Source organism: Pyrus communis, chromosome 7, assembly GCF_041283825.1.
Source record: "Pyrus communis isolate YQ-2024b chromosome 7, ASM4128382v1, whole genome shotgun sequence".
NCBI classification, from domain to species: domain Eukaryota; kingdom Viridiplantae; phylum Streptophyta; class Magnoliopsida; order Rosales; family Rosaceae; genus Pyrus; species Pyrus communis.
In genome coordinates this window covers 6,888,242-7,004,764 of record NC_142571.1, presented here as the reverse complement: position 1 = coordinate 7,004,764, position 116,523 = coordinate 6,888,242, and the positions used below count along the sequence as shown (strand labels likewise).

The 116,523-nt window shown below is 36.9% G+C and overlaps 6 protein-coding genes, 3 long non-coding RNA genes and 2 pseudogenes across 44 annotated transcripts; 6 read left to right on the top strand and 5 right to left on the bottom strand.

Moving 5' to 3' along the window:
* The first annotated feature begins 810 nt into the window (after nucleotides 1-810).
* LOC148695579 (uncharacterized) lies at nucleotides 811-1,804 on the top strand. The gene is made up of 2 exons (XM_088697349.1): nucleotides 811-1,155; nucleotides 1,244-1,804. The coding sequence occupies exons 1-2, from the start codon at nucleotides 1,060-1,062 to the stop codon at nucleotides 1,802-1,804; spliced, it is 657 nt and encodes a 218-aa protein (XP_088553475.1). The 5' UTR covers nucleotides 811-1,059.
* A 33,740-nt stretch (nucleotides 1,805-35,544) lies between these two features.
* On the top strand, nucleotides 35,545-38,987 carry LOC137735684 (putative LRR receptor-like serine/threonine-protein kinase At3g47570). Its single transcript, XM_088697840.1, has 2 exons — nucleotides 35,545-38,365; nucleotides 38,508-38,987. The coding sequence occupies exons 1-2, from the start codon at nucleotides 35,584-35,586 to the stop codon at nucleotides 38,882-38,884; spliced, it is 3,159 nt and encodes a 1,052-aa protein (XP_088553966.1). The 5' UTR covers nucleotides 35,545-35,583; the 3' UTR covers nucleotides 38,885-38,987.
* Nucleotides 38,988-41,943: 2,956 nt separating this feature from the next.
* Nucleotides 41,944-45,975, bottom strand: LOC148695578 (protein TRIGALACTOSYLDIACYLGLYCEROL 4, chloroplastic-like; annotated as a pseudogene).
* Nucleotides 45,976-49,886: 3,911 nt separating this feature from the next.
* LOC148695576 (putative LRR receptor-like serine/threonine-protein kinase At3g47570) lies at nucleotides 49,887-63,090 on the top strand. 19 transcript variants are annotated; one of them, XR_015964680.1, is made up of 10 exons: nucleotides 49,887-50,109; nucleotides 50,217-50,323; nucleotides 50,488-50,560; nucleotides 50,663-50,687; nucleotides 52,079-52,143; nucleotides 53,072-53,167; nucleotides 53,856-54,539; nucleotides 54,632-54,696; nucleotides 54,780-54,872; nucleotides 55,004-56,360. XR_015964680.1 is itself a non-coding variant. In XM_088697828.1 (2 exons), the coding sequence occupies exons 1-2, from the start codon at nucleotides 59,152-59,154 to the stop codon at nucleotides 63,067-63,069; spliced, it is 702 nt and encodes a 233-aa protein (XP_088553954.1). In that variant the 5' UTR covers nucleotides 59,137-59,151; the 3' UTR covers nucleotides 63,070-63,090. The 19 variants fall into 19 exon arrangements, 1 of the variants encoding a protein (XP_088553954.1); XR_015964681.1 differs by having other exon boundaries at nucleotides 49,887-50,323; nucleotides 55,004-55,051; nucleotides 55,091-56,360; XR_015964684.1 differs by having other exon boundaries at nucleotides 49,887-50,323; nucleotides 55,004-55,076; nucleotides 55,156-56,360.
* On the bottom strand, nucleotides 59,701-62,652 carry LOC148695577 (uncharacterized). 11 transcript variants are annotated; one of them, XR_015964696.1, is made up of 8 exons: nucleotides 62,327-62,652; nucleotides 62,066-62,254; nucleotides 61,794-61,901; nucleotides 61,543-61,641; nucleotides 61,299-61,355; nucleotides 60,985-61,114; nucleotides 60,810-60,877; nucleotides 59,701-59,883 (listed from the first exon to the last, which is right to left on the bottom strand). XR_015964696.1 is itself a non-coding variant. In XM_088697832.1 (7 exons), the coding sequence occupies exons 1-4, from the start codon at nucleotides 62,520-62,522 to the stop codon at nucleotides 61,319-61,321; spliced, it is 468 nt and encodes a 155-aa protein (XP_088553958.1). In that variant the 5' UTR covers nucleotides 62,523-62,652; the 3' UTR covers nucleotides 59,701-59,883; nucleotides 60,810-60,877; nucleotides 60,985-61,114; nucleotides 61,286-61,318. The 11 variants fall into 11 exon arrangements, 6 of the variants coding, with proteins under 6 accessions (XP_088553958.1, XP_088553957.1, XP_088553959.1 ...); XR_015964699.1 differs by having other exon boundaries at nucleotides 61,543-61,619; XR_015964697.1 differs by lacking the exon at nucleotides 62,066-62,254.
* Nucleotides 63,091-64,512: 1,422 nt separating the features above from the next.
* On the bottom strand, nucleotides 64,513-73,043 carry LOC148695575 (uncharacterized). Of its 6 annotated transcripts, none has more exons than XR_015964703.1 (11): nucleotides 72,067-73,043; nucleotides 71,859-71,966; nucleotides 71,705-71,729; nucleotides 71,502-71,552; nucleotides 71,249-71,366; nucleotides 70,809-70,883; nucleotides 70,487-70,581; nucleotides 68,751-70,394; nucleotides 65,857-66,035; nucleotides 65,005-65,110; nucleotides 64,513-64,641 (listed from the first exon to the last, which is right to left on the bottom strand). It is a non-coding gene; the product is annotated as an uncharacterized LOC148695575 (long non-coding RNA). The 6 variants fall into 6 exon arrangements; XR_015964704.1 differs by having other exon boundaries at nucleotides 64,514-64,641; nucleotides 65,927-66,035; XR_015964702.1 differs by lacking the exons at nucleotides 64,513-64,641; nucleotides 65,005-65,110 and adding an exon at nucleotides 71,027-71,115 and having other exon boundaries at nucleotides 65,693-66,035.
* Nucleotides 73,044-78,122: 5,079 nt separating this feature from the next.
* LOC148695574 (uncharacterized) lies at nucleotides 78,123-79,703 on the top strand. Its single transcript, XM_088697348.1, has one exon. It carries the CDS (start codon nucleotides 78,123-78,125, stop codon nucleotides 79,701-79,703), a length of 1,581 nt encoding a protein of 526 aa, XP_088553474.1.
* On the top strand, nucleotides 78,677-81,438 carry LOC148695573 (putative LRR receptor-like serine/threonine-protein kinase At3g47570). Its single transcript, XM_088697830.1, has 2 exons — nucleotides 78,677-80,812; nucleotides 80,955-81,438. The coding sequence occupies exons 1-2, from the start codon at nucleotides 79,708-79,710 to the stop codon at nucleotides 81,329-81,331; spliced, it is 1,482 nt and encodes a 493-aa protein (XP_088553956.1). The 5' UTR covers nucleotides 78,677-79,707; the 3' UTR covers nucleotides 81,332-81,438.
* Nucleotides 81,439-81,925: 487 nt separating this feature from the next.
* Nucleotides 81,926-82,777, bottom strand: LOC148695572 (uncharacterized). The gene is made up of 2 exons (XR_015964706.1): nucleotides 82,506-82,777; nucleotides 81,926-82,349 (listed from the first exon to the last, which is right to left on the bottom strand). It is a non-coding gene; the product is annotated as an uncharacterized LOC148695572 (long non-coding RNA).
* Nucleotides 82,778-84,167: 1,390 nt separating this feature from the next.
* LOC148695571 (protein TRIGALACTOSYLDIACYLGLYCEROL 4, chloroplastic-like) lies at nucleotides 84,168-88,188 on the bottom strand (annotated as a pseudogene). The gene is made up of 4 exons (XR_015964694.1): nucleotides 87,816-88,188; nucleotides 86,631-86,875; nucleotides 85,220-85,601; nucleotides 84,168-84,671 (listed from the first exon to the last, which is right to left on the bottom strand). The product of XR_015964694.1 is annotated as a protein TRIGALACTOSYLDIACYLGLYCEROL 4, chloroplastic-like (transcript).
* An 11,776-nt stretch (nucleotides 88,189-99,964) lies between these two features.
* LOC148695570 (uncharacterized) lies at nucleotides 99,965-109,167 on the top strand. 2 transcript variants are annotated; one of them, XR_015964709.1, is made up of 5 exons: nucleotides 99,965-100,347; nucleotides 100,422-100,636; nucleotides 100,826-102,191; nucleotides 108,414-108,793; nucleotides 108,975-109,167. It is a non-coding gene; the product is annotated as an uncharacterized LOC148695570 (long non-coding RNA). The 2 variants fall into 2 exon arrangements; XR_015964708.1 differs by having other exon boundaries at nucleotides 99,967-100,347; nucleotides 108,414-109,015.
* Nucleotides 109,168-116,523: the final 7,356 nt, after the last annotated feature.

Here is a 116,523-nt window from a genome sequence, read left to right as displayed (position 1 = left end):
CAACCTGAAAACTACAAAGAACTATATAATTTGCGTCATTCAAGGGCAAGGAATGTTATTGAGAGGGCATTTGGATTGTTAAAGAAAAGATGGAGCATATTACGCACACCATCCTTTTTCGACATTAAAACACAAGTTAGGATTATTAATGCATGTTGTGTCTTACATAATTTTATTAGAACCGAGCAAGCTACTGATCCAGTTTTAGCTTGCTCTATGTGAATTATAAGAATGCATGATAATTCTCTGTTATTAGGAAAATACTGAGATATGTTTCTCTGCATTTTATATGTAAATCTCAGTTGTTAGTACCCTATCAAAAACACATAATTTCCTGTTTCTGCAAGTGAAGGTTCAATATACAACTCTGCCCTTATAGGTGTATCTAGTGATGTATATTGTATGGCTTTGTGTGTTTCTTGAACATGTATCTAGTGAAAAAGGTTCGATATACTACTCCGCCCTTATAGGTGTATCTAGTGAATTCGGATTTCATATGAATACTATGCCTTTATGTGTTTCTTGAACATGTTATGTTAGATTTATAATGCTATTGTTTTAAAAGATAATGTGCGTGCAACTATGTCCATTATGTTATCATTTAGTGTATGTCTATTTCCACCAACTATACTCAAGTTTTTGTAGTTTAGTTCCATATAATTATGAATGTATAAATATGAGTTGATACTCGGATTGTTACTATGAATGCGTCTATGAGTGACTTAACGTCTCAATAATATATATTTTTTTATGTTAGGAGCAATGGAAGGATCTGATAGCAAACTAGTATGCAAACAAAAACCAAGGAGAAAGAAAGAGAACCAAGAAATTGAAAATGAAGGAGAGGAAAATAATTATTTTAGATGCAATGTAGATATGGAACGTGCGTTGGCTGACATTCTTCGCAAAGAATGAAGATTGAGAAACAAAGGAGATGGTGGTTGGAAGACAAATGCTTATAATTCTGCTGCAGCCAGATTATCTGCTCAATTTGATATTCATATAACTGCTAATAACATTCGAAATCGTGTGAAGTCTTGGAAAAAGTTTTATGCAATAATGAGTGATATACTAAGTCAAAGTGGATTTAATTGTGATGCAACCAAAAAGATGATAAGTGTAGATGAAGACCTTGCTTGGCAAGAGTACGTGAAGGTAAAAAATTCATTATTTTTTCTTTTGTGTGTGTGAAATTCTTTTAATTGTTCTTATACTTATGTTTTGCTTATGTTTTGATTGGTAGTCACATGTTGGTGCTAAAAGCTTTCGTTGGAAGGCCATTCCAAACTGGGATGATATAGTGGATTTATGTGGCAAAGATAGAGCCACGGGTGAGGGTGTTGAAACAGGTGTAGAAGCCGTTGAGATTATGACTCCTCCACATAATGAACCTGTTCATATAGATTTGGTTGGTGATGCACAAGGTTTAGAAGATACTGAAATTATTAATGATATTTCACCTAGTTCAGCCAATGGTCAAAAGACTCAAAGCAAGAGAAAGGCAGCAAGTTTTGTTGATGTGCCTCATACAAAAAGAAAATCAACCACCCTTAAAGATGTGATTGCAGATTCACTTGCCAAGATGGCTTCATCCTTTCAAGACTATATTTCTGCAGACATAAAGAAACTTGATCCAACAGAGGTATATGATGAAGTAAATGCAATACCATATCTCAACGAAGAAGAACAAATCAAAGCATGTGCCTGGTTGATCAAAAATGACAAGCAATTTCTCATGTTGAAGACACTCCCAATTGAGAAGAAAAAGAATATGATATTATTGCTTACTTCACGAGGTGCATAAGATTGTTTTCATTATGTTTCTCATTTTAGTGTTTTTCAGTAAGGCATTAGTTAGAATAAAAATCCTGCATATCACCAATGTTGGTTGACATTTGCAAATGTGCTTTATAGGGATTTTCCTACTTCAATCAACTCTTATCCATAGCTATTTGATGTTTGGATCATTTCTCACACTTTGTGCGTCTTTAGATTCCTTGCAAAATCATGAAGTCCTACTCCCTGGTCACTTGATTACAATATATCTCAAGGTACAAAGTTGAACTTCTATTTTTTAATAGAATACTCTGTGTGTGTTTGTGTGTGTGTGTGTGTGGAAGTTTGTATAATGGTAACTCTTGAGGAAAACAAAAATGTTTTGATGTCTAGTAAATGCACCACAGGGTCAAGGTTTTTTGCTATTCTGCATATAACAGTAATGAAGAATTTTTATGTTCTAAAGCTTGTTCAGGGTGCCAGGATAAGTATTTACATAGAAGAGTAGTATGTCCTTGAACAGCATCTATAAATATAGCATATAGCAATGCAGCGGTTGGTTGTAGAATAGAAATATTTTCATGGCAAAGGCTAATGTATTCCCTGCTAATTAACCCTTATCATATTATTGCAAACATTTTTTCCAATGAAATATTATTGCAAATCTTTGATAAGTTCTTAATTGCTGGAAAATTTAGACAGTTTTCCCTTTAGTGTGGATTTGGCAGCCCCAATCTTGGGGGTTTGATGACCTTTGTCATTGATGACTTTGTTACCAGTTTAACATTTTTCTTTTTTCAAATTTGTATTCTTCTATGGAATACAAATTCTAGGAAATATCAAACAATGAAATTTCCATGTATCCAACATCCAAACAATGAAATTTCAATTAACAGGATTTCAATTACTGGGAATTGTAATTCCCATCATTTAGAATTCTATGAAAATTTATAAATTCTCCATCTAAACATAGTTTTATCATCACCGAAGTTCCAACCACTTTTCACACATGAGTTATGCACAAATAATCTCAACTCATGTTTCACATATATCACATCATATTATCAACGAATAACATTCTAGCATAATCTATAACAAGTAAACACTCAACTGAAGCAATCATCCAATTAATATTCAACCACGTTAACCAACCAAAAAGATCAAGAACATTATAACACTTCATGTAATTTAATAAAATCAATCTCCGTAAAGGTTTGCCGTATTTCCCCTACTTGAATTCCAAAGCATTTCTCCCGCTCTAATACAAGAGTTCACCACCTTGATAAAATCCTATTCGCATATATCAAATGTAATAATTACCAGCATGCTTCTTTATTTAATAAAATGAAAACAAAATATAGTTGTTTGTAAATAGCTTGAGATGAATCATAAACTTGGTTTTGGTTCCATTATATACATATACATATCCAATCAGTATACAGAATCTAAATGATCAATACATCCCTAGTATAAAGAAGAATGGAAAATAAAGAGGCATGTACAAGCTACTGCATCTGTCCTCCTTTGTTTCGAAATAAAAAGGAAAACAATAAACAAATGGGGTTTCTGTATAAGTAGTTATCCAGGGATATAGTCTGACCAGGTAAAAATTAGATGTATATAAGTATATATATAAGAATCAGTTCTATATGCATGCAGTATACAGTAGTTGGGAAAACAACAATATTATTGAATTGAATTTCTCAATCTATTTGATTAACAGTACACTAAGTACAGATTTATTTAAAATGAATATCTAAGCGAGAATCAAACCGCGAAACGATTTCAAATTGATAAACTCAATTGAATCAATAAAAAGGGATTAATGAAAAATACCTAATAAGAAACTGAATCAGATGGAAAATTGAATTCATAAGCTTTTGGTGAAAGAGATGATTAATTATTAAACCAAACTCCTAAAGAGCTATTAGAGCTATCGGAATCATCAGATGATGAATCAGATGAAAAATGGGGTTTCTCCCTGTAATTAGCAATTAAAAGCATGAGTCACAACTTCAGCAAGAACCATGAAACCAAAGGTAGACTAAGGAAAGTTTAGGAAAATTACCCAGAAGAAAACATCAACCTTGCAATTTAGATAACTATGCAGAACTCTCCATTCTTGATTGATTGGGTTCAGTGGAGGATAATGGAAATTACATATCCTCCATGTAAATTACAAGACAAACTAAGAGATAAAAACGGGTTAGAAATTCATATCTGAAAATGGAAGAAACAATACGAGGTGTATAGGGTTGGTTTGGTATTAGTGTGCTTTGAAAAAAAGCTGCTTCTGCTGTGCTGCGAAAATAAATAGCTGTGAAATAAAGCAGCAGAGTGTTTGGTAAACTTTTTGTAAAAATGCTTTAAAAAAAAAACAGTATTATAGTGTTTGGTAAACTTTTATGTTAAACAGATGTGAAAAAAAGCCAGTTTTTCAAAGCTGGGTTTTGCAGCTTCTTGTTTTTGGCTTTTTTTTCACCCAAAACTGTGAAAAAAAAGCTGAAGCTGAATGTTTACCAAACACAAAAACAGCTCCCAGCTTTTTTCAAAATCACCTCAGTACCAAACCAGGTCTATATATACTCGGCTGCAAGATAAGGTAGAAATATGATAAGTATTACGAAGTAGGAGCTGTCTCAAAACTAGGAAATTAAGATTTGGATGTTGAGTCATCTTGGTCATGGAGATGAGGAGAGAAATAGGTAAGAAGAAAGAAGAAGAATTTGGAAGGAGACGACCCTTATTCGGCTTTGCTCACTTGATATGGCCCGGATAAGGCCTGGTTTGGTACTAAGGTAATTCTGAAAAAAAGCTTGTATCAAAAAAAGCTGGGAGCTGTTTTTGTGTTTGGTAAACATTCAGCTTCAGCTTTTTTTCACAGTTTTGGGTGAAAAAAAGCCAAAAACAAGAAGCTGCAAAACCCATCTTTGAAAAACTGGCTTTTTTCACATCTATTTTACATAAAAGTTTACCAAACACTATAATACTGTTTTTTTTTTTCAAAAGCACTTTTACAAAAAAGTTTACCAAACACTCTACTGCTTTGTTTCACTGCTGCTAGTAGCTTTTTTTCAAAGCACAGCAATACCAAACCAGCCCTAAATTAACAATCAATTGAGTGAGAAAATGACCACTAATCCATAAGTATAAAAGATTGTATAATATAATTAAGGGTAAATATCAGTTTACTATCTTCAAGTTTTGTGGTTTTCAACATTTGGTACATGAAGTTTTTTCGTCCCAGAGTCATAACTAAAGTGTTAATTTTGGGACGATCATACATCTGTTAGTCCGGCTGTTAAGTTTCCCATTAACTGATGACGTAACGCTCATGTGGACAATGACTGGGCGCTACGTGTTAATAAAGGTCCCACGTGGATATTAAAATTTTTAAAAATTAAAAGTTAAACATTAAAAAAATATAAAAAATAATAAATTACAAAATAGGGTTTTCTTCTTCTCCCTCCCCCCTCCCTTCTCCCTCTGCACCCACAGCACATCCATCCTTCCCTCACCCCACCCCTCAACGGCCCCGTCTAACACCATCGCTCAATGACATCGACCTCGAACAGAAGTTGCTCAACGACGTCGTGTCGAATGAGCTCGAATCTCGACAAGCCACGGAGCCCCTTTCGTTTCAGCCCCAGTGGCACCTTCCCGCTAGAACCCAGTGGCCCCTTTCTGGGTCGTCGCTGACGAATCGAAGTCGTACCGGACGTAGTTCGAGATCGGGACGTTGCCGAAGGCGTAAGGAGAGCGGGGGGTGGAGGACGGCGTCGTCGGGGGGGGGGGGGGTGGTGTGAGGCAAGGATGGATGTGCAGTGGGTGCAGATGGAGAAGGGAGGGAGAAGGGAAGGAGAACGGAGGGAGGAGGGAGAAGGGAAGGAGAAGGGAGGGAGAAGGTGAGGGAAGGATGGATGTGCGGTGGGTGCAGGGGGAGAATGAAAGGAGAAGGGAGGGAGAAGAAGAAGACAACTTTCTTTTTTTTTGGTAATTTTTTTATTTTTTTTATTTTTTTAATGTTGAATTTTTAATTTTTAAAATTTTTAATATCCACGCGAGACCTTTATTGACACATGGTGCTTAGTCATTGTCCATGTGAGCGTCACGTCATCAGTTAACAGGAGACTTAACAGCCAGATTAACAAATGTATGAGATTGTCCTAAAATTAACACTTTAGGCATGACTCTGAGACGAAAAAAACTTCATGTACCAAATGTTGAAAACCATAAAACTTGAGGGTAATAAACTGAAATTTACCCTAAAATTAATAAACCATCTATAAATAAATTTTAATAAAAAGCTCAGTAAAATAAAAGGAAAACTAATGAAAATGACTTGAAAACTTTGAGTTTTAACGAAAATGACAAAAATGTGTTGTAAGTGAATAATACTAGGATTGACTTTTTAGAGTAAAAATGTGATTTTTCATTAAAATGAATAATACCAGGAATTTTTCGTTAAAATTTCCTAAAATAAATCATAATATTTAACACACAATTATTACATAAACATTTTAGAGATATAGGCTCTTCACAGGAATATTGAAAATATTTGAAAAATATCAAACATGACAAACTATATTATCAAATAAAGAAATTCCGAATGAATATTATTAAACCCAAATAACAAAAACCGTCTAACTACATGAATGCATATATATATATATATATATATATGACACACTTATTTGGGTGAATGTCTCCAAAATATTTGACATATTGTGTGATCGAGAGTACGGGAGACAAATTTAGATTTAAATAGTTACAACTGAAAACATTTGTGTAAGAAATTACAAACTCATGATTTTTGTTAGGAATTATCAATTTTACTCTAATGGTGTGTCTAGTACGTGGAAAGGAATTCCATGACTTTTCCTAGGGTACAAGAAATGTATTTTTCTATTGTCATGTTTAGTGACGTTGGGAAATTAAATAGGAAAGAAGTCGACAATTTAGTCTTTTAGTTTAATGATGACGATAAAGTGTCACTTAATAATACGGTCTAGTGGTATTCTTAGGTTTTAGGTTCGATTTTCGCCAAAGGTGAATTTGAACAACATTATTACTGCTAGTCCATTGTGAGACTTAGCCCACTCTCCCACCCTTTTAGTATAGATAATATCATTTGTTATAAGAAATGATGAGGTAAAAGTATAAAATAAAAGTTTGGTATGAAGATTATTTTTTTTTAAATGTCAATTTGTTGCAATAAATGTTGAGAAAAGAGGGAAAAAGAAAAAATAAAATCAAAGAGTTTGCTTTTTCCATCTATATTCTCATCACTAATAATAGTTTTTTTCCAAGCATGAACTTGCCAAAGGTTGGAATGGAAGTGAATCTCGTTCCCAAATCTCTTTTCTTGCCATCCAAACGCACCCTAACTGACGCAAGAAATAACCAAGGGTCTCGAAGAGAATAAGTACCTTGGATTCACTTAATCAGGGGTAATGGAGCTCGCTCAATGTTGCTAACTGTGAATTCGCTCACACGATCAAGTCAAATACTTGATTTTTAGAAGGAGGAAACACTCACTTCAATTGCACAAAACAAATAATATTTTCATTCAATCAAGTCTAGCATTCAAGGATTTTTAGTACAATATTTATAAGGGTTTACAAATTAATAGACCTCAAATTTCTATAACACCCTTACGACTCTCAAAATAATTTAACAAATTCCAAAGTAAATAAAATACAAAACATTTGTTATTCCAAATCATGTTAGGGGTTTTCAAATTGTTTTCTTCAAGTATGCCTCCTGCATCACTAACAAAAACTCATCTATATATGTATATGATATATTTGTTCGTTTAGGTCCTATTTAATTTAGGGTAATGCTAGGGAGATCAAATTTTTTAAACCAAATTTGCAAACCAAATGATGTGGCTGTTGATGATTAGATTATTAATTAAGTATTGATTAACGTGCTTGTTTTTTATTGGTGACACATCATTTAGTTTACATATTTGATTTAAAATTTTAATCTCCGTAACTCCTTTAATTTAACATGAAGTTAGTCTTTGTGGATACTCCAAACTTAAAAACTTTCTTTTTTTTTGGAATTAACCTCAAATTTATTTCGAATTTTGGAATTTGAAACTTCAAAATAGATTGGTCCAAGCATGTCTATATATCGGCCAACTTATGAGTCATGACCCAACAAATGGGATTAACCATGACAAGCCCATCGGGCCTATGTTGTTTTATAGTTTTGGTCTAGGCGGACTCATGACCCAACATATTTTCTTCACTAATACTAATTTTTTATAATTCACTAGCATTACAGTTCAATGATATTCATCTTAACATGTGTGTAGAAGGTATTTAGTTCAACTGACATAGATTATTGAATTCGATACCTAACTACAACTGGTTAGGATGACAAAAATCTCCATGAATATGTGTAAGTTCAATGCTCAACATCGATAAGGCGACGAACACGAAATACCAAAAGTATCATAAAAAAGAATATATGGAATAGAACCCTCTTCGTTCCCTCGCACGTTTGCAAGAACTACTAAAAATAGTGAGATCATTAATGAAAGAAGGACCAATGACGATGAATGGGGAGAAGGGGGATGTTTGAAAAAATAAAATTAAGGTGAGAAGTGAAAGCACTTGCTAACATGGTTGTTAGTTCAAAAATTAGCTGTCAATCAAAAAATTGTGAAAAGAGAATTCATGAGCATTCAGTAACTTTCCTCCATAATGAATGTTAACGTTTTTTTTCTTCTTCCCTCCCCACAAGTCATCAAACATAAGAATAATTAATAAATAAATAATAAACCCCCCAAGTTCTCATATTCCACATTTCTCTCCAACTTCTCTTTCTTTCCTATATATATTTCTGTTTAAATCTTTTATATTTATTATTTACACACATGGTGTATGGGCTCCATCTAGTCTATTTTATTGAAACAATAATTTTCAATCCAAGTCACTTTGTACTACGGTGTAGTTGTATTCATTTTTACTTGTAAGTGAGAGGTCTTATGTTCGACTTTCACCAAATGCAAATTTGATATTTGTTTTGGGGTTCCCTAGGTGAGTCAAATATGCCTTCCTATGGTTTCATGTGTGTGATATGAACATCATTTTGTTCCAAAAGGAGTTTTTGTGAACAAAGTTTCCGAGAGTGCAGCCAAGAGCAGTGTGTTAAGTTTTCAAGAAAAATCAGCTTTGAGTTCATGTGTTTTTCAAACAGAAAATATTAGTTTTGATCAATGATTTTTCTTTGTGCTTTAACTGGAAATCAATTATGAAAATGTGCCTTCTGATTTTCGTAACTGGTTGAATTTCAAAAAAAAACATGTCATTATACATTCGTTATGCATGGTCGCGTTAGTATCATGCAAAGTTCGATGAGAAGGTGATTGAAAGCTCATTAGTGTCGTGCCACTGTCACTCGAAGACTGAAGAGAGATCAAGTAAAAAAGGCGCGGAGACAAAACTACCTTCCAATTGAGTGTCTAGCAAGATGAATTTTGTAAGTCTTTTTTGTATTCATTTCTCCTAGTGTTTGTCCTAACTTGGGAGCACGAGGATTTTCCAAATTTGTGGGTTTTGCCTTGTTAAATCTTACATCACATGCACTTCTTATTTATCTTTTTAACTGCATTTGTGAAGGATAACTTGATATGTGATGTGAATGTGGAATTAATTTGAAATTGATTTAATGTTGAATTTTTTAAGTTGGAACTTGAAGTAATTTGAAACTTATTTAATGTTGAATTTTTTAAGTTGGAACCTATTCATCCCCTCTATGTTAAACTAGTACCCATCCTAGAACTTTCACCAATGCCACATCAGCCTAAGTTGTTAGAATGTTTGTTAGGTGGTTAGATGATTTGTTAGTTGGTTAATTTGTTACTTTGTAGTTGAGTAAGCTTCTATTGTGCGGTATATAATGGGCTTCGACTTACATATGTAATCATTTGTCATGTTCCTCAAATATATAGAACTATCATTTCTCTCTCTAAAGCTTCTCTCCTGATTTTTCATTTTCCACCAGTTTTTGTTGTTCAATGATTCTTTGTCAATGTAGTTAATAATTAGTACATGGTATAGCATGTAATAATATTGATTTTATGTGAGGGAGTTCTCGTATTTTTTGGATCAAAAAATACTGTACATATGGCTAGTTGATCGATGCTTGCCAAACAAACTTATTTGGTTACGAATTATGCTTGCTTGATGAGATTCTAGCTTTACCAAACAATACAGGACGAACGCTCTGAAAGAATACAAATAAAAATTAAAAAAAAAGTTGTGGAAAGTGTCCATCTAATTGCAAACCTACGTAGGAAATATTGGAATTCCTGCTCAATGTTGAGAGGCGTATCCCTGGTTGAAAATGGGAAGCATTCCATAGTAGTTTTATTGTTCATTATGTTTGGATAAAATTGATGAAGACTGTATTTAATATAAATTGTTTACAATAAGTGTTTTATGTTGTAAACTTCCTATTAAAGTGTGACTGTGTAAATCCTAAATTAGATTTGATTCTACTTATCCTTTCCTATTATGACTTGTATACTTTGGGGATGAAGGATTTCTTCTCTCCCTTATTCCTATAAATAAAGGCACTACGTATGAGGGATAACACACACATTCCCCTACATTCCTACAAACACATCTCTTTCTCTACAATCTCTCTCTGCCGTCGGCCTTCTCTCTCACTGTCAGATAAAGTCGACCACAACACGTTATCAGGACGCTCCTACCGCTGCTCTTAGGAATCTGACGAGGAGATTTTCTGCATCAAATCAGTTCATCCATATCATCATGCAATCATGTTCTTCCAAAATAACGATTCTTATCTCGATATTTTTGTAATCCTGATAGCATGAACATTCTCCATAATGCATGACCCAATTTTACGTTTTTCGAATTTTAGATTCTACATAAATTGAATTATGTGAATTTGATATTGCCATGAATTACATCAAATAATTGCTCATGCATTCAATTATATATCAAATATGCCTTGAATTAATTGAAAAGAAAAATTGAAAACACAACTTGAGTTCTTCGAACCCATGACCCGAGCCTACACTGAAGCCAAAAGCTCCATGCCTTTTGGAACCCAAACCCACGACATCGTTTAGACATTATCCGCATGCCAATCTCCGACACCCTTCACTGCGTCCCACACACGACCTGCAGCCCTGCCTTGTCTTCCCTGACGACTTGCAGTCGTCGCCGAATGTGATTTTGGCTGAGATTTGTAAAAATCTCCATAGATTCGAAAACCCAAAAATTTGAATTTGAGGGTTTTGATTTTTGGACGTTGAGATTTGCCTTTTTCTTCGTCACACCATCAAGTTCCATATCAAGCCTCTGACTCGCACCAAGTTATCTTGGCCAGAACACGGTCACCTGAAGCGGCGGTGCTGGCCTTCGTCCCCGGTGACCACACCCAGCGAAGCTGGGGTGTTTGTTTGGTTGAAACCCAAGCCCAATTAGGCTGGCCCTTTCGGCCTGTGAATAAAAAATAAAAAAAATTCTCACACCTGGGCTCGTCTGATGCGGCCCAAACCCTGGCTCGGCCACAACGCGACACCAGCCCGTAGGGCTACGGTGTCCCTACGCTTGAGTCACACAGGATCCCAGCCTCTACTGTTGGTGTATGTGTGTGTTCTACACCGGATCCTAGCTTCGCTAGAGTATCCGTGCTTCCCACCGCATCTGATCGGTGCCCATATGGGCCTCTATTTTGGACCCTATCCTTGCAGCCCGTTTGCTACTACTTGCAGCCCAAATACGATTTAGGGCATGATCAACTTGTGCCTACCCTAGCCCAGTTTTGGGCCTGGACGTCACGACACCAGTTTACTCAGCCCACCCGTGGGCTTTGGTCCATGTTTTTGGGCCCCGAGTTTAATTGCCTAATTATTTTTAGGCCCTATGGGTTTTATATTTTTTTTCATCGACACTTTAAATTTTCCTCCAAATAATTAATTCAATTATAATTATACCTCTGAAGTTCTATTTGCATATTTTCTTGTTGCATATTTCTGTATATATATTTGCGTTTGTCTACAGCAACATATGAACTTGAAGTTCATAATTATTTTGAAATGTGAAGTTTCTAAAAACATGCCTTGTTTGAAAACTTGAAGTTTTCCTTAAAAACATCACCCATGAAGACCTGAAGTTTTTTCATGCAAATTTTAACCAATACATGTCTATTGGAACCTAAATGTTCTACTCCTATGTGAATGGATTGATTTTTTCTCCATTACACTAACCACATCTTGCCCATCTATTTTGTAATAGAAACATGTTGAATTTGAACAAACTCGACTTCACTGCTTTGGAGGTCTTTGGATGGAACTACCTCAAGTGAGTTCAAGATGTGAAGCTTCACCTCACTGCAAAGAACTTGCGTCCTGCCATTAAAGATGAGACGGACAACTCGGTTGGCAAAGCTGAGAAAGCCACTGCTATGATCTTCATCCAAAGACATATTTATGACGCCCTGCAAACCAAGTACATTGCTGAGAAGGATCCACAAGCATTATGGGTCGCTTTGATCACCATAAGGACATCTTCTTGCCTGAAGCAAGACATGACTAGCAACATTTGCGCTTCCAAGACTTTTAAGTCTGTGAATGAATATAATTATGAAGTTTGTCGAATCCAATCACTTCTCAAGTTTTGTAATAAACTTTGACCCAAGAGGATCTCCTGAAGAATACCTATTCGACCTTCTATACTACTAATATTGTCTTGCAACAACAATATAGAGCTCAAAAATTCACTAAGTTTTCGAATTTGATCTTTGTTTTACTTCTCGCTGAAAAGCAGAATCAGATGTTGATGAAGAATCATTAAGCTCGACCTACTGGGGTGACTAATGTGCCTGAAGCATACTATAGCATAAACCAACATCTAAAACACCAAAATAGGCTTAGTAAGGGAGGCCAGAAGCCACCCCGTTAAGGTCAACAGAGCCAAGACATATCTAAGGGAGGAAACAAAACCCAGAAGCGCCTTAATCTCGCTCTTAAAGCCCCAAACTTCAAGAATAAGGGCAAAGCACCTGAAACCATGGATGCAAACATGTGCTATTGCGATGGTTCAAAGGACCTTTGGTCCCGTGTTTGCCGAGCTCCCCAGAATGTTGTAGTTGAATATCATTCTCATCGTAAGAAGTTTAAATCAAACTTTGTGCAAATGCATGAACCAAAGAGTACAAAGATAAAGGTTTCTGACTTTCTGGAGGATACCACCTCTATGGAAGATTAGAATCTTAGACATAAACTATTTTTTTTAGTTGAATTGGACACTTGGGCCGAATTCCACAGTAGTGGCCGAACCCCCTTTTGTGTTTTTGGTTAAATTTTGAATAATTTTTCCTTTATGTTTGGATTATTTGTTGGTGATTTGTTTTTGGATATTAAGTTTTAATTAATTACCATCCTTGAATACTTAAAATTATTTTGAATTGATATTTGTTTTTTAAGAATTTTTATGCATGTGACTGATTCAAATTAATTTTTCATTCTAGGTATGACTAGTGGGGAAGTTAGTTGTCTAGCAGATAATGCAACCATGCACACCGTTTTGCGTGAGCGCATTTATTTCACTATCTTCATACCTAAGAATGCACCTCTGACAAACCTCTCAGGCCCATCCAACCTGATCAAAGGATACGGTAAGACACTTATTATATTGTCTAATGGTACAATTTTGACCACTGATGAGGCACTCTATTCTCCACGTTCCGGAAGAACATTGTTGAGTTTCAAGGACATTAGAAATAACAATTACCATGTTGAAAGCTACGTAGAAAACAAGTTAAATTTCTATGCATAACTTCCTACGAATATGGCAAGAAGTGTATTCTAAAGAAGATGAAGCGTGTCCCGAGTCATTTGTATACCACAAGTATACGTCCTATAGAATGCCATTATGTGGCTGACCCTACCTCTGGGAGCATGCACAAAATTATACTTTAGCATGATCGCTTGGGACACCCTAGACGAATAGCGATGCGTCGTATCCTCAAATCATCACACAGGCATCCACTAACCCGAAGTTTAGGTTTAATTCAAGGAATCGCATGTCAAACATATTCCATGGGAAAGCTTATTATTAAGCCTTCTTATGACAAGATTCGTTCGAATCCTCCCATTTTTTCTACAAAGGATTCAGGGGGACATTTATGGACATATTCACCTTCCATGCAGACCATTTATATATTTTATGATTTTGGTTGACGCTTCCACACATTGGTCACACGTGTGCTTGTTGTATACACCGAATGATGCATTCTCTAAACTGTTGGCTCAGGTTATCAAGTTCATGGCTCACCACCCTGATTATCTGATTAAATTTATTCGATTAGATAATGCTGGAGAATTCACATCTAAAACATTTGATGACTATTGCATGTTGGTTGGGGTTGAAGTTGAACATCTTGTACCTCATGTTCACACCTAGAACGGCCTGGCAGAGGCATTCATGAAGTGCTTACAAATGATTGCTCGATCATTGGTCATACATAACAAGCTCACAATCGCTGCTTGGGGCCATGTAATATTGCATGCAGCTATGTTGGTACGCCTGAGGCTTGTTGTGACCCAACCATATAACGCCCTTCAGTTGGTTACCGGATACGAACCCGCCATATCGCATATGCGTTTTTTTTATTATGCGGTTTATGTGTTGATTTCGCCACTCTTATGTACAAAAATGGGGCCTCAGCGAAGGATGGGAATCTATATTGGATATGATTCTCTTTCCATTATTCGTTACTTAGAACCTTTGACAGGCGATTTGTTTACCACTCGTTTCGCAGATTGTCACCTCTATGAGACAGTCTTCCTGTCGTTAGGGGGAGATAAGAACGATGCAAATTATCATGGACGACTCCCACTTTGTCTCATTTAGATCCCCGCACCACTCAGTCTGAAACTAAAGTGCAACGCATATTAGATCTCCAGAGCATAGCTCAGAGTATGCCAGATGTTTTCACCGATCTAGCGTGAGTAACAAGATCATATATTCCAACGGTAAATTTGCTTGCAAAGATGGATGTGCTAAATGTACGACGGACTTCCCTCCTAGAGGCCCGGGAAGCCACTTTGGCTGATCCAAGTACATTAGCGGCTAGCTAATCATCTGCCCCTACACACAAGCGTGGCATACCTCTTGGTTCAAAGGATTCATCCCCCAGAAGAGGTGAATCCGACTGTACCTTACTCATTCTGTCCAACTTATAAGGAAATTCTAGATTACAGAAGCTTCCTTAAAGAGACGAATCCTCATCCTGGGAATTGTGAGATTTCGGTCAATTTTGCTAGCTTAAAAGATGTGCGGTGTAGAAATGAGATGATCGTCGATGATGCATTAGCATATGCAATAGCTACTGAAATCATGTTGAGCGATGACATTGAACCCAATTATGTTGATGAATATTAGCGTATAGCCGATTGGTCAAACTAGAAATAAGCAATCCAAGTCAAACTCGATTCGCTTGCGAAACATAAGGTGTTTAGACTTGTAGCTCCTACTCCTCCATATGTGAAGCCAGTTGGCTACAAGTGGGTTTTCATTCGGCAGCGTAATGAGAAGGACAAAGTGTGTACAAAGCTCGTCTTATTATGCAAGGCTTTTCACAACGCCTCTAGATTGACTATGATGAAATTTATTCACCCATTAAGGATATGATTACTTTTCGCTACCTTATCAATTTGGTAGTTTCTGAAAAACTGAGTATGCAGTTGATGGACGTAGTAATTGCGTATCTCTATAGGGATCTTGATACGGAAATTTATATAAAAGTCACCGAAAGACTTACATTGACTGGATCAAATATTTCCAAACCCCAGAACATGCTCTCAATTCGGCTGAGGCGTTCGCTCTACGGTTTGAAGCAATCCAGAAGAATGTGGAATAACCGTCTGAGTGAGTATTTAACTAGTTAGGGATATGTGAACAATGAACTATGCCCTTGTGTGTTCATTAAAAAGTCACATTCCGGTTTGTGATTGTTGCACTATATGTCAATGACATGAATCTCATCGGAACTCCTGAAGAGCTCCCGAGAACTACCACGCCCTTGATGTTGGAATTTGAGATGAAAGATCTAGGAAAGACTCGATACTGCCTTGGTCTCAAGATAAAGCATTGTTCGGATGAAATCTTAGTACATCAATCGAACTACACCCAGAAGGTATTGCGCCACTTTAACGAGGATAAAAAGAAGCCTACGAGTACTCCTATGGTCATTCGATCATTTGATGCAAAACAAGATCCCTTCCATCTGAAGGATGATGATGAAGAGATTTTGGAGCCTGAAGTTCCTTATCTAAGTGTGATAGGTGCTTTATTGTACTTAGTTCAATGCACTAGACCCAGATCTCCTTTGTTGTTAATCTTTTGGCAAGATACAATAATGTACCAACACGCAGACACTGGACTGGTGTTAAAGGCATCTTCCGCTACCTTAAGGGCACTATGGATTTGGGCTTGTTCTATCCCTATGGATCCTCGAGTGATGCCGCACCCTCCGCTTCTCCAGTCAATTCTCGCCTTGTTGGTTATGCTGATGCAGGATACTTATCTGATCTGCACAAGGCGCACTCTCAAACTAATTATGTATTTATCATTGGAGGCACCGTAATCTCTTGGAGGTCAACTAAATAGACCTTAGTTGCCATTTCATCTAACCATGCTGAAATTCTCGCCTTACATGAAGTAACTCAGGAATGCTTTTGGTTGAGAGCAGTTGTGGGCCATATTCGAAGCTCCTGCAATCTTTACCCCGTCATTGATGTCCCGACGACGATCTATGAAGACAACGCAGCATGTATCGAACAACTCAAGGAGGGTTACATCAAATGAGACAACACCAAGCACATTGCGCCGAAGATCTTTTTCTTACATCAACAACAAGAGCATCAAAAGATTGAAGTCACACAAATCCATTCACATGATAATTTGGCCGACCTTTTTACCAAATCACTGCCAAAGACAACGTTTCAGAAGCTTGTTCAAGGAATAAGTATGCGTAAACTTTCTAAGTTGTAACATTGCTAGTTCTATTTGGAATTGTGTCAAACTCAAGGGGAGTATCCTGAAGTATACTTGTTTGATCTTAGTGCACTCTTTTTCCCTATGATTAAGAGCATTTTTCCCATTGGGTTTTTGCTACCTAACTAGGTTTTAACGAGGCACCCATCTTGGGCTGATCATATCTCTAATGATGTTATGTAGACGCTTCATTTGACTTTACATTACTCAAGCATTTTTCCTTAGACTATGGATTGTGTCCCTACTTGGGTTTTTGCCATGGCCTTATGGTTTTTTATGAGACGTACTTCCTTATTCAAGTTCCTGCCTTATTGAGAATAGCGTGTTCCTAGAATCGGTGTCGACGAGTTGACTTCCTCAACTTCTACATGATGCTGAATCCACCTTGAGTATTTACACACTCAAGGGGGAGTGTTGTAAACTTCCTATTAATGTGTAATTGTGTAAATCCTGGATTGGATTTGATTCTAGTTATCCTTTCCTATTATGACTTGTATTCCTTGGGATGAAGGATTTATTCTCTCCCTTATTACTATAAATAAAGGCACTACGTAGGAGGGATAACACACACATTCCCCTACATTCCTACAAACACATCTCTTTCTCTACAATCTCTCTCTGCCGCTAGCCCTCTCTCTCTCTGTCAGATAAAATAGACTACAACATTTTATTTTATATTTGATTAATTGATTTAGTTCTTTGAACTAAAAGAAAATAAGGAAGCCTAGTCTGAAAAAGAAAAACCAATAAATAAACAAAATAAGTAGTGCACTGGGCTAAAGCTCAGTAGCAAAGGAAAGGTGGGGCAAGCCCATAGAAGGTTTCCTAGGCGTTGCGGCACACATGTGGTGTTTAGGAATTAATTTGTAATCTTACTAGCTTATGAAATTGTTCTATATATAAACCTAGAGTGAGAATTCACACGTCACAAACAAATATTAGAGAGAAGGGAATCAAGTTTTCCAATTTAGAGAAATTGAAAAACAAAACACCACACCCACTCCCCTTTGCTGCTGCACCTACTTGGAGGAGAAGGTCCTAGCAGATCGTTGTCTTCTTGCTTCACCAAGTGGAAATTCATTCGTGTTGATACTAGTAGAGGGCTCTCTTCTGGGAACCTCAACATCAATGATTTCATCTATATATGAAATCTAAAGATTGGAATTCTAAACCTAATCTAAGTTTATGCATGTGTTCTTAATTTTACTATAGATGAACACAAGCACGTCGCTTAACCAAGATCACATGGATTAATTTAATATGATTACATGAAATCCAATGATCTACTAACCATGCATGTTAATTGATTAATTTATGCTTATGTCACTCGCCACACTTCCACACACGTGTACTAAGTAGTAGTCGACTTTGCACTTCTCACTTTTTTCCGAGACTTTGGGTTTTGTCTCGCTTTGGGTTTTAACTAGTTGAGGAGTCATGATTTCTTGTGAGGAGGGGCCACACATAAGTAAGAAGAAAAAATGAATAGTGGTTATAAAACTACTAATGCAAAACATCATAATATATATCTAGATAATTAAGTAGTCAAAGTTAACATATGCGTAGATAATAAACATAATTACTCTCGACAAATTTCATATTTTGAAACCCTTGCATGATGTCATCTTCACTATCGAAAGAATTATTAAATTCAATAGAGAGAATTACTAAAGTTTTGCAAATCCTAAAACTCAAGTAAGAGGTAGGATAGAATAGAAACAAATATGTTATGGATAATAATAGAGTTTTACGAACCTTATTGTTCTGTTCAATAAATTTGGGATTTGGACAGGCTAAATATATGAAATTCAAGAAGAATAGGGGGAATAGCTCTGCCAGTGCATAAGTGAAAGACGATTTTTTTAATTAAAAGTGAATGATGGGTTTTAATTTATATGTTATTGATTTGTGATAAATAATGACCATTTGAAACATTATACTTAATCTTAGGATGGGGCTGTTGGATGAAAAAGATGGATAATGATTGGATTTGTTTTTAAGTATTGAGAAGCATTCCAAAGCAATAGAAATAAGTGTACTACTAATCTTATTTTTTCAAGTCATATGTGCCTCCGCCAGTGGCTTTACTATTGTTAGTTTTGAGAGTTTATATTTCCTTAAAGCAACCTTGATCTTGGTTCGTGTGTGTGACTCTCTATGCCAATTGAAAGACTTCAACAATAAAAAATAAAATAAAATAAAAATGACTTCAACAATCATCCAAGAAGACCTGATACGACTGTTTCTTAAGCTTTACACATCATGGGGAAATGTTGTAGCTAATATTATTTAGAAGTGTGATTGTGTAAATCTAGAAGTAGGATTCCAATAAGATTTGGAAATCAAATCCCTATATGGCTTGTCTTAGTTGTAGGGCAAGTAAAGGCCAAATGATTTAGGGCTGGGTCCAATTTTGTAGGAACCGGACCGGACCGGAGTTTAAAAGAAATAGGTCGGTTGGGTACAACATATTTTAAAACAGAAATTGGACTGAACCCGAACTGTTTGAAACGGTTTTTTTTTTTTTTTTTTTGGGGAAAATATTGAGATTCGATGACGGAGATTCAACTGCAGTCGGTGAGTTAGATTAACGGCGAAGGGCAATTCTTGATAGGTTTATTCGAGACAGTAGGATTGAAGCGACAGCGGAGGCTCAACGTTCGATTGGGTGATATCGGAGGAGACCAGCGGTACAATTCGTAGGTGCACCGCGCCACTAAGCAATGGAAGTTCCCGCCGGACCACCGCAAGGACGCCAATAGGTCCTCAAAAATTCGACCTTTAACGAATTTAAGCTCCGTTGGGGAGTTCCATGAAACCCTAGATGGTGAAGACAGAGAGGGCAATCTTCATGTGCAATCAGCAATTTGAACGCGTCGCATTAATCAAGCCCAATGGCATGCTAAAGCTCACAAACAACACTATCAGAGTACCCAGGACACAAGCCAGGACTTCGAATTCAGGGACATCAATGACAACTACGTCGAAATTCGACGAAATATGACCTCAATCTCAGGTCACTGTCATGCTTTCACCCGATTCGATCAAACCCATGTGGTGAGAAATGGATGAAGAACGGTCCACAGGTAGTGATGGTGCTTGCCGGAGTGTGTGCCACAGTGGTGAAGGTCACAATGGGGTGTAGGTGTGGTATGTTTGTGCTCTGGTAAGAAGAGTTGCAGAGATGGGGGAGAAGAAACAATGAAAGGAATGAGAGAGAAGGTTCGAGAGATTGGGGGAGGGGGAAACACGGGGAAATAGGGTGTGTGTGCGCTCTCGGAGAGGAAAGAGCACTGAGATAAAAGAGGGAGATAAGGAGAGGAAGAGAGTGTTCTCGAGAGTGAGAACTATCATGGGGAGAAACAAAAGAAAGTGGCTTGGGAGATAGTACCCAACATAGGGAAAGATATTTTTAAACTGGGATGTTACACAAACGGGCCGGTTTGGGTACCCGCGGTTCCTATACTTCTGGAATCGGCCAGAACCAAAAATTTCAAAGGCCTTCCCCGCCCTGTCCTGTTTCTCTTTTTTAAAATTAAGAACGAGTCAGTACCCGCCTCGAACCTTGATTACCGCCTTGACCTACGGTTCATATACCCGTTTGCCCACCCCTAATGTGATTAGTACAAATAAAGGTGTAAGGCTACAAGAGAAAATAAGCAATTACAGACAGTTGAGGGCTCTCTCTCTCTTGCCATCCCTCTCATACCTTCACTCTAAATTTTTCCTTAAAAAGTTTATAGGAAAGTTGGATATATCAAAACTACATTAATAAAACTCTCTTTGTCAACCAAAAAGAGTAAAAAAATTATTTTATCTTCTACCATAAAACAAAATCATAGGCAGTAAAGTAAATTCACATAAACTAAATTTTACAATTTTTTTTTTCAAAACCCCACCCAAGGGTGATCCTGTCATTCTCTAATTTTGAAAAATAAAATATAAAAAAGAAAGAGAGTTTTAACGAAACATTCCTAGTACTGTTCACTTTTAACGAAAAACCACATTTTTACCTTTCCTTGATACTATTCACTACACCTTTATTTGCCCTTTTTCATTAAAACTAAAGTTTTTTTTGACTTTTTCGTTAGTTTTCCTAAAAAGAAAACTTCTCTCTAATCCACATTCTTTTTTCTCCCTTTCTCTTTCCCATTTTAAAATAAAAATGAAAATTATTTTCACACACAAAGTGTGGGGCATATGCTAGTATATATGTATATACTAGCTATAAGTACCCGTGCATTGATGCCGGTTTTAAAACGTGATCATATTGTGAATGAAAGACTTGAAAAATGGTTTTGGAAAATAGCAACAATATTGATAACAAATAAATTCAAAAAGCTCTGCAAAGAAAAGGTTCAATTTTGTGAAATTAGGGACAAACATGAAAGTTTTCAATTGCATCACAGCAGTTAGAACTATGTTTGGATCAGCACTATCATATTTACATACAAAAAATGAACAGATACTTTCACATAGAGATACAAAAAATATAACAGCTATATATGTTGCCTTAACAATTCCATGTGTCCTAAAAACTAAACCAGCTTCTGTATATAAAAAATTAACAAATGCTGGTATATGGAGGTCTAGAAATATTGTCTAGTTTAGAAAGAGATATTTACAAACTGCTAAACATGTTAGATGTTGTTGAAGATTTGGTAATAAAAAATGCAAAATATCCTTCAACAGAGCAGGCGAAGTGTTGTTGCAGCAGTTTCATGAGTGTTAACATTGACAAACCAAGCTGTACAGATAGAAAAAGAATGAAAAGCATTTAAACAGTGATTAGAGTCACATTGAAGCAGATTTGAAGCAAAAAAGTGACCAAAATGAAAGCATACTTAGTCCTTTTTTGAAAGGATGACATCTGTTTTTGTAGGAGTTGGAGACGAGAATGCAGCTGCAACCAAACCTCTCAATATGCTCAGTTTTCTTCTTCCCTGAAAACACCTCTTCAACCAAGTCTTCAAAAGCAAACGTATCTCATATCATTAGGGTTGAAAGCAAGAGTATCTCATAGCATGCCTTTTCCACCTCCTTTTCTTTGTTCTTGTTCTTCCCTGCAAGACAAAGAGAAAGATAGCGATCAGTCGGCACTTAGAATCAAGTTTCCCGTCTAGAACCGACTGCTTGGAACCGCCTTCCCTGATTGCTTACCCAACACTGCTCTCAAGTACTCATCTTCAACTGTTGATATACCCCCAAAGAAGATACCAGATGCTTGGAGAACGGATGAGGCAGAAGGAAACAGTAGATCAAAGCATGTGGAGACAAGCGCAACAAATATATGTGCTGATTCATCCGCTACTTCTTCGAAAACAAAAGTATCTCATATCATCAGGGGAGAAAGCAAATGTATCTCATATCATGCTTTTTCCCTGTCTTTTCCTTTACCCTTGCTCTTGCCTGCAAGACAAGGAAAAAGAAGGCAATCAGTCGAAACCCGAAATCAAACTTCCGATCTGGAACTAATTGCCCAGAACCTTTGCCTGGTTGCTTACCTAGCGTTGCTCTCGAGTGCTCGTCTTCAACTGTTGGTGAGTCTCGAATTCCCTCAGCGAATACTTCAGGACAGTTAACATGATACCGGCTCTTTACACTGAAGCTGCCAAGCATGGATGAATCGCTGAGAAGTGATGCTCTAAAAGCCCATTTAAAGGCAAAAGGTTGTGCACCACCTTGGCTATGCAAAAAGAAACAAGCAGAGAAGAATGCAGTACAAGGAGCTGGAACAAATCACTGTAGCACAACGCCCTCCCCTACAGAACCGCATAATCCAGACGGAGGAGTTTAAGTCAAATCCAAGCTCGACATCATTGTTCTAATCAAAGAGCTCGAGAAGCCTCAACAACCTTTCGTTGGCACCATCGCCAAAGAGCAAAGCCTCGCCACGCGACGCCATCAAATCGCCAGTACTTCTTCAAAAGCAAAAGTATCTCATATCATCAAGGTCGAAAGCAAGAGTATCTCATATCACGCTTTCTACATGTCCTTTCCTTTGTCCTTGTGCTTACTTGCAGGGCAAGAAAAAAGAGAGCAATCAACCGGTACTTGGAATCAGCCTTCCAATCTAGAACCGACTGCCTAGAACCTATTCCCTGATTGATTATCTAGCGTTGCTCTCGAATAGTCGTCTTCAATGGTTGATACACTTCCAGATAATATACCACATCTGCCTGGAGAACAGATAAGACCAGTGATAATGAAACATCAATCTTGTGGATCGTCAGCAAAGGCAATAACTGCAGGTGCTGATTCATCCCCAACCCTCTTCAATATGAATTGGAAAGATTGAACAAAGAAACAGGCCATCACCTCCACCTCGTGCTTGCCTACTATGTGTCTGAATCCTGAAACTGTTCGTGGTCCTATTTTCATTCAAGATCAAGCCTCGATGGCCCTTGAAGAAATCACAAGTCCGATTCAAAATCAAGTGTTCACCACCCTTGAATCAAATTCAGCTCCAAATAAAAGGAGTAAGTTTAGACCTTTGGAGGAGACTAGAAAACCCTCCAGCCCAGTTCAAGATTAAGCTTGTGGAAAATCAACGATTGGAGGACCAGAAAATCTTCGAGTCAAATTCAAGATCAAGCCCCAATGACCCTTGAAGAAATCTCCAGCCTAACTCAAGATCAAGCCTCGACGGCCCTTAGATCGACATCTACATTAAGGGACTTCAAAGCGCATCTTTTACCCGTGACAAGCACATGTATACTACGCGCCTTAAAGTGGGGGTATTTGTAGACATTGAAATTTCAGTGAAATAAATGTTGACCAATGTATTAAAATTACAACCTTTATTCATTTCACCTACATCACACACTCATTTCACCTACAACTTCCAATTACTTCACCAACCTCACACACTTACTTCACCTACATCACACACTCATTTCACCTACAACTTCCACTTACTTCACCAACCTCAAACACTTACTTCACCAACATCACACACTTATTTCACCTACAACATCCACTCACTTCACCAAAAAAATGGATGGTGGTGATTCATTCTCTTGGCCTATAAATAGCCTTCTCCATCAAAGAAAAAATGGGGGAATTTACATCACACCAAAACCTTGAAGCCTTGAAACTCTAAAGCTCTCAAGCAAATCTCGAAGGATCAAGAAAGCACTCTTCGTTCTTCATCAAATCCTCCTTCAAGATCAAGCCCAAACGGCTCTTGAAGAACTTCCACCAACTCAAGATCCAGCCCCGACGGCCCTTGAAGAAAGTGTTCATTGTTCATCATCCGTTCATCCTAAGATCAAGCCCCAATGGCCCTTTGGATCAGCAACCTCAACAAATCCACACATCCAATCGTTCTTCAAGATTAAGCCCAAAAGCCCTTGAAGATCCGCTCATCCATCAACCTTCAAGATCAAGCCCAAAAGCCCTTGAAGAAATCCACACAACCATTATTCAAGATCAAGCCCAAAAGCCCCCTTGAAGAACTTCTACCAACTCAAGATCAAGCCTCAACAGCCCTTGAAGAAAGTGTTCATCGTTCATCATCCGTTCATCCTAAGATCAAGCCCCATGGCCCTTTGGATCAACAACCTCAACAAATCCGCACATCCAATCGTTCTTCAAGATTAAGCCCAAAAGCCCTTAAAGATCCCCTCATCCATCAACCTTCAAGATCAAACCCAAAAGCCCTTTGAAGAAATCCGCACAACCATATTCAAGATCAAGCCCAAAAGCCCCCTTGAAGACCCGTTCATCAACCTTCAAAGATCAAGCCTTGAAGGCCCATTGAAGAAACTTCCCTCAACCTTCAAGATCAAGCCTTAACGGCCCTTGAAGAAACTTCAAACTGTTCATCCAAGATCAAGCACCAACGGCCCTTGGATCAATCGCACATCCACAAATCAACACCTTACAGAGATCGAATCAGAGGATCAAATTACAAAGAGATTGTAACCCCAAAATCATTAATTAATACAAGATATATTTTGTACACGTGTTCTTGTTTCAGGAATTTTTCGTGTTTACAGTTTCGTGTGACGTGATTAACATGGTTGCTTGCCATCTTCTTTTGGGGACACCATGACAATATGATCGAAATGTTTCCCATGATGGTCGGAGAAATACTTACAGTTTTCCATGGGATAATAAGCGTATTGTGCTTGCTTCTTCTGAGGATTTCGGGCCTAAACCATCTAATAGGGAGCGTTCTAATTTCCTTACTTATCATAAGTTCATAAATAAAATGAAGCAAAGTGACGTGGTTTATGTGCTGGTTGGCAAAGAGAAAGGGCAGATTGATAGTCCAATTTCAGAATTGGCTAAGCCATTGTTAAAGGAATTCACATATGTGTTTCCGAAAGATATTCCAGATGGTTTGCCTCCATCACGAATTATTTAGTACCAAATTGACTTGGTACCTAGATCGAGCCTTCCAAACAAAGCACACCACCGGATGAGCCTTACTGAACATGAGGAGTTGAGATGACAAGTGGAGGAGTTGGTCACAAAGGGTTTTATTCAAGAAAACTTAAGCCCTTGTGTGATTCATGCCTTGTTGGTGCCAAAGACTGATAAGATGTGGAGAATGTGCACTGATAGTTGAGCGATCAACAAAATCACAGTTAAGTATCGATTTCCGATGCCAAGATTTGATGATCCTTTTGACCAACTGTGTGGTGCCATCGTGTTTGGTAAAATTGATTTGAAAAGTGGGTATCATCAGATTCACATTAGATAGGGCAATGAATGGAAAATAGCTTTTAAGACTCGAGAAGACTTATACAAATGGTTGGTCATGCCATTCGGGTTGACTAATGCTCTAAGTACTTTCATGCGAGTTATGAATTAGGTACTTTAGTCTTTTATTGGAACTTGTGTGGTGGTATATTTTGATGACACTGTTGTCTACAACGTAAGTCATGCCTTACATGTTCAGCACTTGTGGGAGGTGTTGCTTTCATTGCGAAAGGAGAAATTTTATGCAAATTTAAATAAGCGTACATTCATGACTGATCATGTGCTATTCCTTGGATATGTTGTATCTAAAGATGGAATTTATGTGGATAATAAAAAGGTTGAAGTAGTCACCACATAGCCTACATCATAATCCATACATGATGTACGGAGTTTTCATGGAGTTGCCTTATTTTATAGAGGTTTATTCCGCACTTTAGCACCATTATGGCTCCAATCACCGAATGTATGAAAGGTGGAAAGTTCTCTTTGAATAGAGAAGCAGCAACTGCCTTTAATCAAATCAAGAAAAAGTTGAGTTCAGCTTCATTGCTTGTGCTACCTAACTTCTCAAAAGTTTTTGAGCTATCTTGCGATGCATCCAAGATTGGGATTGGAGTTGTTCTAAGTATTGGAGCTGTTTTATGTCAAGAAGGGAAGCATATTGCTTATTTCAGTGAAAAACTAAATAATTCAATGATATGATTTTTACCACCTACCAAAGTAAGGATAAAAACACTAAAAAAATACTTGCAAGAGAACAAGGTAGTGGTAGTATAGCAGCTTTAGCAAGGTCGTTTTCCGCAGAGATTGTTTGAATAATTTGTATTTAAACTAATTCTTAATTAACTATTTAAAACAAAGTTTCAAAAATGTTGATTTTATGACCTAGAATGTTAAAAACGAATTTTAAATTAAAACAATTGAAGAAAAACAATTAAAGAAACCAATTTGAAAGGGAACAATCTTAGAAAATAATGGTAAAATGACACTAGGGTTCCGCCATCACCTTAACAATCTTATGTAGTTTTACCAATTACTTATGAATTACACATGCAACTTTGAGACATTCAAGCTAGAACGTATATCAAACATGCAATCTGCCTGTGGCATTCAGATCAAATATAAACATGCATGACTTATTACGCTTTGTGAAAAGCTTTTGAAAAACCATGCAACCCCTAAGACGTGACATTCGCCCTAGGTGAACTTACAACTATCAATCACAAGAAGCAATATTCAATCCTCCGGTGGCATTCCGACCTTGCATCCGATTACTTATCTAAACATCCTAATGGTAGCTAAGCATTAAGATATAGAGACAGTTTAAACACAATGATTAATAATTCAAAGTATGTGTGCATGATATCATAAGCAATTAAATAAAGACTATATATTCATGCTAAGTCTCAAGGCATTGCCCTAGCAAACAGAAATAAGTTATGAACAACCATAAATCAAAATATTATTAAGAACATGGATAGTTATAAATAAACTTGAATCGTCAAACGCTCTCTAAGCCGGATTCTCCTAAGCAGTGCGTCTCCTCCCCCTCTAATCTTAATGGCTAAATATCTTTATTTATACTACTACAAAATAAAACCCTAAAAGGTCTTAGAATAAAACTAGAAAACATAATAGAATAAGATAACTAGAAAATAAAAGATTTCCTATTTAAACTAAAATTCGGACTTCTCAGGAAATCAGACTTTTGAATGAGCAAGTCAACTCTAATTTGGTCCCAAAAGGTCTCTTTTTAAATTTTGAGATGTCCCTAACAAATCCTCAAAAGGAATCTTCCTCAAAATATGTCATCTTGACCTCCAAAATACCCAAAATGTGTAGAAACATCAATTCGTAAAAGTTGCGCACTGGGCCTTAATTTCATCATCATAGTCAAACGGCTTGACAGAAAAATCTGCAATTTTGATACAATCATCTTGAAAGACTTATGAACATCCTCCAATTGGAATCATCCAAAATTCATCCGTTTGGTCACTTTTTGCTCAAGAGGAAGTCAAATGTCCTACATTGAAAATACATAACAAAATATCAAAATTCTTCCAAAATAACCAATAAACTATAACTAAGACTAGGGTGAAATATATGGCATAATATGGACTCATCATTCAACATTGAATTATTCCACAAACAACTTGGAATTCTATGCCATTGTTCAAGCATTGCAGTATTGGAGGCACTATTTGATCTACAAAGAGTTTGTTATGTTCTCCGATCATGACTCTTTAAAGCATATAAACAATCAAGAAAAATTACCAACGAGGCACGCTAAGTGGGCAGCATAGTTGCAAGAATTTACATTCTTCTTAAAGCACAAAGCCGGTGTGCAAAATCAGGTTGCAGGTGCTTTAAGTCGGAGGAAATATTTACTTAGCTCAATGAGAATTCAAGTATTGGGGTTTGACTCTTTGAAGGATTTATTGAAAACCGATCCTTTCTTCTCTACATTTGATAAAGATGTTAAGCATGGAACTATAACATAATATGTGTTGCATGATGGGTTTCTTTTTAAAGGGAACCAACTTTGTATACCAGAGTCTAGTTTAAGATTGAGGATCATACAAGAGTTGCATAATGAAGGCCACATTGGAAGGGACAAGACCTTAAGCTTATTTCTTTCTTTTATTTTTTGGCCTACCATGCGCAAATATGTATATCGTTTTGTAGAACGATGTCGAATCTGTCAAGTTTCTAAAGGCAAAGTGCTAAATGCTGGATTATACATGCCATTACCCATTCCATCACAACCATAGGTAAATATAAGCATGGATTTTGTTTCAGGTTTGCCTCGTACTCACTGCGGTGTAGACTCAATTTTTGTGTAATGGATCGATTTTCCAAGATGGCTCACTTTATTGTCTGCAAGAAGACAATGGATGCTTCAAAAGTTGTTGAGTTATTCTTTCATGATGTATATCGAATTCATGGGTTACCAAGATCGATTGTTTCTGATCGGAACACTAAATTTCTGAGTTTTTTTTTTTTTTGAAGAGCCTGCAAAAATTAGCTAATACACAATTGAATCTTAGCAGCGTCTCATCCTCAACCTGATGGGCAAACTGAAGTTGTGAATCGCTAATTAGAGGACCTTTTGCTTTGCTTAGTTGGTTAGCATATGAAGTCATTGGACCACGTTATGTATTGTGGAGTTCGCCTACTATTGTTCCGTCAATTGCAGCACCTGAATGTGTCATTTCTACACTGTCTTTGGCTTAATTCCACTAGCACCAGTTGATCTTGCTCCTGTACCAAACGCGAAAAGAATTAGTGGCAAAGATGAAAGTTTCGTTGATAATGTCAAGCAGATCGATAGCATGACGCACAAGCACCTTCAAGAAACAAGTCAAAAATATAAAGCTCATGCAGATTCCAAAAGGCGAATGGTGGAGTTTGATGTGGGAGAATTTGTTTGGGCAGTTTTGACGAATGATCATTTTTCAGTTGGAGATTCCAATAAACTGTTTGCAAGGAAGATTGGGTCATATGAAATTCTTGAAAAGATTAACCTCAATTCTTATCACCTAAAGTTGCCTAGCCATATTCTAATGTGTTCAATGTGAAACATCTCATTCCATTCAAAGTGGACAACGAAGATACTAGAGATGCAAATTCGAAGGCGAATTTTCTCCAACCCAGAGAGGATGATGCAAATATGATGGCTAGTTCATTTATGGATCGTTGGGATAAATTGAATGCTTAACATTATTAAGTACTACTTAATAAACTTAATAACAGGTTGGGGCCTTTTTTTGGCTGATCATAACAGCCATGACGTTTTTATTGCTGATAATAGCCTTTCTTTATGTAATTTTCAATTTTCAATGCTATTAAGTTTATTGCCCTTTTAAATTTTGAATGTAAGTTACAAGTTGGTGATAAAACCTACTTCTTGCTGGAAGGTGGGGATGTTAGACCATTTTTGAGTGAATGAAATATGCAGAGAGATTTCTTTCTTAGTTTGTGCCTTTTTGTTTGTGAAATTGTTCAGCTTTGTTCTTCTAGTTGTCTATGTTGTAGGTTGGTACTAGAGATGGGGTTTTGGGGTTTTCAGGGCTCTCCTTGCACTAGGAAATAATAGACTCTGCATATCAATTTTTCTTTTCATTTTATTTTGTTTTTAGCCGTTGCACCTTGCATCAGTTTGATATTTTGAAAAAAATGTTTCTAATTTGAAATCCAAACTGCTAAAACTATTTAGATGGCAATTTCCAACTCTAGTTTGTGTTGGATTTATCCAATATAAATCAACCTTTAAGTGGTCTACTACATGTAATAGGAATGTAATATTGGAGAATAATGTTGATTGTGATTTGATCTCTTAAAGATATCAATCCTATATAAGGTGTCTTATATTGGAAATATGATTGATGGAATCCTTAATTGAATATGATTATGACACTTGACTTGGAGGCTAAAAAAGTAAGTTTAGGTTTCCTTTATGGATGGAAACCCTAACTTTTAGCCTATATAAAAACACCGGTCCCTATAAGCATAAGAACACACAACATAATGCTTCCCATGGAGTAGTTGTATTATGCTAGGAGTTTATAGAAGACATTGGTGTCGCTGTGCCCTTTCTCCTTCCTTACTCGAGTACCATGGTTACAACTGGAATCAGGTTTGTCACTCATTCGTTTGTGTTTTAATTGTATAACCTTATAAAGCTAACAGTTTGACCATCGCAAAGTCTAGTAGCACACACTTTTTCCAACTTAACTTGTAAGCTAAGCAATAAAATAGAATCAAAACAATGTAGTAGCTATCTTTCAACACTTATTTCAAGCTGGTAGGCTAGTAATCTATATATAAAGCCAACACAAAAAGTGAATAGTGTTTTTGGTGTCCCCAAGTTTCAACAAAAAATTTAGACAAAATGCCCCCAAGACAAAAAATTCAAAGACATCCCAAAATAATGCATCAAATAAGGTAGGGGCATTTTCATCATTTTACCAGTGTTTTTTTAATAATTAATTTTGTGTGATTTTTTTTAATTAGTACCTCACAATAGGCTAACAATAACGTGATTAAATTTTATTTTTATTTTTAAACACGTTCAAAACATCTTAAGAGACATGTAATGCCGGTTATAAAAAATTATTTCACATGCAGATAATAATGTGATTAAATTAGTTGTCAAATGATTTTTTTTTTTAACAAACGATATTATCTACACTAAAGGGGATGGATGGGCTTAGCCTCACAATGAACTAGCAATAATGTGATTCAATCATCTGTTTATTAAATATTATTTTCTCTATTCTTAGTGTAAATTCTATAGAGACTGATTTTATTATATGAATTCAGCTGCTTTAATTGGTTTATGAGGGGTTTCTTCTAGCATAATTTAAGATTATTCATTTACTTCAAATATTTAACTTTTCTTTTGTCATTTTATTGAGACTTATGTGGGCCTGAAGGATAGACTAATCCTTTGAATCCGGTAACAACATGTATCATCCCCTAGAACAACGTTCTCTTTCAAACCTTTCAATCAATCAAAACTACTCCCGAAAACGACTTTTTTTTTAACCCAAGCAGTTTCTTAAAAACTCGTTTCAGATATAAAACTTATGAATATATAGACATACTTTTGTTATTTCTAATAATATAGCTCGATAATAATTCATTTCTTTTAAAGCATACCTCGACCGTTCAAGACTTATGTGGGTGTCTAATATAATTGAAGTGCAACAGTATTTTTCTGGAATGTTACATTATCAGAAGACACCAAAAAAAAAACATTTCATGTGAGAATCCTGACCGAAATGAAAACGCAGTTTTGTACAATAGCCATTTTTGTCTCCACATTAGGATGCAACTTTCCAAATCATTACGATGCAATAGTACAACTTTACAAATTATTGCAATGTGCAACTTTTCCAATTATGGTCGACTTTTGTAGGCTGGCTGCAGGCGAGCCACGAATAGGGCCTTTCATTCGGAATCAGATCAGCCAGCCATGAAAAGAGCCAGCCACGAAAAGGGCCTTTCATTCGGAATCAGATCTATTTTGATTTTTATGTTTGGAACTTTCGGATCGAGAAATTGGAACCGTTGAAGAGAATCATTTAAATCATTGAGTTCTTGTGAAATGGATTAGTAATAATTGATGAATGCCAGCTACATCTACCAGTCTACCACGGCACTGTCCAATGCTAGAGACAATCAAGTGTTGATGCACAAAAGCTGATCCTCTTAAAGTTGAATTTCATTTAACAAATCTTACAAACGTATAAAAGTACTACTAAATTATACATTAATGGTATCAAGTGACCGTAATTGTGACTTAAAACCTTTATCTTCTCTTATAACTTAGAGTGGTGGAGCTTTTTTTATTTATTTTTTCTTTTCTCTACTCGCGTGGTAAAGTTTCTATTACTTGTTTTTTGGATAATGTTAGTAAAATAAAATTTGTAAATAAAATTTTGTAAACTAAATGATATGAAAGTTGATAATTAAATTATGACTTAAGCTTTGATAAACGTGATGATTCTTACTAATGACACATTATTTAGATTGTAAATTTTATCTACAAATTTAGTCTTCTTAACATTATCCGTAATCTTTTGTGTATATCCTCAATCCTATCACGAGACGCAAACACGCACCAATCCGGAAGGAGAGGAGTCGGAAGACCTACACTATTTGTTGGCATAAATAAATGACACAACACTACACCAAAATTAGCAATTGTCATTGTACAAAACCAAAGATAAATATATATATATATATATATATATATATTTTTTTTTTTTTTTTTTTTTTTTGCATTCTATCGATGAACATGAATGAGCAATGTTTGATGTATCCGGACATGACTATGCAGTGTTATTATTTTACTTAAATATAAAACGTAAATTTGTTATTTTATTAATATACCCAAAAAGTGACATACGTCAACATTGTCGCCTAACTTTATTATAATACGTAGAATAATACACCATATAACTTGTATTTTTGATATCCATAAAATTTTCTTAGCAAGAACACATTCATCAAGCAAGTCACTATGTCCTACAAAAATAAAAATAAAAAATCAAGCAAGTCACTGTGTCATATTGTTTATAATCAAAGAGAAAATTTCACACAAAACCAATATCTCTCTTCTTTTTCTTCATTTGTTTTAAGTTAAAGAATGAATATGTCATTTTACAATCTAGTGATATTCCTCTTCACTTGAAGTGAGAGGTCTTATGTTCAATTTTCACCAAAGGTGAATTTAAAACCACATTATTGATAGCACATTGTGAGGCTTAGCCCACTCTCCACCCCTTAGTGTAGATAATATCGTTCGTTAAAAAAAAAATTAAAGAAAAATAAATACAATAATTTTCAAAATAGTGAAATATTCCTAATATTAGTTCACAGAATTAGATGTAAATTGAATTTATTCATAAAATTAAGTTCAAAAGAAAAGAAAGATTTTTTTTGGTCAGGTGAATGCAAACTATCCCTCATCGACTAAGATGTCGGTGGCTGTAGATCCATTGCATGGGTACAGAGCACTCTGGTTATGATTATAAATTGGATTCTGCTAAAGCTGCTAGACAAACCATCAGTCCTGCTATACTCTTTTATAAATTGAGTTTTTAACTTCCGCACAAAACAAATATCATCATCACGGGGATGGGGTTTTACAACTCCATTTCTGCAGTGTTTTTTGTCATCATTTTTTATGCATGCTTTCATTCTTCACTCTTGCATTCCTTGTTTCGCCCTTCCGGGAAATGAGACAGATAGACTTGCTTTGCTTGAAATCAAGGCTAGCATGACTCATGACCCTTTTAAAGTCCTGACTTCATGGAATGAAACCATCCACTTTTGCTCTTGAAATAGCGTTACATGTGGTCGTCATCATAAGAGGGTCACAAGGTTGAGCCTGCCGTCCTTGAAAATCTTAAACCTAAGCCTACTGCAATCACGGGAGAGAAGACAATATTGTCTCTTTTTTTAATCAAGTATCTCTCTCTGTTGATCGGGATAATTCAGGAAATTCGGAAAAAGTCTAAATTGCCTCTAGAGATCGTGATCACATGATGCATGACAAGTCTCTCTTTCATCCTTCAAAAGAGTGTCGTGGCCAATAGAAATATTATCTCAGTAACAGAGGCTGGTCCAATTGTACTCACCTCATTTTATCCTTCTACAGTACCTCAGTAACAGAGGCTGGAAATATTATCTGAGTAACAGAGGCTGGTCCAATTGCACTCACCTCATCCTTATCCTTACATAGTACCTTGCTTCTTCCGGAATTATCAAATCATATTTTATCAGTCAATCAAATTACCAATCGATTGGGTTATATCATACTAATGTTTCTATTTTTTTGATTACTTCCAAATATCCAAACTAGGGTTGTAATTAGGCATGGTACTAAGAGAAGGGGGTTGTATTATGTCGACGATGTGGGTTGTAGCGGAGTGAATCAAGTACACAGTGGGAATGGTGACAAGATTAAGAAGATTTAGTTAAGGCATCGGCGAGTTGGGCATGCCTCGTTTGGCTATTTATGGAAGTTGGTTATGTTATTATTTACTAGTATTTCAGACTTTGATAGCAATCCACATGTCTTTCTTTCCCAATACGAGCTACACGAAGAAACATAAAGAATTAAATTTCAGGTGGTTCAGTTGGATCTTTTTCAACCACCATGGGTGGCCCAATGGTTAGGGATGAATTCTAGGCCCGTATTCCACATGGCTCCTGGGTTCGATTCTAAGCGTTGGTGAATCGCACGATGGTGGCCAGGGGAGGCTGAAATGCCTCCATGAGTCTTACCTGCCTCCGGAAGGATGAACTATCATGGTAAAGTCACCAACTTGTCCCCTTTTATTAAAAAAAAGAAAAAGTTGGATCTTTTTCTAATGACTCATAGTGGTCAGATGCGGCTAGAGAACAGGAAGTGGCTCCGATCACTTGGTCAGTACCAATCCTAAGACCAAATGCTATGTCAAAAAAGTACATAGAAAGTTTTGAACACTAACCTCGGGACCCTTAGCTTCGTCTTACCCCTTCAGACAATACGACTTTCATGAGTAATACGCGAACAACTAAGCGATAGCTCTCTTCACTTGCTATAATCTTCCATCTCTCCTTGTTTCTTTTTTTCTTTTTTTTTCTAGAGAACCTCGGCGGTATATTATAAAAAGTGTACAATGAGATTTTATAGTACTAATAAACTAAGTTTTTTATTTTTTTAATATAAACGTTATTTAAAAGTCCCTTCAAAGTTGGGACCATGTGCAATAGCACCTTTTGGTCCCCCAAAGCCGCCTCTGCCGCAGTGGTTGTTTGATCTCAGCCTTGCTCATACCTAAGTTCCCATTACCTATTCTTTTGTGTATATCCTCAATCCATTCACAAGACGCAAGCACGCACCCAATCTGGAACTAGAGGAGTGAGGACGAACATTATTTGTTGGCATAATCAAATGACACAATAATACACCAAAATTAGGAATTGTCATTATACAATAAGATAGCTAACTATTGTTTTATTAGCATACTATCGATATGAACAGGAACGAGCAATTTTTTATGTATTCGAATACCATGATATGGTGTTGTTACTTGTGAATTTGGTTTTTTATTTTATTTTATTTTTTTATATTTTTTATATCAATATACATAAGAAGTAAGATATATCAACCTTGTCTTCCTCACCTTTATTATAACACGTAGAATAATACGTCACCTAACTTGTATTTTTGGTACCCATAAAAATTTCTTAACAAGAACAACACATTTATCAAGTTAGTCGCTATGTCATATGGTTTCTAATCAAAGAGAAAAATTTCATACAAAACTAATATCTCTCTTTTTTCATTTGTTTTAAGTTAAAGAATGAATACAATGACTTCAAAAAAGTGAACATTCCTAATATTAGTTCACAAAATTAGATTTATATTGAATTTATTCATAAAATTAAGAGAAAAGATACATTTTTTTGTCAGGACATCCCTCATCGAGTACGATAGCGATTGGGGCGGCTGATCCACTAGGTACAGAGCACTCTGATTCGGATTATAAATTGGATGCTGCTAAAGCTGCTAGACAAACAATCAATACAGCTCAACTTTTTTACAACTCCATTTCTACTTTCGCACAAAACAAATATCATCATCATGGGGATGGGGTTTTACAACTCCATTTCTGCAGTGTTTTTGTCATCCTTTTTTATGCATGCTTTCATTCTTCACTCTTGCCTTCCTTGTTTCGCCCTTCCGGGAAATGAGACAGATAGACTCGCTTTGCTTGAAATCAAGGCTAGCATAACTCATGACCCTTTTAAAGTCCTGACTTCATGGAATGAAACCATCCACTTTTGCTCTTGGCATGGCGTTACATGTGGTCGTCGTCATAAGAGGGTCACAAGCTTGAGCCTGGGGTCCTTGAAACTTGGAGGATCTATATCGCCGCATGTTGGGAACTTGAGTTTTTTGAGAGTCATTGATCTCCAAAACAACAGCTTAGGCCATGAAATTCCTCCAGAATTCAGCCGCCTGCACAGATTGCAACACCTACAGTTAAACAACAATTCACTGAGTGGAGAAATTCCTACCAACTTGTCGCGTTGCTCTCAGCTCCTCAGGCTCGCTGTTGGTTTCAATGTGCTGATGGGAAAAATTCCGAATGAGCTTGGCCTCCTGTCAAAGTTAAGAAATTTTCGCATACACTTTAACCACTTTACAGGGGGAGTCCCTCCTTCTTTTAGAAATTTATCATCTCTTGAACAGTTCTCCGCATCTTCTAATAATTTGAGTGGCACTGTCCCTGATATTTTTGGCCGAATGACCAATCTTAGCTTTCTTGCTTTCGATGTAAATAGCTTTTCGGGTATGCTTCCTCCGTCAATCTTTAATCTCTCTTCTCTCACAGTCCTTTCTATGATAATAAATGAAATCCAAGGGACGCTGCCCTCAAACTTAGGTATGGTCATTCCGAGGCTCCAACTATTTTCCATTAACAAAAACCAATTCAGTGGACCTATTCCTGTTTCATTATCTAATGCCTCAAATCTAATTAGATTGGCGATGGCAGGTAACCACCTGCATGGAAAGGTCCCTCCTTTGACAAATTTGCATAAGCTTAAGCTGTTAACCCTTGCTGACAACCATCTCGGAAGTGGGGGAATTGATGACTTGACCTTTCTCTGCGATTTGAGCAATGCCACCCATTTAGAAATTCTCCTAATGTCTACCAACAATTTTGGGGGCACCTTACCTCAATGCATAGGAAACCTGTCTTCTTCTCTTCAAAAATTCAATATAGGTCGAAATAAAATATTAGGAAGTATCCCGAATGAGATTGCAAATCTGGCTAACTTAGAGGTTTTGTTGATGTCTGAGAACCAATTATCAGGTCACGTTCCCCCTGGTGTAGGAAAGCTGCACAAGTTATATCTATTAAATTTGAGTATGAACTCTCTTTGTGGCAATCTTCCATCCTCTTTCGGAAATTTAAGTCAACTAAATGAGTTATACTTAGACGGCAACAAACTTCAAGGCAACATCCTGCCGTGTTTATTTCTGTGTCAGAATTTGAGGATCTTATCTCTTGATGCTAACAATTTTAGCGGTATCATATCGCAAGAAATCGTTGGTCTGTTGAACTTGTATGTATTGAGTTTACCTCAAAATCATTTTACAGGCTCCCTGCCAGAGAACATAGGAACTTTAATAAATCTAGAGTATTTAGATATCTCTGATAACATGTTATTCGGTAAAATTCCCACAAGTCTTGTTAGTTGTATAAAATTAGAGTACCTATACATGGATGGAAATTTCTTTAATGGGACGATTCCATCAACTTTGAGTTCACTAAGAGGTCTTATAGAATTGTCTCTCTCTCACAACAACTTGTCAGACACAATTCCAGAATTCTTAGAACGTTTTGTATTTTTGGAATCTCTGAATCTATCTTATAACAATTTTGAGGGCATGTTGCCGATCAAAGGAGCGTTCAAGAATGCAACGGCGACATCAGTTGAAGGAAATAGCAAGCTTTGTGGGGGCATACCTGAGTTTCATTTGCCAAAGTGCAAACTCCAGCATGCAAAAAAGAAAGGATTGAGCTTGACCATGAAATTGGTTCTCTCCCTCGTTTGTGGGATTCTTGGAGTCATTTTTGCACTAACCTTTTTGTACCTTTATTGCTCACGGAGGGACAAAAAGGGTCAACCTGCAAGTGATTCGGACAAATTTCCCCAGGTGTCTTACCAAAGTCTTCTAAAGGCAACAAATGGATTCTCCTCAACCAACTTGGTCGGTATGGGCAGTTTTGGGTCCGTTTATAAAGGACTACTTGAGCAAGGTGAAACTCCAGTTGCCATCAAGGTACTCAACCTCGTTCGTCGCGGAGCTTACAAAAGTTTTATTGCTGAGTGCGAGGCTTTCAGAAATATTAGACACCGTAATCTTGTCAAGGTACTCTCAGCATGTTCTGGTTTTGATTATCGCGGTCACGACTTCAAGGCCTTAATTTATGAGTTCATGGTTAACGGGAGCTTGGAGGAATGGCTGTATCCAATTCATACAATTGGTGAGACAAATGAGAGGCCAAGGAGCTTAACAATTTCTCAGAGGTTGAATATTGTTATTGATGTTGCTATGGCATTGGATTATCTCCATCATCATTGTGAGACGCCAATAGTTCATTGTGACCTCAAACCCAGCAATATTCTTCTCAATGAGGACATGGTTGCACATGTAGGTGACTTCGGGTTGGTGAGGTTCCTACCAAAAGCTGCAGAAAATTCTTCGGGAAATCAATCAAGCTCTTTAGGGATCAAGGGAACTATTGGTTATGCTCCTCCAGGTAAATACACTTGGTGGTTTATTTTTCCCTAGCTAGTATTTTAAAATTGTGCAGTATTTATTTTAAAATTTTCAAACATGAAATGAGCTTTTAGCACTTCACTAGAAAATTAGAATCTAATGTTCTGAATTGTGGAATGCAGAATATGGCATGGGACATGAAGTGTGGACACAAGGTGATGTGTACAGCTTTGGCATCCTCCTGTTGGAAATATTTACAGGAAAAAGACCGATCGATGACATGTTTCAGGGAACTTCAAACCTTTATAGCTTTGTGAAGGCAGCTATGCCTGAGCAAGTGGAAGAGGTTTTGGATCCCGTTCTTGTTCAAGAGAGCAATCATCCTAACGAGGGGAGGGCAAGGAATCGTGTCCTAATCATAGAAAGTTTAATCTCTGTTTTAGAAATTGGTGTTGCTTGCTCAGCGGAGTTGCCTAGAGAAAGATTGAACATCTGTGATGCTGTGGCACATATGTGTCAGATCAGAAACAAACTTCGAGCAAATGGTATATGCGAATAGAAGCTTATTGTTAATATGTGGTGTAGCATGTAATAGTATTGATGTTATGTGAAAGCGTTCTCGTATTTGTTAGATAAAAAATGCAGTGCAAATGGCTAGTTGATCAATGCTTGCCAAACAAACTTATTTGCATCGAATTATGCTTGAACAATGACATTCTGGCTTTGCCAAACATTACAGGACGAACACTCTGAAAGAATTAAAATTAAAAATTAAAAACAAAGTTGTGGAAAGTATTCATCAAATTTCAAACCTATGTTGGATTTCCTGCTCTCTGTTGAGAGGCTTATCCCTGGTTGAAACTGGGAAGCGTTCCATGGTAGGTTATTGCTTTTGTTATTTTATTTTTTTAGAAAACCTAAACGGTATGAGGAGAATTTTATTAATAACAAAAAGTAAGTTACACCTAGTCAGGGGAACATAAACCTAACTCCTCGTAATACAAGAAAAAAGAAAAAAAAATACATGAAAAAGAAGGGGGATATAAACCTTACTCTTCTATAAACGAAACAATAAAGATACAAAAATACGCATTCATCAGTCATCCATTCTTCAACATTTATGTGAGCATTCATCATCCATTCATCAACATTTATCTTTCGCTCACTCACTCTCATATTTCATTAAAATATTGTTTTACATATAGTTTGGGGGTGGTCCAGGCAACACAGAGGTGGGCATTCATCAAAGCCATGTCACAGAAAATTACATGAGCATTGATGAAATTTTAGGTCTATAAATGCATGAGAGAAACATTTCACAAATCCGTATGACTTTCAGAGATATTAAACCATGCTGAATTTTAACGCAGTGGAGGGATTTGATTTACCTTTCATTTTGTAGATCCGAGTTCTTGCAACCATCTTTGCTGTGTGTACAGCACCTTCATTTGTGAGCCATTGCTCCTTGCATTTCCTATTCCCCGGGGCCTTACTCGGATCCCCAAGTCCACATACAGAAAACATACATGCATGAGTCAGAATTTCGTTTTCATTTGAGCTTCGGTTGTGAAAACGAGAGGGAGAAATGGTTGGATGCATTTTTATTTAAGATATCGCCAAGTGGAGACCATAATCGCAGAGAGAATGAGAGATCTTTACCTCAGTTTTCGCAGAGGAATGCACGATGGTGACAATCTGGGCTAGAATCAAAGATCGCCATGGCTGGGTTCCGTTTTTGACAGAGATGGAGATGGATTCATGTTTTGACGTTCTGGGTTGATGATGGAAGCTAGGGTTTCAGTTCCATGAGAAATGAAGGGAAAGAGGAAATGAAGGAGATAGCTTTCACGGCTCTGGGCTCGTGGGTACGGCGCCAGTTAGGAGAGATGAGGAAATGGGTTCAACTCTCCAGAGCACTGAAATTTTGCTTCTTTTCCCAATATTTTCCAGCGCCTCTGTTTCTTTCTTGTCAGCAGGTCACCACTTCGAATCGCAGGTGTGTCGGTTTCATTGTCTTTTCTTTTATTTCTGTTCCTGTTTCCTTTGTTATTTTATATTTTCTTTTATTGTTTCTTTCTTTTATTTTCTTTTGTCTTTGTTAGCTATTTTTCAGTTTTTAAGGTTTTAATATTTTTGTTTTCTTTCTGTATTTTTTTCACACCTTGAGGATAATGTGTGATTTAAGTTTAGGGGTGGAAAGGTAAAATTTTTAGATTTTTAATTTTTTAGAATGCTAAAATTTTTCATTTTTTTTAAGTTAATATTCATAGATTATTTTAAACATTTGAACAAATGGACATGGTGGAAATTAATTCCACAGTAGAGTCTTTTCTATTTATTGTTGTTTTGACACTAATTCACGAGTAATCCTTTCACAATTAGCACATTCACACCAACATGATTTGTGGGGATGAGATTGAAGCACTTGCTTTTCGTCTGAGTTAATTTTTTATATTTTTGTTCTAAAAAAAATAAAGTTTAGTTATTGTTATAAATAAAGTAATAATTGTTCCACAAAGACTTTGCTTATTAACCAGGTCAATCATGCCTAATCAGCAATGATCTCGCGTCAAATAGTAGAGTCTTGGCATGGGGCAAGGTGGTTAGTTGGTTTCGTAGCCTTTTCAGCTCGAGTTAGTAAGTCCTTAGGGGGATTCTACACTTAGTGCCCTAAAGCCCTTGTGGTTTGGGAGCCATTGACCTAAAACTCATTACATGGGTTGGATCGAAAGTTTAAGTGAACTAACATTGCACAACCACTTTTATTACTATCTTCTTCTTTTTCTTAAGCCTTTTCCCACCATGTGGGGTCAACTGTGAGGGATGCAACACGAGGACTTTCTAGGCGGTCACCCATCCTAGTACTACTCTTGTCCAAACTCGTTTAACTTCGGAGTTCGGATGGACTAGACTTTGTGGTGGTAATGGTTTTAGTCAAGTCTTTTTAACTTCAAAATAGTTATGTTTGAAGTTAGTAAGTATTAACTAAAAAGGACAAGTGGTAAGGGTTTTAGTCGAGTCTTTTTAACCATGTTGATTCATTTTATACCAAATGAAGTTCATGAGTTCTTTTCTAATTAATTCTAAATGGCTTAGACTCTGTGGTGGTATTGCTTGGAATTTTTTAAAAGAAGTTCTAATTTTAACATTTTTTATGGATTGCAACTTGAAAGTGAAAATTGTCTTAGTCAAGTTTTGTTAAAGTTTTTAGTTTGTTAGTTTTTATTTTTTGTTTTTGAGTTTTGTTTTGCTAGAGGACAAGCAAAAAGCTAGGTTTGAGAGTATTTGATGAGTCCATATTATACCATATATTTTACTCTATTCTTAGTTATAGTTTTTTGGTTATTTTGATAAAATTTTGATACTTTGTCATGTATTTTCAATGCAAGGCATTCGACTTCCTCTTGAGTAAAAAGTGATCAAACGGATGAATTTTAGAAATTTCAATTGAAGGATGGTCGTGAGTCTTTCAAGATGATTGTACCAAAATTTCAGATTTTTCTACCAAGTCGTTTAACCGCGGTGAAGAAAAGAAGGCACAACGCGTAGCTTTCCCAGATTGACGTTTTTGAACACTGTGGGTATTTTGGATGTGAAGATGGAATATTTTGAGGAAGATTTGTTTTGAGGATTTGATGGGGACGATGCAGGTTTTGTAACACATTGTGCATAACTGCATTTAAAATATCTCTTACAACTTAAGGTGTGAAACATTTAAAAAGTTAAGGAATAAATAGAAATACCTGCTGCTGAAAGATTAGATTGATCCTAGGGCAGGACATCGGATCTTTTGCACTATTAGCTGAGGAACTCTTCAAACCATTATCACCCTTTTAGCCAAACCTGACGCTGAACAAATATCCAGGCGAGCATCAATCCAAGTCAGATCACCGTAGAGCTCTCCAAATTTTCCGCGCTGGAAAGTATAGCAGAGAGAGCCGAAAAAATCAATACCGAATGGACTTCTCTTCTTACTGCTCCAAGAATTGCCCTCGTCTCCCCTCATATCAACTGCCACTGGGTTGTACCCATCCTGAAACCAGGCAGTGCAGCCTCCACCTAAAATTTAATGCCACCATTGACCAGAAGAAGTGAGAATGGCATTACAAATTAATTTTGCAAACGAAAGGGAACTATATCACTAACAATGATTAATTTTGACAATTAAAGAATTTCGTACCCGGCCTTCCCTGGGGCAAACATCAGGAAATAGTTAAAGTAAAAACTAAAGATACTGCATACTGTCGGCAACAGATCTGGACTCGTAAACACAAAATAAAAATATAGAATTGTTCTGTTAGAATTTGTCTCTAGAATTATTTTTATTACTATTATTTTCTTTTACTGCAGTCACACCTACCACCACAGAACACCATGAAGGGAGGTGACATACTCCTTAAGTCTACTGGCTTTTAATATACTAAAGTAGAAAACTACACACATACAATATAAATGAAACTAACAGGTACCAAAACACGTATACATGTATAAAAACATGCAAAGGTATAAACTAAAAAATTATAATATACACCTGAGTATTGGTAGGAAACTTCCAAAAAACTGTAACGAGATAATACAAGTTATCACAGAAAATATGAGTAACGTGTAAAATTACCAAAAATTCCATATACTGCAGCATGAGGTTCTTTAAGACACGCATCATAAGATGGCCGCCAAAACAAACCCTTTTCTTTCTGTATCATGATGTCTTTTCGTGTCTCATTTTGCCTCCAAAGATCTTGGCTTTTTTCATAAGAAAAGGCAGCCTTTGCGCAGAATCCAGGCATTAGAGAAGGAGGTGCCTCATCATCTATGGAATTAACTGCCTGGGGATGACCACTGTTTTTATGTACACCAATGTGGTACCGCAATCCAGATTTGGAGACAAGTGATGACATATCTAAGGAAATTGACTCAGGCACATCCCAGTATTTTCCCTTATGGTCAACGAACAGTTCAGGCCATGCAGCCTCAAGTGTAATATCATGGTAAGGAAGCTGCAAACACCTTAAAGGTTGAGAAAATTTAATGCATGGCTCATAATTTAAACAGGAAGATAAATAAAGGAAATAAAGGTACAGACATGAACTTTTTCACTCAAACAGCTTAGGCAGCACATGTGCAATGTTAAAGGTACTGATATTAACTTTGTCAGTACATGGCTCTTAATTTATAGACATGAAACTTTCCAATTTTATCTATGTTCCCTGCAGTGCATATGTGCAATGTTATCAAGTCATGTAACCTATAAAGAAAAGTGGTAAACAGAAGAAACTTGTAAATTAAGATTTTTGAAGCATGTTGATATATACGAACCTATATCCAAGGTATGTTCAGAAAAGAAATGAAAAAATTGTGGCCTCATTTCGTCTCTAAGATTGGATTGAAATGGACAACCCACTATATTCAAGGTATGTTGACGAAAGAAATGAAAAAATTGTGGCTTACTTGAAGGTAGGAGATCGATTATTTTCCATTCCAATCCACCAAAATGGTAAGGATCAGAAGGGATTATTTTCCATATCCCCCTTCTAATCACCTCAATATGAAAAATCATTCACCCCTATCTTTAATATACCCTCAATATAGTAGTTTGTCCATTCCATTCCAATCCTAGAGACCAAACAAGGCCCTACTTTTCAACAATTAAGAAATTAGGAAACAATACTTTAAGATTATACATGCTGACAGAATCTGGTAAAGTTCAAGTGATACATCCCTATAATTACTTATTTTTAACTTCAATTCCTATAAGAGAAATTTGTCATATGAAAGAAAGAAAAAAATCGCAGTTGGATGATACTACAACCTGGCATGAACAAACCCAAAAAAGAACTTTAAACCTAACAACTCCAATCAGTAAACAAATTATCCTCCTAGCCATAGTAATTGTACAAAAAATGAAGAAATTGACACCCATAAATCCCTCAAACTAGCTTCAAAAACCCGGCAAACAAGGGACAAAAGGAATTCTGACTGTTTAAACATTTGATTAAAGGTCAAAACAGGAAAGTAAATGCATGCCTTATGAAAGAGCATCAATTTGTTGCGGTCCTTTTTTCTCACCATGCCCTTCTGTGCTCAACTTTATGGATGAGGACGGAGACAAAAGAAGCTGTGTGCATAATCCAAACGAATAAAGTGACTTGCCCAAGACATGCTTCACCACATCTTTCAAAGTAGGGACCCCCATCTCATCATTGGTAAATTCAGCTTTAATAAAAGAAAAGAGTTTCTTCGGGCGGAACTGCCCAATTAATCCAAGCCACCTATTTTCATGCAGATCATGTAACAAGGGAATTAGTATGTCCGACAACTAAGAATGCTAACCGGATTTGATTAATGTGAGATGACTTTGGTCTAAGCATAAGCATAGTAACTCTTAATTCACTCCTCCAACAGAAAACATGCTCAAGGAATTAGGACATTAAACTCAACACATTTGGAACAGTAATTTCAAAAATACAATGCATTTACACAGTACATTCATTAGCGACGATATTGTTCAGATTTCAAAACATCGAAACAAACTTTTTCACCTAAGAAATCCCATAAAAAAAAAAAAAATAATTGGATAATCCCAACCAGTGCTCTGATAAACCTGATAAAGCTTTGATGCTCTGGAAAAACATAAGAACCCGCTTGCAAATCAGTAAAATAACAAGGCAACAAAAAATTCATGCTTTATGTGCTATACCACTAGAACTAGGCAAACAAGCTTTGTTCGGCTGTCAAGCTTTCCACTCAATCTCTCTTTCTCACATCAAGTAATTCACCAATAACCCAAAGTTTATACAATATACCAACATCTTCCTAAATATCAAACAAAGAACAAACCAAACCTAGAAGCAGAGGCTCCTTAGCAATTAGTAACATAAAAATTGTTTACAAAAATACGAATTTGGAGAACAAAAAAAAGGTTCATTTCTCAGGAAACAGGAGACAAATTATCTTTCCTAACCTTTTTCCTTTACCCAATTCAACCCCATAACAACAATTTCAATTGTTCTTCTCTCCAAACTTTCCCGGCAACCAAACAAACAACAAATGAATCACACGCATTTCCCATCATTTTCTCAGTAACCATACAAACCACAAACCAATCAACAGAAACACGTAAAACGAAAAAGAATATCCATTAAACGAAAAATGAAATAAATTTGAGAAAACCCAATAGGCAATAGCTAAGCAAAGAAGTTGTAGCCGTGTACCAGTTAGAGGTAGCTGGTCTGAGCAGAGGGACTCGTGAGAGAAAGAACCCAAGTCCCTGTAAGAATTGGGGTTGTAGGAAGGTATAACCCCAGAAGAAAGAGTTGCTGAATCCTAAGGGCTCGGCTGGCTCGAGCACCGTCGAGAGGAAAGGGGTGGCCTTGGCCGAGCCCTCAAGGGTCTGAGGCGAAGAAACGTTCAAGTCCCAGAAGGCTGAGTCCATCGCCGTCCTCAGGTTCGCCATTGTTGGCTGTCGAAAGAGTGAGGGAGCGCGAATTCTTTTTGGTTTCGGTTTTGGGGTTCAAGTGGTGGGTTTGTGAAGGTTTTATTTGTCTCTTCCTTTGGGTCCTCATCTGTCTTGAAATGAGTTTGAACATGGTGTATCATCTCTATCGCATTTGTGCTAATGACATGATATTAAGTGGAGAAAAACTTATGAGTTATAATTGTTTCATTGGCTTGAGACTTTACCATGGCGATGTATCATTGTCATAGAAGTACTTTGCAAGAAAGAGATTGATGGTTGGGAAATCCGCAAAATCCACCATGGTGTGAAAGGAGATAGTGGTCATAGAGTGCTCATATGTTATATTTCAATGAAGGAATATGCTAGTTTAAGGGAGGTGAATAGGTTCCAATTTATAAATTTAATGTTAATATCGATTCTCAAATTTCACATTCGCATCATATGAAATATCCTACATAATAAACAAATAAATGTACACATGGACGTAGGAAAATCCTCGGGCTCCCTCCCAAGTCAGGAAAAATGAGGACGAAAAGACTTACAAAACTCATCAACTAGTAGGCAATTTTATCTCCAAGCTTTGCTACTCAAACTCTCTTCAACCTTCAAGTGAAAGTGGCACGATACTAACACAGTCAAGTGCAATCCTGGAATCCGTTCGAAAGACAATTGGCCCTTAAATCTACAAAGGAAACGTAATGTGTCAATAACAATTGGATTTTCATCCCAGTAACCAAAACATTCACCCCAGCCACGCATGTTAATAGCCATATAAAGGAGCTCAGCTTTTCATCCTCTCATTTTAAAGTTCTACGCTGATCTAATAGTCGTACATTAAAACACATGAGCAGTAAAACGACTGTACATATACGTCAGCAGAAAAATGACTGCAAATTATCAAAATCAGACAGGGCATACACTATCACATCCTAGTGTCAACTCCGCCGTAACACTATATTGTTCGTTTTGGGCCCCGATCACGCCCTCATGGTTTTGTTTTTGGGAACTCACACGAGAACTTCCCAGTATGTCACCCATACTGGGATTGCTCTCACCCGAGCTCGCTTAACTTCGGAGTTCCAATGGAACCCGAAGCCAGTGAGTTTCCAAAAGGCCTTGTGCTATATGAAGGTGCACATGTGCATATAAGGCACGTCACCCTCTCTCTATTGGTCGATGTGGGATGTTACATACGCGCTTCCACAAGTACCAATTAGCAAATGACTATGTGGATTTTGTAACATATTGTGCATAACTGCATTTAAAATTTCTCTTCCAACTTAAGGTGCACAACATTTAGACAATTAAGGTATAAATAGAAATACCTGCTGTTGAAAGATTATATTGATCCTAGGGGAGGACACCAGATCTTTTGCACTATTAGCAGAGGAACTCTTCAAACCATAAATAACCCTTTTAGCCAAAGCTGAAGCTAAACAAATATCGAGACAAGAATCAATCCTGGTTAGATCACCGTAGAGCTCTATAAGTTTCCCGTGCTGGAAAGTATAGCAGAGAGAGCCGAAAAAATCAGCACTGAATGGATTTCTCTTCTTATTGCTCCTAGAATTGTCCTCGTCTCCCTTCATATCAACTGCCACTGGGTTGTACCCATCCTGAAACCAGGCAGTGCAGCTTCCACCAAAAATGTAATGCCACCATTGACCAGAAGAAAAAGTGGGAAATGGCATTACAATTTCATTTTGCGAATAAAAGGGAACTATATCACTAACAATGACTAGGTTGACTACCCATTATTTTTTACAATTATAGAATTCTGTATTTGGTCTTCTCTGGTGCAAACATCAGGAAATGGTAAAGTAAAAAACTTAAGAGCACTTCCAACATGGGAACCCCAGGTAATATACTATGCTATCCACCCAGTGAACAATAACTGCCCTTAATGAACAATAATCGTCTTTTGCATCTTCACCGTTGCACTTTAATAGCCCTGACAATAGGCAATAAAATATTATTTTTATTTTTATTTATAAAATAATACAAAATAATTTTATTTCTAATTTCGGATAAGATTTTTAATCGTTCTCGTTGCGCCACGTGTTATTATCCGAAAAGTTATAAAATAATATGTTTGTACCATACTTGACCAATCCCAAAACTACTATGCACCAGTCAACAGTATACTGTCAAGGACCCACAAGACTTTTCCTCCAACCAGGAGGCCAATTACAACGCGACACATGTCGATATCAGAGGCCAATCATAGCGCAACACGTGTCGATATCAGAGGTCAATCACAACAGGACACGTGTCAATGTTAGAACAAAGCTAGAAACTTTCTTCTATAAAAGGAGATCATTCTCCCACAATAACCCCTAATGTCATTTGTACTAAACTATTCACTACAACTCACTAAAAGAAAGCTTGAACCTATGTATTTGTGTAAACCCTTCACAACTAATGAGAACTCCTCTACTCCGTGGACGTAGCCAATTTGGGTGAACCACGTACATCTTGTGTTGTTTGCTTCCCTATCTCCATTCATTTACATACCTATCCACACTAATGACCAGAGCAACCTAGCGAAGGTCACAAACTTGACACTTTATGTTGTACCAAAGTCCTCGCCGATTTTGTGCATCAACATTTTGCGCCGTCTGTGGGAATCACACTTATTCCTAATCTCTCCAGCTTTGTCAAGCTGGTTTCCACCATTCGTACACTTTCTTTCGACCAGACACCCTTCTCCAACATGGGGAGTGAAGGGAGCCATAGCACGCAGAACGACATACCCCTCGCACTTAGTGCGAAGCAACGAAAGAAGTTCCTGTAACTTCTATTTGTTTTTTTTTTTTACAATTTTAATTTTTATGTTTTTTTTTGTTTTTTACAAATTTTATTTCTTCCTATAACTTCATCTTTTAAATTTTATTTTTTTCTGTAACTTCCTGTAACTTCTATTTGACAACATTTGTTTCCTATAACTTCTATTTTACAAAATTTGTTTCATATATTTTTTAAGTTCTATTTTTTTCCTATAACTTCCTAAGCCATTATACAATATTAAATTAAATTAAGTAACATGAAACAACATTAAACAATATGAAACAACATTAAATAACATTAACCAATATAAAAATTATGCAATATAAAAAAAAACATTTAACAACATGAAACTTAAACAACATTTTTAAAAACTTTTAACAATATAAAACTTAAACACCAAATCTATGCTTCTTTTGGACCAAAGATGTGCAACAAGATCCTGCTGTAGATACTAAGTTGTAGTTTTTAAATATAAGTTTGTAGTTTTTAAACATAAGTTTGTAGTTTTTAAATTTAAGTTGCTATAGTTTTTAAATTTAAATAATAAATTATGTTTAGCCCTATAACCCTTTAATCCTCGGTTGGAGACGGTTTTTTGTGGTAGGGGTAAAACGAAACCTATGACCCTTTGGCCTTTGGTTGGAGATGAAGGTAAAGATGACCCTGTACTGTTCATTAAAATATTAATATCTTAGAGGGCTAAAAGGTTTGTTCCATTGGAGATGGTCTTATTGAACTTGACTGTGAGACTGACTTTGTTGCTCGAAATGATATCTTTCAATACTTGGTAAGTGCGATTGATATGATCCCCCATATTTTTTTAGTTCTATTTGATTAGTTGTTGTTATAAGTATATGGTTGCGTACTTAGTGAGTGTATTCAATTGAGATTTTAAGGGATTTTAATTTTTTTTAATAAATTCAGGGGTATTCAATCAGGATTTTAAATGATTAACTGAAATTCAATGTGTATTCAATCAGAATTTTAAGATAATTTATTAAAATCCTTAGATATCTGGGTGTATTCAATTAGAATTTTAAAGAAGTTTATAACATTCTAGTGTATTCAATTAGAATTAGAATTTAAAGAATTTAGAAAAGTTGAGGAATTAGAGGGAATTGAAGAGATTTTATAGTTTATTTTAAGTATCCACGAGTCTCAACTCTTCCTATAAGATTTCGAGAGAATTAAATCAAAATTTTACATGAAATCTCTAAAAATCAGTTAAACTCTATAAAATTTCATAAATTTATACATCCAGTAAAATCTTTCAAAATTCCAATTAAATATACCCACTTCATTTCAGTCGTCCTTTTTTTCCCTTATTTCTTCTTCCTCTGCTTTGCTTTAGCTGCTGCTTCTTCTTCTCCCCCCTTTTGGTTCCCCCTCTCTTGCTTTATTTCTTCCGATGTTTTCTCTCTCTCTCTCTCTCTCTCTCTTGCTCTCTTCAAAATCCCACAACAGTGTTTGGATTTGGAGGCTTTTGCTCTGTTGGGTTTTTTTTTTTTTTTTTTTTTTCCAATAACTCAAAGGGCCGAAAGGTATTCCCATTTCATATTCTTCTCTCCCAATTTCTTTAGGGTTAATTTCAATTTTCTTATGCTGTTTGCAGCGGTGCTTTTTAGGGTTTAACTATTTGATTTCACAGATTCATTACAGACACAGTAAATAAGTACATTTTAAATTCGTATTTCATAACTTGGTTGCTTAATTCTACTGCCACTGTTCATCGGCCTCTCCTACGAAACAGCAAGGGTATGCAGAGATCATAATAGATGGGCTTTTTATTTTTATTATTTTTTTATCTTTTACATAATGCTCTTAAATGTTAATTATACATAACATGGAGTAAGGTTATAACTCATCATCATCAGCATCTTATTTATAACAATGTTGCCAAAATGCATTCTGATTATCAGGTATATCACTATGGAAGAACCAGAGCAAGTCCTCCACGAATACGGCTTGCATGGTGAATTTTAATCTTTCCAGGTACACCCATATCTATATCCCAAACAACTGTTATTATGTATCAATTTGTTAGAGTCAACAAATGTTAGAGTCAATTTATATAATTGATTTTTTGCTTTCCAGGTACAACCATATCTCACTCCCTCTGGTACTCTCTCTCTCTAAAATCTCTGTTGGGTTTCTACCAATATGTCAATTTGTATAATTTCTTTTTTGATGTGGGATTTGGTGCATTTGATTTGGGTTATGGTTTGAGATGTTATTTGGAAGATTTCATTTTTGAGTTGGATTCATGGTTTTTGCTTAAGATCTCTCTTTTTATTTATTTTATTTTTTTTATGGTCGCTGTAGCTTGCTGTGCATGTGATATTTTCTTCCATGTCCAATATTATCCAAATTCATTACTGCATTTCAAGAGCTTGCGACTTATAACTTCGCTCCCAAATCCCAAGTGAGTCTTAGATAGCAAATCACCCTAATAACCATTCTAAATACGTTAAATGGTGAAAGCGAGAAATGGTGAATCTAAATGGTGGTGTGGTACATCATGTAGAATCTTTTGAATTCAATTTGTCTTTTTTTTCTTCCCCTTTCTGTTAATTTAAATTGGGATTGGCTACTGATTTGTTTTTCCAGATTAGGAGGAAAAGAGAAATCATGTACATTTCACTGTTTTGGAACATTGCAAATAAATTGAATACACAAACAAATTAGGAAAAGATAAAGGATTATGCTTGATGACTGATTGGTTTATGGATTAGTTGTATGATTTGTCGTGTAGATCATGGTTTTCAGGTCTTTTACAGTTTTAGTGGTTGTGCTTAAGGGTAGATGATGTAGGATGGAGATAGTTTTTAGAGAATGCTGGATTTACATTCGTTTGGGTACATTCAAGTAGTTTTGTGTCCCTGTGAGGTATTTGGTATTCCTCATAGTTTCGTTCTTGACCATATTCCTTCTTGAATCTTCATCGATAAAGTGTTTCTTTGAGCTATTCTTTAAATTTGTCTTTTATGTTTGACCCAGTTATGACTTTCCCTACCTTTGTGTGCATGTACTGGTTTTAATTTATTTGCATTTTATTTGAAATGATTCGAATTGAATATTTATAACCAGAAGAAGTGATTTTTCTAATTGTGATAATTGTGCCTCATGTTTTGTTGAGGACTTTGATATTCTAATTTTTTCATGATAATACATCATTTCTTCTTGATAATACATCATGTTTGGGTGTTTAAACAATATTTGCCTAAAAGTATGCTCTGTTTTCTAGTGGTATTTCAAATAAGGTAACTTCCCCAAACACTGACATTTTGGTTTTCTATTGGTATGCGTGAAACCAGCTTGATTCAGGTTACAAGGTTGAGAGGGTTGCGGATACTTGTCATAAGTGGATAGTTAATCATGTTCAATAACCTTAGTTGGAGGGCCATTCACTTAAATTTTGGTTTCAAGTTGTAGAAAGATGGCTTTTTATGGGAATTTGGAATTAGCATATCACTTTTTGCAACACTAAATTGGGTTATAATGGATATGCAGATCTTTGAGAGGATAAACACTGTTTGACTGATCGCACAAGATTGGTTCCTGTGACCACTGCTCAGGTGTAGTTTCTTTTTATATTATGTTGAATTGACGACAAATAGTGCTCATCTTTGTTAATTGGATAGGATAAGCACTAATTGTCATCAATTCAAGGAAACATTAGTTTCTACTCGACCATTGCCTGCACTTTTGGACCATTTTATATGTGAATTTGATGCGAAAATGTTTACTTTTTGTGTTTAAATATGTACGCAAAATAAAACAATTATGTCTGTTGAGGATATCATTGCTCTGATTGGAGATAAGTGTGATGGAGTTACTGGACGGGTAAAATTTTGGACTATTCTTTCTTCTTCTTTCTATGAAATTTTAGTATCACTTCAGGATACGTTTCGAGATATCTTAGTGCACTTAAAACCATGCCTTAAATTTGAAATCTGACATCATTTTGTGAAGTCTTCTATGCAAGAAATCCGTTGGAGTCAAAACCTATTATTCAACCCGATCTTCTAAACAGAATAAGTCTAGAGGCATCCTTGAAATCCTTTAACTATTTTAAATAGATATTCCTATACTATCAATCACATGTCAGCCGTAATTGGTCAACTGTGAAGGTCACCAACTACTCAAACAAAACCCATCTCAATTAACTTATGGGCAATGTTTTAAACGTCTCTTGACTGTATATTTTATGTTAGAAAATAATGTGATGATTATACCTTCATGAAAGAAGAGGTAGTAAAAAAGAATTAGAAAGCGAGCGAATCATATAGGCAGTTTGTAAATTCTTAAGACCATACCTCCAAACCGAATACAGCACCAAAATTCTTTTGTTCCTCAACTAGCTCTTCTTTTCTTCTTCTTCTCTCCCTCATTGACATCCTCAAATGAATGCTTCTTTGTTAATTAGAGTTGCAATAATCTTCCCATAGATGTTGTCATACCCCCATGAGCTTGCCAAAGGTACTGACTGGTTGCTGATTTCAGCTTCACGTACAAAGATGACTAGCGGGTCAAGTTCCATAAGGAGGTGGAAGCAGAAGAAGAATTGGCGTCACCCTTCAGTTTTTCAACCAAAAGGAGGTAGCCTTTATAAATGATTTACACAAGCTTCTCTGTTTTGTATCTCTGAAATTTGAGTTCTTTGACTCAAATATCCTTAGGCGGACACAAAATTTTGACCCCAACATCCAATTTAATTAATTCAACTTTGGTACGTGAGTTAAGAGTTTTTCTATGATTGTATTACTGTGTTTGATAAATGAATGATGAATTGGAAATAGTTTCTTACTTATGTTTTTATTAGGTGTGTACTAAATTGGATGTTAGTTTGGTTATTTCCGAACTTTTCACATGACTTTCATTACCTAATTCAGATTATGAAAACCCTAACCTTAATTTTGTAAATTGATTTTGGTACCTGCAAATGTGAAAAGGGTAAAGTTTCGCATCCCTTTAGTGTTTGATCCTGAAATTAATTTATCTGTGAGTCCTGGATCTCTGTACATTTCGGGTAAATTTCAACGACTTTCTCTTTTCGAATGCCTTTTTTAATTTTCTATTTTTGTCTTAGAGCTTCTGCTTTTTGGGCATTTTGGGTTGTATTTTCTATTTCCCAGTCGACTGGAAATATTGATGGGGGAGAGAGAGAGAGAAATTGCTCTTCAATAACTATGCTTATATATTTCTTAGGGTCTGGTATTTGATTAATTAGAAATGACAGCTTTACTTGATTGACGTTTTTTTTTTTTTTTTTTTTTATCAATTTAAGGTACTATGAATTGGGACCCAACAATCCACCATATGCTGCCAAGTTCTACGACTTTTGTGGGGCTGAGGATCCTGAAGCATCCATCTGCACTACCAGTTTCCATGTTTCTATGATGACGATTGATCCATGTAATATCTCTCTTTTAAGATTCATCATTTCATTCAGTCTTGCTCTTGCACTCTAACCAAGGTTCTGTATCTCCAATAATCTCATCTCTTTTATAGAAACATGAAGTTGATGCGTAATTGGGTTTTTTTTTTCTTTCCTTGAGGTCTCTGTTTATTTTCATTACTGTATTGATGTTTTCTGCCGTTGTTTATACAATTCTAAGAGGATAGAGATTAATGGCATGAGGGTAAAAAAAAAAACAAGGGAAGGAGGGAAAGATGAGGAATGCACGGGTTGGCCTGAGTTTTATTTAATTGGTTTGGGATTTTGTTTATGTTTGGGATTCTTTTCCCTAATTAATATTTTTTTTTAATTCATATAGAATTTTGTTTATGTTTGGGGTTGTCATGTTCGAGTATTTAATTTGGTATTTAGTAGTTTACGTTACAGTTGTCGGTTTTCCAAGCGATAATGCTTTTTCTGATATATGTGCAAATATTAACACTTTGTAGATTTTCAGTTTTTAAACAATAAGATAATGTATCCGCTTAGACTCCAGAGTGCTTTGTCATTAAGGTAAATGATTTTTGTTTTTTGCTTTGTGCCTTTTCTGATTCATGTTTTAACACGTATTGAATAATTTCCAAATTAACGATTGGTTCTTGCAGCTGCGTGAAGGGACGGACTATTCAAGCTTCGCAAGTTAATTTAAGGGTTTTAATCACTATATAAGGTTTCCATTTCTAATCCTTATTCCTTCCGCCTTTCCCCTTATTAAGAAAATTTTACTAATTGTAATTGTTAAATGTTATTAAGGTGAGAAAGGGATCATCGATCTGAAATGAGCTTTTTATGTAGCAATTTATCCACTCATTCACCTCAAATTCTTTTTCTTCATAGATTGTTCTGGTACCTGCTCTCTCGTTTTTTTCATAGGCACAACTCTTTAATTCTTCTGTCTGTTTTCAGCTTTGAATTTTGGATGACAGGCTCTGTGCTTATACATCGATTTCTCTGCTTCTTCTTTGTAAATCTTGCAGGTCAGGACGACACACCTATTGGGGCAATGTCGGGATGTTTAGGCTTGGGTGGAGACGTGGACTTATAGAAGAGGTGAAGTAGCTTAGCTCTCTGTCATTAACTTTATCTGTTCTATGCATCTCTACAATCTTACAATGCTCTTTTATTAAAGTGCAAGATGTTGGGACCGGTTACTGGAATACGAGATTTGGAACAAAAGTGGTTGACAATGCTAGAGTTGAAACCAAGTGTGAAATTCACATTGAAAATGACTGGTCAAAATGCTAATCATATTCTGAAAAATGTTGGGTTTCCTGATGAGTACTCTGGCCGAATTCAAGAGGCTAATTTAGTGATTTGCAGTTAATTTTGTAAATTTATTGAATGAAGTCATTTGTTATTTAGCTTATCTTGTGTTTAGTTTGGTTTTAGGAGAGGGTTGCACATGATCTGTAGAATCACAATTAAGGGTCAGTTTTTCCAACAATTTTTCTTTTTCTTTTTGCTGCATGTTTGTGCATGTGTGGTCTCTGAGATTTTGTTTTTAGTCACTGTTGATTTGTAGTTTATGTCTTCCTTTGGCTACATATTGACACAAGTTTATTCTCGGCATTTTTTTGTTAGGGTAAGTGGTTTGGCGAGTTCTGTATTATCATATAATCTTTGGGGCTATTTTAAGTAAAAATGAAATGTTGACATTGATATATCATGCGGCACACTTAATTCACACTACTATATTCGGTCTTCATGTTTCCATTGCAACGCTCTGCATTTCCCACCCGATGAATTTTTTAATAAAGATGTAGTTAAAGCAATTACATGCTCTATCAAGTATGTTTTATATGTGGTTGTGGTAGTTGCAAGGAAATGAAATGTTTGTGCTGATAATTGGTAGTTTAAATATATAGAAATAGAGAGTAATTATAATTGGAGCACCTAGGATATTTAACATTGTTTTCTTTTCCATGTAATTTTTTCTCATGCTTAACATCTGCTTTTGTCTATGCATTTGATTCAAGTGCTATTTTTGTTAGTGTTAATTTTGGGTTGCATATCAACAAACTAACCCAGTTAATTTTGCTTAGTGTTGATGTATAAGGTGAACTCTCATTGCATCAACTTGAACAAACATTCTTCTACTTAATTGCCTAGCTGCTGAAACAAGAACGAAACACTTTTTATGTTTTTTTGTTCAACTGCTAAAACAGGTGGCTGGCCTGTAGGACATATATTTTGCCATCTTAACTTCAAGGGCAATATATGTGTAAAATGCATGTTGCTTCTGTTTCTCAGGGAAACAAAGAAAGCATTTTTTGCAACCATATCTTTTGTAATCAGCTCGGTTGAATGTATATAAAAGCCAAACTACTTATCTTACCGACACCGTTAACTCATCTATCCTTTTTGTTTGTTCATGATTATGTTGAATTTTTTTCCAGGTTAAAATGTGTTTTATTAAGGCTGGTGCATTCAAGTCCTGTAGCAACGCACAGACATTTTTTCTAGCATTTCCCAAAAAATTTCCCCCCATCCTTCAACCCTAGCCCCCAAACCATGATAATTTCCTAATGACCAGTCAAGCCTTATCTTAATTTCTAAAACCTAATGGACCCGTGGAGGGGTCGTCCTTGGATTCAATTTGCATTCTCCTTATCTTGATTACTTACCGCACTTTGCACTCTCCTTATCTTGATTCCTAACCACTATATATCAGTGTATCATGACATTTTCCAACACTAGAGACAATATAGTTGACCCACATGGTGTATGCTTATTCCATTCTATAATCTGGTGCTGAGTTTTTTTTTTTTTTTTTTTTTTTTTGTGAGACCTCTCACTTACAAGTGAAAGAGGAATACCACTAGACCGTAATAAGTGACCAATCTGATGCTAAGTTAGTTACTTGCAAAATAGTAACGAAGTGTACAATGAGTTAGTGAATAAAAGGTGCCTTAGTGGTTACTCAATGAAAGAATTGTACAATATATGAGTTTCCGAATTATGTTCCAAAACTTATCGCGTTGAACCTGCAGTCCTTCAATCTTTCAGGCTCTCTGTCACCACATGTTGGGAATTTGAGTTTTTTGAGAGTACTTTCTCTCACCAACAATAACTTGAGCCACAAAATTCCTCCAGAAATCGGCCGTCTCTCAAGATTGCAAGATATAGTTTGGGAGAATAATTCCCTTACCGGTGAAATTCCCTCAAACTTATCGCGTTGCTCTCAACTAACCAGAATTGCTTTTGGTGGGAATTTGCTGGTTGGAAGACTTCCTGAGGAGGTTGGCACTTTGTCGAAGTTGAGAATAATTTCGATACTCTTCAACAAACTTACAGGAAGTATCCCCTACCCCTTTGCCAATTTATCATCTCTTGAGTTGCTTATGGCACCTGGTAATGATTTTTATGGGAGTATTCCAGATATCTTTGGTCAAACGGCCAATTTTAAAGTTCTTGGTTTGGGTAGTAATAGGTTCTCAGATGTGATCCCTCCCTCACTCTGTAATCTCTCTTCCATTAGTATCATTGACGTTACAGTCAACAGAATCCAAGGCACTTTACCTCCAAACCTAGGTATTGTCTTTCCAAGTCGAATATTTAGGGGTCGGCCACAACAAATTTACTGGACCTCTTCCTATTTCGTTATCTAATGCCTCAACTCTAACTTATCTTTGGATGGAAGGAAACAAATTTCAGGGGGAGGTTCATTCTTTGAAAAGTTTAGTTAATCTTGAGTCCTTGAATATTGCTTACAACAATCTTGGAAGGGGGGAAATCGATGACTTGAGCTTTGTTTGCGATCTGACTAATGCTACCCGTTTACGACAACTGATGTTCGATACAAACAATTTTGGGGGCAATTTAACTCAATGCATGGCCAACTTGTCTTCTTCTCTTGTATTCTTGCATGTAGAACACAATAAAATATCAGGAAGCATCCCCTATGGGATTGGAAATCTGGCTAAGCTAGAGAGCATTTGGTTTGCCCAGAACCAATTTTCAGAAAGCATCCCCACTGATGTGGGAAAGCTTCGGAAGTTGTACGAATTAGATTTGGGTTTTAACAATCTCTCCGGCTATATCCCAACGTCATTTGGGAATTTAAGTGAACTATCCATATTGAGTTTAGCCAGTAACAAACTCACAGCAATATTCCCTCAAGTCTAGGTAAGTGCCGGAAATTGGTCTGTCATCTTCCTATGTGGAATTGGTCTGTCATCTTCCTATGTGGAATTGCTAATAACAACCTCAGCGGTATCATATCCCCTCAAGTCATTGGTCTGTCATCTTCCTATGTGGAATTGGATTTCTCTAAAAATCAGTTGACTGGTTTCCTTCCCAAAGAAGTTGGAAATTTGATAAATCTGGAGAATTTTCGCGTTTCTCAAAACATGCTGTATGGGGAAATTCCAACAAGTCTTGGTAGTTGCATAAAAATTGAATCTCTAGACCTGCAAGGAAACTTCTTTCAAGGGACGATTCCATCATCTCTGAGTTCACTAAGAGGAATCAAAGAATTATATCTTTCTCGCAACAACTTGTCAGGCTCGATTCCAGAATTCTTAGAGCGTCTTCAAGTTTTGCAATCTTTGAATCTATCTTATAACAACTTTGAGGGCATGGTACCAATGAAGGGGGTTTTCAGGAATGCAACTGCCACATCGATTGAAGGAAATAGCAAGCTTTGTGGGGGAATTCCTGGATTCCATTTGCCCAACTGCAAACTCCAACATTCCAACAAGGGAGGATTAAGCCCAAAAATGAAATTGATAATTTCTCTAGTTTGTGGGATTCTTGGGGTTACTTTTGCACTAGTCTTTTTGTACCTCCGTCGGCCACAGAGGGCAAAAATAGAGCGGACTTCAAGTGATTCAGAAAAATTTCTCTCGGTCTCTTACCAAAGTCTTCTCAAAGCTGCTGATGGATTTTCCTCTGTCAACTTGATTGGTATGGGCAGTTTTGGGTGTGTCTATAAAGGAGTACTTGAGCAAGGTGAAACAATTGCTGTCAAAGTACTCAACCTTGCTCGTCTGGGAGCTTACAAAAGTTTTATTGCTGAGTGCGAAGCTTTAAGAAATATTAGACACCGTAATCTTGTCAAGGTACTCTCGGCATGTTTTGGTTTTGATTATCGCGGTCACGACTTCAAGGCCTTAATTTATAGTTCATGGTTAATGGGAGCTTGGAGGAATGGTTGCATCCAACTCATACAATTGGTGAGACAAGTCAGAGGCCAAGGAACTTAACAATTTCTCAGAGGTTGAATATTGTTATTGATGTTTCTATGGCACTGGATTATCTCCATCATCATTGTGAGACGCCAATAGTTCATTGCGACCTCAAACCCAGCAATATTCTTCTCAATGAGGACATGGTTGCACATGTAGGTGACTTCGGGTTGGTGAGGTTCCTCCCAAAAGCTGCTGAAAATTCTTCGGGAAATCAATCAAGTTCTTTAGGGATCAAGGGAACTATTGGTTATGCTCCTCCAGGTAAATACACAGTTGTCTATTTTTTCCTAGCTAGTATTTTAAGATTGTGCAGTATTTATTTTAAAATTTTCAAATATGAAATGGGCTTTTAGCACTTCACTAGAAAATTAGAATATAACTAGCCAGATTGCCCGCGCCCGCGCGATGCTGCGGGTTTCAAAGCTGTATAAAACGTGTCAAAATCCTAAATGGAAACATATACTTGTAATGAGGAACAACATAGGTTTCCAGGGATGGAGTACTTTTTATATAAATGTGAAAATTTATTTATAATCTTATTTACAATGAGGAACAAAATTGACCAAGGGTGGAGTAATATTTACATGAGTAACAAAATGTGTCCATGGGCAGGGTTCTGCATTAGGTAGAGCTTTCTCCTTTCTTCTCACATGTAGGTTTTGTTTTGTCTGTTACATAATTGGAAAAAACAGAAAGTTGTTAATGTACGTGAATAACAGTCTTAGTGCAAATGAGAGAACAAAACTTAAACAAAGGAATAGCATATGCTGTGAAGAGGCTGTTAAAACTTGTAAGAGTCAATCAATAACAACAACTTCAATTAATACATAGTTTGTTGTAATAGGCACATGAACATATTCAAAAGAAAATTCTAGTTAAACCTAGAAAGTTTTGTATTGAGGATTGTGGGTTTATCAATGAAGTAGAAGATGGTGGAAAAACTCGTATGCTTCCTCTTTGTCCTATTAAAATCTGATGAATAAATTGTAGCCTAATAATTACCAGAACTCCTCAATTAATCAAGACATGTTCAAATTCACACTAAAATAATAATTGGTTCCGGACCCACGATTCATCAAAATTCATGAATTATGACCCAGATTTTGAGATATTCATGTGAGGGTTTTCTAACATGCTTCTTTTTCTGTGTATGAAAACTAAAAGTCAAACACTGTCAGTAAAATGAATGCAAATTATACTAAAAACAGTGAGAAAAAACAGAAATTATATATAAATATATATATATATAGAGAGAGAGAGAGAGAGAAAGAGATGGCAGAAGCAAAAAGCAACAATGATAATTGGAAGAACGAACATACTATACATATCTCCTTTTCTTTTTCCCAATTTATATTTACTTTTCCCTTCTCCTCCTTCAAGGGTCTCTTTACTTTCATGGTTAACTTTTTACTGTAATTGTCTTTTATCCATGATGAAAAGCACTTCTAATGCTAATCTCCTTGTTGGCTCAAACCATGTGGTATATTCAATCCTTTTAGGCATATCTACCATGGTCGTCTAAAATAAGGGATGAAGAAGGATGATGGGAGCAAGAAATAAAGGAATGAAAACAACTTAAATAAAATGTTTTTACCCTTCATTTTGTGCAGTCCTTCTATTACAGTTCTTCTTCTAGATTTCTCCCATGTATTTCTACTTCCTCTGTAACGCAAAAATGAAAAATAAAAACTAAAGATATGAAATGCTTATAAAATAGGCCATACATTTTCATGTCCTAGATAAAGTTCCATGTTAATGGCATTACTGACCGTAATCTTTATGGGCATAATGGCTGATGTACTGGTGCGAGGATATGTTGGTTGGAACTCAAGGAGTGCTCTGTTGGTTTTAGAGCCAGGTCTTCCCAAGGTACATGGATATACAAATCCTACCTGGAGACTGCATAGGAGGGATAATGCATTCAAAGACTTTAGTAATTCACTTTATAATGAGTTACATATTTGATATTTGTGTCAAATTCGTATGAGCAGTACTTCTAATTGTGTGTATGTGCGTTTGCGCGTAAATGTACTAAAATCAAACTCAGGTTCAAGAAGATATAGAATATGTTGGAAGTCGTTACCAACAGAATTCACAGAGGATTCACTTTATGACCCGCTTAGTGCTGATGGAACCAAAACTGTGAACATCGTTAAAAGCAGCCTTCAGGTGAGTCTTATGAATTGCAGACTAAGCAATGAGATTTATGATGTATTCAGATATCTCAACAAATTCAGTTAAAAAAAAAAAATTATATTCCAACAGAAATAATATTGAAAACACAAATTTGAAAACCCAATTGCCATAACAAATAATGCAATTATTACCTTGCAAGAGGAGAACAGGGTGAGTATTGAAATCGGAGCAGCCTTCTCGACAACCTCATCTGTTAACTTGTTAATCCCTTCATCAGAATCACACATTATCTAGTACCAACCAAACCAAACAATTAACTAAAAAAACCATCAACAACAACAACAACCAAGCTTTATCCACTTGGGGTCGGCTTAATTAAAAAATCCAAAACTTATAAAATTTAAACCCTAACTATTGGGAATTTAGATTGCAGGCAACCAACCTCTACTTGTTTTCTGCCCGTTTGCGTTCAAATTGCAGACTTTTAGTGGACGCCATCCTGATGGAAAGACTCGTTTGCGCTCATGACAAAAACAGTGCAGCAAAACCTCTAAACATGCCCAAATAAACAAACATTACGTTTAGCAAGTGGTTCATTGTTGAGGGCAACTGACAAATGCAACAAAGAAAAACTACAATCTGTGAAAAAAAATAACAAAAACTAAAATTTCAAGCAAGAAAAATGATGTTTTTTCCTCCTGTAAGGGACCATACCAGTATCCGATTCAATCGAGGGTTTTTTTCTTTTTTTCGTTTTTTAAACTTTTGGGTTTTTCTGCTCGGATTCTAAGACGACCCACGATGGTGGTGTCCATAACCCCTCTGTGGATTGTTGTGAATGTTAATGGGGGTTTTGTTGGGTGAGCGTGGAAGCCCAAATGGGCGAGCTTGGTTGGCCGATAGCTGTGCAGAAATTAGACGATATTGGCGAGGATTTTCAAGATTCCGAATCTAAGGAAGAGAAAAGAAATCTACCTTTGGGGACGTCTGAGTGGTGGCGGTGGACGCTGGAAATGAGAGAGAACCGAAGAGACTTTTGGTTCTTGAGAGAGAGAGAGCTGGAGAGATCGAGAGATCTGTACTGGAAGCAATAGAAAAGCTTACCGCGATGACCAACACGTGGCCTTATGCTTTCGAAAAGGGATAACGACAGCTGGAACTCAAGGACCATTATACCCACACGTGTACCACAGGGATAAAACTGCCATTTTACTGTTAAGATTGAAAAATAAAAGGGCAAACAAACAGCAATACAGGGGCTAAAACGTCAAATCACTGTTAATGAACAGTGTTCATCAACTGAGTTTTAGTATATATAATGTTCTGAATTGTGGAATGCAGAATATGGCATGGGACATGAAGTGTGGACACAAGGTGATGTGTACAGCTTTGGTATCCTCCTGTTGGAAATATTTACAGGAAAGCGACCAACCGATAACATGTTTGAGGGAGCTTCAAACCTTCATAACTTTGTGAAGGCAGCTCTGCCGGAGAAAGTGGAAGAGGTTTTGGATCCTGTTCTTGTTCAAGAGAGTGATTGTCATGACGAGGATAGCAAAAGGAATCACGTCCAAATTGAAAAAAGTTTAATGTCAGTTTTAGACATTGGTGTTGCTTGCTCAGCAGAGTTGCCTAGAGAAAGATTTGACATCAGTGATGCTACGGCACAAATGTGTCGGATCAGAAACAAACTTCGAGCAAGTGGTGTATGTGAATAGAAGCTTATTGTTAGTACGTGGTATAGCATGTAATATTAATATATTTTATGTGCGAGAGTTCTCGTATTTGTTAAATAAAAAAATACAGTACATATGGCTAGTTGATCAATGCTTGCCAAACAAACTTATTTGCATACGAATTATGCTTGATCGATGAAATTCTATCTTTACCAAACATTGAGTGACAAGTGGAGATGGGATCAATTTGCAGCTCTATGATAGAGCATTCATGTAAAGATGTTTTGTGTATATTCACCCCAAAACACTTTAAGTGACAAGTGGAGCGTATGTCTGGTAAAGTTAAGGGTTAAAGTTAAGTTGATGATGTAAGACTTAATTACATTTTGTAACGTCAATTTTCGGCTATATTGCTCAAACATGTTATATTATAGAGAATGTGCTAGTTTGTGAAGAAGGATTCAAAACTACATGTGTTTTTGTATTCTATCATTCTTGTTGGTATAATGATTGGCTTCTCATACAAATTTTTTATATATATATATATATATATATATATATATCATTTGCATGTTGCATTTCATTATTTTTTGGAAAGCATTTGTTTAGGGGAAGCTTAACAATTTGAAGATGTGTTTCTTTCGATGTTTATTTATTTATTTTTCTTCGACTATTTCTTTGTTTTACTTTCCTCTTTTGAATTCGTCCTCACTTTCAAGTTTCATTCTTTTGAAGTGATTCCAATTCCTAGTAAGGAAAATTTTTTCCGTCTCATCTTGTATACATAGATAATTTATCTATTCATAGTAATCATAATTACTCTCGATGAATTTCATATTTTGGAACCATTACATGATGTCATCTACACCATTGAAAGAATTATCAAATTCAATAGAGAGAATTACTGGAATTTTGCAAATCCTAAAGCCCAAGTAAAAGGTAGGATAGAATAGAAACAAATATGTTATAGAGAATATTTTTTACAAACCTTATTGTCTTTATTCAATAAATTTGAAATTTAGAATGGCTAAATATATGAAATTCAAGAAGAATAGGGGGAATAGCTCTGCCAATGCATACGTGAAAGACGATATTTTTTTTAATTAAAGTGAATGATGGGTTTTAATTTAAATGTTATTGATTTGTGATAAATGATCATTTGAAATATTATACTTAATTTTGGGATGAGATCTGTTGGATGAAAAAGATAAATAATGATTGAATTTTTTTAAAAGCATTGAGAAGGGTTGCAAAGCAATAGAAATAAGTTACTACTAATCTTATTTTTTCAAGTCAGGGTAGGCCTTGGACTACTATAGTCCTTACGAGAAAATATGCCAGCGCGTTGCCGCGGGACTTGAACGCACGCACCTTAACTGCATGAATAAGACACATTTAACCTGAATAAATTAAGACACATGCACCATGCACTCATCTCAAAGAGAAACAAAGATACCAAAAACGGAGAGGCAATGTCACATTGTTTTGCATGATCTTTACACACACACGTACCCTAAAGTAAGTGTAAAATCTATGCTAAAATAAACAACTAAGTATGAGTAGGACCTCGTAAAAAGTAGGTGATCATATGTGTTCTTCAACTGTTTGTCGAACCTGCAATCAACGAAAGTGATCCACCATAAAAAACATGGTTAACCACCATGTATTGAAACTATATATAATCATTGAAGAAAAACCTTTTACATCCAGCACAAAGCAAACTATAATCGAAAATGGAGATAAATAAATAGAAAAAAAAATAGTCGAAATTTCTTTTATGTCCAGCAATGGAACCATTAGAGATTGTGTAGAAACAATGCAGTAAACACCACCAGAGAATGGGGATAAATAGAATAGTAATACACACATACCTATCAAGATAGTAAAACGAAAACAACTAAACATTTAAATTCAAAGGTCCCTCGGAACATGCTAAAAGTAAAACTAAATTGCATAGCGATTGGCATCTAGATTTACCTTTAAAATGGCATGTGATATGTCGTTAATAAAAGCCCTGAATTCTTGGTTCACTGCTAAATTGGTAGGAGCTTTTGCTTTATCCATCAGAACCTTAAAACAAAACCTGTAATAGTATGATAAGCGATGAAGATCTGGTAAGTTTATTAGACATTGTTTCACATACAAATTGTGACTCGTGGGAAAAAAAAGAGAAACAATCAAATATCATATTATATTCCGACAATACTCTGAGATGGTATGAAGTCACCTCATCTAATTTTATGACAAATGGGTGAGACTCGTTAAAGAAACTCAATAATGGGTAGAATGTTTAAATCTATCTGATGAAAGAAGTGATAACGTTGTAGTTATTTTATCAGGAGGCATTAAAACCATGAATCAAGAGGATTATAGACCAGGGATTTCAAATATTTCAATTATAAGAAAACTTTTTTGCAATACTGAGAAAACGCTTATTATTGTTGATAAAAAAATGCACACGACACCAATGGATTATGCCATAAAAATAACACCATGAAAAATCCAGAGACCAAAATCCCTGGCGGCAGAATTTATCCACATCAAAGGACGCACAATCTTGGTTTAAAAAACCAATCAAATTTAAATTCTAACACCATAGGATCAAATGTTAATCAAACACACAATCTCAGAAAGCCGAAACCATGTTAAGCAAACGAAACAAAAGGAAAAGAGTGAAGATGTAAGCATTGATAAGAATATGAAAAGTGGCAGCACTGATATCATGCACAGATAGGACAACGAAATATCGGAACTAGCAGCTACAAATAGAACCAAGAAGGAAAAGGATTGATAAAATAAATAAATAAGAAATAGGACAGAGGCACAAACCAACGACATGAGCTCAGTTTTTTCACCATGAATTTTGCATGGCCTGAAATCAAGAAAATGACGTGTTTACCGGGATTTTGAAGTGGACGCCCGCAGTCCGAATGACAGCGATCATCCCTCTATTGATCGTCTAGAACCAACCCGGGACACTCATACGAAATCCAAAAAGGCAGCATTATCTGGAAAGAACATGCGAAGCCGTCAATGATGCGTGATTTATACGCACGCAAATTAAACCCTCTTTTTATCAATTGTAGTATAGGTGCAAGTAGGGATCGTTCTGGACCGGGGATTAGGAGGGCTTGCTAAAACCTCTAAACTGACTCAAAAACATAAAAAAACAAAGTTAAAAACGTTCACAAAGACTCAAAGGACTCAAAATAGGTTCAAAAGACTCAAAACTGCCTAAAAACACTAAATAGGCAGTTTCTGACCTTAAACACAATTTTGGACGAAATTAAGTAATAACTTGACTCAAAAACGTAAAAACACAATATAAAACACTAAACTAACTCAAAGAATGTAAAACTAAATGCTTGAAACACTAAAACAAACCAAAAGACTCAAACATCACCCCAAAACACTCAAAACTGCCTTAAAATCACTTTCTGGGCAGTTTTGAGCACTTTGGTGAATTTGGACGAAATTGGGAAATAAAATGAATCAAAACACTCATAAACACAAACTAAATTGATTTCTAACTAATTTGAACATTAAAGTAAAGGGGGAATTAGATTTGACGAAAATTGAAATAATGAAACAAATTAATAAACTAGACAGAATGTAAATATGAAATTGAAATAGAATGAATGGAATTGAAATGAATGAATGCTAGCTAAGGGGTTCATCTTCACATATGTTACACATGCATAATAAAATGATTTCCAATTTCATTTCAATAAACTATGATACTCAACACCCCAAGTTAACCGTGATGCACTAATTAACCTTCAAATCTTCCTAACGTTATTGAATTGGATGATGCATGCGACAATTCAAAACATTCCCCACAAGTCCTCAACATGAATGCATAGAAGAGGTACAAGCAAGAATCATTACGCTCTATGAAAATTATAAGTATTGACGAGACAATTGTAACTATGAATGCATGATACTCTTGCCAAGAATTCATTTAACGCGATTGTTTATAAGCAACCTCCACTACTTGTGAATATAAGTTCGTAACTATTAGGTGAAACTCACTTATATTCTAGCGTCATATTCATGCATGAAAATTAAGCGTGCACTCTCAATAAACATACATAAATAAGTTATCAATCAAATAGTTAAACAAATTGAATCACAACTTATGAAACGCAATTAGAAGTAATCAAATCAAAATGTAAGCATAAACATATATTTCGAATCACCCCCTAGCCAAGGGGGGTTTAGTTCCTTATGATACAAAACAAAGAGAAATCAAAGAAACACCTAAACATTCCAACAACTCAAACTTGAATTGTATGAACGTTTAGGCACTCTTATCTTCCTTTCCTCATTAGTACAAAACAAAGAGAATTGAAATTAAACATTGAAATCAAAGAAACACCTAAACATTCCAACAACTCAAAATTGAATTGTATGAACGTTTAGGCACTCTTCTCTTCCTCTTCGTTGTAGCACAAGGTCTAGGGATAATTTGATGGTGTGAATGGTTTGGGGAGTGGTGGAAATGGAAGGATGGTGTTTGGATTTGTAGGGGAGGGCACGGCACAAGGGTGGATTGATGTCTACATTTCTGCAATGGATGAGTTTATGGAAGAGTGTTTGGAATGGGTGAATTTCTGGCACAAAGGCCTTATTTCTGTGGTGAATGGATTGTCCTCCCAATATGGACGAATTGAAGGGTTATTTATAGGTGAAATGGGGGGAACATGACAGCTAGGAACTTGGTGGAAATCTGAAATGGTGATGGGAGATGCATGTGGCTGTTTGTGCATGTGATTAAAGGGTGGAAATGCATGTGCTTTGACAGAAATGAAAGGGAATGCACGGTTTTGGGGAGAAAGGTGTGAATGTGTGGCTGATTTGTTTAATTAATGGGAGTGTATGTTTGAATGATTAAAGGGACATGTGGGGGTGGAAATGATGAATGAAATGCATGTGAATGACAGCTAGATATGTTGATGAATGCATGTGACTTGTTTGTGGTGAGTGAAAATGCAATCTGAAATGGGAGAGCATGTGGATTAAAGGGGGAATGGTGGCTGCAAAGTGAATGAATAATGAAATGGGAAAGCATGTGCAAGGTTTTGGTGTGAATGATTGAATGTGCATGTGGCTGCAATGGATTAGAAATCCTTCAATTTCGTCCATCCTCTTGGCTCCAAGCATATGATATCCATTCCAATCTCTAATTTGCTCCAAAAGGCTCCAAAAGGCATCCTTTTGCATACTTTGCCCTTAGAACCTACAAACACACGAAAATAGCTTAAAGTACTAAAATAACTAAAGAAACATAACGTAAATGCACGAGAACAAGCCATTTAAGTCGCATGAATATGCTCCTATCAGTCAACAACAACAAAGTAAATATATAGTTCCATAGATGCAAACAAAATAACACTACGGCATGATATTTGATTAAGATCCGTCTCTACCAGTTTGATGGCAAAAACACACACCTCTCCCATGTGGGAATGAACCTAACGATTTAACGAAAAGAAGACGAAAACCCATGCGGGAATGAACCTAACCACATTGCATGCATTCACATACACTGCCCCAATTTAAGATTCGGTTTTTGTCCAATCTATGTATATGCTTAGATACATATGAGAATTTGCTTTGCAACAGTTGTTACTCTCATCGTCTTTGAGAGAGATAGATACAAAGGTAAAGATTACAATGGGGAATAGTCAAGAATCCCTCTAAAATACTAAAGAAAAACATACCTAGAACGGAGTAAACAGCTGTTTGTCTCCATAGCAGTTTCTCAGAGCATTTATGCTGTTAGAAAGATAGTGCTCCACTCCAGAAGGATGGACAAATGTACCAGATGGAGACTGATCCAAAGAAAACATAATTAAAAGTTAGCATTTGATGAACAATTAAGGTGATGCAAAAGGGTAACACGCGATGTGAAATTATTATACCAAAATAGCCAAGCCAAGGTCTGTTAATCTAATCACCAAATAAAATAAAACAGAAATTAAGCACAAAAATATCAAAATTAAAAGGAAGGAAGAATACGAAACTTTGTGCATAGAACGTTTGTGAGAATGAATCACACAACAATCAAGGGTGGACAAATCACAAAAGTGACAATTGAAGGGAACCTAACGGACACCCCCATCTCTCTCTCTCTGCAATCGCAGAAATCCCAAGGGTTTGAGGAAACAAATGGAAAACGAAATGCTTTTTCTGTTCCCTTTACCCTCGCAGAAAATCCTCCCATCTCTCTCTCTTACCCTTGTCCCATCTCTCTGTCTACAAATCACAGAAAATAAACCCTAAACAAATCCCTAAAATCCCTCGCCTAAATCCTCCCACATTTCTCTCGGACACTCCCTATCCCTATCTCTCTCTCTCTCTCTTTGTCTCTCTCTCTGTGCAAAACCTAAACCAGATCTCCTAAACCGTTGGTGCCGCCGCACATTGTTATCAATTGTGGGTTTATCAAATCCTTCATGGCTTAGACTGCATGAAGAATTAGAAACTAAAAGATGAATATACGCTGTAAATCATCATATAAATGTAATTGCATTTAAAAAAAAAGAAGGGAATAAAAAAATTGAATTCTATTTCATCAGCATGTAACTGCATGAAAAGTTACAATTGAATGCAGACTCAATCAGTAGTTCACACAAATCTTGCCCCTGTCTACATGTTTTTGGCTTTCAACATTTTAGCTTCAAGACTTAGCTACTTCAACAACAACGAATAGAGAAAATCAAGTTCCACAACTTACGAAAACAAAGTGGCAACTGAGAGATCGTTTGAGGGATTTGAGATTGAGCTTCTGCCATAAACAACATACCTAGAACTCCCCAAGTTTTCAAATGGAAATTAAACATTTAAAATTTAAATAGCTTATAGTAATTTAACAAATTCTTTATTAGTGGAGTAAATAATTTGTAACCACCTATTTCCTGGTAAGAAAAATAAAAAATTCAATTTTAAAAAACAAATGTAGTTTTTAGTTCAATTTCCACAGCCATAATAATTTATGCGGACTAAAATTAAGATTAACCAATACATTGAATCAACTGCAACTAAACAACTTATAGTAATTTAATCTGTGTTTGTGGATATGAGAGAGAGAGAGAGAGAGAGAGAGTTATCTATTATAAAGCCAACCTTCTTTGAATTCACTTCTTGGTCCTCTTGTGGCTTATTACCAAAACTCTCCACTGCATTTGCAGTAATGCCCTCTTCCGTAAGTAAAAGGTACAAAAATATCAATTATTTAATGGTAGATATGTACTTTAAGACTTTTGAAGATCCAATTCATCCTGCATTTTCTCACACTCATCTTCATGCTGAAGCCGTAAACCTGTCAGCTCAGCTTCATGTTCGCTCCTCATTGAAGTTGTTTTCTATGAAAATGATAAACTGGTTTGTAACATAAGCATATAACACTCTAGTTAAATAAGCAGTTCCAACTTAATTCAAAGATATTTATTTGAACCTCTCTCAATTCGTTTTCAGCTTGCAGTTAGATATGCTTTAGCTCTTCGCTGTGTTCAGATTTTAGACTGAGTATCACGTTCCTGGTGCTCCAACCTATAAAAGTACAAAAAATCTTTTACGAAACAACCAATATGATTAAAAGCCTACATACAGTTTGCTTAATTAACGAATAATGCAGGGCAATTTTCATTTCCAACCAACTGTATGGACACAAAGATGTCTGCTTTAACTACCGCTCTATTGAACAGTAAAAAACCCAAAGACTCTGAACTAATTCAAAATAAAAAAATTGCGTAAATTTAACATCATGCTATATGTACCTTCACAGATTTTCGAACTCGTAGAGTCATTGGTGAGTTGACTCGGCCTTCGTGCCTGTGTGTAGACTCTCATCCCTGCGAATTGCAAAGCTAGAGTCACCAAATCAATAGGCACAAATACATATGGGAAAAGGCATAAGCTGAAACATGTGCAACATAGATATATTAAATAAAGCGAAAACAACCATTAATACACCTGCAAGCAAGAAACTACTCACGGTTTCCTAGATGGACCAACAACCAAAGCGTTTTGAGCTCCACCCATCTACATTTCCTTAGAATCTTCATGACACACATGATATTACAACTAACAAAATGGCTTAAGCATGTTACAGTGGCAATATAGAATACCCAGATAGACTTAACTTCCACAAAACAATAAGCTATAACTTCCCTACTTCTAACTGCTTATTAGAAATTTCATTTAGAACAAATAATACCTGTAAAGGCAAGGGCATCAGAAAGTCATTCAGAACCACTTCCCGGTGCACCAGACTCAGCCCGGCGAGGCAGTTTTTGGCTAGCTTTGGGTTGAATTCCTACATACTCCATGCTTATCTAATAATTCAAATCAAAATTTTCATTCGAACACAACATTCTTCAAATCAATAACTTCACAAAGGTTATAATTAAAAAAAACAAAAAACAATAAAAAATAAAAAATAAAAACCGAAAGAAAAGAAAAACACTAACAATTTCAAATCTATAATTTCAGTAACCTTGTGGCTCATGCGAAGTGTTTTACTGCAAAGAAAAAACAAAGAGTGAGCACAATTAACGCACAAATTTTCAAAAAAAAAAAAAAACGACATTCAACTCAACAATTTCACAAAGCTTATAGTTCACAAAAAACAAAAGAAAAACACTAACAATTTCAACTTTATAATTTCACTAACCTTGTGGCTCATGCGAAGTCTTTTACTGCAAGAAACAAAAAAAGGAGTGAGCAACAATTAAAACACAAATTTTCAAACCAAAAAAAAAAACTACATTCAACTCAATAATTTCACAAACCCCAAAAATTACAGAAAGTATAGGCAACGACAGTACCTCTCGGGGTCGGGAGGAGGGAGTTCGCCATATGCGGGGGGGGGGGGGGGGGGGGGGGAAGAGATCAAGGGATCGTTTGAGACTGAGCTTCTTCCATAAACAATATACCTAGAATTCCCCAAGTTTTCAAATGGAAATTAAACATTTACATAGCTTAATAAAAAGCCAAAATATAAAAAAAATTAATCAAAAGGTTGAGAGAACTCACATCCCAGTAATGCTCATTGCTGATATTAACACCACTGATTTGTGGAATTCCCACGCCCAACTCCATGACCTCTGTCTCTGCCATCCCTCTCTCCCTCACAACCATGCCCACTTTGGACCCACCCCTCAATCCCGACACTAACCATTGATTTGAGCAGGAAAAATCAATCCAACCCCGCTTTTCGCAAGCCTCACTCCTCCCTTTCCCTTCCGCTCCCTGCCAATCCACGCCCATCTCCCTCGTTGTAGCTCTGCAACCCACGTTTTTTGGCAGACCTCCCTCTCCCTTCCTCTCCCTGACATTCCACACCCTCCTCCGCTTCTCTGTCTGTAACTAATCCAGCCCCATTCCACAAACCCAGCCCAAGCCTTACCCCCACTTAGGCCCCCTCACTTTCTCGAAACCAACTCTCAAACCCTAGAACGCAGAACTCTCACTCTCTCGCAACCCACTCTGAGTGACACGGATGCAACAACCCTCGCCCTCTCTCCCGCCGTCGCATAACCCCAAAATCGCGCTCTCCCTGTCTCTCTCTTTCTCTTCCCAAATCGAGCATCACCACTCAATCCCCTCTCTTTCTCTCCCTTGAATCGTACACCCCCCGTGACTCTGTCTGCCTGTAAGCCGCATGCCTTCCTTTCACCAATCCCTATCTCTCTCCCCCTCCCTCCCTCTCTCTCTCTCTCTTCTCTCTCTGCTCGCTCGCTCTCTCTCGCTATCGACGACATGGTGTCACCGAGTCCAATTGCAGCTCAGAAAGAAAGGAAATGAAAGTCTCTAACCCACCCAATCTGTTCGAAACCCTACAGACTAAAACGACCATCGCACCCCTGCCTTTCCACGATTATCAACACGCAGCATAAAGATCAGCGGCAGAGAGTCAGTGGCAGCCTCGTAAATAAAATGAAATTCAAACCAAAACACTGTTCATTTCTACAGTGCAATTTTGCCAGCTTCTTTAGACTAAAGTAATGTGCCTCCGTCAGTGGTTATACCATTGTTAGTTTTGTGAGTTTATGTTTCCTTTAAGCAACCTTGATCTAGATTGCATGTGTGACTCTCTATATGCCAATTGAAGGCTCCAACAATCATCCGAAAAAACCTGATACGACTATTTCTTAAGCTTTACACATCAAGGGGAAGTATCGTAGTTAATATTATTTAAGAGTGTGGTTTTGTAAATCTAGAAGTAGGATTCCAATAAGATTTGGAAGACTCGTGTTACTTATAAGGCAAGTAAAACCCACATAATTAGTATAATTAAAGGTGTAAGGCTACAAGAGAAAATAAGCAATTATAGAAAGTTGAGAGCGCTTTCTCTCTTACCGTCCCTTTCCTACCCTCACTTTCTATATTTTTCCTTAAGAAGTTTATTAGAAAGTTAAATATATATATATATATATTTATTTAATAATGCGATAAAGTTGGTGGGTTGGATAAATAATTGTTAGGTGCAAAGGGGTCGGTGAAAAAGTTTGATATTTTGAAAAAAAATATTTCTAATTTGAAATCCAGACTCCTAAGGCTATTTAGATGGCAATTTCCAACACCAACTTGACCCTGCCAAAGTCTACGAGCACACTTTTTTCCAACTTAACTTGTAAGGTAAGCTAGAAAATAGAAACAAAACCAACCCCTTATTTAAAGCTTGTCGGCCAGTAATGATTTATGAATGCCAGCTATATATCTACCAGTTTACCATGGCATTGTGCAATGAGACAATATGGTCGACCCATATATATCAAGTCAAGTCCATAATATATATATATATATATATATATATATATATATTAAAACTACAGTGTTTGTGAATTAAATAAATAATTGTTAAGAAAGAGAAAAGTCTGCTAAATCTGTATGCATGGGCAATTTCCAACCCTAACTTGACCACGGCAAAGTCTACTAGCACACTTTCTCCAACTTAACTTGTAAGCTAAGCTAGAAAATAGACAGTTTAGAAGCTACTTTCCGACAAGCCGGTCGGCCAGTAATATTTGATGAATGCTAGAGCTATGTATCTACCAATCTACCGTGGCACTTTCCAACACTAGAGACAATATACTTGACCCATATTTGGCGAGTCAAGTCCAAATATTTAAAAATTTGGAATCAGATAATTTACAACCAAAGTGTTGATGCACAAAAACTGATCACCTTAAAGTTGGTCTTGTAGAATTATTAGAGTGACGGATTGAATGTCCACTTCTAACAACATTGGTATTGTTATCAACTTGGTAAGTATTATTTGCATAATTTGTCAATTGTTGGACTTTATCATAAAAAACTTCGGTGTTAGTTAGACTGAGGTAATGATACTTAAACTCTTCTTTTGTCATTGATAAGGTCAACGTATGACATTTCAACACGCTCCCTCACATGAGACCCAATTAGTGAGTCACACGTAAAAGATCCACAAATCAACAACCATGTAAAGTTAAGGGGACTCATCCTACACGCAGGACCAAATCACCCACCATCATCGCGTGAAAAGGTCCCTCCTTTGACAGATTTGCATAAGCTCGAGTGGTTAATCCTTGCTAACAACCATCTCAAAAGTGGGGGAATTGACGACTCGACCTTTCTATGTGATTTGAGCAATGCCACGGTGGGCAACGATTATAGTGGGCGAGTAACTGCGGTTATTTACCCATAACTGTTTATGCTCATGCGTGCATAACCGTTTACTAGTTGGGTAATTGCCTAAACGGTTATACTCATACCCCGTCTACATGTTTTTTAACAACTTGAAAATTAAAAAAAAAATTCATAATTTTCTTTTTTTTTAATAATTAAACACCGTTATAGGTACATTCATCATACATTTCCGTATTTTAATTTTTTAAGTCCTTATACGATTCTAATAATTGAAATAATAGTTTAAGGGCGATATTTTTAACTGTTACCAATGAAGGTAAATATAATATTTGGTAAGTATTATTGGGTTACAAAAATTGTTTAGAAGACATTTTTGTCAAAGCATTTCTGTCAATTTCATGGTTACTCGCAAGGAATTTAAATTAATTTGGCGAATTCCTTGATGATGAGAATCATCATTCCTGTAGTAGTGTTATTGAGAGAAGAACAGATGAATTCCTTGCTAATTTATTGGGTGCTAAGTATTAGTTGATCGAGAACATGATTTGTATTAATTTTACATATATAAAATAAATGGGTAAACGGTTACCCGTTTATAACCGTGGTTAATGCCTATAACCGCTCATTTACATTTCACGGGTAAACGGTTATATCCATAACCGTTTGTTTATCTAAACGGTTATCCATAACCGTAACCGTTTAATTTAAATGGGCGGGTAACCGCGGTTACCCATAACCAATGAGTATTTGCCCATCCCTAATGCCACCCATTTAGAATTTCTCGACGTGTTGTTTTTTTTTTTTTTTTTTTGGTCAAGAATTTCTCGAAATGTTTACCAACAAGTATGGGGGCGTTACCTCAATGCATAGGAAACCTGTCTTCTTCTCTTCAAATATTCCATATTGCACAAAATAAAATATTAGGAAGTATCCCGAATGAGATTGTAAATTTGGCTAGCTTGGAGGTTTTGGGGATGCTGAGAACCAATTATCAGGTCACATTCCCCCTGGTGTAGGAAAGCTTCACAAGTTATATCTATTAAATTTGAGTAGGAACTCTCTCTCTTTGGCAATCTTACATCCTCTTTCGGAAATTTAAGTCAATTAAATGAGTTAAGCTTAAAAGGCAACAACTTCCAGGCAATATCCTGCCAAGTTTAATAGAGTGTCAGAATTTGAGGCTCTTATATCTTGGTGAGAACAGTTTTAGCGGTATCATATCGCAAGAAATCATTGGTCTGTTGAACTTGTATATATTTAGTTTACCTCAAGATCATTTTCTGGGCTCCCTACCAAAGGATGTAGGAATTTTAATAAATCTTGAGCATATAGATATCTTTGAAAACATGTTATTCAGTGAAATTCCAGCAAAGTGTAGTTAGTTGTATAAAATTAGAGTACCTAGACATGCATGGAAATTTCTTCCATGGGACGATTCCATCAACTTTAAGTAGCACAATAATCCTAATTCTTGTCGTGTGGCTTGTTCTTGGCAATCGACACTGAAAATCTTAAACCTAACTACCTCAGCCTACTGCAACCATGGGAGAAAAGACAATATTGTCTTTTTTTGATCAAGTATCTCTCTGTTGATCGGGATAATTCAGGAAATTCGGGAAGAGTTTAAATTGTTTCTAGAGATCATGACTACATGACGCATGACGAGTCTCTCTTTCATCCATGATTTATCCTCCAAAAGAGAGTGTCGTCACTGCCAATGGAACTATAATCTCAGTAACAGAGCCTGGTCCAATTGCACTCACCCCATCTTTATCCTTACACAATACCTTGCTTCTTCCAGAATTATCAAATCATCTTTTATCAGTCAGTCAAATTACCGATCGATTAGGTTATATCGTACTAATGTTTCTAGTACATTTTTTAAAAGGTACCAACCTTTGGGCTAAAACCTAAAATTTTTAGTCCAGAAACAGTTTTTGTGCTCCACTACTTCTGGCCTAAATTTTTAGCCCCAGATTATTAAATAATGAATTTAGGCTAATTTTTTTTTTTTCTTAAAGTAACTTTTTAAAAAGAAAAAATTATGTAGACTATCATAATTTAATTTTATGAACATTTTAACCTAAAAATATTTAGATTCTGATAAATATTGAAAAATCACAAACAGACACCATGAAACTCGTTAAACGCTATGAAAAAATATGAAACACATAAAAGATTTTTTTTAATTAATTTAGCCGTTACATTTAAATTTGAACCGTTAAATATTTTTTTTACTGTTGAATTTCATCAAATTAGATCTTAACCGTTAGATTCAATGAATTTATAAATATAAAACTAAATAAAATACACATATATGGTGGGCCAGCCCCACTAATCATGGGCTAAATCTGGCTTTTGTTTAGCTTTTAACTTTTAGCCCACACATTTAGCATGAATTGGGTTGGATTTGGGGGGAGAATAAAACCTAAAAAATAGCTTTTAGCCCAGGGTTGGAGATGGTCTAAGAGAAGGGGTTTGTATTATGTCGACGATGTGGCTCCTAGCAGAGTGAATCAAGTACGCAGTGGGAATCGTGACAAGATTTAGAAGATTTAGTTAAGGCATTGGCGACTTGGGCATGCCTCGTTTGGCTATTTACGGAAGTTGGTTATGTTATTATTTATTAGTACTTCAGACTTTGATAGCCACATGTGTCTTTCTTTCCCTATACGAGTTGCTCGAAGAAACATAAAGAATTAGATTTCAGGTGGTTCAGTTGGATCTTTTTCAACCACCACAGGATGGCCCATGCTTCAGGCATAAATCTTTGAATGAAGATCATGGCGAAGACTTATTCAACTTTTCCACACCATAACTAGCTACAATGATTTTACAACTAGTCATAGTCAAATGGGGTGTCATGTCTTCCACATAAAGTAGTTTCTTATTCGATCTCAGCCTTGCTCATATCCTCAATCCATTCACAAGACGCAAGCATGCGCCCAATCTGGAACTAGAGGAGTGAGGACGAACATTACTTGTTGGCATAAACAAATGACACGATAATACACCAAAATTAGGAATTGTCATTATACAATACCAAAGCTAACTATTGTTTTATTGGCGTACTATCGATATGAACAGGAACGAGCAATTTTTTATTTATTCGAACACGATCATATGATGTTATAATTTCACTCAACTTATAACTCGTGAGTTTGTTTTAAGTTAAAAGAATGAATACAATAACTTCAAAAAGTGAACATTCCTAATATTAGTTCACAAAATTATATTTATATTGAATTTATTCATCAAATTAAGAGAAAAAGATATATTTTTTTTGTCAGGACATCCCTCATCGAGTACGATAGCGATTGGGGTGGCTGATCCACTACGTACAGAGCACTCTGATTATGATTATAAATTGGATGCTGCTAAAGCTGCTAGACAAACAATCAATACAGCTCAACTTTTTTACAACTCCATTTCTACTTTCGCACAAAACAAATATCATCGTCATGGGGATGGGGTTTTACAACTCCATTTCTGCAGTGTTTTTGTCATCCTTTTTTATGCATGCCTTCATTCTTCACTCTTGCCTTCCTTGTTTGGCCCTTCCGGGAAATGAGACAGATAGACTCGCTTTGCTTGAAATCAAAGCTAGCATAACTCATGACCCTTTTGAAGTCCTGACTTCATGGAATGAAACCATCCACTTTTGCTCTTGGCATGGCGTTACATGTGGTCGTCGTCATAAGAGGGTCACAAGGTTGAGCCTGCGGTCCTTCAAACTTGCAGGATCTATATCGCCGCATATTGGGAACTTGAGTTTTTTGAGAGTCATTGATCTCCAGAACAACAGCTTAGGCCATGAAATTCCTCCAGAATTCAGCCGCCTGCACAGATTGCAACAACTACGGTTAAACAACAATTCACTGAGTGGAGAAATTCCCACTAACTTGTCGCGTTGCCTTCAGCTCTTCGGGCTCGGTATTGGTTTCAATGTGCTGATGGGAAAGATTCCAAAGGAGCTTGGCCTCTTGTCAAAGTTGAGATTTTTTCACATCCACTATAACCACTTTACAGGGGGAGTCCCTCCTTCTTTTAGCAATTTATCATCCCTTGAAGTGTTATCCGCAACTTCTAATAATTTGAGTGGCACTGTCCCGGATATTTTTGGACGAATGACCAATCTTAGCTTTCTTTCTTTTGGTGACAATAGCTTTTCGGGTATGCTTCCTCCCTCAATCTTTAATCTCTCTTCTCTCACAGTCCTTTCTATGGCAGTAAATGAAATCCAAGGGAGTCTACCCTCAAACTTAGGTATGGTCTTTCCGAGTCTCCAAATATTTTTTATTTCCAGTAACCAATTCAGTGGATCTATTCCTGTTTCATTATCAAATGCCTCAAATCTATTTCTCTTGGGGATCGGAGGTAACCACCTGCATGGAAAAGTCCCTCCATTGACGAATTTGCATAAGCTTGAGTGGTTAATCCTTGCTGACAACCATCTCGGAAGTGGGGGAATTGATGACTTGACCTTTCTCTGCGATTTGACCAACGCCACCCATTTAAAAATTCTCGAAATGTATACCAACAATTTTGGGGGCACGTTACCTCAGTGCATAGGAAACCTGTCATCTTCTCTTCAAATCTTCATTGTAGCTCAAAATAAAATATTAGGAAGTATCCCGAATGAGATTGTAAATCTGGCTAACTTAGAGCTTTTGGGGATGGACGAGAACCAAATTTCAGGTCACATTCCCACTGTTCTGGGAAAGCTGCACAAGTTATATCAATTAACTTTTCATAGGAACTCTCTCTCTGGCAATCTTCCATCCTTTCAGAAATTTAAGTCAATTAAATGTGTTAAGCTTAGCAGGCAACAAACTTCAAGGCAATATCCCGCCGAGTTTAGCAGAGTGTCAGAATTTGAGGATCTTAAATCTTGGTGCCAACAATTTCAGCGGTATCATATCGCAAGAAATCTTTGGTCTGCTGAACTTGTATGCATTGAGTTTAGGACAAAATCAGTTTATAGGCTCCCTGCCAGAGAACATAGGAATTTTAATAAATCTAGAGTATTTAGATATCTCTGATAACATGTTATTCGGTAAAATTCCGGCTAGTCTTGTTAGTTGTATAAAATTAGAGTACCTAGACATGCATGGAAATTTCTTCAATGGGACAATTCCATCAACTTTGAGTTCACTAAGAGGTCTTTCAAAATTGTATCTTTCTCACAACAACTTGTCAGGCACCATTCCAGAATTCTTAGAAGGTTTTGTATTTTTGGAATCTCTGAATCTATCTTATAACAATTTTGAGGGCATGTTGCCGATCAAAGGAGTGTTCAAGAATGCAACGGCGACATCAGTTGAAGGAAATAGCAAGCTTTGTGGGGGCATACCTGAGTTTCATTTGCCAAAGTGCAAACTCCAGCATGCAAAAAAGAAAGGATTGAGCTTAACCATGAAATTGGTTCTCTCCCTCGTTTGTGGGATTCTTGGAGTCATTTTTGCACTAACCTTTTTGTACCTTTATTGCTCACGGAGGGACAAAAAGGGTCAAGCTGCAACTGATTCGGACAAATTTCCCCAGGTGTCTTACCAAAGTCTTCTAAAGGCAACAAATGGATTCTCCTCAACCAACTTGGTCGGTATGGGCAGTTTTGGGTCCGTTTATAAAGGAATACTTGAGCAAGGTGAAACTACAGTTGCCGTCAAGGTACTCAACCTTGTTCGTCGCGGAGCTTACAAAAGTTTTATTGCTGAGTGCGAGGCTTTCAGAAATATTAGACACCGTAATCTTGTCAAGGTACTCTCAGCATGTTCTGGTTTGGATTATCGCGGTCACGACTTCAAGGCCTTAATTTATGAGTTCATGGTTAACGGGAGCTTGGAGGAATGGCTGTATCCAATTCATACAATTGGTGAGACAAATGAGAGGCCAAGGAGCTTAACAATTTCTCAGAGGTTGAATATTGTTATTGATGTTGCTATGGCATTGGATTATCTCCATCATCATTGTGAGACGCCAATAGTTCATTGCGACCTCAAACCCAGCAATATTCTTCTCAATGAGGACATGGTTGCACATGTAGGTGACTTCGGGTTGGTGAGGTTCCTACCAAAAGCTGCTGAAAATTCTTCAGGAAATCAATCAAGCTCTTTAGGGATCAAGGGAACTATTGGTTATGCTCCTCCAGGTAAATACACTTGGTGGTTTATTTTTCCCTAGCTAGTATTTTAAAATTGTGCAGTATTTATTTTAAAATTTTCAAACATGAAATGAACTTTTAACACTTCACTAGAAAATTAGAATCTAATGTTCTGAATTGTGGAATGCAGAATATGGCATGGGACATGAAGTGTGGACACAAGGTGATGTGTACAGCTTTGGCATCCTCCTGTTGGAAATATTTACAGGAAAAAGACCGACCGATGACATGTTTCAAGGAACTTCAAACCTTTATAGCTTTGTGAAGGCAGCTTTGCCTGAGCAAGTGGAAGAGGTTTTGGATCCCGTTCTTGTTCAAGAGAGCAATCATCCTAATGAGGGGAGGGCAAGGAATCGCATCCTAATCATAGAAAGTTTAATCTCTGTTTTAGAAATTGGTGTTGCTTGCTCAGCGGAGTTGCCTAGAGAAAGATTGAACATCTGTGATGCTGTGGCACATATGTGTCGGATCAGAAACAAACTTCGCGCAAATGGTATATGCGAATAGAAGCTTATTGTTAATATGTGGTATAGCATGTAATAGTATTGATGTTATGTGAAAGCGTTCTCGTATTTGTTAGATAAAAAATGCAATGCAAATGGCTAGTTGATCAATGCTTGCCAAACAAACTTATTTGCATCGAATTATGCTTGAACAATGACATTCTAGCTTTGCCAAACATTACAGGACGAACACTCTGAAAGAATTAAAAATAAAAATTAAAAAACAAAGTTGTCGAAAGTATTCATCAAATTTCAAACCTATGTTGGATTTCCTACTCTCTGTTGAGAGGCTTATACCTGGTTGAAAATGGGAAGCGTTCCATGGTAGTTTATTGCTTTTTTTGTTTTATTTTTTTAGAAAACCTAGACGGTACGAGGAGAATTTTATTAATAACAAAAAGTAAGTTACACCTAGTTAGGGGGGACATAAACCTAATTCCTCGTAATACAAGAAAAAAGAATAAAAAATACATGAAAAAGAAGGGGTATATAAACCTTACTCTTCTATAAACGAAACAATAAAGATACGAAAATACGCATTCATCAGTCATCCATTCATCAACATTGAGCATTCATCATCGACACGAATGCAGAAAAGAATTTGAGGCTGAGTTCAGTCATCCATTCATCAACATTTATCTGAGCATTCATCATCCATTCATCAACATTTATCTTTCGCTCACTTACTCTCATATTTCATTAAAATATTGTTTTACACATAGTTTGGGGGTGGTCCAGGCAACACAGAGGTGGGCATTCATCAAAGCCATGTCACAGAAAATTACATGAGCATTGACGAAATTTTAGGTCTATAAATGCATGACAAACACTTCACAAATCCGTATGACTTTCAGAGATATTAAACCATGCTTAATTTTAACGCAGTAGAGGGATTTGATTTACCTTTCATTTTGTAGATCCGAGTTCTTGCAGCCATCTTTGCTGTGTGTACAGCACCTTCAACTGTGAGCCATTGCTCCTTGCAGTTCCTATTCCCCTTGGCCTTACTCGGATCCCCAAGTCTACATACAGAAAACAAACATACATGCATGAGTCAGAATTTCGTTTTCATTTGAGCTTCGGTTGTGAAAACGAAAGGGAGAAATGGTTGGATGCATTTTTATTTCAGATATCGCCAAGTGGAGACCATAATCGCAGAGAGAATGAGAGATCTTTACCTCGGTTTTCGCAGAGGAATGCACGATGGTGACAATCTGGGCTAGAATCAAAGATCGCCATGGCTGGGTTCCGTTTGTGACAGAGATGGAGATGGATTCATGTTTTGACGTTCTGGGTTGATGATAGAAACTAGGGTTTCAGTTCCATGAGAAATGAAGGGAAAGAGGAAATGAAAGAGATAGCTTTCACGGCTCTGGGCTCGCGGGTACGACGCTAGTTAGGAGAGATGAGGAAATGGGCCTCTGGTCGCTAAAATGGGCCTCTAGTTCATGTTTCCGCACAAGGATAATGTGTGATTTAAGTTTGGGGGTGGGAAGTTAAAATTTTTAGATTTTTAATTTTTAAGTATGCTAAAATTTTTCATTCTTTTTAAGTTAATATTCATAGATTATTTTAAACATTTGAACAAATGGACATGGTGGAAATTAATTCCACAATAGAGTCTTTTCTATTTATTGTTGTTTTGGCACTAATTCATGAGTTATCCTTTCACAATTAGCACATTCACACCAACATGATTTGTGGGGGTGAGATTGAAGCACTTGCTTTTAGTTAATTTTTTATATTTTTGTTCTAAAAAAATAAAGTTTAGTTATTGTTATAAATAAAGTAATAATTGTTCCACCGAGACTTTGCTTAGTAACCAGGTCAGTCATGCCTAATCAGTAGTGATCTTGCGTCAAATAGTAGAGTCTTGGCATGGGGCAAGGTGGTTAGTTGGTTTCGTAGCCTTTTCAACTCGAGTTAGTAAGTCCTTAGGGGCATTCTACACCTAGTGTCCTAAAGCCCTTGTGGTTTGGGAGTCATTGACCTAAAACTCATTACATGGGTTGGATCGAAAGTTTAAGTGAACTAACATTGCACAACCACTTTTATTACGATCTTCTTCTTCTTTTTCTTAAGCCTTTTCCCACCATGTGGGGTCGGTTGCGAGGGACGCAACACGAGGACTTTCTAGGCGGTCACCCATCCTAGTACTACTCTCGTCCAAACTCATTTAACTTCGGAGTTCAGATGGACTAGACTTTGTGGTGGTAAGGGTTAGTCTTTTTAACTTCAAAATAGTTATGTTTGAAGTTAGTAAGTATTAACTAAAATGGACAAGTGGTAAGGGTTTTAGTCGAGTCTTTTTAACCATGTTGATTCATTTTATACCAAATGAAGTTCATGAGTTCTTTTCTAATTAATTCTAAATGGCTTAGACTCTGTGGTGGTATTGGTTGGAATTTTTTAAAAGATGTTCTAATTTTAACATTTTTTATGGATTGCAACTTGAAAGTGAAAATTGTCTTAGTCAAGTTTTGTTAAAGTTTTTAGTTTGTTAGTTTTTATTTTTTGTTTTTGAGTTTTGTTTTGCTAGAGGACAAGCAAAAAGCTAAGTTTGGGAGTATTTGATGAGTACATATTATCCCATCTATTTTACCCTATTCTTAGTTATAGTTTATTGGTTATTTTGGTAGAATTTTGATACTTTGTTATGTACTTTCAATGCAGGGCATTCAACTTCCTCTTGAGTAAAAAGTGATCAAACGGATGAATTTTAGAGATTTCAATTGAAGGATGGTCGTGAGTCTTTCAAGATGATTGTACCAAAATTTCAGATTTTTCTACCAAGTCGTTTAACCGCGGCGAAGAAAAGAAGGCATAACGCGTAGCTTTCCCAGATTGACGTTTTTGAACATTGTGGGTATTTTGGAGGTGAAGATGGAATATTTTGAGGAAGATTTGTTTTGAGGATTTGATGGGGACGATGCAGGTTTTGTAACACATTGTGCATAACTGCATTTAAAATATCTCTTACAACTTAAGGTGTGAAACATTTAAAAAGTTAAGGAATAAATAGAAATACCTGCTGCTGAAAGATTAGATTGATCCTAGGGGAGGACATCGGATCTTTTGCACTATTAGCTGAGGAACTCTTCAAACCATTATCACCCTTTTAGCCAAACCTGACGCTGAACAAATATCCAGGCGAGCATCAATCCAGGTCAGATCACCGTAGAGCTCTCCAAATTTTCCGTGCTGGAAAGTATAGCAGAGAGAGCCGAAAAAATCAGCACTGAATGGACTTCTCTTCTTACTGCTCCAAGAATTGCCCTCGTCTCCCCTCATATCAACTGCCACTGGGTTGTACCCATCCTGAAAACAGGCAGTGCAGCCTCCACCTAAAATTTAATGCCACCATTGACCAGAAGAAGTGAGAATGGCATTACAAATTAATTTTGCAAACGAAAGGGAACTATATCACTAACAATGATTAATTTTGACAATTAAAGAATTGGCCTTCCCTGGGGCAAACATCAGGAAATAGTTAAAGTAAAAACTAAAGATACTGCATACTGTCGGCAACAGATCTGGACTCGTAAACACAAAATAAAAATATAGAATTGTTCTGTTAGAATTTGTCTCTAGAATTATTTTTGTTACTATTATTTTCTTTCACTGCAGTCACACCTACCACCACGGAACACCATGAAAGGAGGTGACATACTCCTTAAGTCTACTGGCTTTTAATATACTAAAGTAGAAAACTACACACATACAATATAAATGAGACTAACAGGTACCAAAACACGTATACATGTATAAAAACGTGCAAATGTATAAACTAAAAAATTATAATATACACCTGAGTATTGGTAGGAAACTTCCAAAAAACTGTAACGAGATAATACAAGTTATCACAGAAAATATGAATAACGTGTAAAATTACCAAAAATTCCATATACTGCAGCATGAAGTTCTTTAAGACACGCATCATAAGATGGCTGCCAAAACAAACCCTTTTCTTTCTGTATCATGATGTCTTTTTGTGTCTCATTTTGCCTCCAAAGATCTTGGCTTTTTTCATAAGAAAAGGCAGCCTTTGCGCCGAATCCAGGCATTAGAGAAGTAGGTGCCTCATCATGTATGGAATTAACTGCCTGGGGATGACCACTGTTTTTATGTACACCAATGTGGTACCGAAATCCAGATTTGGAGACAAGTGATGACATATCTAAGGAAATTGACTCAGGCACATCCCAGTATTTTCCCTTATGGTCAACAAACAGTTCAGGCCATGCAGCCTCAAGTGTAATATCATGGTAAGGAAGCTGCAAACATCTTAAAGGTTGAGAAAATTTAATGCATGGCTCATAATTTAAACAGGAAGATAAATAAAGGAAATAAAGGTACAGGCATGAACTTTTTCACTCAAACAGCTTAGGCAGCACATGTGCAATGTTAAAGGTACTGATATTAACTTTGTCAGTACATGGCTCTTAATTTATAGACATGAAACTTTCCAATTTTATCTATGTTCCCTGCAGTGCATATGTGCAATGTTATCAAGTCATGTAACCTATAAAGAAAAGTGGTAAACAGAAGAAACTTGTAAATTAAGATTTTTGAAGCATGTTGATATATACGAACCTATATCCAAGGTATGTTCAGAAAAGAAATGAAAAAATTGTGGCCTCATTTCGTCTCTAAGATTGGATTGAAATGGACAACCCACTATATTCAAGGTATGTTGACGAAAGAAATGAAAAAATTGTGGCTTACTTGAAGGTAGGAGATCGATTATTTTCCATTCCAATCCACCAAAATGGTAAGGATCAGAAGGGATTATTTTCCATATCCCCCTTCTAATCACCTCAATATGAAAAATCATTCACCCCTATCTTTAATATACCCTCAATATAGTAGTTTGTCCATTCCATTCCAATCCTAGAGACCAAACAAGGCCCTACTTTTCAACAATTAAGAAATTAGGAAACAATACTTTAAGATTATACATGCTGACAGAATCTGGTAAAGTTCAAGTGATACATCCCTATAATTACTTATTTTTAACTTCAATTCCTATAAGAGAAATTTGTCATATGAAAGAAAGAAAGAAATCGCAGTTGGATGATACTACAACCTGGCATGAACAAACCCAAAAAAGAACTTTAAACCTAACAACTCCAATCAGTAAACAAATTATCCACCTAGCCATAGTAATTGTACAAAAAAAATGAAGAAATTGACACCCATAAATCCCTCAAACTAGCTTCAAAAACCCGGCAAACAAGGGACAAAAGGAATTCTGACTGTTTAAACATTTGATTAAAGGTCAAAACAGGAAAGTAAATGCATGCCTTATGAAAGAGCATCAATTTGTTGCGGTCCTTTTTTCTCACCATGCCCTTCTGTGCTCAAGTTTATGGATGAGGACGGAGACAAAAGAAGCTGTGTGCATAATCCAAACGAATAAAGTGACTTGCCCAAGACATGCTTCACCACATCTTTCAAAGTAGGGACCCCCATCTCATCATTGGTAAATTCAGCTTTAATAAAAGAAAAGAGTTTCTTCGGGCGGAACTGCCCAATTAATCCAAGCCACCTATTTTCACGCAGATCATGTAACAAGGGAATTAGTATGTCGGACAACTAAGAATGCTAACCGGATTTGATTAATGTGAGATGACTTTGGTCTAAGCATAAGCATAGTAACTCTTAATTCGCTCCTCCAACAGAAAACATGCTCAAGGAATGAGGACATTAAACTCAACACATTTGGAACAGTAATTTCAAAAATACAATGCATTTACACAGTACATTCATTAGCGACGATATTGTTCAGATTTCAAAACATCGAAACAAACTTTTTCACCTAAGAAATCCCATAAAAAAAAAAAAAATTGGATAATCCCAACCAGTGCTCTGATAAACCTGATAAAGCTTTGATGCTCTGGAAAAACATAAGAACCCGCTTGCAAATCAGTAAAATAACAAGGCAACAAAAAATTCATGCTTTATGTGCTATACCACTAGAACTAGGCAAACAAGCTTTGTTCGGCTGTCAAGCTTTCCACTCAATCTCTCTTTCTCACATCAAGTAATTCACCAATAACCCAAAGTTTATACAATATACCAACATCTTCCTAAATATCAAACAAAGAAGAAACCAAACCTAGAAACAGAGGCTCCTTAGCAATTAGTAACATAAAAATTGTTTACAAAAATACGAATTTGGAGAACAAAAAAAAAGGTTCATTTCTCAGGAAACAGGAGACAAATTATCTTTCCTAACCTTTTTCCTTTACCCAATTCAACCCCATAACAACAATTTCAATTGTTCTTCTCTCCAAACTTTCCCGGCAACCAAACAAACAACAAATGAATCACACCCATTTCCCATCATTTTCTCAGTAACCATACAAACCACAAACCAATCAACAGAAACACGTAAAACGAAAAAGAATATCCATTAAACGAAAAATAAAATAAATTTGAGAAAACCCAATAGGCAATAGCTAAGCAAAGAAGTTGTCGCCGAGTACCAGTTAGAGGTAGCTGGTCTGAGCAGAGGGACTGGTGAGAGAAAGAACCCAAGTCCCTGTAAGAATTGGGGTTGTAGGAAGGTATAACACCCAGAAGAAAGAGTTGCTGAATCCTAAGGGCTCGGCTGGCTCGAGCACTGTCAAGAGGAAAGGGGTGGCCTTGGCCGAGCCCTCAAGGGTCTGAGGCGAAGAAACATTCAAGTCCCAGAAGGCTGAGTCCATCGCCGTCCTCAGGTTCGCCATTGTTGGCTGTCGAAAGAGTGAGGGAGCGCGAATTCTTTTTGGTTTCGGTTTTGGGGTTCAAGTGGTGGGTTTGTGAAGGTTTTATTTGTCTCTTCCTTTGGGTCCTCATCTGTCTTGAAATGAGTTTGAACATGGTGTATCCTCTCTATCGCATTTGTGCTAATGACATGATATTAAGTGGAGAAAAACTTATGAGTTATAATTGTTTCATTGGCTTGAGACTTTACCATGGCGATGTATCATTGTCATAGAAGTACTTTGCAAGAAAGAGATTGATGGTTGGGAAATCCGCAAAATCCACCATGGTGTGAAAGGAGATAGTGGTCATAGAGTGCTCATATGTTATATTTCAATGAAGGAAGATGCTAGTTTAAGGGAGGTGAATAGGTTCCAATTTATAAATTTAATGTTAATATCGATTCTCAAATTTCACATTCGCATCATATGAAATATCCTACATAATAAACAAATAAATGTACACATGGACGTAGGAAAATCCTCGGGCTCCCTCCCAAGTCAGGACAAATGAGGACGGAAAGACTTACAAAACTCATCAACTAGTAGGCAATTTTATCTCCAAGCTTTGCTACTCAAACTCTCTTCAACCTTCAAGTGAAAGTGGCACGATACTAACACAGTCAAGTGCAATCCTGGAATCCGTTCGAAAGACAATTGGCCCTTAAATCTACAAAGGAAACGTAATGTGTCAATAACAATTGGATTTTCATCCCAGTAACCAAAACATTCACCCCAGCCACGCATGTTAATAGCCATATAAAGGAGCTCAGCTTTTCATCCTCTCATTTTAAAGTTCTACGCTGATCTAATAGTCGTACATTAAAACACATGAGCAGTAAAACGACTGTATAGATACGTCAGCAGAAAAATGACTGCAAATTATTGAAATCAGACAGGGCATACACTATCACATCCTAGTGTCAACTCCGCCGTAACACGATATTGTCCGTTTTGGGCCCCGATCACGCCCTCATGGTTTTGTTTTTGGGAACTCACACGAGAACTTCCCAGTATGTCACCCATACTGGGATTGCTCTCGCCCGAGCTCGCTTAACTTCGGAGTTCCAATGGAACCCGAAGCCAGTGAGTTTCCAAAAGGCCTTGTGTTATATGAAGGTGCACATGTGCATATAAGGCACGTCACCCTCTCTCCGTTGGTCGATGTGGGATGTTACATACGCGCTTCCACAAGTACCAATTAGCAAATGACTATGTGGATTTTGTAACATATTGTGCATAACTGCATTTAAAAATTCTCTTCCAACTTAAGGTGCACAACATTTAGACAATTAAGGTATAAATAGAAATACATGCTGCTGAAAGATTATATTGATCCTAGGGGAGGACACCAGATCTTTTGCACTATTAGCAGAGGAACTCTTCAAACCATAAATAACCCTTTTAGCCAAAGCTGAAGCTGAACAAATATCGAGACGAGAATCAATCCTGGTTAGATCACCGTAGAGCTCTATAAGTTTCCCGTGCTGGAAAGTATAGCAGAGAGAGCCGAAAAAATCAGCACTGAATGGATTTCTCTTCTTATTGCTCCTAGAATTGTCCTCGTCTCCCTTCATATCAACCGCCACTGGGTTGTACCCATCCTGAAACCAGGCAGTGCAGCTTCCACCAAAAATGTAATGCCACCATTGACCAGAAGAAAAAGTGGGAAATGGCATTACAATTTCATTTTGCAAATAAAAGGGAACTATATCACTAACAATGACTAGGTTGACTACCCATTATTTTTTACAATTATAGAATTCTGTATTTGGTCTTCTCTGGTGCAAACATCAGGAAATGGTAAAGTAAAAAACTTAAGAGCACTTCCAACATGGGAACCCCCAGGTAATATACTATGCTATCCACCCAATGAACAGTAACTGCCCTTAATGAATAGTAATCACCTTTTGCATCTCCACCGTTGCACTTCAATAGCCCTGACAATAGGCAATAAAATATTATTATTATTTTTATTTATAAAATAATACAAAATAATTTTATTTCTAATTTCGGATAAAATTTTTAATCGTTCTCGTTGCGCCACGTGTTATTATCCGAAAAGTTATAAAATAATATGTTTTATAAAATAATATGTTTGTACCATACTTGACCAATCCCAAAACTACTATGCACCGGTCAACAGTACACCATCAAGGACCCACAAGACTTTTCCTCCAACCAGGAGGCCAATTACAACGCGACACATGTTGATATCAGAGGCCAATCATAGCGCAACACGTGTCGATATCAGAGGCCAATCACAACAGGACACGTGTCAATGTCAGAACAAAACTAGAAACTCTCTTCTATAAAAGGAGATCATTCTCCCACAATAACCCCTAATGTCATTTGTACTAAACTATTCACTACAACTCACTAAAAGAGAGCTTGAACCTATGTATTTGTGTAAACCCTTTACAACTAATGAGAACTCCTCTACTCCGTGGACGTAGCCAATTTGGGTGAACCACGTACATCTTGTGTTGTTTGCTTCCCTATCTCTATTCATTTACATACCTATCCACACTAATGACCAGAGCAACCTAGCGAAGGTCACAAACTTGACACTTTATGTTGTACCAAAGTCCTTGCCGATTTTGTGCATCAATATTTGGCGCCGTCTGTGGGAATCGCACTTATTCCAACTCTCTCCAGCTTTGTCAAGCTGGTTTCCACCATTCGTACACTTTCTTTCGACCAGGCACCCTTCTCCAACATGGGGAGTGAAGGGAGCCATAGCACGCAGAACGACATCCCCCTCGCACTTTGTGCGAAGCAACGAAAGAAATTTTCTCTTCAGGCTAAAGTTGATGAGCTAGAGGCTCAGAACAACAAGATAGCGATAAAGAATGAGATCCTCTAGGAGCAGTATGAGAAGCTCTTCGGGATGCTCCATGAAGCTAGGCATACTCAAACACACGAACTCATCGTCCCTGAGGAAGTCAACCACCACTTGGGTGCCCCCCAACACGAGGGATCACTTGCCTTCAACATGGATATCCCTAATGGGGAGCGAGTTACTCATCAAGGTGTTGATCAACATGAGACCTTTCTCGACCCAGCTACTTCGACTCGAAGCAAGAGAAGTGGAGGAAGGCACATTCTTGCAGAAGGAGTAGAATGATCAAAAGCCGTTTATCGCGATTTTCGGGACTTCCTGAGGCAACGTCGAGAGAACCCCATCCACATAAGCTCGAAGGTCAATGACCCAAGGGTTTCTGAAAGATTCAGTCATCTCCTATGCCCCAAGCCAACTGCCAATCTAGGGGATGAATGGCATGTCCTAGAGGAATATGAAGGTACGGGGGACTCGGGGGCGTTTCAACAGGCTCGCCCTAGAAGTCAGTACAGTGAGTCCAAAGAAAAATCTCATGCCCTTGATCAAGCTTTCCTACTTCCAAGAGGAGATGGAGACTTACGGAAGAAGGATCCAGCAGTACCTGACTCCACTCAGGACCCCTTTGTTCTACAACTCCTTGAGGAAGTAAACAAGTTGAAGGCCGAACGTCAGGCCGAAATACCTGACTGGAACCAACCTAGGCATGGCCCTCTTACAAGGAGGATCCTCGACACCCTCTCCAAGCAAAGACAAAGCAGAAGCTTGGCTTACAGCTCTACGCTGGAAAGGAGGACCCGATTGAACACTTTAACCTCCTTGAGTCCACCATGGCATATCGGATGCACACCGACGAAGAACGATGTCTTCTCTTCCCCTCTACCTTCTTTGGCGGAGATCTGAATTGGTATTGCCGTCTTCCACTTGAGACAGTAGACTCATTTGAGGAACTGAGGAAACTGTTTCTCTCAACACATATTCCAAACAGATTACTTGCATTCCGCATATGACTTGTACACTATTTTCCAAAAGCCGGACGAGCCACTACGAAAGTATGCCGGCCGCTTCAGCCATAAGTATTCTCGCTGCGCTGAGGCAGATGACAATATCACCCTCAAAGCCTTCACGGCAGACCTACGTGATTGTTTCTTCAAGTACATGATCAATGCTAACACTTGGAAAACTTACTTTGGGGTGATGGCACAAGCTTACAACCACGCCTCCGCCGAAGCAAGGACATAACAAGGGAACCCCCATATGGCTAACCCCTATCAACAAGTGGGAAGTGGAAGTCAAGTTCTACCAAGTGAGGAGATCTTGGCCATTCAAACACCCATTGCATCATCTCCTACCTTATTTAGCTACTCGCTAAGTCACCAAACGTATTTGTCTTTTGGTAAGAGGAAAAATTTTTACTCTCAGCAAGCCTATTACAACAAGAGGGATAAAAGTAAATATCAAGACAACCAGGGGTGAACGTACTGTTGACTATTATGACTATGGGGCCAAGCCTCACTTTTTCAAAGTGAAGGACTGGGTACTGAAGAAAATGCTATTATAAGAAGGCATACACATTACAAATGTTTTAACTCTCAACCACTTGAGATCTTTTGTCACACAAGCCATTCGGCAAATATTTAAAGAAGAAGGAATTCAGACAACTTCTTCTGAGTCTTTTGCATTCTTAGCACTAGAACATTTGGTCTACGCTGACCTACCCCTATACTCCAACTCAGAGCTTCAACATGCATACTTTGACACAAAGTATGTGATACTAAGTGTTACAACCAACATGGTTCATCTATCGAAAGCATGGATTCATGCATAGCAAAACATTCATAAGCATCACTCATGTCAATCAACATAAACATCATACATTCCAACACATCCATACATAAGCCAACTGTGCTTCGAAAGGGTTCAACATACTTTGTGTCATTCGACACTTGCTACAATGTGCCTCGACACCTCGCCCTTATTCTTACCAACCAAGTGATGAAATGTGAAGAAAGAACTCATCTTCATGCCACTAACGAGGTGATGAAATGTACAACCTGTACTCTAATATCATTTGGCAACTTGCCACTCATGCCACCAACCAGGTGAAGAAGGAACTTATTTTCATGCCACCAAACAGGTGATGAAATGTACAACTCGTACTCTCCTTCATGCCACTAACCAGGTGATGAAATGTACAACCCGTACTCTAATATCATTTGGCAACTTGCCATTCATGCCACCAACCAAGTGAAGAAAGAACTCATCTTAGTGCCACCAACCAGGTGATGAAATGTACAACCCGTACTCTAACATCATTTGGCAACTTGCCACTCATGCCACCAACCAGGTGAAGAAGGAACTCATCTTCGTGCCACCAACCAGGTGATAAAATGTGATGAAAGGTGATAAAGGAACTCACATTCGTACCACTAACCAAGTGATGAAAGCAACTCACCATTCATTCCACCAACCAAAAGACGAGTGGTACAACTTGTACATGTGAACTCCTAGCATTCATAAATAGTAAAAAACCCTCAAGCTTTACAACTCAACTAGGGGAGCACTTATGCCTAACAAGAGTTATAGTCACCAACAAAGTCTTATTGCAAGCCAACAACGGCTTCAGTGCATGGTATACGAAGATCAAGCTCTTCAGCCCTCTTACATCTGCTTTAGACATTTCTCGTCTGTAATAATGCAAACACTAGAGCTCATAGAAAGCTTCACACACTCTTGATCAAGATTGTTCGAAGCAAATTCAATTTATATGATTCATCCAAACCTTCGACTACTACAAGGTGTGGCTTGCATCACAATTTCTTGCTCAACAATGTGGAAGCAAAATTTGTATATGCTGTCTCTCTTCCAAAAAATTTGTATATGTTGTCTCTCCCACATTTTCAAACTTCTAATTTTCCACCCCCCACAAAAAAAAAAAAAAAAAAAAAAAAAAAAAAAAAAAAAAGGAAATTGGGAAATTCAACAACTTCAACAAATTGAGGGTAACTACAATTCTCAAAAGCTTCACACACTCTTGATCAAGATAGTGTGAAGCAAAATCAATTCATGGTGCCCAACAAAGCTTCAACCTCAAAGCTTTACCTACAAAACTTTAACACAAAAGCTTCACCACAAGAGCTTTAACAAATGGAGGGCAACAACAAATGTCAAAAGGCTCACACACTCTTGATCAAGATAGTGTGAAGCAAAATCAATTTATGGAACGCAACAACTTCATCAATGGAAGACAACAACAATTCTCAAAAGCTTCACACACTCTTGATCAAGATAGTGTGAAGCAAAATAAATTTATGGTGCCAATCAACAAGTGAAGGGCAACAACAAATGTCAAAAGCTTCACACACTCAATTTATAGTGCCAACAAAAGCTTCAATAAATGCCAAAAGCCTCACACACTCTTGATCAAGATAGTGTGAAGCAAAACTAATTTATGGTGACTAACACAAAAGCTTCACGTACAAAGCTTCAACATCAAACAAAGCTTCAACAACAAAGCTTCATCGATAGAGAGCAACTACAATTCTCAAAAGCTTCACACACTTTTGATCAAGATAGTGTGAAGCAAAATCAATTTATGGTGCCAAACAAAGCTTCAACACAAAAGCTTCACCTACAAAGTTTCAACACAAGAGCTTCACCTACAAAGCTTCAATACAAAAGTTTCATCTACAAAGGTTCAACTCTCAACACCAAAGCTTCAACACAAAAGCTTCAACACCAAAGCTTCAACTACAAAGGTTCAACTCTCAACTACAAAGCTTCAACACCAAAGCTTCAACACAAAAACTTCAACACCAAAACTTCACCTACAAAGGTTCAACTCTCAACTACAAAGCTTTAACACAAAAACTTCAGCACCAAAACTTCACCTACAAAGGTTCAACTCTCAACTACAAAGTTTTAACATCAAACAAAGCTTCAACAACAAAGCTTCAACAACAAAGCTTCAACATCAAACAAAGCTTCATCAATGGAGAGCAACTACAATTCTCAAAAGCTTCACACACTCTTGATTAAGATAGTGAAGCAAAATCAATTTATGATGCCCAACAAAGCTTCACCTACAAAGCTTCAATACAAGAGTTTCACCTACAAAGCTTCAATACAAAAGTTTCACCTACAAAGCTTCAACACAAAAGCTTCAACACCAAAGTTTCAACACAAAAGCTTCAACACCAAAACTTCAACATCAAAGCTTCACCCAAAAAAAAAAAAAAAAAAGGAAAGAAAGAAAGAAAGAAATGAGTCTAGGCCTCCCTTTCTTTGGGCCTAACAACTTTCATACCAAATATATATGAAGGAAGAGTTTTGGGCAACCACTTAGAAAGGAAAATGGTGAAGTTTTGTTTGGAAAATTGCCTACTAGCAAGACATCTCCCTTGACCGGAGACTTAGGTGACTCCTACCATATACCACTATACCTTGGTACTTAAAAATTTCGCGACTACTCAGTGCCTTGGATTTTTCAAGTCCCCAACTGAGAAGTTTTCCTCACTCAAGAAATTAAGGGAGCACTACTTCAACCTATAGGATCCACCCACAAAGTTTCAACATGCAAACTTCAACAAAATAAAAAACACAAGCTTAGCATCATTACTCTAATTGAAGAGATCGAGAAGCCTCAACAACCTTTTGCTAACACCGTTGGCGAAGAACAAAGCTTCGCCATACCACATCTACTACTTTGTCAAACAGCAAAAGTATCCCATATCATCAGGTTCGAACATACTCCAGGTTTGACGGACTTGTTTGGACCCTCAAATTCTGGAGTGGGCTCGCTCCTTTGGAGGAAACCAGAAAACCTTCTAGCCTAGTTCAAGAATACACCTGTGGAAAGTCAAGTACAACAAAGCACGTGCCGATTCGTCCGTCTTCTCCAAAAACAAGAGTACCTCATATCATCTCTTCTCCCTGTTTCTTCTCTTTATCCTTGTTGCTGAATGAGAGACAGAGAGAATGAGTACAATCAGCCGAAACCCAAGATCAACCTACCGATCTGAGACTGATTGCTTGGAACCCTGATTGCTTACCTTGTCTGTCACCTCCTTCGGCAGATCTCCTCGCTTAGAGACTTGGGGGACTCCTACTATATGGTTTGTATCGCACTTGACCAAACCCGAAACTACAAGTAAGCTTTAAATGAAAATGATACATTACCTTGTGCGTCAACGCCAACTAAAGATACCACTCCTGGATGAAGGAAAAGTACTTCCAAGAGAAGATGCCACATCTACTTACAGGACAGAGAAGGCAAGTGAAGGCGACACCACACTTCGGTACTTGGAAGTTTCGTGATTACTCAATGGCTTCGATCTTGCAAGTCCCCAATCGAGGAGCTTCCCTCACTCGGGAAGTTAGGGGAGCACTGTTTGTACCATACTTGACCAATCCTAAAACTACTAAGCACCGGTCAACAGTATCTCTATCATTATTCATAGTTTCTGATTCATTTTTACAATGTCTTCTTCTTCAAGGATGATGTGGGAAATCGACCAGTAAGAGGAAGATTTGTTTAACCAATCAAAAGGAATGTTCAATCTCCAGGTGGCCCAAAATGAGAGAGAATAGGATGAGGAGCGTAAAAGGAGAGATGACAAAGCAAGAATGGGCAGAGCTTCACATTCCTGTGGAGTCATCCAAGCTGTGGGTCAGATATGCTAGCCCAACCATTTTGTAAACCTTGATAAAAGCTGTGGTGTAAGGTAGATGATAATGAAAAGGTATTTATAGAAAAGTTAAAAAAAAAAAATTTTAAATTTTAAAATTTCTTTTCGGATTTTTATTCATTTTTTACAATTTTTTAAAATTTTTTATTCAACTAATTAATCTCTGACGTTGGATTTTAAAAAAATTGAATTCCAACACTCCAGATTGTGCCATGTGGCGCAACGATAACATTTCTGAATTTTAAAACCTTTTTTTTTTTATATTTATAAAGGAAAATAATATTAATCATTGATCTCAGATCCAACGGTTGATATTAAATAAGATTTTTTTATGTTTTTTACCATTGCAAATATGACTGTCCACATTTTCTTGCCGTTGAGATCCAACGGACCATGGGAAGCCACGTGGCTTCCCAACGGTAACAATTTGAAACTGCGCCGCGAGCCCCATCCGTTGGTCAGGTGACGTTCCCCCACACGCGGGTGCAGTGCACGCGCCTGATAGAAAAAAAATAAAAAAAGGGGTTGACGCCTGGCTGACGTCAGCCTTGCATCAGATAGCCTTCGGGCTCGCGGGTTGGCAATTCGTGACAGACCTGGTACTCGGGCCTGCGCTGTCCCTCGGACTCCCACACATTGGAGTCAATAGGCCGGGCTTTCGTGCCCTGTTTGCTGGCCTGTTCCCCAGCAAAAGCCAACGTTGAAAGTGCTCTAAGAGATTGCATACTGTCGGCAACAGACCTGGACTCATAAACACAAAACAAAAATATTGAATCGTTCCGTTAGAACTTTTGTCTCTAGAATTATATTTTATTACTATTATTTATGATGTTTCTTTTACTGCAGGCACATCTACAACCACGGAACAGATGAAAGGAGGTGACATACTCATTACATGTACTGGGTTTAATACTAAAGTAGAAAAGTACACATACACTATAAGTGACACTAAGAGGTACCAAAACATGTATACATGTATAAAAACAGGCAAATGTAGTATTGGTATGAAACTTCCAACAAAAATGTAATGAGATAATACAAGTTATCACAAAAATTATGAATAACGTGTAAAATTACCAAAAATTTTAGATACTGAAGAATGGGGTTTTTTAAGACGCACATCATAAGATGGCCGCCAAAACCAACCCTTTTCTTTATGTATCATGATGTCTTTTCGTGTCTCATTTTGCGTCCAAATATCTTGGCTTTTTCCATAAGAAAAGGCAGCCTTTGCGCAGAATCTACGGAATTAACTGCCTGGATGTTTTTATGTACACCAATGCGGTACCGCAATCCAGATTCGGAAACAAGTGATGACATATCTAAGGAAATTGACTCAGGCAAATCCCAGTATTTTCCTTGGTCAACGAACAGTTCAGGCCATGCAGCCCCAAGTGTAATATCATGGTAAGCAAGACTAAAACATCTTAAAGGTTGAGAAAATTTAATACATGGCTCATAATTTAAACAGGAAGATAAATGAAGGAAATAAAGATACGTACATGCAATTTTTCACTAAAACAGCTTGGGGAGCACATGTGCAGACATGAAACTTTCTACTTTTATCTATGTTCGGTGCAGTGCATATGTGCAATGTTATCAAGCCATGTAACCTATATTTAAAAGTGGTAAACATAAGAAAGTTGTAAATTAAGACATTTGAAGCATGTTGATATATATGACCTATATCCAAGGTATGCTCAGGAAACAAATGAAAAAATTGTGGCCTCATTTGGTCTTTAAGATTGGATTGAAATGGATAACCCACTATATTCAAGGAATGTTGACGAAAGAAATGAAAAATTTGTGGGTTACTTGAAGGTAGGAGATGGATTATTTTCCATTCCAATTTGCCAATTTGGTAAGGATTAGAAGGGGTTATTTTCCATCACGTCTTATCCCCCTTCTAATCCCCTCAATATGAAAAAGCATTCACCTCTATCTTTAATATACCATGAATACAGTAGTTTAACCATTCCATTCCAATCCTAGAGACCAAACAAGGCCTTATTTTTCAACAATTAAGAAATTAGGAATAATACTTTTAAGATTATACATGCTGACTGAATCTGGTATATGTTCAAGTGACTAATAGCTCATATAGATAAATCCTTAGAATTACATATGTATAACTTTAATTCCTATATGAGAAATTTGTCGTATAAATCCTTAGATTATACATTTAATTTTATTTAACTTTAATTACACATCGACATCTTATGAAAATATCCTAGATATATGCATTTAAATAAACAAATGGAGTGTACCAAGTCAGGATAAACACTGAGGGTGCGTTTGTTTGCCCTCACTAACTCTCATTGGATTGGACTGGACTAAGTGTTAGTCCGGTCCCCTATTTGTTACCCACTGAGACTAACGTTAATTACACTAACCTTCACTCGTTTTGACTAACCATGGGATTAGCCGGTCATAGTGAACCCCCTCAAAAACCATGGGATTGCTAGTCCCGTTTCCAGAACTACATACGATGTTTGCATTGCAAGTCTGCAAGCATGCTTCTGGGCAACTCTGTTTGCCCACCAATGCCCGGATCTGAAACTCAATCCCACCCACAACCTAAATCTCAAAATCCAGCCACCAAAATTCGAAAAGAAAAAGCAACACAATAACAATAACATTCTCAATAGAAAAAATCTTCCTTATTCCCGAAACTTCCTAGAAATCTCCCAAATAATTTTCTTTTTCCCAAAAAATTTTGGAGAAAAATGGATAGAGAAGGGGAGAGAGTAGCTTTGGGGATAAAAAGAGATGGAGAGATAGAGAGGGAGGAGAGAGTAGTTTTGGAGATGATTTTGCAGGAAAATGGTTTTGAAGTGTTTTGCAAAAAAAAAAAATGGAATTGAACTTTGAAGCATTTTGAAGGAAAAAAGATGGGAGGAAAGGAAATAATGGCGATGAAACCAAAGAGGAAGAAAGTATTCTCTAGAGAGACGTAGAACTGTAGAAGAGTGTATAGAAGGAAAAGCCTGAACTCATAATTTAATATTATTAGACATATATTAAATATTATAATATTATAATTTATTAATTATTTTATTTTTTAATCCGACACTGTACCAAACAGTTCACTAACGACTTAATCTAATCTAAATCAGTCAAACTTAGTCCCCAAAACTAGTTCAGTCCGAGATAGTCCGATACAACAAACACAACCTAAGAGACGTACAAAACTCATCAACTAGTAGACAATTTTATCTCTACGCTTTGCCACTCAAACTCTTTTCAACTTTTAAGTAAAAGTGGCACGACACTAACACGAATTAACTTCTTCTCAAATATTTGCAAAATAGAAATATTGCAGCAGCAACAGGTTTAATGTTCCTAAGCACGGTGTAAAGACGGAATTGCGCCCATATTATTGTTCAAGTTGCTCTTTGGTTTTCCATATGCACGGTAAAATTACGAAATTTCCCGTGTTAACATGTGTATCTGTGTTGTGAGCTGTCGTTCATGCTTTTCTCGGTGGTTTATGGAATTCGACATCAACTGTTTTCACACCATCGAACGAATCGACTCATCCCAATCTCCTGCACCTCTTCCTTCCTGCTCCAGTTCTCCATTTTCGATAGCCTTCCTCATCTTTCAACGAGATTCTTCAATCAAACAAAACCACCGCCAACTCTGTAAATTGCTTTTCCACCTGTTCACCCAAATTCGATGTAACACGCGAGAACCGCGACGTACCACCACTCCATCCTCGCATTTTCCATAACCCTCTATACGGAAGGTAAGCAATTTATCCTACTTTAGATTTTTAAAAATTCTTTACCAAAGAAATTAATCTTCTGGTGATTTTTCTAGGGTTCCAAGGATTGAAAAAATTATGGGTTCTTGGAGGATTGGAGTGAGTGAATCTTCCCCTCCGCCTCTTCGCCTCATCTGGCAAAACATCGTCCCATTAGCTCTGTTGCTCGCAATTAACAGAAAAATATTCGAAACCTAAAACCTTCAAACCAGCAAACCGTACCGTGTCGTCGTCTTGCCTTCGTCTTTCAGTTTCGAAATTCCAATTTAAGGTATGAGGGGTTTCAAATTTATTTATACAACATTTTTAGCAAACCAAGTGAGCTATCCATCGATGAAGCAGAGTGGGTAGGATTAGTTGCTTCTTTTACAAATTGTAATCACCGCCAATTTTCCCACTTTTACAAATTTATTTATACGATAATTTATTTTATATTTTTGTCTCCTTTTTCTCTGTTTAGCGGTCGATGAAAGCAGAGTGGGTAAGATCAGTTGCTCTGCTACCCCATCACTTTGCTTCTCGGCGATGGCATTGGCCTCAACCTCGCCCCCTCCATCGATGGTTTCTTTTAATTCTGCTTCCGTTTTCTGAATTTTATTTCAGGTGCCTGAGAAACGGTGGGAAAATTAAAAGGAAAAGTCTTTTAATTTACCCATATTTTCTTTGGGTTAATGTTTAACAATTTGAGCTGCTCTGTGTGTTGTATAATCGAGAAATTTTGTTGGGAAATTAGTAATTATATAACATTTGGATATTTGTATAACTGAATATGTTTACATAAACTAGAGATTGATTTTAAGTATGAAGAAGTACCTATTGGTGGAGCTGGCTTGGATTTGACTGGAGTGCCATTACCTGATGAGACTCTTTTGTCAGCTAAGCAATCGACGTAATTCTTCTCGGAGCAGTTGGGGGTAGGTCATGATTGTCCTTCTCAATCCGTTTTTTTTTCTTAGTGATTATCCTTTTCAAGTGATATAATTGAATTCGATTATGGTCTTTGTTTCAAATTTTGGCTTCAATCTCTTTACTTTGATTCTAATGAATGAAGAGAATCGTTCTCAAAATTTCAAGTTTTTCATGAATATGTTGCATTTCTTTAAAGCATGATTTGATTTTTTTAATTGTAATTTCAACATTTTGGATCTCTGTATGCCTTTTTATTATATTATTGCTTGTTGGATCTGATTGATTTGGTGTGTAGAATTTGGAATTTGTTGAGGGAGCCTAATGTTACCATTGATGAAGTCTGCGCTTTTGGAAGGAAAGTAGTGATATTTAATTATTGCTTATTGCATTTTGTCCAATTTTATGGGAAAAATTCTGAATTAGGTGTGTGCTTGATCCGAAAAAGTCTCAGAACTTTGCAATTCTTGCTTATTGCATTGTGTCCAATTTGGAAGGTAAGTTGTGATTCTGTAAGGATGTATTGAAGGGCCATTTGTGTAGTTCGTTAGTGAAATTTCGTTGTTTATGTATTTCCGATATACTTTGATAATTAAGGTTTAAATGTCATAAGGTTCCCTTGGTTTAGGATTGACAAATAAGAAGGAATTGAAGAAGTGGGTTTAGGTTATTGTGGAGAACTGTTACAGAATTGTACTTATTATTGCAGGGAAATAAAACAGAATTGTGCCTTTTGCAAAATTATCGAGTCGTAGCAATTTGCTGATTCCCTATTCAATTGAAGTAATTTTTTTGAAATTTTATTTGTCTTCCTGTAATTTTCTGAAAAAGGATTGTTTTGTTGCAAAAAGCAGGGCTATGCTCCCATCTCTTCAAGACTTGAAGATTTCTACATTCCCCGGCTTTATCTTTGAATTCAGGTATTTTGTTATTTGATTGCGTTGTATTTCTGGATTTGAATGAAATTGATGCATCTAGTCCTGCAATTAAACATGAATTTCATGGTGTCCCGTAAACTTAATCATAATCGGTAATTTTGATTAATTTTTTAAAGTCTTGACTGATCAGAACAATTTCAATATACTTATTGTAAGTGCTATGGATAGTTGGTTTGATGTGGTTTATCGCTACTCCAATGACTACAAAACACTCAAGTAACATGTACAAATTTCTTTTGATTTCACAATTTCCATGAATATTTCATGCCTTTTGTTATGTTTACTTGATTTCTAGTATCATCATGTTACTTGTAAAATTGTGAATTCTGTGTTTTTCCACATCCAGTTTCTAAAAATGATTTTCATCCGTCCAGAAATATAAAATAATAATTGTCTTTTGGGTCCAAAAAAAGGCCGAGATGACAGTGGTTGGTATACTAATACTACTTTGCAAGAAAATTTTGGTCAAACTATTTTTCTCAATGTATTTACCATGGTATGCTTCTATCATCAGTCACCACCGATTTGCATACGAGTTCTTCCTGTAAAAAGGGGAATGTCACTGTTAGTGTAACTTGATTTAGCTGGGTTTTAATTCCAGAAGGCTGAACAGAAGCAAGAAAACAACAAACCAGAAGAAGCTGAACCGAAAAGTTTTTTTTTTCTTCTTGTTCTCTCATGCAAAAGTATTGCAGAGGAATAATCTTTGTACAGCACACGCACTGCGCACTCACATTGCTTTACATTTAATTGATGGCCTTAGCTTTAGGACCACACAAAACACTACTTTTAATCTTAGTCACTCATCACCTAATTACATGGATCAAATACCACATGGCACTCATGGCCTTACATCATTTAACCTTACACTTGGCAGATATGCTCAAGTGAATACACACATTAAAACTCATCTTATTTCTAATGCTTAATCAGCTAGAGACTTATAATTCAACACTCCCCTTTAAGTCTTGAGCTGATTTCACTCCTAGCATGCTCCTGAGATAATTAAACCGATCTTTAGGCAGAGGTTTTGTGAAGATATCAGCAAGTTGCTCATTAGTTGGACAGTACACCAGATCAATGATGCCATCCTTCAGTGCATCCTTGATGAAATGGTATCTTCTGTTAATGTGTTTGGTCTTTTGATGGAACACAGAGTTCTTGGTGATTGCAATTGCTGAGGTGTTGTCACAGTGCACTGGAGTGGCTTCGGTTTGAAATTCTCCAAAGTCTTCAAGAACAAATCTCAACCAAATGGCTTGAGTAGTTGCTTCTGAAGCACTGATGTACTCTGCTTCTGCAGTGGAAAGAGCAACACAATTTTGCTTCACAGATGCCCAAGAGAATACTCCACTGCCAAAAGAGAAAGCATAACCAGAAGTACTTTTACTGTCCTCAATTGATCCACTCCAGTCACTGTCACAGAACCCAATTAACATTGAGTTCTTACCCTTCACATATTCCAGACCATAATCAAGTGTACCCTTAATGTATCTTAGCACTCTTTTAGCAGTTCCAACATGCTTACTGGTAGGGCAGTGCATAAATCTGGCTAATAGACTGGATGCATACATAATATCAGGCCTGGTTGCAGTGAGATATAAGAGGCTTCCCACCATGCTTCTGTATAACTCTTCACTTGCTGCACCACTTCCATCATCCATGGTTAACTTCTCAGTTGCAACCAATGGAGTAAGCACAGGTTTGCACTCTTTTAGACCAAATTTGTCTAACAAAGAGCTTGCATATTTCTTTTGGTGGATGAAAATGCTGGAAGTTGATTGAATTATTCCCATTCCAAGGAAATGATGGAGAAGACCCAAATCAGTCATCTCATACTTTCGTGTCATGTCTTCCTTGAATTCTTCAAGCATTTGTTTGTTGCTCCCAGTATAGATTATGTCATCCACATAAATCGACACAATCAAAATGTCTTTCTCTTCTGCCTTGATGTATAGTGTTGGTTCACTTAAACTTCTTGTGAAACCACATTGTAAGAAGTATGTATTGATCTCTCCATACCAGGCCCGTGGTGCCTGCTTTAAACCATACAAGGCTTTGTGAAGTCTATATACCCTGTCTTCCTCCCCTTTAGCTACAAAACCATCAGGCTGCTCCACATAAACCTCCTCCTCTAGAACACCATTTAGAAAAGCCGATTTGACATCAAGTTGATAGAGTTTCCAACTCTTTTGTGCAGCCAATGCTATAAGGGTTCTGATTGTATCTAATCGAGCAACAGGAGCAAAGGTCTCATTGTAGTCTATTCCTGGTTTCTGTGCATATCCCTTTGCAACAAGCCTTGCCTTGTTCTTTTGCACAGTTCCATCCAGGTTGAGCTTGGTTTTAAATACCCATTTTACTCCAATTACAGGCTTGTTACTTAGCCTGTCTACTAACTTCCAGGTTTCATTTTTTTCAATCATGGAGAGCTCATCCTTCATAGCATTCATCCAAGATTCATCCTTAGCTGCATCTTCATATTTCTCTGGTTCTATAATACACAGATTACACTGAGCAAGAACATCATCCAGCTTTCTCCATTTTAATGGAGTATGATCAAAAAACTGAGTGTCATTCACACCTGCACTTGACTGAGAGTTGATCTGTGTATCATCAATACCACTTGCAGCTTCTTCCAATATGCCAGGTGATAAATCACTTGAAACTTGAGGGTCATTTTCTGCATTTTCACTTCTTTGTGTATCAACAGAGTCAACCTCATAAGTAGGCAGTGACATATATCTTTCTGTGCTTCTTTCCCATTCCCAAGCTGAGTTTTCATCGAACACAACATCTCTTGACAGAATTAGTCTCTTAGAGATTGGATCAAATACTCTATACCCTTTCTCACACTTTGCATATCCAACAAAGACTCCTTTTATACTCTTGGGTTCTAGCTTGTGTCTTAACTCGGATGGAGTATGGACATAACAAACTGATCCAAAAACTTTCAAATGAGCAATGCCTGGTTTCCTTTTGCTGTAAGCTTCAAAAGGTGTTATACTATCCAGTGATTTGGTAGGACATCTGTTTAACAGATAGACATCAGTATGCACAGCTTCTGCCCACATACAGTAAGGCATTCCTTTGTCATGAAGCATAGACTTGGCCATTTCGATCACAGTTCTGTTTTTTCTTTCAACCACTCCATTTTGCTGTGGAGTGTAAGAGAGAGACAGTTGCCTTTGGATTCCCTCTGTGTCACAGTATTGCTTGAATTCATTTGATAAGAACTCCCCTCCTCTATTACTCCTTACACATTTTACCTTCATTCCACTTTGCAACTCAGTCATGGCCTTGAATTTCTGAAAACAAGTAAAAGCTTCAGATTTGAATCTAAGAAAATACACCCATGTCATCCTGGTTGCATCATCTACAAGCAACATGAAGTACTTGTTTCCTCCAGTAGACTCAATTCTCATCGGTCCACACAGATCTACATGAACCAATTCAAGTGGAGCACCAGCTCTTTGTGCTTGACCACTAGGAAACCTTTCTTTGTGTTGCTTACCATATTGACAGCCTTCACACACTTTGTCATACTCATCTAGATATGGTAATCCATGAACCATGTCGTTATCCTTCAATTTCTTGATTCCACCAAAGTGTAGGTGGCCTAATCTTATGTGCCAAGTCAGAGAACAATGAGCAAAACTGGTCTTCAACACAAGTTGCTTCTCAGGCCTTAGAGATAGAGGATAGCACCTGTTTTCTTTCATTTTTACACGGAGAATTTGACATTTCAGAGAAGGACCATCAAAAACAGTACACATATGTCCACCAAACACAAGATAATATCCGTGCTCATCCATTTGTCCTACACTTAATAGATTCTCTTTCAAACCAGGTAGGTACATGACTTCTCGAATGTATTTTCTTCCTCTGTTAGTCTCAATTTCCAGTGATCCCATTCCTGCCACATTAACTAACCCTCCTGTTGGCATTTGAACTTTCCCTGCAACATTTGTATTCACATCAACAAGAAGATCAACATTTCCTGTCATATGATTGCTGCAGCCACTATCTATGTACCAATCTCCATTAACCTTAGTCTCAGCAACTGCACAATTTGCATAGAATAAGTTTCCTGTTACTTCCATTTGACTTGCACAGTTTGCCTTTTGAACAGACTTTCCAACAGTACACTCTCTGGCCCAATGACCAAATCTATCACAGTTATGGCACTTGGATTTCCCCTTATATCTACATTCACCATAATGAAACTTTGAACACACCTTACATTGAGGTTTTACACTCTCTTGACTCATACCCTGTGAGGAAGTACTATTCTGTGCAACATTTGTGTATGATTTTTGCTGAAACTTTGGTTTTGAATCCCATTTCTTACCTTTTTGATTCCAATTTCTTTGTGGCTTAAAAGTACTAGACTGAGCATAACTTCGATTCTGCCCTTTTGAACTAACAGTAAGAGAAGAAAATGCTCTCTCAGTTGCATCTGAGGAATGCAAATCAAACCTCTGCTCTTGACTCTTCAATATAGCTATACCTCTTGCAGTTCAACATATTCTAAACATTTGGTATTTTCTATCACTAAGCATATAGGATCATATATCTTAGTGAGACTGATTAATACCTTCTGTACTAATCTCTCATTTGACATAGTTTCACCAAACGTTTTCATTTGATTGATCAGATCATTTAACCGAGTAAGATACCCAGTCAAGGATTCATCATCACGCATTCTAGTGTATTCAAATTCTCTTCTAAGATTCTGGAGTTTCACAGATCTTACCTGATCCCCACCGTGATATTCGCCATATAACAGATTCCATGCCATTTTTGCTGAGTCTGCGTTTGCGATTCGGGGGAAAATCTGATCAGAGACTGCGTTTTGAATGATTCCGAGAGCTTTTGCATCTTTCATGAAGATTGCAGCCATTTTCTCATCATCGTCAGCATCAACATCTGTATCTTCATCAGTCTTAGCTTTCTTCTTCTTCGAATCAGAAACCGGAATCCCTTTTTCCACCAGATTCCACAGTCCATATGACTTGAAAATGGTAACCATTTTGATTCTCCAGAACTCGTAGTTCTCCCCGGAGAAGATCGGGGTCCTCACTTCAGCACTCCCAGATCCGGCCATCGTGAGCTTGTGTGAATCCAGAAACACGTAGTTCTTAGATCACAGATAAGCTCCGGCAAACTTCACCGAGTCCAGAAACGGTGATGTTTGAGCTCACAGAAACACGCCCAGATCTAATCGAAACAAGGCTCTGATACCATGTTAGTGTAACTTGATTTAGCTGGGTTTTAATTCCAGAAGGCTGAACAGAAGCAAGAAAACAAGAAACCAGAAGAAGCTGAACCGAAAAGTTTTTTTTTTTTTTCTTCTTGTTCTCTCATGCAAAAGTATTGCAGAGGAATAATCTTTGTACAACACACACACTGCGCACTCACACTGCTTTACATTTAATTGATGGCCTTAGCTTTAGGACTACACAAAACACTACTTTTAATCTTAGTCACTCATCACCTAATTACATGGATCAAATACCACATGGCACTCATGGCCTTACATCATTTAACCTTACACTTGGCAGATATGCTCAAGTGAATACACACATTAAAACTCATCTTATTTCTAATACTTAATCAGCTAGAGACTTATAATTCAACAGTCACATCCCGGCCCAAGCTCCCACCACATCCCAATATTTATTTATACAATATTTTTAGCAAACCAAGTGAGCTATCCATCGATGAAGCAGAGTGGGTAAGATTAGTTGCTTCTTTTACAAATTGTAATCACCGCCAATTTTCCCACTTTTACAAATTTATTTATACGAGAATTTTTTTTATTTTTAATTTTTGTCTCCTTTTTCTCTGTTTAGCGGTCGATGAAAGCAGAGTGGGTAAGATCAGTTGCTCTGCAGCCTCACCCTCCAAACGCTACCCCATCACTTTGCTTCTCAATCCGTTTTATTTCTTAGTTATATTCCTTTTCAAGTGATATAATTTAGTTAATTCGATTATGGTTTTTGTTTCAAATTTTGGCTTCAATCTCTTTACTTAGATTCTAATGAATGACGAGAATTGTTCTCAAAATTTCAAGTTTTTCATGAATATGTTGCATTTCTTTAAAGCATGATTTGATTTTTTATTGTAATTTCAACATTTTGGATCTCTGTATGCCTTTTTATTATATTATTACTTGTTGGATCTGATTGATTTGGTGTGCAGAATTTGGAATTTGTTGAGGGGGCCTAATGTTACCATTGATGAAGCGCCTTTGGAAGGTAAGTGGTGATATTTAATTATTGTTTATTGCATTTTGTCAAATTTTATGGGAAATTTTCTGAATTAGGTGTGTGCTTGATCCGAAAAAGTCTCAGAACATTGCAATTCTTGCTTATTGCATTGTGTCCAATATGGAAGGTAAGTTGTGATTCTGTAAGGATATACTGAAGGGCCATTTGTTTAGTTCGTTAGTGGAATTTCATTATTTATGTATTTCTGATATACTTGGTATAATTGATAGTTAAGGTTTGAATGTCATAAGGTTCCCTTGGTTTATGATTGACAAATAAGAAGGAATTGAAGAAGTGGGTTTAGCCTTTTAGGTTAGTGGGGAGAACTGTTATAGAATTGTACTACTTGTTATTGCAGGGAAATGAAACAGAATTGTCCCTTCTGCAAAATTATGGAGTGGTAGCAATTTGCAGATTCCCTATTCAATTGAAGTAATTTGTTTCAAATTTTATTTGTCTTCCTGTAATTTTCTGAATGTTTTGTTGCAAAAAGCAAGGCGATGCTCCCATCTCTTCAAGACTTGAAGTTTTCTATATTCCCTGGTTTTATCTTCGAATTCTGGTATTTTGTTATTTGATTGTGTTATATTTCTTGATTTGAATGAAATGGATGCATCTAGTCCCGCAATTAAACATGAATTCCATTGAGTCCCTTAAACTTAATCATAATTGGTAATTTTGATTAATTTTTTATAGTTTTGACTGATCAAAACAGTTTTAATATACTTATAAGTGCTATGGATGGTTGGTTTGATGTGGTTTGTCGCTACTCCAATGACTACAAAACACTCAAGTAACATGTACAAATTTCTTCTGATTTCACAATTTCCATGAATAATTCATGCCTTTTGTTATGTTTACTTGATTTCTAGTATCATCATGTTACTCGTCAAATTGTGAATTCTGTGTTTTTCCACGTCTAATTTCTAAAAATGATTTCCATCTGTCCAGAAATAAAAAATAAAAAGGCTTTTTAGCCAAAATGATCCCTGTGATTTACATAACTCCTCACTTTGGTTCCTGAGATTTCAAATCAATAGAAGTGGCCCTTGAGATTGTCCACCATTCATCATTTTAGTCATTCCATTAAAAACTCTATTAAGTGTCCCAGAGCTTTTGGTTGGAAGTTTGGGCAATTTTCAAATCTTCATAACTCAATCGTTTCTTAACCAAATTCAATCCATAATATATCAAAATGAAGATCGGAAAGTGTAGAATAAGATTATACCCATTTCGAATCCCAATGGTTGCCGGAGATGGTCGGAATATAGCCTTAAAGTTGACTGGTACAAGGGAAAATTTAAAAACTTGCCGGAAACTAGGTAAATTTTAAACTTTCATAACTTCTTCAACACTCAACAAAATCAAGTGATTTAAAATGAAAATCATACTTTTCGATGGGATGAAGAGAATGGTATTTTTTTCAACGGTTACTTGTGGTTTGGCCAAAAAACGGCTTGAAAGTGGCTGTCTTGGTCTCGAGTTAGACACTTTCGAGCCATTTTTTGGACAAACCACGGAGAGTTAGCCATTGAAAAAGGTACCATTCTCTTTGTCTCATCGAGAAGTATGATTTTCGTTTTTGAATCACTTGATTTCATTGAGTATTGAAGAAGTTATGAACGTTTAAAGTTTACCCAGTTTCTGGCGAGTTTTCTAGTTTTCCCTCGGACCAGTCAACTTTGAGGCTATTTTCCGACCATCTCCGGCAACCATTGGGTTTCCAAATAGGTATAATCTTATTCTACACTTTCCTATATTCATTTTGATATATTATGGGTCGAATTTGGTTAAGAAAAAATTGAGTTACGAAGCTTTGAAAATTGCCCAAACTTTCGGCCAAGAGCTTCGGAGCACTTAATAGAGTTTTTAATGGAAGGACTAAAATGATGGATGGTGGACAATCTCAGGGACCACTTCTATTGATTTGAAATCTCAGGGACCAAAGTGAGGAGTTATGCAAATCTCAAGGACCATTTTGGCTAAAAATAAATAAATGATTTCCATATTGCACAAAATAAAATATAAGTATCCCGAATGAGATTGTAAATTTGGCTAACTTAAAGGTTTTGGGGATGCTGAGAACCAATTATCAGGTCACATTCCCCCGAGTGTAGGAAAGCTTCACAAGTTATATCTATTAAATTTGAGTAGGAACTCTCTCGCTGGCAATCTTACATCCTCTTTGGAAATTTAAGTCAATTAAATGAGTTAAGCTTAGAAGGCAACAACTTCCAGGCAATATCCTGCCAAGTTTAATAGTGTGTCAGAATTTGAGGCTTGTATATCTTGGTGAGAACAGTTTTAGCGGTATCATATCGTAAGAAATCATTGGTCTGTTGAACTTGTATATATTTAGTTTACCTCAAGATCATTTTCTCGGCTCCCTACCAAAGGATGTAGGAATTTTAATAAATCTTGAGTATATAGATATCTATGAAAACATGTTATTCAGTGAAATTCTGGCAAGTCTTGTTAGTTGTATAAAATTAGAGTACCTAGACATGCATGGAAATTTCTTCCATGGGACGATTCCATCAACTTTGAGTTCACTAAGAGTTCTTACAGAATTGTATCTTTCTGACAACTTGTCAGGAGCAATTCCAGAATTCTTAGAACGTTTGAATTTTTTGGAATCTCTGAATCTATCTTATAACAATTTTGAGGGCATGTTGCCGATCAAGGGAGATTTGAAGGAAATAGCAAGCTTTTGGGGGGCATATCTGAGTTTCATTTGCCAAAGTGCAACTCTCCAGCATCCAAAAAAGGAAGGATTGAGCTTAACCATGAAATTGGTTCTCTCTCTCATTTGTGGGATTTTTGGAGTTATTTTTGCACTAACCTTTTTGTACCTTTATTGCTCACAGAGGGATAAAAAAAATCTCACTTCAAGTGATTTAGACAAATTTCCCTAGGTGTATCATACCAAAGTCTTCTAAGAGCAACAACTGGATTCTCCTCAACCAACTTGGTCGGTATGGGCGGTTTTGGGTCCGTTTATAAGGGAATACTTGAGCACGGTTAAACTACAATTGCGATCAAGGTACTCAACGACGTTCGTTTAGCAGGGCTTACAAAAGTTTTATTTATGAGTGCGAGGCTTTCTGAAATATTAGACACCGTAATCTTGTCAAGATAGTCTCAGCATGTTCTCGTTTTGATTATCGCAGTCACGACTTCAAGGCCTTAATTTACGAGTTCATGGCTAACGGGAGCTTGGAGGAATGGCTATCTCCAATTCATACAATTGGTGAGACAAATGAGAGGCCAAGGAGCTTAACAATTTCTCAAAGTTTGAATATTGTTTTTGATGTTGCTATGGCATTGGATTATCTCCATCGTCATTGTGAGACGCCACTAGTTCATTGCAACCTTAAACCTACCAATATTCTTCTCAATGAGGATATGATTGCACATGTAGGTGACTTTGGGTTGGTGAGGTTCCTACCAAAAGTGGCTGAAACACTACGAAAAATATGGGCTTTGGTGTACACAAATGAAGAGTTTGTGTCTTTGAGAACACTAATATGGTGGAATAGTGTCCATTCAATAAAGGATATGATGTATTGTGCCCAATGTAAAAAAAAAAATGGACACAAACACATTATTGGGCACGAAGCCATGCCAAGTAGCACAAATATATATATATATATAATTATTGGTCTAACAATTGTATGACAAAATATAGGCACAAAAACTTTTAGCGTCTATAAATAGACAGTAGTAGCGCACGGTTTGTTTGTGTCTGTGGAACATGTGAACATCTTTTTGCTGAATTGTGATGTTTCCATTTCTACTATTTGATTGTGACAACTCGTCTCAAATTTTACATTTTTATTAATTTTAGAAGCGTGAATTTACAAAAATGCCCTAGAGGCAAGTACTTTGACTTCCGTTGATCATCGGTTAGAGTGACGTATGATTTATTCTTTTAGCATATCCTCATAGTACTTGCCACTACGAACGCATAGGTGAAGGCCGTTTGCGAGTCCGAATTATAACGGTATAATTACGGATGTTTGAAGTTGGTTATTTAAAGGTAGTTAAATTATTTGAACTCCCACCTTGTGGGAAGACTAACTAATCAGTCTTGAGTAAAGAGAAAAAGGGACCAATCAAATAAAAAGGGGATGGAGGACCAATGAGAAATCAGAAAAGAAGAAAAAAAAAAAAAAAGGAAAAAAAGAAGGGGGAGTAGCCTTCCCGTCGACCCACACCCACCGCGAGCTCCCATTTTCCAAGGCTGATTCCGGCCAACTCCGGTGGAGATTTTCGACACCACCACCACCATCTTGAAGCTCTCATTCCCCTCTACAAAACCCACCCATGAACCACCTTGATTAACCACGGTATGTGGTGATTTGAGGCCACGAAAGTCGACGAAAATCAATAGTACTCATACCACCTTTTTCAATTTTCCTGCAAATCGGAAAAGCGATGGCCGATGCCACCACTTGGGCTTTTTATCCCATCATGGAGAAAATCCCAACCAACCTTGACCCCATTGGACCACCGTAGGCGACGAATCGACGTCGGAAAGTTTTATGCACCCGCCGGCTTTGTGGGTAAAATTGACTCCCTTTCGTCAACCTTTGGACTTTGTGGCAGGTATGAAAGTTGTTCCTCTCTTTGAGATCTTCATTCCTGTAAATTTTGGTAATTTTTGGAAAGAGTTGGATTTTCCGGCGAGTTGGGACGGCCGACCGCCACCCACGGCGGCGCGTGCGGCGGCACGTGGCCAGTGGGCCACCAATGCTATTTTTGGGCTATGTTAGATGTCTTGAATTTAGTCTTGATATTTGAATGATGTAGGTTGATCGTTGGAACCTAAATTCTCTACGATACGTTAATAGGTATTTATGTGAATCAATGATCCAACCGTTGGATCGTCACCAAACTTTGTTACAGTGTAGTACATAATATTTGAAGAATGTAGGAACTTATGGATTGGGAATCCGACGTACATATCTTTCCGGATTGGATTTGTAAGTTCATAAAATAAAACGTTAACCGCTAATCAGTTTTGGGAATTGGCGAGGATCCAACCGTTGGATCGTAATAAAATTTTAGTATGTTATTCTAGAAGCATAATGTGGATCTTTGGAAGTTACGGATTGGAAATCTGATATGCGGATCTTCTGAATCGAGTTATACAGGGTTGTAGACCCTACCGTCGATCAAAGATTGACGGTTGACTTTTTGTCAATGGATCTCAAATTATTCTTGAAGGTCCTTGAGGATATGTTTTATGTAAATTATGTATTCTATCGGTAAGAATTTTGAGATGTGATTTGATAATTGGTCACAGGCGACGATAGATCGTGATATCTCGATGTGCGTGCAATATAATCATAGAGTGGACTCCAGGTGAGTGGGTCTTTTTTTTATAGGCATATAATTGATAGTTCCACAAGCACTTCTAAAGTGATCTATGCTTGTTACCGACAATTAATCATTGCGAACTACGAATGGCTTGATCCCTATTTAGGGTACGTAGGCAGTCGAACAAGACGTTAGATGCAACCATATAATAAATGAGATTAAATAATTGAGACAATAGCCTTGTTTAGTGAATTGAGCAATGTGAGGGACATTGGTGGGAAGTGTGAGATTTAGCTTTATGATTTGGTGATTAAATGTTGATCATAAATCAATGCGTGATGAATCAAGAAATTGAAGTAAGGAAATGTAAGTAATGATAGTTAATTTAACTAGTGTCTAATTGGGCTTATCACTGATGATTACTCTCAAAAGTAAATAGTTTGGGAGTAGGATTTTATTGATTGTACATGTTACACTGTATTATATATTTTGGGAATATCATGAAATGTTTGGGTTTAGATTGCATCATGCATATTCATATGGATATTACCTGAACCTAACTATTGTGAATGCTTTGAAGTGCTAAATAACGACGTGGATGCCCAGCTAAGCTTCATGTGAGTACATGTTGATGATAGTGATGATAGTGATGGTAGTGAATATGATTGTGTTGAGATATATTATAGCTCATAAACCTGCACCCCGATGTTAGTGCTCTCGCCCGTGGCCAGGGCACAGACCTTCACGTGATGTTCACCTCCCGCACCTTATGCTCACCTTGGATCCAAGGTAGGTGCACAGTCATGTTGTACAGACCACTTTAGGTGGTTCCGACTCGTAGGTGACCTGGATTATTCGTACAATCTTCACGTGATCGTAGCACTTGAGCGTATTTATTTACACCCAGTCTTGTCGTACAGACCACTTTAGGTGGTTCCGACTTGTGTGCATGTATACTTATTGAGCTATGTGATGAGATATGGATAAGTCGTACAGGTCACTATAGGTGACTCCGACTTATATGCTAGCCATGATTGATGAGATATGTGATGAGATATGGATAAGTCGTACAGGTCACTATAGGTGACTCCGACTTATATGCTAGCCATGATTGATGAGATATGGATAAGTTGTACATGTCACATTAGATGACTTCGACTGATATATCATTTTGTATTGATTATGTTCCTTTGGCCTAGTTATTAATGCATGGTGGAGTTGATGGACATGGCAAACAGTGGTTTTGGCCATTTTTTAGTATGGTTTGGATATATGTATATATGTTGTTTTGTCTTATGGAAAACGATACGGGTTTTACATTGAGGAGCATTACTTTTAGAGAGGTAATAACTTTGGGGAAGCTTGGTTTTATTGCTCACTCACTCTCTGTTTGGTGCCCTCCAGGTTTTAACTGCTGAGTTTGTATCGACAAGGATGTGTGGCGAATCTTAGTATTGATGGATACTTCTGAGGGTATGATTCTTACTCACACTTCTGTACTTTACTTATGCTTTGACGTCGTGTGTGAAATGGGTTCGCTTCCGCTCCCAACACACTCTGGTATTTAAAAATTTTAGGTTCAAATTATTCACATTTTTCTACACTCTTATCACATTTTATGGCTTCGCCACCTTTCAGGTGTCGACGAGCACAACTCGATTCAGGGTCCAAGTGGACTTTCTGGGTCGGAGTGTGTCATTGATCCTTCTAACAGCTGAGACATTGGATTTTGTTGTGTTCCATCTTGATTTTATGAAATTTTCTGATTTATTTCAAATTTTGACATTTTCATTTTCAAAGTAGAACCTATTAAATTGGGCTAATATGGATGGAGAAAGTCATCTGATAACTTTTTTAGAATAGAGGCACAAAATTTTTTTATTTGTGCTTACCACTTTGAGCACAAAACACCATATTGTACTCTATGATCAAAGGGCACACCCATAAAGGCACATATAAATACCGAGTTACAAACCATAAGCGTTCTCACTTCGGCGACTTGCTTTGTGTGAAGTATTTTGCAACAATGACAGACGATTGATACTTGACAGTTGACCTACACAAAGTCTATAATGAGATTTTACCGAAGGCTTTTAGTCAGGAAATGAGTAATCTCGAACCATTGATTGAGTGAGTTGAAAGAAATTCCAAAGTTGTTACTTGCACTTAAAAAAAATAAAAAATCATTATGGACTACTTTAAGTGCTATTTCTTCAAATATTTAAACTCATTATTAGTGTTGGAAAATAACAGATATTGGATACACAAACTAGTGCTCGACTGATGCCAAGTCCAGTAGGACTTCTGAGTAAGCAATTTGGTAGGCCTGTAATAATTGGCATTGGAAAGCTATTTATGGATCCGAATCTCTCCCACCAAACCCAGTGATCCGGGCTCTTGAAATTTGATCAAACAGCTAAAAACAGGGTCCCTTTAAAAGTTATAATAACTTTAACCGTTTTGTCAAATTTCAAGAGCGCGGATCACTGATTTTGGTGGACTTGGTGGGAGAGATCCGGAGAGGATCTCTTCCCCCATCTATGCATCCATTTTCCAACACTGAGAGACCATCAATAATTGACTGGACTAAATTATGCAGAAGAATTTTTCCAACACTAGCTAAAGTAGTTGTAGGCCGGTGCTATATATATTCCAAAAAGCAAGTTGAAAGCCGAAAACAGATGCATTTTAGCCAAACTAGTTCATCTGAAAATGATGAT

What these genes read in the sequence shown, in the direction of transcription:
- LOC148695573 (XM_088697830.1), top strand. Translation starts at nt 79,708, where the DNA reads ATGTTATTCGGTAAAATTCCGGCTAGTCTTGTTAGTTGTATAAAATTA. An exon ending in TATTGGTTATGCTCCTCCAG is followed by an intron (nt 80,813 to 80,954) that starts GTAAATACACTT and finishes TGTGGAATGCAG; the next exon opens with AATATGGCATGGGACATGAA.
- LOC148695574 (XM_088697348.1), top strand. Translation starts at nt 78,123, where the DNA reads ATGGGGATGGGGTTTTACAACTCCATTTCTGCAGTGTTTTTGTCATCC.
- LOC137735684 (XM_088697840.1), top strand. Translation starts at nt 35,584, where the DNA reads ATGCTGCTAAAGCTGCTAGACAAACAATCAATACAGCTCAACTTTTTT. An exon ending in TATTGGTTATGCTCCTCCAG is followed by an intron (nt 38,366 to 38,507) that starts GTAAATACACTT and finishes TGTGGAATGCAG; the next exon opens with AATATGGCATGGGACATGAA.
- LOC148695579 (XM_088697349.1), top strand. Translation starts at nt 1,060, where the DNA reads ATGAGTGATATACTAAGTCAAAGTGGATTTAATTGTGATGCAACCAAA. An exon ending in CTTGGCAAGAGTACGTGAAG is followed by an intron (nt 1,156 to 1,243) that starts GTAAAAAATTCA and finishes TTTGATTGGTAG; the next exon opens with TCACATGTTGGTGCTAAAAG.
- LOC148695576 (XM_088697828.1), top strand. Translation starts at nt 59,152, where the DNA reads ATGGTTAATGGGAGCTTGGAGGAATGGTTGCATCCAACTCATACAATT. An exon ending in TATTGGTTATGCTCCTCCAG is followed by an intron (nt 59,477 to 62,692) that starts GTAAATACACAG and finishes TGTGGAATGCAG; the next exon opens with AATATGGCATGGGACATGAA.
- LOC148695577 (XM_088697832.1), bottom strand. Translation starts at nt 62,522, where the DNA reads ATGGTCCTTGAGTTCCAGCTGTCGTTATCCCTTTTCGAAAGCATAAGG. An exon ending in CCACTCAGACGTCCCCAAAG is followed by an intron (nt 61,902 to 62,326) that starts GTAGATTTCTTT and finishes GGGCATGTTTAG; the next exon opens with AGGTTTTGCTGCACTGTTTT. An exon ending in CGGGCAGAAAACAAGTAGAG is followed by an intron (nt 61,620 to 61,793) that starts GTTGGTTGCCTG and finishes ATTCTGATGAAG; the next exon opens with GGATTAACAAGTTAACAGAT.